The sequence below is a fragment of the Drosophila hydei genome, unplaced genomic scaffold (assembly GCF_003285905.1).
Source record: "Drosophila hydei strain 15085-1641.00,03,60 unplaced genomic scaffold, DhydRS2 tig00000060-arrow-pilon, whole genome shotgun sequence".
Classification (NCBI taxonomy): domain Eukaryota; kingdom Metazoa; phylum Arthropoda; class Insecta; order Diptera; family Drosophilidae; genus Drosophila; species Drosophila hydei.
The window spans coordinates 889,163-1,004,263 of NW_022045656.1; the positions used below are offsets into that span (position 1 = coordinate 889,163).

The 115,101-nt window shown below is 39.8% G+C and overlaps 8 protein-coding genes and 1 long non-coding RNA gene across 10 annotated transcripts; 7 read left to right on the forward strand and 2 right to left on the reverse strand.

The window, feature by feature from the left end:
* Positions 1-6,124: 6,124 nt before the first annotated feature.
* Positions 6,125-7,826, forward strand: LOC111599729 (Krueppel-like factor 7). Its single transcript, XM_023315475.2, has 3 exons — positions 6,125-6,195; positions 6,573-7,444; positions 7,575-7,826. Exons 1-3 carry the CDS (start codon positions 6,125-6,127, stop codon positions 7,745-7,747), a joined length of 1,116 nt encoding a protein of 371 aa, XP_023171243.2. The 3' UTR covers positions 7,748-7,826.
* Positions 7,827-16,542: 8,716 nt separating this feature from the next.
* On the forward strand, positions 16,543-17,768 carry LOC111599677 (angiopoietin-related protein 2-like). The gene is made up of 3 exons (XM_023315382.2): positions 16,543-16,666; positions 16,725-17,554; positions 17,615-17,768. Exons 1-3 carry the CDS (start codon positions 16,574-16,576, stop codon positions 17,766-17,768), a joined length of 1,077 nt encoding a protein of 358 aa, XP_023171150.2. The 5' UTR covers positions 16,543-16,573.
* An 8,462-nt stretch (positions 17,769-26,230) lies between these two features.
* On the forward strand, positions 26,231-32,125 carry LOC111599728. 2 transcript variants are annotated; one of them, XM_023315473.2, is made up of 7 exons: positions 26,231-26,352; positions 29,077-29,314; positions 30,005-30,146; positions 30,315-30,457; positions 30,522-30,678; positions 31,582-31,696; positions 31,834-32,125. In XM_023315473.2, the coding sequence occupies exons 2-7, from the start codon at positions 29,263-29,265 to the stop codon at positions 31,960-31,962; spliced, it is 738 nt and encodes a 245-aa protein (XP_023171241.1). In that variant the 5' UTR covers positions 26,231-26,352; positions 29,077-29,262; the 3' UTR covers positions 31,963-32,125. The 2 variants fall into 2 exon arrangements, with proteins under 2 accessions (XP_023171241.1, XP_023171242.1); XM_023315474.2 differs by having other exon boundaries at positions 29,080-29,314.
* An 18,846-nt stretch (positions 32,126-50,971) lies between these two features.
* On the reverse strand, positions 50,972-51,846 carry LOC111599678 (trypsin alpha-3-like). Its single transcript, XM_023315383.2, has one exon. It carries the CDS (start codon positions 51,844-51,846, stop codon positions 51,064-51,066), a length of 783 nt encoding a protein of 260 aa, XP_023171151.2. The 3' UTR covers positions 50,972-51,063.
* A 1,335-nt stretch (positions 51,847-53,181) lies between these two features.
* LOC111599675 (trypsin alpha-3-like) lies at positions 53,182-54,008 on the reverse strand. Its single transcript, XM_023315379.2, has one exon. It carries the CDS (start codon positions 54,006-54,008, stop codon positions 53,241-53,243), a length of 768 nt encoding a protein of 255 aa, XP_023171147.2. The 3' UTR covers positions 53,182-53,240.
* A 2,170-nt stretch (positions 54,009-56,178) lies between these two features.
* Positions 56,179-57,050, forward strand: LOC111599679 (trypsin alpha-3-like). The gene has a single exon (XM_023315384.2). It carries the CDS (start codon positions 56,179-56,181, stop codon positions 56,956-56,958), a length of 780 nt encoding a protein of 259 aa, XP_023171152.2. The 3' UTR covers positions 56,959-57,050.
* A 29,035-nt stretch (positions 57,051-86,085) lies between these two features.
* On the forward strand, positions 86,086-87,078 carry LOC111599681 (trypsin beta-like). Its single transcript, XM_023315387.2, has one exon. The coding sequence runs from the start codon at positions 86,144-86,146 to the stop codon at positions 86,963-86,965; it is 822 nt and encodes a 273-aa protein (XP_023171155.2). The 5' UTR covers positions 86,086-86,143; the 3' UTR covers positions 86,966-87,078.
* Positions 87,079-95,587: 8,509 nt separating this feature from the next.
* On the forward strand, positions 95,588-97,391 carry LOC111599703 (nucleoporin Ndc1). The gene has a single exon (XM_023315432.2). The coding sequence runs from the start codon at positions 95,692-95,694 to the stop codon at positions 97,381-97,383; it is 1,692 nt and encodes a 563-aa protein (XP_023171200.2). The 5' UTR covers positions 95,588-95,691; the 3' UTR covers positions 97,384-97,391.
* A 478-nt stretch (positions 97,392-97,869) lies between these two features.
* LOC111599701 lies at positions 97,870-99,536 on the forward strand. Its single transcript, XR_002751446.2, has 3 exons — positions 97,870-98,309; positions 98,367-98,831; positions 98,903-99,536. It is a non-coding gene; the product is annotated as an uncharacterized LOC111599701 (long non-coding RNA).
* Positions 99,537-115,101: the final 15,565 nt, after the last annotated feature.

Sequence of the window (115,101 nt, forward strand, 5' to 3'; positions counted from 1 at the left end):
GAGGCATTTTAAAACGCCTGTTGGGCAACTTTCCGCTGCTCAGGCTGCAGCTCTAGCTGCTGATGCTGATGCTGATGCTGATGCCGATGCCGTTGCTGACTAACTGCTCTGCTCTGACTGTGACTGCGACTGCGACTGCGACTGCGACTGCGACTCCAGAGCTGGATGCTGCCTACTTACGAACGCTGACCATTTGGAAAGCCTTCTCTTTCGTGTCCACGCTTTTGTCCATATTTGTACACAATTAGCAATGACACAAAAAAAGTAAAAAAAACGAGCTGCTAATACAAAACGAAAAGCAGCAGAAACAAACTTCACACACCATAAATCGATTATCATTGCGAAAATACACGCACACAGACACACTCGCACACTCGCATACTCACACACACGCATATGGCACACACTTGTGCATTAAATCAAATAACGCATTTTACGCCTCTTTGGCTGTGCATAAATTTATTTATCGACTTGTCCATCGACGGCTGGCCGTCGCCTTATCGCGTCTATCGTCAATCGGCATTGCGTATACGCCATGTACGCGCCTACCGTATGTGCGCGAGCGCATGCATAAAATGTATAACAAAATTGTCATTAGCGTAAAGCATTTGTTAACTGCGCCAGATCGCCCGATAAGCCAGCCAGCCAGCCACAAGGTGTCTGCCCATTCCCATACCCATACCGATACCCGATTCCTATTCCAGGCTGCCGGCAACTGGCCAGCGGCACATTCATCAACGCCGCCACTGCCGTCGCTGCCAAGTGCATCAATCGGTGGGCAACACGCGCTGACAATCAATGTGCGACAGGCCACGAAAAACGGGTCCAGTTGCTGCTGTTGCAGTTGCAGTTGCAGGCGGCTGCAGTCTTCGCCTGCTTCGCATTGCTTTTCACACCTTCGCGGCTGCCGCTTGTGGCATTTACTTTTTTTTTTGTTTTTTTTTTTTTTGGCCAGGCCTAGACGTGGTGTAAAATGGCTGCATGATTGACATTGCGCTTGGTATCTCATCTTGGCAGCGGCTGCTGCTGCTCCTTATTGACAATGCGTCTGGCGTTTTGCTAGCTTCGGCTTGGCTCCGCTTGGCTTGGCATTACTGCGGCTCTGGCGGTGGTCGCTGCAGTTGCTTTGATGCCACCACCGAGTAGCCAGCGTACATTGAGGCTAACTAAAAACAAGTTGCGTTGACATACCAATTAACTTGACAAATACATAATTGGTAGCAAACAATTAAATGATTTTCTTTTTTTTTTGTCTTTCTTTCCGTTGAGAATGCGCCCTGGTCGGCAGGCAGTTAACTAACGTGGCTAACTGAGCTGCCAGCCCATTTTGCTGTCAGCTTATGAGCGCAGAAATTCATTTAAATTTATCTAGTTGTCAGTTTTGCTAAGCTTTAAGATATTTGCACAATTTGCTCGTAAAAAACAAATCGAGCAATGGGCAAGCGAGACGGGCATACAATAAGAAAAAACCAAGTAAAAAATCCACACACAAATAGAAATACAAACAGAAATAAAACGGCAGCCGCTAACGAAGCGCCAACAACGTTGAGTTCCAAGCTGCAGTCGCGGAGGATGACGACGATGCTGTGGGCAGAGCCAGTTTAGGGGTACGTGTCGCGGGGTATGCCTGACTAACCACAGAGTACGTAACGTTCTCTCGTCAGTTGGGCTCTGATAGTCTGTAATAAGTCACGCGTTTTAAATAGGAGCTAACCCATGAACCAATGTAGTTCAGTTCTTGATCAACATTTTTATATATTTTCCCTTTAGTGAAAGTAAATATTGATTGAAAGTTCTTCTTAAACATTATGCAGTATTTTTTTAAGTAAAAGATCTTTTAACAAATTATAAATCTCAAGAATATAATTTGAAATAAAGTAGTTAAACAGCAGCTGGGGAATACCCCACTTGAGCCAATGGCAACTTGGTAGAGTATTAGGAAAGTCGTTCTACTCAGTAAAGAAATTGCTTCTCAAATGACTCTTGTTGCTGTTGTTGGTTGTTTGTTTGCCCGTTTGGCAGGTGCAGTTTGCATTCGCTAGTGTTTGGAGCTGTTGCTGTTGTTGTTGTTGTTGCTCATTAGTTTTTTGCTGCCACAAAGTCTACGTCTGTTACCATTTTGGGCTGGCTGGGAATCGGGCGCTGGATTAGCCAGCCAGCTAGTCAGTGTTAACGTTTGGAGTTAAGAGTTAAGAGCTTAAGCCGAGTATCGCAGCGTTCGGCGGCGTTCAGTTTGGCCAAGATAGATAGCAAAGCCAAAAGGAAAATCGAAACATTTGCCCAGGTCTATCGCCAGTGTGGGAAACTTTTATTTCAAGGTTCAAAAGACGCCCGCAGAGTGTGAAAAATAGTCGGAGAAAAAAATAAAAGCATGTGTGTGTGAGTGTAAGTATGTGTGTGTGTGAGTGTGTGTGAATTTAAAGCCTGGCGGCGTGGCTTAGGTTTGGCTTGCCCCCACGGCGAATGCGCAATGCCATAAATTCTGATGTGCTAACATCGAAACTGTTGTCTGCGTGTGTGTGTGTGTGTGTGTGAGTGTGTGTGTGTTGGGCATTGCTCATACGCCATGTTGTTTCATAATTATAACTTAAATACGACAGTTTTATATAAAAATCCACTAGTAAATCAATGTGCGCGCGCCTGGCAATTAACTGCCAAGAAACGTAACAGACATAACGACGAGTTAGTTGGAGCTGCTGCTGGTGCTGTGGTGGTGGTGGTGCAGCGAAGCACGTCGCCAGACAGTCAGACAACCAGCCAAGCGAACTGTCAATTATAACCAATCGCACACCAAGTGCACATTAAACCCTATCAACTGTTTTTGTAATTTATTGTTTGGTTTTGCCAACAAGTCGCATTTGGTGCAAGATCCGCATTGCAGGCAGCAACTCGCACACAGCACCACACACTGGCACTGGGCGCTGGCAACCCGGTTGCAGTCTTTGGCTTTTGGTCGTCAGTCTCATCATAATTATCGCTGGCTGCTCGGGCGGCACGTTCAACGCAATCGCACAGCTCGACGCTCGACGCTCGAAGCTCTAAGCTCTAAGCTTCCAGCTAAAGTCAAATGAGCAGTTTATGGCCAAGACGACCATTTTGAAGACGCGCCAAAGGAGCTGCTACACGGCTGCTAATACGACTCTGCAGCTACGTCTCTCTCTCTTAGTGTCTAGCTGTGTGCATGTGTGTGTGTGCCACTCGGGGCAACATTCACTTTTTTTATTGCACCACTTTGGCAATAGGCACAAGTGTGATTTCAAATCTCTGGGTCGCCTAAACGCGCACCGCCACTAAATTGGCAGAAATATGAAGTCAGCGTGTGCATTTCGGTAAAAGCGGTGATTATATGCGCAACGGGAAAATGGACACACACACACACATATATACACACATAAATATATACATATGTATATATTTGGGCAACTGACTGCCTGCTGCTGGCCACATAATGCGCATTAGCATATGCCTTCGCATCGGGAGAGCTCAAATCCAAATGAATGGTCCCTTCTAAGCGTCGCAATTGCAAATGGGGCAACACACCGCAAAATGGCTAAATGGGGAAAAAACGGCACTGTGGGCTGACGTTGATGGCCAGTTCAATTAAATGCCATCAATTTTAATAACACGAGGCAGTCTCTCTCGCACACACACACACACACACTGAGACGCAGCGACTGCGCTACCTTGGGCGCTGTGCAGCCAAATGCTGGCATGGAAATTACAAATGCATCAGCAACAGTCTCAGCGCTTCGAGTTCCCGGACTCTGTGCGCATGTGTAGACAGCCGGGGCTCTAACGCTAACGCACTTGAAGCACTTCAGGCTAAAACAAGCGGCCGGCCAACCCGAGCAGCCCGACCAACCCGGCGACCATTTCACAGGCCCGCGTTGACGGTCAGTCGCACCGGTTGAGTCTGTGGCCCTCGGTCATGTTGTTGCAGTGGGCCACAGACAAAGCACTTAAGCATGGGTCACTCTTACAGTTTGCCAACAACGACAACAACAACAACCACAATAACACCGACGGCGACAGCTAGCCACAACGAGAAGAGCTTTAGCAAGTGAAAATTGAAAGCGGTAGCCGCAGAGAAGGGAAGCCAAATAAAAAACGCAAATTACAAAAAATTCAAAAATATTTTTGTTTTTTGAATTACAAAATAGATCACATACTTATTATGTTTTGTATATATATGTGATCCATTCACCAAGTAGGAATGGAATCATATTTACGTTATATTCTCATGGTATACGAACAGAGCTTCCTCGACAGCTATGACAAATCAACTTGAGTTAAGCAGTTATAGGAATGATCGTCTGTTGCTCGCTGCTGTCTGTTTGTCTGAGTAATTCGAGTTAGAGTTTTGAAGTATGTACAAATATAATAAAATATTCACGTAGGAAATACGCTGATCAAGTATAGAATCGATGTAAGTCCATGTTTAGACCGGTTTTTTCAGCAACTAAAATACTTCGTTTTATGGATATCTTTCAAAAACTAAAACAAGAGAAAGAGTGAACGAGAAAGAGCAATTAAATTTGATGAGCAAATGAAATTGTTCCTTAGACATTAGCTGAGCGGAGGAGCTGAGGGCACTTCCTACAAGAGCACATTTCGTAAGCTATTGACACAGCCAAGAACACATATTTACTTAACATTTGTTTAGTTTATTGCGACCACTGATAAATGCATATTAATGAGCAATGAGTGTAAAGAGAACAGCCCAGCAGAACTAGTCATCACATTGGGATTATGCAATAAACTAGAGACACCTTAGGAAAAAGCAGAAAATTGATTGAACAATTAGGCAAATTTATGTATTTAAATACAAACTAGATTCACGTCTTAGTCGAGGGAACATCAAGTTATAACAATGTAAATGGGTCATAAATATGCACAGACTTTCGTAGGTCTACAGACACATTAAGAGCTGAAAATATTTTGTTTTAATTTGTAATATTCAGTCCAGGGGCTATTCATTAATATGAATAGGCCAAGGCTAAAAGAGGAATATTCGTCATATATTGAAATTGGGAAGAGACGGGAAAAGCGAAATTGAAAACAGAAAGAGAGCAAGAACTGGAAGCAAGTTAAAGAGATGAACAAATATAATTATTAATTTATAATTAGGCAGAATTCAATTAATGCATGAATATGTTTTAAGTAAGCCAAACCATTGTCTGCAAATAAGACTTGGATTCTGTTTCAGCTTTAGTGATTAGCAAAAGCAAAGTTAAACATTTAGAAGTCTTCATGCCGAAAATTTAATTTATAAAATTGAAATTTTTATACAAAAGCATTTTAATATAATTAAAGAAATTAAAAATACTTAGAGATAAGAATGCTTTTCATTTAATTTAAATAATATTTTGCAAATGCATTACTAATAATCAAATCACTTTGTGACTTAGTTTACTTCAATTCTTAGCTGATTTGTAGCGCTGATTCTTGCAAGATCCTATACATAAATACATCAACATATATATATGAGTGCTCGAAGCAATAAAGTCGTCAAATAGATATAAACGTAAACTCAACAAGTGCAAGTGCTTGAGTGCTTCAAGAAAACGACTTTTATTTTTGAAAATATTTATTACTCTATTAATAACATAAAAACTAATTTAATCAATGATTCTATTAAGAAAGCTGCCTTAACTCAAGCCACCTGATCAATATTCATTATTCAATCGGAACTAAGAAATGGGCAGCTTACATACAACTTCACAGTTGCAAGCTCGATCAAATCAAGTGCTTCGTGGCGCAGAGTTGACTTTCATGTGGAACACGGCAAAACCCTTCGCAAGAGGCGGTTCCAAGAGATTGGGTGAGGGGGCAGGCAGGTTGTAGAGAGGGGAGAGGGGAGAGGGAGAGCCAGAGCGAGAGGTGACAGTTAGCTAAGGAAACTGGCAGCCGTCAGGCAGGCAGCGTGGCAAGCAACTGCAGCCAGTAGTTGTGGCAGCTGTTGTTGCTGCTGCTGCTGTTGTTGCTGCTGTTGGCAATTGATGTCGCGGGCGCCAAAATCGACACACTTGTCCCTGTGGCTGGGGCCGTGTGTTTGCCCGCTCGAGGCTGGGGCCGACTTGCTCCGGCTCCGACTGGCAATCGGCGCCGCTCAAGTACAGGTTAAATGGATCACGACTGCACGGATTTGATGCCCGTCTGTTGCCGTTGTCTGTCCGCCTGTCCGGGGCCCATAAAGTACGCGACATGCAAACGTTTTTGATGCAATGACTCGATCCGCCTGGTTCCTACCCGGCTAGGCAGTCAGCCAAGTAAAATTAGGAAATTGTGTACAACTGTTAACTGACAAGGCAAAGTGTTCCAGACAGTTGAGTTGACTTGATGGCGACTGCCGTTGCCTCTACTGCTGCCCGTGCCCCTCTCTGTGTCTCTGCCCCGTCTCTTGACTGAAGCTAAGCGGATTTTTATGCCAATACCCGGGCACATTTAACGAGTCTCATTAAGCTTTGCGACCATAAAACTCAACAGTTGGCCATTTTGTTTAACTGACTTTCAATTGCTTCTACAATTTCAGCGAGCACCTCGCACGCCACCAGCAGCAGCAGCAGCAGCAGCAACAGCAGAAACAGCAGCAAATCCGCCACCAAAGCAGCGCCCAGCAGCAAGGCCTTTAGCAGCATCAGCAACAACGGCAACAGCAGCAGCAGCAGTAACTATAGCAACGGTAACTATAGTAATGGCAAGCAGGCTGGCTGCTCATCCTCCGTTAGTAGCTATGCGGCTCCTGCTGGCTCCACGTTGGGCCCATTTGGGCGGCAGCAACAGCAGCAGCAACAGCTGTACTCTTCCGGCGTCTCCAAGTTGCCATTCTCGCCATTCTTTGCAGCATCGCCATTTTTCTTTACGTATCGACGTATCAGCAAGCATGAAGACAACAACAACAGCTGCAGCTACAACAACGGGAGCAGCAGTAGCACCAGCAACAGCGCCAACAACAGCAGCAGCAGCAGTCTCATGCAGGACTACGATCGCAAGTTTAGTTTGCTGAGCCTCTTCAAGAGCCCCTACAAGTTCACTGATGCCCAGGCGGCCCGCAAATGCTCCTCGACAAGCGGCGGCAACAGCAGCAGCAGCAGCAGCAGCAAGCCTGTGGGCACAGGAGCAACAGCTGGAAGTGTCTGCTCAGCGCCCAGCTGGAAGAGCTATGCAGGAGCGGGCGGGGCTACGCACGCAGCACTGAATCCCGCCTTTGGAGGCATGGCATTGGGCGGCGGTGCGCGCAAGGACAGCAGCAGCTTTAGTGGCATCAATTTTGGCGGCAGCGGTGCGGGCAGCGGTGCCTCGTTCAGTCGCGATGCTGCCTCCAATGGCAGCGGCTACAATGATCTCTCCAAGAACCGAAAGGTACACAAGTGCGATACGGAGGGCTGCGACAAGGTCTACACCAAGAGCTCGCATCTCAAGGCGCACAAACGCACGCACACAGGTGAGTTATCTAAAGGAAACTCGAATTTCAATGGCGATTGATTTCTATGATTGTATTTTAGTCATCGAAAATATGGAAATCTCTTTAAGTTCTTAAAATGAATTTGGCTCTTTCACTTTTCCATTCGCAGGTGAGAAGCCGTATGTGTGCACCTGGGAAGGCTGCATCTGGCGCTTTGCCCGCTCCGACGAGCTGACCCGCCACTACAGGAAACACACGGGCGTGAAGCCCTTTCGCTGTCAGCTCTGCACACGAAGTTTCAGTCGCTCCGATCATCTGTCGCTACATATGCGACGGCACTGAGCCGCTGGCCATATGGAAATACTCAATGCCTACGCCCACGCCAACGCCCACGCCCACTTCGACATCATATATAGGAAAATGCCCCAATGAGGCCGTTCTGCTTTGACGTTTCTCCTTATTATTTATAAAACACTGTTTCATGCATCACTTCGTTCAGTTTTTATGTCTTAACGCTTAAGTAGCTCAATTTAGATCCATAAGCGGGCTCAAAGCCCAGTCTAGCTCTACGAAATTAGCCAGTAATTGAAGCAAAAAAGAATTTGTAAAATTTTTATAGCATCTAAGCAGACGTTGCCTTCAAGAAGCCAAGTTAACAAGCGGTACTACGAGTATAAAGACGGTTTACTACAATATTACCTAAACAATTTGATATATTTGATATTTGATATTTGATATAGATATTGATATTGATATTGATATGGTTAGTATGCCTACATAAGTATAAACAGTTGTATTGGTGCTAGCAATTTGTGTGTACATACATTTACATATCCATAACACATTAGCCAGTAATAAGGTTTAACTAATTTTAGCACAAATTTTTATATTGGATGTTAAGTAGAAAATTTTATACGAAAGCAAAGTAATCGCAACTAGAGAAGAGCACAAATCAAACGAATTCAAACAGCAAACAGACACAAGAGGCAGCAATATTTATAACTGACAATCATATGATATAACTTAACTCTGATATAGTTACTCTTATACTTATATATACATTTCTACCATACGACAAGGCAGTTGCATTGCAGACGTTCGCCTATTCAGAAGCAGAAAACTAAAGAGAATTTGATTTCATTAATTATTATTCCATACAAAATTAAACAGATTATAATACTATATACTAAATACTTTATATTATATAGTGCATATTTTGTTTAATTTCTTTAAATAATGTTTACATTTAAGACAAATTGTTTTCTTCTGCCTTAAAAATTGATTTAAAACTTTTTTACTCTTAGCTTTTCATCCGTTAAATTATTATTTGTTTTTATTTGTTTTAAAAACTTTTCTGTTTGAGCACCGAAATGAGCTTCTTTCTCGTTAGCTCTTAATTAAACTTGCTTTAGCCTTTGAAGCTTATAAAAAGACAGATCAGAGTCGAAAGTATCAACGACTGGCGAAACGGAAGAGCTGCAACTGCCACATAGATTTAAACAAGCCACACAGAAAACAAAAACAAAGCAAACTGCGACCATTCAAGAAAGAAAAAGAGGAAAAAAGAACAAAGTGTATTATTTTTGTACGCCAATACCTTATACATACCTACAATACATATTTTTTGCTGAAATAAAAATAAAAATAAAAACTTTTTGTACTATTAACAAACAGACACACACACACACACACATATACAGGGGGCTAACAAACACATTCGCTCGTGGCTGAAGCCGAAGCCGAAGCGAACAATAACAAGAAACGGGCAGCTCATTAAGCCACACAACAGGCCGGGTCCAAATCCGCTGTGGATTTTTATTTAAATGAAAAATCAATTGAGCGCACAATGGCTACCAAGTGGCCGTCCCTGTCCAGTCCACTAACCACTGTGCGCAGTCCAGAGCTTAGCTAAAAGATGTGTGGCAAGTTGTCAACATCCAAGCGGCAAACGGCAGCAGTTCGAGCCGTGGCCTATGTGTGCGCCTCTGGCCTCGCCTCGACTCTGCTCGACTCGACGCGGACACAGTCGGCCCAGCTTGGTCCAGCTCGCCTTGGCTTGGCCCCATGGATTGGGGTCCAGCAGCACGCACCCGCCAATTGTCCAGGGGAGCATTGTCGTCGTTTGTCGTCGTCGTCTGTGCGCGCGCGCGTTGTTTGCAATAATAAAGATGACAAATTTCTCGTCATTTGTAATTTCAATGCGGGCCTTGGATTGGCTTCTTTTTTCTTTTTCTTTTTCTTTTTCTTTATTTAGTTTCTTAGTTTTTTTTCTCACTTTTTGCTAATACGCGCAACTGGTTAAAGTGCTGCTGCTATCTCTTTTCCGCGCGATGACACCTGCAGCGGAAATCAGTGCATGAATAACGTTTCGATCATTAAGCTAAAATTGTGAAATATTACGTATACGCAGCGGCAATTTATTGGTAAATTAATAATAAGCCCAGTCGACAGACAGTAGCTGCCTCTGCTGCTACCGCTGCTGGCATCGAAGTCAGCGTCGGCAGCGGCTTCGGCATCGGCATCGACATCGGCGTTGGACTTGCTCGATGGGGCCGCGTTTAGCATAAAGGTTAAACATATATAACATACCGGTTTTTTCGGGTTAATTAAAATACTACTCCTATATGTCTGATTGTATGTCTAACGAATATGCCTTTTGGTCAGGTCATCTTGGCGAGGCTGACGCCAGGTTTAATGACCCGCAGCACATGCAAATGAGTAAAAGTAAACAAAACCCAAAGCCAACAAACGACACTGAGTGCAATAATTCTCTTTCCCAGTACCTTATGTACCTCGTTTCTGATATAATAAGAAATTGGCGGGTTTGTAATGAAACATTTTTAAAAAATTATAAAATTATATTTATTCACTTGAAACTAGATTTTGCCACGCACTTTATCTTTACGGTAAATTCAATAAAATATAATACGGATTTGACTGCTCTCATGTATCATTGTTCAGGCATGCACATTCAAAGATCGTAAATATGTCTTCAATGCACTCAATGACTAGCAGGTGATGCCATAGAAATAGATAAGGGCCACATGATTGGACTCAAATGCACGCTGAGCCTTACCCGCTCAGCGATGGGTTAAGAATATATAAACACCTACGTTGAGCCCACAAACTCAGTGATAGATGAACTAGATTGAACGGATGAATTTATATATGAGTTAGGGTATACACACCCTGGCCCAGCAGAATAAGCGAAAGTCTAAAACTGATTTCCAAGTGATAAGGTCTAAATCACATCCTTTATAGCATTTATTGATGATATTTGCAAGACAGTTTTCGGGATGGAAACTATTTAAAATGAAGCTGAATGTGGATATAATATGCCAACACATTTTCAATGCAGCTTACAATTAGTATATTTTGATATTTCAGCTGCAGGCAGTCATGTTTTAGTGCAACATTTTTCTCTCATTGAATTTGTTGAGCTTTTAAATATGTAAACGCATGTTAAAGCTACGAACTACACTGCACAAACAAATCTCAAATTTAAATATAAATATATTAAAATTTATTTAATCTGCCACAGAGATCATTAATTAGTTAGCCAATTTTTTACACCAAACGCTTGATAAAAGGAGCTTGGGTTAGCAATTTTAGTGCAACTATAAAAGTTATAAAGTTTGTATTTTTTATTTATTTATTTATTACTTTATTTATTTTTATTACTATTTTTTATTATTTTTGATTCATTTCAGAATTGCTTAAGCTTAATAATCTCAATTGAGATGAAATGTAGCTTGCTGAAACAGACATTAAATATAATATAAATTTACATATAAACATTTTTATGCATCAATTAATGAAAATTAATTATAAAATGAAATTAATAAAACTAAGAAATATATTTTTACATTCTGACTGCTGTGAACTAAATGTGTAAAAGCTTGTGGCATGCACAAGTCATGTAGCCTTGACATGCATGTGCACACACACACACACACACACTCACACACGCTCGAGCAGCTCATTAAAAGCCAATAAAGTTGCAGCTATGCATCAGCGAACGTGTCCATCAAACGTTGCCTGCCACTTGAAGCTGCAGTCGATCAGCTATTGAATGCGGATTCGGGATCGATGCTGTCCATCAGCAAAAAACACAACAACAACAACAACAACGCTCCAATAACCAAATGGCACGGCAGGTGGGCTGGCGGAGGGAAGCAGAGGGAAGGGCGAGGTGGGCCAGGAGAACACGCTGGCAGCTGGTGCATGTGTGTCTACAGATACAGATACAGCTACAGATACCTAGGCCAAAACACAGTTGGCCATTTTTAATTTATTGTTATGCCTTTGTGCTGGCTTTTGGCTGCTGCAGTTGCAGTTGCTGCCGCTGCTGCTGCTGCTGCTGCTGGTCGGCAGGTCACCTGCAATTTATGAAACTGTGCAGCTTTAACGGCCTGATTTTTGAGACACATTTGGACGACTGTCGCAACGCCAGCCACCCCTCTCTCTCTCTCTCTCTCTCTCTGCCGCCGTTGCTCTCGCTCTCTCTCTTCGTTTGATTTGTGATCGATTGTGTGTCGTTACTTTGCGACATGGGGCATGAAATCTTTGACACCTAACGGTAACTGCCAGCCTGATCGCAGTCACACAATCACAATCGCCCCCGTCGCAGTTTGCCTTTTAGCTTCTGCATTAAATTGGAACAGCCTCTGCCGCGCTGCCGCTGCGCTGCTCTCAGCCTCGTGCAGCTTTGTGTTGCCGCATGTGCCTCAGAGTTGTCAACGCGTTGCCAAAGTGTTGGCAGTTTTGCCATTTATTTTACAGGTGAGTGAGTATAATGGATAGTTGGCCCGTCTATGCGGCAATGTGGGCCTCTGCAACATGCTGTGCGCATTGGCTCAATTAAAAATGGTCTGGGCCACGTTAGCTGCTTCATATGACAATTGGCAATTGCCTAATAGAGGCAAATGGTCAATGCTGATGCTGGCTGCTGCCGCTTGGCTTTTCTTTTAATTTTGTTTGGCTAAAATGCTTAAATTAAAATTCCCATCACACCATAAAACCCATAAATCATCTTTTATCTGAGCGCGTCTATCGGCGCATGCGCGCGCGCCAACATTCAACTTGGAGCGAGCCAGCAGGAGGAAAAACTCTCCACACAGCCTTTCTGCACTTGTGTGTGTGTGTGTATGTGTGGAAAACGATGCTGTCTGATTTAGCAGACTCGACTTTGGGAACTGCAAACGGAACCTGCTCCGTTGCCTTAATGAGAATTTAATATTTTTCAATAAAAATTTGTAAAAGGCGCGTTTGCCTGTTGAGGCTGTGGCCGGGGCTGCAGCTGAGGCTGAGGCTGAGGCTTTTTCAATGGCCTCCACACTGGAGACGCCTATATAGACAGATGTGGCCAACACTCTAATAAGTCTTTGTGTGCGTGTGAGAGTGTGCGTGTGCTTTGTGGCTATTAACGCACTTCTGCTCCGGGCTATTGCCAGACGTCTGTTTGGGTCATGGTCTGACTTGGTCTTTGGTCTGGTTTACCAGTGGCGGCACGCAAAGGATTCTTTCTTATAACTAGAAATATATATCCCAAGCCTGACTGACTCCAAGATATTTAAATTGTCTTTAACTAATTAATTTCATGAATTAATAATTATAAAATTAATAATAATATATAATAAAATTAATTAAAATAATATAAAATAAAATTAATAATAATAAATAATAATAATAAATAATATGCTAAATATAATATAATAAACTGTCTTTAACTAATTAATTTCATTAATTAATAATTATAAAATTAATAATGATATAGAATAAAATTAATTAAAATAATATAAAATAAAATTAATAATAATAAATAATAATAATAAATAATATGCTAAATATAATATAATAAACTGTCTTTAACTAATTCATTTCATTAATTAATAATTATAAAATTAATAATGATATATAATAAAATTAACTAAAATAATATAAAATAAAATTAATAATAATAAATAATAATAATAAATAATATGCTAAATATAATATATAAATAATAAATTTAAATTAAGAAATGAATATGATTTTTACATATTTTTTAAATTTCCTTTTAAATATATCTATATTTGATCTATATATATCTTTATTTATCTATATATCTTTATTATATCTATGCATCAATATATGAAGTAAAGAAGAAATACAATCTTCGGAGGCAGTTCAATTTATTCAATTTATACACCCATATACATCCTTATTTTATACCTTATATTATATCTTACATATAAATACTATTTTTCAGAACACACTAATCATTAGCTTTGCTTTGAATCATATGCTGGGCAGTTCCATGTAAGTATTACATATCATGTGGTTTCATTATGGTCTATATATGGATTGCAAATCATATTATATCATAAGCTATATATATTATATTAATTTGTATTATTATCAGATCAGATTTAGATGAATCAGAAACAAAACGTAGACGAAGCGAAGCAAACAATGGAATAGCAATGCTTAGTAGGGAGAGTATTTGGACATAGATATAGTCTGAGTCGAGCTGCTCAGAGGGCGCCCCCTTATTAATTGTTCATTACCTGACAATGGCACTGCGTGTGTAGACTGCAGTTAGAGTTGTTGTGTTGTTGTTGTTGTAGCTGCTTTTAGTGCCATGGCTTGTTGCATTTGTCGTTAGCCGGCCCTGCCCCTGACAAAACAAAAGCCAACTCTTGCATACCAAATGGGCAGCGCGAGAGAGATTCAGGCACAGGCTGACTTTTGAGCAGAAAGCGGAGCGCGTCAAAGACTGTAAAAACCGGGAGTTCAATGCGTTTGGGAGCTGCAGCCAAGTGTCGCCAATTGTTGTGGCAAGTGGAGTCGAGACCAGTGGAGTTGAGTTCTATGGGCTTTGGGCTTTGGGCTCGTCCGCGTCGCTGGCGGCGCGTGCAGACGGCTGAGCCTGTTTTAATATGCCAACAATGACAATCAAATGTCACCTCTGGTGCGCCATGTCTAGACGCGGACAACAACAGCGCAACTGTTGCAGTTGCTGCTAAAAGAAATTGCATGCAAGCGAGAGCTGATTGCAACAACAACAACAAGAACATAAATATATATATATATATATATAGATATATATGTATAAAAATGTCATTTGGCTCATTATAAAGATAGCATAGAGCGCTGACCAGAGCAGCAAGATTGCAGCAGCAGCAGCAGCAACAGTTGCTGCCGCTCTGGGGGCGCAGCAGCAGTGGCAGCAGCAGCGGCGTCACATTTAAACGTTTAATGATAATTTATGAATGTTGTTGTTTTTTATTGCAACAACAATGCCGTAAACCAATAAATCTTAAGGATCACATAAATCTTGACGCTAACTGCGCAGTCGACGTCTCTGTTGCCGTTGCCTGTTGCCAGTTGCCAGTTGCCAGTTGCCAGTTGGCAGTTGCTTGTTGCCGCTTGCCGCTTCCAACGTGCCACAATAATTCGGCATTTGGTTCTGTTGGCAACTCTGGGGCACACTTGATCAAACGGCGGGAGTTGCTTCAGCTGACAGCTGCAAAACCTTGATGCGAATGATGGTTTTGTGTGGTGGTGCGTGGTGCGTGGTGCCAGTTGTGTCTAGTGTCTAGTGGTGCAGCTCCAAGCTCCTGTGGTGCCACATGCTGCATGTGTTAATAGGCCAGCCTATTGGCCATTTGAACAGCAGCTGATGTTCGATGGCTTTTTAGAAAGGCTGCGCATAGGCTAATTTTTTTCTGCTGCGTTGTTGTTGGTAATTTAATTTTTGCTTTTCATGGTTCGTTAACATATTTTGCTTATAAGGATTTCCCGCTGCAGAGCAAAAAGAAATCACAAGCTGATCAGTGGAAACATGCCGCCATGTAGCACACAGCACTGCAATGGGCTGTTGCTGCTGCTGCTGCTGCTGCAGCGGTGGTGGCGGCTTCATTGTTGCAGGTGCATGTTGCCGCAACAATGCCATAAATTGTGACATTGGCTGCCTTTTTTTATATGTGCTCTCTTCCCCCTTTTTGCAACCAGCGCTGCTTAGGCTAACGCTTTTTTTTATAGTGCAGCAGCAACAGCAGCAGCAGCAAAAAACTTATAAGAGCAGAAAAAACTTAGAACGAGTTTTGGCATTTACGACTCACTCACTGTGCGGGTTCTGCTGCTGCTGCCGCTGCTGCTGCACCAGCCAAGAGCCAGCAGTCAACAGTAGCTTAGCTTTATATATAAATAGATATATATATATAAATATATATATATGTACGTGGATATATATTTTGTTTAACTTGCCGCATTATGTTGCTGCTTAATTGGTTATAAATTAATTAAACGTCGATTAATAATCCGGCTTCTTGTCAGTTAAACGCCGCCGACGCCGTTGCTGCCAGCTCTTGGACACTGGCAGCAAGAACAGCAGCAACATCAGCAGCAACAACAAGAACTCGGCTTAGCTAGCTACTCCGTGCTTGGTCTGCGGCTTCAGCCACGTGATGAGTTGGCAATAATGAACTTGTTGTTGTCGCTGCCCATGGCTTGAACTTTTCCCAAGAAGCTGGGGCAGCAGCAGCAACAGCAACTCATTAATGGGCCAGGCCAAAGCAAAGCCAACATTTATGGGCTGGAGGACCGTATCAATGGCCATTTGGGCGTTTAGGGTTAACAGCGGCTGTCAGCTGCTCGCCAGTGTAATTGTTGCTTTTGTTATTGTTATTGTTATTGTTGCTTTGGGGCTACAAAAAGCTGCTGGAAATCGACTGAAACGCATTAAACGAGCATCCATAAACTCACATTTTCAAGTGACAATAGCCACATGTCAATCGATTAAAATTTAGGCTGCAAGTCCTGTTTCGATTGACAATATAAATCAAGTGCAAAACATCGCCCGATTGTTAGCAAGAATCAAAGCTAACTCAATATTATCATAGCTGAACTTATAGGCATCAATTGATTACTAAGACTTAATTTGAGGTTTAGCTCTGAAATGTACACAATAATCAGAATTCTCTTGCTTTTTATAATTTGGTTTTTATTGTTTATTCATAGCAAAGTGCGCTGATTCGCTCTCGATTCAGATTCATAACTTTGCTGCGGTTTCCCTAGCAACTTATCAGACTCAATCGCAGTTTAAAAGGAAGTGCTTCAGCAGCTGAGTGCAGTGCCCTGTGGAGCTTCAGACGACACACTCGATCTACTCGAACAGGACTAGCCATGGCAAATTATTCGATCAAATTAGCAGTTTTAGTGGCAGTCCTGTCTGGTTCTTATCAGGCTTCAGCGGACTATGGGTACTGGCAGAGCGAGGTACGTACGGGAACAACTGGTTAGAGTTAAAGAGGAAGAATAACTCGAGCTGTTACAGACTAACTCAATGCCAATATCGAAGCTGAGTCAACAGCGAGGAGTTCTGTCGGAGCTGGTGAAATTTGGCAAGCAAATCAGGCGGAACGTGAAGCAGACTGAGATCACTGAAGGGGCAAATGTTGGTCTAAACAAAACATCCACCCGCTCCTTGAGAATTCAACTTGAGGAATGTCGAGTCGGTATTCAGTCAAAGACAACAGCTATCAAGGAACAGGCACACCTGTTAAGCGAGCTTGAAAATAAAATCCAAGTAACAGAAGCGAGACGGCAAGAGCTGACTGTCAAGCTGCGCAAGTGCAAAGCTGGCCATGATCAGGAGATCACGGGCACTAGCTGCGTGCCCTTTGGTGACTCGAAACTGCACATGATCAAGCTGCCTCATTCGCGAGCCTTCCAGGCGGCCTGCGAGAGTCGCATCGCTGGACCCGGCTGGATGGTTATCCAACGTCGTCTGAATGGAGCTGTGGACTTCTATCGCAACTGGAAGGAGTACCGCATGGGCTTTGGGGACCTAAAGAGGGAGCTCTTCATTGGACTGCAGAAACTGTATCGACTGACCCAACAAGAGCCACACGAGCTGTTCATCCACATGGTGGACGTCAACAATGTGACCCAATTTGCACGCTATGACAACTTTAAGATCGGCAACGAAAGCACCGAATACAAACTACTCTCACTTGGCGAGTACACAGGCAATGCGGGAGATGCGATGCGCATCGACGAGGGCATGAAGTTTACGACCTACGATCGGGACAACGACAGAATGCTGGATAGGAACTGCGCTCAGTTCGCACACGGTGCTTGGTGGTACAAGAGCTGCTCCTGGAGGTAATCAGGGTTTCGCTTATGAGTCGACTACTTCCCATTTACTTTGCCCCATTCTTGCAGCAATCTCAACGGCGGCTACTTCAGTGCGAAGGATGATGAAATGATTTGGTGGCGAGTCAGCCATAAGCGGGGCGTGTTCACACGCCTCAAGACTGTGATAATGCTCATCAGACCCAGACCATTGCTGCAATTTGACATCGATATCCGAAATTGAATGTCTTGGCAAATGTGCACAGTGTAATAATTCCTTAAACTTTACAGCGAATAACATTTGTCGGACACATCTTATCAAATTAAATATTCAATAAGAAACTGAATTGTGTCACGAATCATAGGCGAGTGAATGCTGCACGTGTAGCACTAGTCTCTACTATCTGCTTGAATATACTCATTGGTTACCAGGCGTACCCATTAGGTACACATACGTGTACCACAAAAAGGTACAAGTGTAAGAAGAAACAACTATGACTGCTGCAGTCGGGCGTTACCGACTGCAGCACACTTGTTCAGGTTCAATAAAAGTGAAGTTAAATCTCAGGAGTACGAAACTGTAGCAAAAATTGTGAATTCTGGTGACAAAACTTAGTTTTTTCGGTTTGCTACACCCCAAGAAATCATATCATATCATAATACGGGTTCTACAGTAACGTAACAGTCCAAGTGTCCAACAAAATACAGCTAATTTTTAATATTCCTCTTTTTTTTATACACAATTGTCAAAAGGGCCAAATACGATATATATTAAAATATTTATGTATATCTTTATAAAGGGATATATTAGGCATCTATTCCAAATTTCTATAGTCTCTAGCTCCAGCAGTGTTCAAAACATAGCCGAGTACAAATCACTAAATACTCAAAGATGATTTGCCACGCTCATAGTAGGCGTAGAGGATCTTAACAGTAACTCACGTGTCCAATTACTTTACTATCAGGAGAATCATAACTGACGAACGGAGGGATGGGCGGACGAACGGGAGCAACGAATAGCAAGGTTAGCATTATGAAATAAAAAGTCATTATTTATTCTTGTATTTACAAGATATGACTTTCAGAGGACTCTCCTTGCACTGCACTAATGCGGCGCTTTTTCATGTCCGCGAAACACTCAAAGTTGTAATTTTTCGGAATGGACTTGGCATTTATCTCGTGATGCGAATCAACCAAGTAGAAGAAGTCGCAAGCAGCTCAATCAGTGGAATGGAATATTGCTTGCTTGTCTGTTGAAAGACACCCAAAATGTATTGGCCTAAATATTCCTCACAAATGGTATCGACTGATACCTTTACCATGCACATTTCATCAGCAAGCACTTGAATTGTGAAGCATTGAAAGCTGGCCTAAGATTGGCGTGTTGCTCATCGTTGATGTTGATAGTCGTCGGGACACTCTTCATCTTCTTCTGTAATGCACAGTTGAGCTATAAAAATATTTTTGTCATTTATAGTCAGTAGAACACACCGTTGACAGAGCTATCTCTGAGCTACGATCGATTGCATTTAATGAAGCACAGATCAAATGATTAGAATTAGATTTTGAGTTTGGATTTGATTGCCTCCCTTATTTGAAACACCACAATCAGAGCTCCTGTAGTAAACCAAAAGAGTGGTCTGTAGAACTACTGACAAGGCATGGCGAAAGGGACTTGAGAACCTATAAGACGTTACGCATATTAGTCGAGCCAGTTTCGAGATGCTTTACGTATTATTCTCACACAGAGAGCTGATGCTCTCTAATCTGACAGCTATTTGGTTTGATTGCTGCTGTGCGAGTGAGCTGGCAATAGTAGGTGAGTGTGAGCGGGATGCAGCTAGTATTGTTATTGTTGTTGTTGTCTTTGTTGCTGTGGCTGTTGCTGTTGTAGTTTATTTCAACACTTTGCGCCGCATATCCACTCGAGGCGACATCCAAGTGATGCCTTTTGTTGATCGAGTGCTTGCTACGCACTCCACGCACTTCAGCAACAACAGCAGCAGCAGCAACAGCAACAGCAACAACACTGCCAGCAACAACAACAACAACAATGACCTGCTACATATTCCACGCTACTTTGGCGCGCACGAATCGAACGCAGAAATTTACGAGTGCTCATAATAAGTATTTTTTTTTGGGCAGTGGCGATTAAATCACGGCCCGACCCGGCCCAAACAAGGCCAACAAACAGAGGAGCAGGAGTTGAGGCAGCAACTGTTGGCCCGATTTGTGGCTGTGTAGGCAGCAGCCGCCGTTGCGATGTTTTGTGTGTTTGAAGTGATTGTTAACCCATAGACGGGTCGCATAATGAACCTAAGAAATGGCAACAGCGGGCACTTTCTCACAGTTGCGCCTGCGTCTAGGCAACAAGTGCCAAACACACTCACACACTCACACACACGCACACACACACATAGGTAAATTATAGTAAAGACTGTAAAACGTCAAAATATACGAGCGCACAGCGATTTAAACTGTCAACGCGGCCGTAAACATTCCCAGCGAGTCGAAGTCCGAGCCAAAACTGGAACTTGGCTATGGCTGGGGCAGTTGCCCCGAACAGTTGCCAGCTACTTGCCACAAAAAAATTTGCTTATGAGCAGCACGAAAAGACTTGCTGCTGCAGCTGCCGTTGCTGCTAATGCTGCTCGTAAATCCTGGCCAGCAGTCGGCCGGGCCAGCAAGCGCTTGAGGAGCATCGTGTTGGTCTCCCTCTCTCTCTCTCACTCACTCGCTCTCTCTCTAACTATCTATATATCTCTTTCATTCTCCCTATTTATGTAGCTTGTTTTTGTTTTAGTTTTGTGATGTGGATTTACGTAGCATAATTAACGTTCTAATCATCGCAATTTGTAAGCCACACAGCAGATAATCAGCCAACGAGTCAATTTCAATGCAAATGCAGCAGCTCTTTGGGCTCAATGAATTAGCAATCAATTTACTTTTACTCTTACAATCATTGCCATGACCAGGAATCAGACACAAGCCAAATTGGCTCGAATTGCTCTGCTCAATTGTTAAGCCACTATTTGTGTGTTGCCGGAAGGAGTGAGTAGCTCAGCCTTCAAATCAACTCAACTCATCCTGTAAGCGCTGTGCTTCGTCTATCATATTGTGGGAGTTTAAGTGAAAAAGGTTTGTCGCAATATTACATAATATTCAATGCACGCAAAACCCATAACTGATGCGGAACATATCGAAAACATGGCTTTGATAGCAGCCCCATATTTAAGATAAGAATAAGAATTTTTATTACTATTATTATTATTATTATTATTATTTTTATTATTATTATTATTATTAGTATTAGTATTATTATTATTATTTTTATTATTATTAGTATTATTATTAGTATTATTATTATTATTATTATTAGTATTATTATTATTATTTTTATTATTATTATTATTATTAGTATTATTATTTTTATTCATATATTCATTCTATATTTTATCGATATTGATTAATTGATACTGATCACCTTTGTATACCCATTTACAAAGTAAAAAGAGTATATTGGTTTGGCGAAATGTGCGTCTTGCCTACGGCTAGGGACAGGAATCAATCCCTCGTCTCATAAGCTACTAGGCTACCAGTGGGTATAGCTTATCTGATTGAGCAATATCTAGTATATATGTCTGTGCCAGGCGATCAGATAAGTCGGCTTAAGCAACGCTCTTAATTCTTCAACTCCTAAAACTGAAACTTATTGCACGTGAGTTCCTCTATAAATTAACAAACACTTCATATGTCCACTAGAGGCGTCACCAGTCGGGTCTGAGTGTATAATCCGTTGTACTTTGAGCACTTATTAGGCTGAAATTTGTAGCATTATAAACCAAAATAATCATGTTATATGTGCCAATTAGAAAACGCTTAATATTCCGGCTGGAAACTTTGATAATTTAGCTGCTATTGATCTCCTCTTACTTCGAAAATATATATTCCAAAAATTGGACTATGAAATATAAGGTACTATCTTTAGGGCGTAATATTGATTTTTTAATACATTTAACTACTTCTGAGCTTATTAGAAAATTAACGTAATTGACAAAATATAATCGAATAATTATTAAATACAAAACTCTCAAAAATATGATATTAAAGACAATAATTTTAATAAATTGAGATATGTGAAGTGGTCTTGGGGATATTAAATATGTGAAGTTTTTATTTGATTATTTTCAATCGAAGTTCCACTTATTATTATTTTTTTTTTTTTTCAAAAAGCATATAAAAGATTGGTTTTATATTCCCAAGACTCGCACCTTGAAAATGTAAGCACGCTCTTCTTTGCCATAAAAGCTTAGCATGGACTACAACCAATCGAGTTGCTGCCATAAAAAAGCTTTCTTGAATTAACGGCTCTTGATAGTTCTTTAGTTGCATAGCAGACTTCAGGGCGTGCTCTGCGTCCACTAGCTATCCCACACACACACACTCACACACACGCACACACACACACTATTACAACTACATACAAAAGTTGGAGATATCATTAATTTTTAAACTTTTTTCTTTCGTATTGTTGTTTAACTAATAAAACTAAACTAAGCGTAAATACTTGGAAGAAAACAGCGAATTTCTTATTGTCATCGATGGGCAAGGGTCTGTATTGGGCTTTACAGCTTGACTTAGCCTCTTGGCTGCGCGCCTTCTGAATGCGTGTGTTTTTTGTGGGTGTGAGTGTGTGCTAAACTTTAAATTGTCCAATGTTACGTGCTTCGCATGCGGAGTTTATAAATCCAAGCGCTAACTGTAAACATCAACAGTTGGGAGAACTTGTGACTCGCCGGCCAGTGCGCCAGGCAAAAAAAACAAGCGAAACTCGCAAAGTTCAAACGCAAACGAATGCAACAGCAGCAGCCAAAGCACAAAAGTATGGCCATGCTGCTCGCTCTCGTATGCTCCCGCGTCGGCTCTTTCTCTCTCGCTCTCTTCGTCCCGCAGACGCATAGACCGGCGCTCAACACGCTAGCCACTTTCACCGTTATGCTGAACCTTTTGTTGTTTCCGTTGTTTGCAGCTCGATGGTGTTGTTGTTGCTATTGGTACGTTTAATACGCGACTCGGCAGCTCCGTGTGAGTGTGTGCGGGTGTGTATGTGTGTTGTGTGTGTGTGAGTGTGCCAGTGTGTGCCGCTGTGCCTGTGTGTGCTATCTTGTTGTTTGGCAGCAAACGCAAATAAAATAAACTTCATTTTGTTTTCAATGGCCGCTTTACGCCCCGCCGGCTGCCCTCACGCATGTGCTCAGTAGTAATAACCCCAACCTGTCCAAACGCCCACGCACACACACTTCACACTACACATTCACATGTCCTGACCTTCTGCCAAGAAAAATGCACTAATGCATAAAAAGCGCGCTTGTTGCACCAGTTTTAGCCCTGACTTTTATAGAGCGTCGGGCTAAGTTTCCTGCCAGGTGATAAAAATGCCAAAGTGGAGCACGAGATATGCATACACACGCGTGCATATATATATTCTGCGTGAAACTGTTTAATGTTTGAATTAATAATAATTGAAAAGAAATAATTTGTAGTAGACTTAAAATTTATTGTAATAACATGGAATAATTAAATTTTCGTTGAGGAATACCTCACGTATACGGTAATATACGGAGAGAGAGAGAGAGATTGAATATTTGATAGACAGTTAATTAAATTAAATAAATGTCTTAATACTAATCCAACATTATTTTTATCAATTTCAAAATTCAATTTTGAAATAATTAATGGGAATTGGTTGCAAAAAGAGTAAAACTAATGCCTAACAGTGCCTAACAAGAATTGTATCTAATAGATTCATTTGTATCTAAACTTGGTGATTAATATGATACAATACATTTGCAATGATTACTTTCGTTTATTAATCAGTTAAACAAACATCTCACCTCTCTCTAATTTGAACTTATGATCAATAATAGAGAATCACTTTTATAATTAACATTTGTAATAGCTATTTCCTGTTTTCGCATAGTTTAGCTCTATCAAACAAAACTATCTAATCTAATTTTAAGTTGCTTGGATGACGTATTTCCTTTTGTCTAACCACTTGAGTAACTTACAGTTATTTGTTAACAATTTATTATTGAAGCTATTTCTCAAAAATATCTTTTGCTTCGCAGTTAATTACCTTAAAATGCAACGAATGGGTAGAAGGAGGCGTTGCAGACCTCAAAGTATATACATAATACTTGATCAGGACGACAAGCTGAGTCGATATAGTCCGTCCGTCTGTCTGTGTGTAAGTGTCAACGCGTCGTTCTCAGCTAAAGACTTCTTCTTCGTTTGCAGTTTCCCTGGGGTCTAGTTAGCTTTAAGTAATGCATAACTGAACTCGTTTCATTGTAATCGATTAATTAAATTTCAAACTGCAGTTATTTGATTATCTCTCGGGCATCTTTGAAGCTAGTGTTTTAGATATGTCTTAGTTTAGGATTTGCCACAGCAGTCAGTACTGTGGAGGGCATGGTAGGTTCCGTTGATAGCGAAGCCTTGTTTCTTCTTTAAAACATGCTGATAAATGTGCACAGGTGTAACTGGGTGTTCATTGTGTATCTATGCATAGATACACACCATGAATTGCATTTTCAGAGTATCTCCTAGTCGGTCATTCCCGAGTAGAACCTTTAAACTCGTTTTGAAATAAGCTAGATAAGCTTAACTGATGGATAAAATTAAATAGTCGATAAGCCAACTTTGACGTCAATTGCAAATATATTTTGCGAATCTCTTTCAACCGGATAATCGATAAGGAAGTATTTTTTCTTTCAATGAAATAACGTTGAACTAAACTTTTTCCAATATCAAATTTGTATCTACTTTTTTAGTATTTGCTTGCAAATTTATTGGAAAATAATTTAAATGCATAAGTATATTTATTCTGTAAATATTGTTTCAAATCAATTTTCGAAGTGTTCATCAAGCGCTGAGCGCAAACAACTACCTGGGAGATGTTTATCAACAATAGAACAATGGACAAATGCAAGTCACAAGTTTTCTCTCACTCCGACTATTCCGCTACCCTCCGTGCTCATTCCTGCTTCGTCCGTATTGTTGGTCAATAAAACCGCCCTATCCCTTCGATTGTGTGTATGATCTATATTTATGTCATAGCTGACATTGCGGCATGACTTGACATTTATTGGTTGGCCCTGAACCTTTTCAAATATCTTTACTATAAAAAAAACAAATGAAATCGCTGCCTAATTTAGTTATTATTTACATCGAATACAAATAAACATTGCGACAAATTGGCACACAGCAAACAAAGCTCAACTCGACGGAATGTTGCATATTAACTAAATACAAACAAAGGCACATGCAAACAATAAAACATTGCTCGACTCAGAAATACCCGTTCGCATACAACAGCTTACTCTTTATTAGTAATAAATCAAATATAGATTTACGAATATTTTCAATATATAACTTATTTATTTGATATAGCTTACATATTGTTTTAAGAACACTTTTATGCCCTGTGCTGTTAATCAGACGACCCAATTGGATGCGGGTGCCAGTGGTATAAAAGCAAAAACCGGCGGCCACTTCTATGGCACTTGACAGGCGCAGGCGTGTGCGTGAGATGGCAATACATGAGCGTGACAAGGAAAACAAAAGGACACACGTGTAAATTTCGACACTTGAAGCTAAGTGACGTTGATGTCTGCTGTTCCAGTTCCTGTTGTAGTTGTTGTTGTTGTTGTTGTTGTTGTTGGTGCTGCCTCTGCTGTTTGTGTTACGCAAACATCAACAATAAATATTATACAAAGCAAAATGAAATTATTACTGGCAACAATTGTCTATGGCTTATTGGCTTATTATTGACGGGGCCATCAGCTTGGAAGATAGCTGGCGAGTAAATCTTATCGCTTTGGCGGGAAATTCAATTGGCTTTGGCTTATTCAATTAATTAAATACAAAATTATCAACTGTTTATTATAAATCAAGTGCAGCCTGACGATAAACAAGTAACAGAGCGTGCTCGACTTGGAGCTACCCTGAACTCAGTGAATAGCTTATATATCCAATTTATACCGCAGTATGGGCTTTACTATGGAATTAACTGTTGAATTATCTTCATCTTGTTGGACTTCCAGAAATGCGAAAAGTTCAAAATCTCTGTATTCATTAAATGGATTTAAAAATGAAGCCTTAAGTCTAAAGAAATAAAAATAATCGATTTATATCGACTATAAGGAAAGAGGTTAACTATAGATTAAACGTCACATAAATTCTCACAAGGAATTACGAACAAGAACATTATACCCTGGAACCTCTTTTCAATAGGATAACTCAGGATATGTTCTAATGAAAATGTACGTAACTCTTATACTCTCAGCAGTCGACACTTAGTCCAGGGTATAAAAAACAAAATACATTTAGGCAGCTGTCGCATCAGCTGCGTCGACTGGCTTATCATCAAATGCAGCTGTCTGTGCAACAACAAAAATTGAACCAGTGCTTGGCAACATGCAGGTACCTGTTGACAGCGCAAGCAGCGCCAGCTGGCAACAATTTTGAATGTTGCTAGCAACATGCACGACAAGTGTCAGTCGAGTGCTTGGCGCTTGGCGAATGGCCATTCGTGCGCCCACGAAGCTTACTGAGCTGGGAGGTCGGGTAACGCCCGTTGTTGTTGTTGCTGCTGCTGCTGCTGCTGCTTGTGTGTGGGGCTACCGCTGTTGCTGCTGCTGGGACGGCCGCTTCTTCAGTACGTTTTTGTTACTCGGACGGCGAACAACGCGACGCGCTTGCGTCTGGACAGCAGATCTCAGAACTTGGGAAAGTGTTTTCAAATTTCGTGGCCGATCGTCGCGCAGGTGTGACCGCTCTCTAGCTATAAATGAAAAACAATCATAAGCAACTATAGCTACTTGATTTGACTACATTGAAATGTTTAAAAAATTTATCAAGAAAACCTGATTTCTTTGCCGGCTGCACACAGATCGCGTCACATCGCTTTGCATCGCATCGCATAATATCATATCGGCGGGCGAGAGGCTCGTCCGACTGCATTCTTTCTGTATCTTTGCACTCTTTGCATCACGTGCTGCTCCCCTCCGCCCCGTCGCCTTACCGCCCACTTTCAAGGCAATTGCAAATTGCGATCTGTCTCAAAAATAAAACTCGCTCAATTTCATTTTCATTTTCACTTTACTTGAGCAAAAAAAGAAGTGGTGCCATTCCGTCTTTGTATCTCGTATTTTCTTCTTCACTTCTTCGCTTGTTCATTTCAGATATGTTTTAAGTGTTTTGTTTTCCTTTCTGGTTGCCAATTAAGGCGAACAGCTGATCAATGAAAAATCAATTGGAAAGCTCAAAAGTTTATTAGATTTATGCATTTCGATTTGCATTCCATTGCACTTTATCAATTAGCATTTTTGCTCCCTTTCTCAATGTCAACAGCGATCGGTTCTCCGATTATATCGCAAGACTTTGAGGCGGGCAAAGTTATAACTGACCTTCCCCAATGCACATACATATCTATGTAAATATTCTCATCCACTATTTGTTTACTATTAATTGAAGATAAACACAGCGATATTAAGAGCGAGAGAGAGGGAGAAACATCTGAAACATTTGTTTATGTTTATATGCAATAAAAGTGCTTAAAGCCCAACAATATAAATAAATATACAACCTACACACGCACACACACATACATTTTATAGGCGATGCATCACAAAAAGTTAAAAGAAATCTAAAAAAAATATAATTTGGCACAAAAACTAACTGCAAAACAAAATCATATTTTCGTCTTTTTTACTTTTTGTACGTTTTCTTTGTATAGTCTCACGTCTAAAGAGTTGTGCAGCGTTCAGTGGGGTATATCAGCTATGATATGTAATTTGTGATATTTAGCGAGTTTCATTTATTAATATTTTAAAACACCTTGTTATTTTTTTGCTTATTTTGTGAATACACAGAATATTTATATTTGCAATACAAAAAATATTTAACTAAGTTGATAAACAATTTTGCCTTGATTGAATTTTTGTAAATTGTTTTATTAATCTTACTGCAAGTCACAGTTTATTTATGCGGCATTTTAATTGGCAAGCAATTCATTAAAGATTTGCATATTTCTCTTATATGGGTAAATGTGACCTTTATGTAATCATAATTTAAATGCTAATGCGAGTTGCTATGGAACAGAGTGTATAATTACCATGATATTAAGTATATTAACCAACGATAAGCGATGATAAATGTTTTACAACTTTTTAGTAATGTGAAAGATCTATAACTAAACAATTATACATAAAGTATACTTACAGAAAAAACTTATTGTTTTATTTAATTTGACATAGGTTTTTTCTGTTCGATGTTGCTTTGATTAAATATAAAAGAAAAGCAAATTTTTAAAATGACTTTTTTAGCATTTTATGAATTTATTTTAATTTTAATTTAATTTTTAATTTTCATTTTCAATTATCTCAGTTTGAACTTGTTCATTAAATTTGCAACTCATTTCCCAATTAGTGTTTCAACTATTCCCACAATTTGGCGTGCAATTAATTATTTGACTATCGAACTGTTTTTGTGCGTGGGACACGTAAATTAGTTTGGAGCATCAAGCATCAAAGACATTAATTTCTATATTTATATCATATATTTGAAACGCTTTGTACTTTGCACCCATTTATATACTCTCCAGACAAGACTAAATCAGGGTTTTTAAAGCTCTCACTCATTCACCATAATAACAATAAAAGAAGAATAACAAGATCTACAACAACCAAGCAAATGAAATTGACGCTTTCGGCTTTTGCTTTATATATATATATATATATATATATATATATATATATTTATATATATATATATTTTCATTATTTTTAGCATTTCTTGCTTTTATTTTCTAACATTTTTTAAATTGCGTTGAAATTTCTGAATTGGCAGCAACATAATTAATATAGATTAACAAATGTCACAATTAATGCATAATTAATATTGACAATTAGTCTTAAAAATACAAAAAAAAAAAAAAATAGCAGAAATACCCTAGTTTTTGAGATGGTTTTAAAAAAGTTTTGATAGCAAATAATAATTCAAAAATAAAAATGTACTTAAAGCTAAATCTTTAAGCTTATATAAATTGGAATTTCATAAGATTTTTATTTAATATTAAATAATCTTATTATATATTAATTTAATATAATTTTAATATTATTTATATTAGTATAATATTATTAACACTTCTTTTCGGAAAGGATTTTCCTTTTCATGTTTAAGCTTAAGATTATATTTAAAGGACAAAAATTAAAAATGTATTTTATAAAGTATTCATAATTATAACAGAATATTTTTTAATATACAAAGTAATCAGCATAAGCTGAATAAGTATGACCAAGACACACTCCGTCGCAGGGAAGTTCGTAGCGCCCATAGGGCGGGTCAAGAATTCTCGTGTAGAGTGCACGCGTGCACTTAATATTATTGCATTTTGAGGCATATCAATTAGTAGCTCTTGCTGGTTATGCTTTTTTCTTAATTTGTCAGTATGTAAATATTTTATTTTGTGCTCGTCTTTCGTTTTCTAGCAGGTTGTGCGTCAAGCGACAGAGCGAACTAGCCTAAAGCAAATGACGAGAGCAATTACAAGGTAAAACAACAATAAAAGAGAACAGAAGAGAAGGGTAAGAGTGCAAAGTGTGAACTGCAACTTAAACGGAAAGCAAATAGAGCAAAAATAGAAGACAAACACAAATTGCAAAGCGTCTGACAAAATGTATCGATGCTGCTGCAGTTGGAAGGCGATGACAGCGCTGCTGCTGGCGGGTAAGTGTGAAGTATTTATGGCGTGACAAAGGTCAAGATGTGCAAGTGTCAGAGTTCGAGTTCGAAACACGATTTTCATATCGAGTTCGAGGCCGATTCTGATTCTGATTCCGAGTCTCACTCTGTGCCCGTGTCTAGGGGTTTGCGTCTGGGCGCTGTCTGTCGCTTATCGCCGAGATCAGGCGAGGACTGTCAGTCAGTTTAATTGGCAGCTGCGTGACTTCGATAGAAGCGCCGCGTGGTAGAGACAGCGAAAGGGAAGGGAAGGGAAGGGCAGGGCAGGGCAGGGTAAAAGAGCGCGAGAAAGAGATTGAGAAGATGTGTACCAAAACCCGAAAAGTTTAAATTTATGAAATGCCAATTTCACTTATGCCCAACTTTATTACCCCTGACGCACATTTGCAACTTTGTGTTGCAGCTGTGAGAGCAGCAAATGCAAGAGAGACAGGCACAAAGGGAGAGGGAGAGAGCGAGAGAAAGTGACAGAGCGCTAGAGTGGACTAGAAGTGTGAGAGACTTAGCGGCAGCAGGTCTCAGATTGCCTTTTAGCTTTCAACTTGAGCACTATCCACTGTTTGTTTGCCAGTTTGTTTATTTGTCTTCTCCTTCTCCATCCCCCAACTCATCCCGTGTGTTACATTTTTGTACTCGAATATCGCCGAAACTGAAAATGTGCATTGTGCCAAGCAGCATTGCTGATGGCGGTCGTAAGGTCAGAGGAATGCGGCCAGGAGGAGTTCACCAAGTGCGCCGAACCACTTGAAATGCTGCATTTAACGTCGGAATTTTCGATTGGCGCTGCCAAGAAGGAGGAATTGGATAAACTTTGTCAGTAAGTTGTTCCTTTTGTTGTTATTGTTGTTGTTGTTGTAGCTCTTATTGTTATTGTTGTTGTTGTTGTTGTTATTGTTGCAGTTGCCCGAATTGAAACAATAGCATTAACGCCATCATGTTTGTTACCCAATGTCTAATGCCTAATACACTATCTTCTGCGTTCCAGCGAGCTGCGCAAGGGCGTTCGCTGCATCCAGAGCTATACGCGGCGATGCATGGATCTACAGCAGCGGAACCAGTTCAACAAGCTCTACCATGGCACCAATCAGTTCATACGGGATCTATGCAGCAAAGGCGAGTTCCAGGAGGGTAAGTCCTTAGTACACTGCCTTCCCACTCAGACAGCTGTAGCTATGCGCCTTGCGCTTCGCAGAGTACCTGAAGCACGCTCCCTGCTCGGAAATGGCCAAAAAGGACTTTGAAGTGTGCGCCAATCGGTACAAGGAGACCATGGTCTTCCTCAAGCCCAACAAGAACCAGGAGAACTCAGAGAACGGCACGCTTAACGAGAACATCAAAACAATTTGCTGGTGAGTGCAGCGCATGATACGATCCGGCGCATTTGCTTTCATAATCTTTAATATTTAATCATTTGGCATTCACATTGTGCTGTATCAGCTTTACATGATCTACTCGCTGATAATCCCGCAGCACAAACGTGAAATCAAAATAAATAAAACCCGTTTGACAGTCGCTTTAACTCGGCTTTGCTTTAACTTTTTGTAAAATATACATATGAAATAATTGTTTCATCAAACTTGTTTGCAGTAAATCGATAGTAATTGTAACTTTGATTGAGTTCAAAAGCAAAAAAAAGAAAACAACGAGACTAGTTCACCTTGGTCAGGTACCCAGATTCTTGCAGAAGAATGGCCTACATTTTATGTGAGGAATGTAAATATAAATATCAATATATAAATAAATATGTATATAAATAATTATATATATAAATATATATATATATATATATATATATTTATATATATAATTATTTATATATATGTATATATATATATATATATATATATATATATATATATATATAGATATATATATATATATATTTCATTGCAGTAATGAGTTATAATAATGTGTTAGATTGTTTTCAAATTGAATGAAACATTTCTTAAATTCAAAATAAAATGAAATAAAAAGTGAACTTATTAAACTCAGCTAAAAATTAAGCAATTACATTTTAAGTAATTGTTTCAAGAAACAAGAGGACTTTCATCAGTTGAAAAAGCAGAAGGTTAACCAAGAACACTCTTAAAATTAGTTTTTTCCAAATGAAAAATGCAGATTTGACGCGGGTAATAAAATAAGCAAAGACTATTAAAGTCTTCACATTTGGAATATGACATTTAGGTTCAAAATAATGTATAAATAATAATATATATTTATATATATGATCTTTTTTTGCACTTAATCCTCAGTTCTATTAACGAGTTAGTGGACTGCTCTGAAAATGCGGCACGCAAAATTTGTGGCAATGAAGCGGCGAAGTTTACGCGCGAGCTGGTTGACAAATACGCTAACAGCTTAACCAAGGTGAGTTTTCAGTTGCAATATGAACACTAATAAAACTGAATACAATCGAGATCTATTTAAACTCTTTGAGTAAAAGTTGAGTCGAAAATCGCAACTCACTTAAGTGCATATTTGTCTTGCTCATCTCTCGATTTCAGATCTACTGCGAGGACTTCACGCGACATCCGCAAATATGTCGAGATGGCGAGGGGGATGGAGCCAGTGCATTGGGGCGACACAGTTTGGGGCTAGTCATATCTGTGCTGTTGTTGCAGCTGGTCAGATAGATGGAGCTGGTCGCCATTACACCAAACAATTAAGTTTCCTTTTCAAGTACACACAGACGCACACGCACACCCACACACCCACACACACATAACTGAAATTATACAATAGTTAAGGTTTCTAGAACACAGAGGCAACACAGCAAAAAAAAAACAAGAAAACTAAGAATAACCATTTTTTTTGGCAATTTCTTAGGCATGTTATTTGTTGCATATATTTGCAGGATTGCCTAGAGTTGCCAGGCACATAATTTAGGGTTGAACAAGGAGATGGGGTGCGAACAGACGAGATGACAGATGAGAGATGAGAGATGAGAAATGAGAGATGAGAGATGAAAGCTGACAGTAAGCATACTTATAAAGTACTAAGGTACATGTAAAATTGAGCGTATAGTCAGCGTGTATACATACTACCTATACACATATATAGGTATATACATATATAGATATTGAATATATATGTGTAACTGTACAGTTACAGCAGGTTAAGCAAGTTGAAAGTCTTCATAGGTTTAGGTTAGTGTCTACGAGTATGTTGAATGTTACTTCTAGAGCGAAATGTTGTTGACAGTTGGCGATTGCCACCAACTGAAACATGGAGTGCAATAATATGTTAGTTGAGTTGCTTCTGAGAAGGCAAATTGTTCACACAAAATTAATATATAGATACGTATATATGCATATATAGTTCTAACTGATCTGTTAAAACAAGCAGTTGTGCGTTTTGATTCTAATTAAACTTATTTGGCCAAGGCTGCATTATCAATAAGCAACAATATATAAACACGCACAAAACCAGAGCAATAATCCACAGTTTAGGAAAGAAAAGAAAAACAATACACACACACACGCACACACATACAGTCACACACACACTCATACAGACATATCGGCAAATGAATTAAAGTGCATTTCTTAATGAATTTAATAATTATTTCTAAAAAAGGGAATGCTTAAGTTAGCAACTAACTATTTATTCAAAACTTTATAATAAAGTTGAGCACTTATTCAAAGGAACTCAAAATGTAAATATATACTTAAAAGCTGTATTAAAGTTAAAAACAAAAACAAACAAAAAGAGAAAGGAATACAAATAAAATTCAATTTAAAATATATAAATACAAATACTTCAAGCATTAAACTACAACACAAAGAGAAGCATTAGTTTAAATTAAAAACTGAGAATATATTATGATTAAAGAGCAACATATATTTTAAGTAAAAACTATACACAAACACACCAAAAAAACTACCAACACACATATAAAAAGTAAAAACAATAAAATAAAAATAAATTAACAAACCAAAAAAAAGCACAAAAGCCGTGCCAAAATGCTTTTACTGCAGCAAACACCGCAAAAAACTGCAGTCCAAGGGGCTGGGGGCGGCTGAGGGGTAGGTGTTAAGGGGTATGTCAAGGGGTTGCTGGCAGTGTGTGCATGCGAAGAGCGTGAAACGCTTTTGCCGCACAACTATTCGCGTCTGGCGCCCGAAAATATGCCGCGCAAATATGCGAGCATAAGCCAAGCCGAGCCGAGCGGAGTCGCATCCATAGCAGGTTGCCACGCCCATAATTTATGCTTATGCTTATTTAGGCCTTCAGGCGTCGAGTAACCAATTTATAGGGTATCTACATAGCCTATGGACACTGAGGCAATCCTGACTCCTAATTGTCAAAGGTCAGGGAAACATTTAACAACAAATTGACGCCCTTTCGCCTGATGGATAACTGATTGTTAATTAACGTGCACAAAGCTGGCCAATATAAATTAGTTAAGCAGCGTTTCCAGATGACTTGAGCTAAGTTGAAGCTTAAGCGATGTCAGCTTACTTCAAAACCAGAACAGCATGAATGGAAAAGATATTGAAAATAAGGGCAAGCCATAAACTGGAAACTTTCTGGGATCAACAATATTTTGTTTTCTACTCAGAGCTGGCCAAATTGAAAACTAAAATCATTTCTTAGATTATTGAAGACTTGCCTAAAGACATTAATTGTACAAGCGTTCAACTGCAATAAAATGTGATTGTCCGTATGCATATGTTAGTTATAGAAATGAAGTCTACTTAGATCGTTAGTGCGCGTTTGGGAAATACCCTCAATTCCATGATTCAATTCAATGACATTTGTATAAACAGTAACAGACACACTCTGGAACTAGAGCCCTGGAATAACCGTAAGCATGGTGATATTAATTTTTATCTTTCTCAGATTCTTTCTGGCCATGGATGTTTCCGTAGCTACGGTTTGGGCACGATGATACTGAGAGGAGTTCCTGGTGCGGAAAAGAACTGGAGGCAAACGAAAATCACTCAATATTTGAATGTGGACGGTTTCTAAAGGAGAGGCCATGACTGGAGGACACACTAGTCTGATTCATCAGAGTGAAGAGCCTACGGAAAACCATGCTCTGCCCTTTCGCAGCAACAATCATGGGGAAACTGTGCAGTGTTGAGCTCAGCAGAAGAAGCATTGCTTACGGACTATATAATATCATTATTAGTGTAAATAAATTAATAAACAAAAAAACACTCTCGCACATATCAAAAAAAATTGTACAAACATGGGTGAGGAATTAAAAAAGAATTGCTCTTATAGCTTATATACAGAGAAGGGGCGGTTGGACGAATAGGACAGAGCTCGCTCAACTTAGCTGTTGCTAGTGATCCAAAAAAATATATAAACCTTTAAAAAGACCCATCTCATTTTCAAATAAATTAATAGAATAAAGTATCCCAATTTATTATTATAATTATGTTTATGTACTTACTCATGACATAGTTCTAGTAGCATAAATTAAAGTTACCTGATCCAAAGAACATTTCGAAGTTTTTTTTATATATTTTCGAGACATATTAGGATGGCTACTCGTCAGATGTTGTTATTTTTCAAGAAATGCGATAAATTAAGAAATTCATTTATTATTGTGAAGTGAAGTGAAGTGAGAACAGAACTTTCATAGATTGCTTTTTCCAGGTGAAAATATTAAGTTGAAAACAAAAAAAATATATATTTGTTCAGATAAGCCACGAACAATAGGAAACTATACGTAAGTACCTATAGCAAAGCCGCAGCAGAAGAGCGTTTCTCCTATTAACATGCTTGGAATTGCCACAGAAAACACGTTGATTAATTGCAGCATTCGTGTGTTTGGGTATTCGATCGAAAAACTAAGCATCATTCAAATGATTGAGCAAGCGAAGTGGTATTGGCTCTGTAGAGCTAACTAAGGAGGGCCCGGAGGAGGCGAGTTGCTGGGGGAAATGCATTTCAGTTTAAGAATCTGTGAAGTTGAAGCCGTTTTGCTATTTCGACTACCAAAATTGAGCAAATCAATATGAGGTGAGGAGTAGTGACTATTACCTGCTGTCAGGTGAGCGCAGCAACTGTCCTCCAACTGCCTGTGAATGCAGCTCAAATATTTACGTTCCATTTAAAGTGCCCGAGATGAAAACAACAACAACAGCACGAACTGCCTGCCACTGCTTGACCCACAGGTACACAGATTCTAATACACACTCACACACATAGTTGTACCTAGAGCCAATCCATTTTCAACTTTGTTTGTTGTGCAAATAGGCGAAACGCATTGCTGACTATTGCTGTGTGTGTGGGTGTATGGGTGTGTGGGTGTGCGACTGTGTACTTGTGTGTGTATTAATTTAAAGTCATATTTTTGGCTAGCTGGTGGCAACTTGAGCTATGCCAATGCTCATGATATTGTGCAATTGGTTGCCCAAAGCTATTTTTCGAGCATTGCAGCATGCTTGAGGCAAAACAACTAAGCGACTCGTGCTGCTTCTCCTTGTTGTTGCCACAGCCAACGATTTCTAGTTGTCTTCTTTGCCTCAATTTTGGCTCGTTTTTTTGTGGTGCGTTTTAATTGATTGAAATATCTTTGTGGCAAACGGCAAGTGCCTGCCCAACTACTTAAGTGCCAGCAGAACGAGAAATAGATTGGGAAGAGGTGGAGGTGGAGGTGGAGGTGGAGGTGGAGAGGACGAACTATGTCGATCTGTGGGACATTATAACCAATTTTCTGCTGGCTATATATTTGGCTGTCTATGCTTCACACTCTTTCACTGTCTGGTGGCTTAAGCCACGCTTTTTAATTCCTTTTAAGCGGCAACAGAACGATTACAATTTGTTGTTGTTTTTCATATTTCGCTGCGACTAATCTGCAATTATGTTTTACATAAAAGCGTATCTCATGCCGCCACACAAATAAAAGCAACAACAACATCAACAGCAGCTGCAACAGCAACAAGAACAACAAAAGTTTTTCGGTAAAGTTTTGTCGAGTTTGTTAGACTGTTGGACTCTCGACTCGCTACTTGATTGTTTGCCTGTTGTGATAGTCACGAAAAAGCGAAAAACGAAATAATAAAACTAGCAAAGCCAGCTGCAACAGCAACAGCAGCAGCAACAGCAGCAGCAGCAGCAACAGCATCAACTGTCAGTTGAACAGTTGGCCAACAGAGCGTATGTGTGCTTTTTAGTAAGCGGAACTGTTTCTATTGTTGTTATTGTTACAGTTGTTGCTTTAGCATCGTGTACAAATCAAAGTTAATTAGAGAACGGCGCACGATTACAAACTATTGCCGTTACCAGCAGTGTCAGTGGCAGTGGCACCAGCAACAACTTTTTGTCACCCAGCCAAAGTTGGACACGAATTCGCATTGTTTTTTTTGGACAATTGCTGAGCTTTGAGAATTGCTTAAACTCTCGTTTAACTAAACACATAACTATTAGTTATTGATGTCATTGTTTTTCACACAACAGCAGTTAAAACTGAAGCATTCCTTTTAGTTGATGTTCAACAGGAACTTTTATTGGCAAATTTGTGACTAATTCGCAGGGCTTTCCCTGTCTAAACGCTGCCAGCTCCGGAGCTTTGCATGTTATGGCTTTCTTCCAATTTGCCACGAGCTCAATTTGTAGGTTTTCAGCTCCACAAATTTAGAGAATATAGATTTGATATAGCTGTAGACATATAACTTTGGCCGATTCTCCAATATATATGTTAGATCTTGGGCTGTCAAAGTCTCTATGTCCAATAAACCTTAATTTAATATGATTTGTGAAAAGCACTAAAAGCAGATCCAAACAAGATCTAAATAATGTAGTTTATATATCTATGCCCATCTGTCACTTATAGTTAAAACCTCAAAGCCTCATATATTGATTTACCAAAAACTATACATATATGCCCCTTCCATATCCCTCTCCCATATCTACCAAACTGTTACAGCTGGAACCGTCGGTAGCGTCCGACTTCATTTAATTTCATGTATGTTTTATTCAATTTGTTTTTAATTTATAATTTAGAGACCGACCTCAACGTCCACAAAATGAATTTCAGCTGCATATATCCACATGAATTGTAATATGCATTTTTGCAATATTCCACATATTCAACAGACCAAGTAGATTATGTCCTTAGCATACGTCGACATAAGTGACCAAACACAAAGTGGGGTCAGTTGGGGCAAGCTCTTGGTAATTAGAGCCATGCTGCTGTTAAATCATTCTTTTTTGAATTCTATTCAAAGAATCGCAATTATAACTCACTTGTGTTTGAAGTGTCTCAGTTGGTAACTTTGCATTATAATGAAATGATTGTTTTACGCTCGCTAAAATACTTTTTGATTGGATAGGAAAATATTGTAAGATATACCACTTTAATTATTATTTATTATTATATTTATTTTGTTGAATATATTAGAAAATTAATATTATTCGATACTCGATACTAAGTATTGAGTATCGATACAAAGTATCAAGTATCGATACTAAGTATCGATACCAAGTATCGATACCAAGTATCGATACCAAGTATCGATACCAAGTATCGATACCAAGTATCGATACTAAGTATCGATACCAAGTATCGATACCAAGTATCGATACTAAGTATCGATACCAAGTATCGATACCAAGTATCGATACCAAGTATCGATTCCAAGTTTCGATACCAAGTATCGATACCAAGTATCGATACCAAGTATCGATACCAAGTATCGATACCAAGTATCGATACCAAGTATCGATACCAAGTATCGATACCAAGTATCGATACCGAGTATCGATACCAAGTATCGATTCCAAGTATCGATACCAAGTATCGATACCAAGTATCGATACCAAGTATCGATACCAAGTATCGATACCAAGTATCGATACCAAGTATCGATACCAAGTATCGATATCAAGTATCGATACCAAGTGTCGATACCAAGTATCGATACCAAGTATCGATACCAAGTATCGATACCAAGTATCGATACCAAGTATCGATACCAAGTATCGATACCAAGTATCGATACCAAGTATCGATTCCAAGTATCGATACCAAGTATGGATACCAAGTATCGTTACCAAGTATCGATTCCAAGTATCGATACCAAGTATCGATACCAAGTATCGATACCAAGTAATGATACCAAGTATCGATACCAAGTATCGATACCAAGTATCGATTCCAAGTATCGATTCCAAGTATCGATACCAAGTATCGATTCCAAGTATCGATACCAAGTATCGATACCAAGTATCGATACCAAGTATCGATACCAAGTATCGATACCAAGTATCGATTCCAAGTATCGATTCCAAGTATCGATTCCAAGTATCGATTCCAAGTAACGATTTCAAGTATCGATACCAAGTATTGATACCAAGTGTCGATACCAAGTATCGATACCAAGTATCGATACCAAGTATCGATTCCAAGTATCGATACCAAGTATCGATACCAAGTATCGATACCAAGTATCGATACCAAGTATCGATACCAAGTATCGATACCAAGTATCGATACAAAGTATTGATACCAAGTATCGATACCAAGTATCGATTCCAAGTATCGATTCCAAGTATCGATACCAAGTATCGATACCAAGTGTCGATACCAAGTATCGATTCCAAGTATCGATACCAAGTATCGATACCAAGTATCGATACCAAGTATCGATACCATGTATTGATATCAAGTATCGATGGCATTGGATACTCGATATAACTCGAGTAATTTTTATTACTGTTGAAAAATAACAATATTTGCCCATTATTGTTTAAGCAACAATATTGGCTGTAGACAAAACTACATGGAATACATGATTAAATAGTAAATACTCGTTGTTTAGTGGCCCGAATTACTTCGAAATCGGATCTTTAATTTCGAAAACTATTTTGAACATAAAAAGAATTTCGGTATTCACTGAAAGAGAAATGTTTTTTTTATAGCGTTGACTTCAATATTTCATTCAATGCAATGCAATAGCAAGAAAAACTTAAAATCCGCCAGTGTCAATTAAATGAAATACTATTCATTCAATATGTGGCATGTTTTTTAGCACTAACTGTTCCGTCGACTGACTTTTTTGTATGCCTCCATTGAAATAGATCAGTGCCTGCCTCGCTACCCTCAGCTCTGTTGTCTGACTGCCACACGCAAACAAAGTGTCGCAAAATGTTGCCAACGATCAAAGCGAGAGACGGACACTTGAAATCTGTTGCAGCAGTGGCATAGCCGATACTGCCTTCAGTTATGGCACAAAGCGACAGCTAGCACAGCCAGAGGCAACTACGAGGAAGAGCAGCTGCAGCAGGAAGAGGCGCCGCTGCTTGACACCTAGCCGGGTGACTCCGCAAGTAGCCCGCGGGGCTCGCGAGGCAGCCAACAAGTGTTTAGCATTTTGTTTTCAGTGCAATTAAAACGCTCAGCTCTGTTGGCAGCGCTCGAGTATTGCCTTTGTCGTTGTCTCTGTTGCTGTTTTTGCTGTTGTTGCTGCCAACAAACAAACAGCAAAAAGCCACAAAAGACGCACACAAAGCAAACAACAACGAACGAACGAGCCCATCAAAGCGTTGCCTTCCACAGTCGTGTGCTGAGCTACCCTCTCCCACAAAGCAACCAACTGGGTATATTAAAAGCTAAAACTTAGCTGCAACTCGTCGATCTATTGTGTGCCTTATTAGTAACAGTTGAAGTGTGGATATCGAAACACTAGTTCAGCTCATTTAGTTGCTATACCAATGGACTAATATCTTATTGTATTTCTAGTCAGTGAGCCAGTCCAGTTCTGTCTCTTACCCTTTATTATTTTACAACTAATTTATTAAAATTAAAATAAAATACAATTTTATTTAAAATTGGCGCTGAGTTACCAGTGTGAGTGTTATCCAAGATTAGTAAAATTGAACCTTTTTTCTTTGCAATATATTCCATTAAATATATAAACAGAGAACTTAAAATTACACCGGGTATCTTTCGTTCAGCTCACACACAGAAAAATCTCTGTCCAGCTGCTTTTTAACTGCGAATATGACATTTTTCGCATGCTGCTAAATCAGAAGGCGGCGACGATGATGTTCAAAGTGCGCCTGGGGATATGCAGTAAAAATGACATTTGGAGCACAGGCGTATACGTATTCCAAGAGCAGGCCAGACAGACGGCCAGGCAGGCAGTCAGTGAGACGTCAGTGACTCGAGTGTGTTCTTGGCAGTCTCTACCAGCCAGTGGCATATGCTAATGCAACAAGCTTAATATGCAATAATTGCTGTTTTTGCAACAATCAGCAAAATGTGAGAAGGCAGAAGCTGAGCTCGAGAAGCACACAAAAATTTTTTAATTGCAATTTGGCAGTCTGAGAAATGCCTTTTCAGGCTTAAGTATGGCTAAATAATTCAATAACCATGGTACAAAAAAGTACATAAAAAATCACTTAATACATATGTTTATATACAAATACATACCTATATTTATGTGTATGTGTGTGTGTGTGTATGTATGCATTTATTTATTTATCTTTTGGCAAAGCTGAACTGGGGCCTAAATACGCTTCAATTATTCAAAGCATGTAACTGATGAAGCAGAAATGCAGCAGACGAGACTTGAGACCCCGTATTGAAAGTCTGGGATAGTTTTCGTATTTTTGAGTGCAACGTGTTATAGATATGCACATTTACCGCAAGTGCGTCAGATGTCCAGACATGTGGGTGCGTGTGTGCGTGTGTGCGTGTGTGCATGTGTGTGTGGACATTGCCTATTATGCTACCAAATGAAAGTGGTAATAAATTGGACAAGATGTTGCAATAAACCACACCACGACATGCCTTAGCAGGCCCAAATGCAAATGCAAGTGCAACGCATGCAACAAAAGCAACAGCAACAGCATCAGCAGCAGCAACAGCAACAGCAACAAACGGGCGCATATCCAAACGTGATTATCATGTACGCAATGCATATGGTCAACAGCTGACGTAGCCGCTTGCCACTTTGAGTTGGCAGTTTCGATGCCCTTCTATCCATCTAAATGCCGCAAACGCAAACGGAAAGCCCCAAACCATACTCCTCTGGGCCACGTCCACGCCCACGCAACCGCAAGCTCCAGCAGCATAAATTGAGGCAGCGCAGATAGCAGGTTGGCCATTTAATCTGGCCAAGTGACTTGAAATTGAAAGGAAAATATCAAAGTGAATATGATGACAGCACGCCAGGACGCAATGCTTCCAAATACATCTGCGTTGCAGGCCGTCAAGGGCTTCAGCCCAAAAGGGCTCTCACTATCAGCCAGATACAATAGTAATCATATTTGCGGCTTTAAAAGCTAAATGGCCCAAATCCTTTAGCTGCTGTCTGCCATTTGCCATATTGGTTGCCTAATATATCCAATACTCATTGAATAAGTTTCGACTAACATTTAACTGCTTTCTAAGCCAACTCCTGGAGTTTATGTATGTCGCTGTCATGAAATGGAAAGCGACAAATAAACAAGTTATTCACTTTACCTATAACCAAAAATAAACATTAGTATATATTAAATGATGTATGCATAGGTAGTTAATAGCAAATAATAATAAGTAATTTCAGTTGAGTAGCTAATGTTTCCAGTAAGTGCCAAGCCTCCGGGTCTCTGACTTCCAGAATGCCAATCAAACTGGAGATTTATTTGGCTTAACTTGTCTTTTAACCCTCGACGATAACTCCCGAATGCACCTGAACTGTTCTTTGAGTCGATTGAGTTGTGAATTGTAAAGGTAAAGTCTGCCAGTTGCAGCATGTGTAAGGCAGTTGCAAGCACGACGACTTCTTTTAGAGAGATAACCATTTGCAATAGGCTGTTTGCTTATCAGCACTGAATATGCAGGTCGAAATTGTGGATTATAGGCTGAGCAAACAGTCTTTTAAGAATTATTATATTTTATTATTAATATATTTTTATGCACACTGATATGTCTGTAGTCCATCTTCTTGGTCTATGTCCTGTAGCTTCTTAAGCAATAGATGATTAATAACTTAAATATTTGTTCCCAATACAATTTTCTTGTTACCTTCTTGTATATGTGGCCTAACAAAATATTTGAAACTCAATACTAAATGATTACGACAAAGATGCCCTGAATTATTGAAGGTTAAGAAGACTTGTGACAAAAGCAGTCTTACTTGTCCAGTTGTAGCACACCATGCAGAACCTTATGGTAACTTATTCTGACGACTCTCTCTCCTCGACTTTTGTAGGAAAATACTTTTTTAAGTTCATATCTTGCAATAATCGTCCGCTTTTGTTCTAGTTGTTTGCAATATATGTAATTAAAGCTCCGATCACACGATTGCAGAGCTAGGCGTAGCCAAAATACAGCCTTTCGCCAGACAGCGGATTAAAGTCCATTGCCAAAAACAGACGTCGTTGATGCCGTCGGCTTACACAAAAGAAAAAGTGGTGCAAAGTGTTAGAAAAATGTGAACTGTAATTAAACACGAAGTGTGTTAGAGAATCAGAGCCGTCTCATATTTGAGTATAGGCAGTATCATTGATAGAACTCGACTGGAGGCTTGCTCCAATTCTCTGCTCTGGCTGTAAAGGGCTATAATTTAACGACTTTTACACTCAGCTAAAGATCATAGTTGAGGCCATTCCACATTACCAAAGCAAGAAGGCAGACATCAAGCAAACCCGCCAACTAAGGTATACTCTTTATACTTTTGTAGTGAATACTGTACGTAGTCTTTGTTTTCTTTTTCCTTTTTCATGGTTTGAATTATGAAGTTCTGATCCATTTCTTAAGCTTAAGCAATCGATCGTATTATGTCAGAATTAAATCTGGTTTTCGTTATTTAAAATGTGAATATCTGCAATGAGATCTTCCATTTGTAATATTTTGCCTTTAAGACAGCATCACCACTATGTCTTCGTCATCTTGGGCTCAACGATCGCAACGACAAGTGCAAATTTAATAATCCGTATGAATAAGAAGCTAATTTGAGCTTAAGAAAAAAAGGATGAAAATATTTTCTTTATTCACTAATCATATGAAACCCGTTATTAAAATGCTATTATTTTGTAAGTCATTAATTTAAAAACTAAAAAATTAAATAGAATATATAATTTAGTTATAAACCTTTTTTCGGAATACCAAAAGAATTCAAATGGAATTTCGTTATTTAAAATAAAAGTTGATTATATGATGTGATGTGACTATGATTATGATTAAAAGTTTGATTACGAATTAAATATCATTTGTAAAAGTATTGTCAACATATGGAGACTAAGGAAAAGCAATGGCCAACAAACAACTCGTGAAGAACTCAGCAGGGCTTTAATGTTTATAGCGTGACGGAGTTTCGATTACTTGTAGAACACTTTTCTATATTCCTGATCATGGGCAACAGCCAAGGCAACTTAAATCAGTCCGTCGGTCTGTCCGTTTGTTCGTTTGTATGAAGCAGTGAATTTCAGAATCTTCCTATAGTAGGTACAGTCAAAGTTGTCTCACTTAATAATAAAGGCGCTTATAATTTTCAACAAATTGATTAGACAAGTTATCGAGCTTCGACTTTTCATTAGTTATTTTAAGTTAAATACATGCCCAAATATTGTGGGTTGTGTGTATACATAGAGAGAAGCTAATACACTTAAAAGTCGGGGAAATCTCCTAGTCGTTCAGTCCTCTTTAGAGCTTTATTACTTGTTGTTACCTGTTACCTGTTGCCTTGTGTTGATTTAATTAACTGTGGACTTTTGTAAACTGCAAATATTACGACTATAAATTCAGCTGGCTGAAACTGCACAAATTTCGGCCACAACTTTGTGCATTTTGAGTTAGTCGAAAATCTCAAACAACTGAAAGTTGTGAAAGTTACTTTGGGACTATTATATCTTTAGTTTTTAAGCACTTTAATGGCACAAAACATTGTTCAAACAAGCTCGCAACTTTACTAGATTATAACTGTGATATGAGGCAAATATTTAAATATTTATGAAATAATTATTAGATGGTTCATTAGCTGTATGCGTATAATTAAGCAACACAAACAGACACACACAGGCATGCACACAGCAACAATTTGTCACTGGTGTTGAGCGAAATGTGGGACTCTCTGGCGACATTTGAAAAGTTCGAAAATAATATAATTTTCAACGCAATGGCAAACGAACAAGTTCGACTTTGATGCTGAGACGCGCTCAAGTTTTGCCCAAGCCCGAAAACTTTTCGGCTGCACTGTTGCAGCGGCCGTGGACTGGGATGCCTCTACACACACATACACACACTCCCACACACACACATTGTAAAATATAAAGAAAGTTTTCTTAGCCTTGCTGGCAAACGCTGCGTTTTGGCAGTCGCATCGACGCTGTCTTTGGGGAAATTAAACATTTTCTATTTGAAAAGTTTGCAACGTGTAAACGTGTGTGTGCCGGAATGTGTGTGCGTGTGTATACGTGTGCTTAACTGTGGCTAAGAGCAACAGTTGCCTGGCTTTGAACTTTTGCTGCGTTGCCAAATATTAGTTCCTTAGCCGCATCCTTTGTTCGCCGCCAATTGCGCCAGTCATAATTTTTTCTAATTTTTCGACTTTTGCTTGACAAATTCGGGCTGCAAATTGCTGGCAGATTTTTGGGGCACCAAGGTGCGTGCGTGGGCATAAAGTTTTGCCGTTATAGTTTTTGCTGCAGATCCTAGTCAGGGTCGGCACCTGCGCCCTGTGTTATGCAACACTTGCCTCAGCTGTGTCGCTAGAGGCCAAAATACCAAATGTCAAGCGTGCCCCTGTCATAGGTGTTGCATATTAAATGACATTGATGCCACTGCTAGCGCTGTTGCTGCCAGTGCCAACTGCACCCCAAAGTGCATGCAAATATTTTTGTCGACGATTGTTTTGTTGCCACTAAAACGGTGTCCTGCGACCCATTGCCAGCAGCTGCAGCAGCCCCAACAGCCCAACAGCCCCAGCAGCAGCTTGCGACTGTAAACAGCGCCTAGAGTCGTCCTTGGCGCTGATGTTTCTGTTGAGTAATTGCTGTACCACTGAAAATTGGCAGCATTTGCAGCAACGGATTGCTTGGCGAGTGCCACATCCATTTGCATATGCAACACCCGACATAGAGGGCCACGCAGAGCAACTGCTGGATATTGTTCAATTTAAAGATGAGCGTAGCTTATTCACATTTTATTTAAGGAATTAGCTACATATGTTCATTAGACGTATGCAAAGGAAGCGATAAGCTTTGGCACGGTCTTAAATATGTATATATATATATATATATATATAATGACATATTATATTTAAACGAAACGAGAGCAGCTCAATGTGAAAACCAGGAAAATGTACGACGACCACGTTCTGAACTTAGTTTTGAAAATAAATTAAGACCGTACTGAAGCCATTATGGATCTACGCATTGCAGTTATGGGATACTGCTAGTAATTCAAATATCGAAATTATACAGCGATAATTATAATATTCATAAAGATATTAAACTGCCCCTTGTTAAAGAAGAAGCATGACTATATGCAAGCAAATACAGGAATAAACTACATAACCACGACAATACTCTAGCACTAAGACTACTGGATGGCTCAAGCAACCACAGGCGACTCAAAAGATTACATGTCCTAGACCTACCCAACAGATCTCATTGGAGCGGTTACGTATTATTATTGTTAACAAATTTGTTTATTGTCTAGTATAAGACAGATAGACAGATTGAAAATAAAAACAGCAATTAAAAAAAAACATATAAATATATATATATATATATATATACATATATATATATATATATATATATATATATATATATATATATATATATTTATTTAATTATATATTCGATTTTCATCGACCATTTGTTCAATTACCTAAAGAAATTTTATCGAATATCAGAAAGAAATTAATTAAATAAACTCAATGTTTGATAAAAATAAAATATCCAGTTCCAATTGTAGTTTTAACAGAATGAATTAGCTGGCTTTAGCATGCGGTAAATAATGAAAAACATAAATAAAAATAATAAAAAACATAATTTATAATTTAGAGTAATTTATAACTTGAAAGCCCTCATTCTTGATATAAACTAAAAACTTTATCACTTAGGAAGTATATCTTAGCTTACTGAATACAAATTTGAAATTAAAGGTTCTACGTTTCTGCGGATACATTTGTGTTTCTATTACATCGCAAAACGACAATCTTTAAAACGATTATTGAGTACTTGTCTTCACTTTGAGGACTCTTCCTACTGTATTCATACTCGCTTACTAATTTTTATCGAATTTAGTTGAAATTTCTTTTTTATATTGAGAGTAATATATAAACTTACTTTATTAACCAAAATCTTGTTCTTATATAGCTAACAAAGTATTCTTGTCTCTCATGGTTTTTATATACTATTATGCAGCATCTTTTATTGAGATGCTTGCTTAGAACATTTGCATTTCTTTAGGTTTCATCATTTGAGTCTTAAAAGTCAATTATTCGCCAATGTAAAACAAATATGTTTCTATTTAAATGCAATGATTGCTATAAAGCAAAAACGCCTAAGTTGAAAGCTAAGCGATTGCCCCCATAGCTCAGGCAGTTAAACTTGTCTGTTCTAAAAGCCTGCTGGCAATCACTCAAAGACTCTAATACGCATATTGCAGAGCTATTGATAAATATTTTAGTATTTTATTATAAAAATCAAATGACTTGCTAAATGCCAAGGGGGTGAACAGCTGTAAAAGTGATAAATGTCAAAGGTAAATGAAAGTAACAGTTTCCGCCATGATGAAATGAAATGCAATGCAATGCAATGCAATGCGAATCGATGCGATGCGACGCGTTGCGTTGCGTTGCGTTGCGATGTGTTGCTATTCAACACATTTTCGCTGAAATTTTACTATGCGTCTTTTATTTTAGTATTTCTCTGCAGGTCCGTGGGCATTATCAAATAATTCAGATGTAATCTGTTTTAATCTCTCTGTTGTTTGTCTCTGTGTGTCTGTGTGTCTGTCTGTAAGTGTGTTTTTGTGAATTTGTGTGGAAATTCATCGGGAAAATGTTGCCACAGGTTGACTACTCGTATTACCCAGTGCATTTTACTAAACAGCATGCAGCATTAAATTCGTGACATCAGATACAAACACAGTCCTATCCCACACTGACACACACAGACTCATGCACACCTACACACAGTATTGCCGTTGCATTTGATAGAGTTGTCAAAAAATATTTGCTTTACATGCGTTTTTTTTGCGTGCGAATCCATTGCGAGGGCCGAAATATGCTTCTGATTAAATGCAGTCAAAGCGGCTTAGTGTAATGGACAAAACTAAACGGCAAAAAAGAAACTCTCTGTGTGCGGTGGCTTAAATTATAAAGTATAATTTGCCCATGAATTAAACATGCGCAACGATTATAAATACGTAATCAAATTTAATCCACTGTTGACCATTTCAATAAAGCTGTCAGATACAAGAAGAAGGTGAGTCTTGTGCATAAGGAAAACTACCTGAACCTTAGCCATTTTAAGAGTAATAATATGTATATATAACATAATCACAATTTCAAGTTTCCATAAAGAATAAATAAATATTCTTACTTATTTGGTCCATTCTAGTTCTTGTACTTATATTGAGAAATATTTGGAGATAGTTCAATTTACATATTCCTGATCTGTACATCTTGATCTTTAGAATACCTAAAATTTCATTGCCTGAAACTGAGTCTTTGTACTATTATTCCAGTAATAATTAAGCTATAATTCCATATAAATACGGCTACTCAGGGCTTCAGTCATTTCAGATCCACTTCTTGTTTAGCCTATGTTACAATCAGTTGTGCTCAAGTAAAAACGCAGTTATCTGCTAGTTACGTATATTTGGTCAGTTTTGTCGGTCTGAGTTTCCTTTAGATGGCTTTGATAATGCATGTTGAAATCCAATTTTATATATAAAATACAATAATGAATATATATTGAATATTTTCTCTATTCTACATCTCTCTGGCACAAATCCTTATCAGATGGAACAAATATGCTTACTTCTGTGGGTGGCCCGCAGGCTAAGCACTCAGTTTGGCTCAAGTGGGGCCCCCGCTGTCCTTGGGCCACCAAGTGCTATGCAAATTTGGTCAGTTTCGATGTCTGCTGCATTATTCATTCAGTGGAAGAGAAAAACACTTCGCACTTTGGCAGCTGCTTCGACTGCACCAACGCCTGCGGTCCATGTACTCAAGTTAATTAAGGTTTATTTTCCTTATGCGAAAGGGACACGAAAATGTCAGCTAAAAGCCAAAGACAAATCGTTGGCACTCTGATATACAGCGCGGTTGTTGGCCATCATTTATAAGCCCAGAGCAGCACTCATTTGTGTGCTACCGCGCAGCAGGTAATGAAGTTGCAGCAACACGACAGCTTGCCACATATGAATCCGTTAACGCTCACCAGAAGCTGCCAACTGCCAACTGGCAACTGGCAATGGCTACATGGATTTTGCTTAGCTTTTAGCCCAAATTGAAAACTTTTTCGTTAACTTTCCATCGTCCAGCCCAACATGCAGCCAAGTTGGCTTGGCACTGCCCAGGCCAAAGACAAATATGGACACTGAGCTTCTGACGCAGCTGGCACAGAGACATCGGCACAAAGCCGTTTTCGACCATTTATCAGTTCTATGTTATTGGTCCAACACGAAAAAATAAAACACAATATAAATGCTGCTCTCTACGTCAAGCCAAGACCAAATACCCTTATCACACAGAGTTGAATTTTGAGTTTTTCTTTTGTAAAGCAGAATGATTGTCGCCAAAGATCAAAATGATTAACGCATTGGTCCTTGATAAGAGTATGTTGAAGACTGGGTAGTCTGAGAATACCCTTCAACAGAAATATACTTAATTACATTTCTTCTTTTCTCTGAGATTTATGTATTGAAATTAGCTGACATATTTCTGTGTGGTTAAAGTAGCTCAGGGAACAAAGGGACACATTTTAAGCAAATACATATAAATAACAAATAACAAATACATAAAATAAATACTTATAAATACAAATACAAACAAATGCATATAGTTTCCGATTTAATAGAAGGAACAGTCACAGCAATGTGCCATGTGCGTTACATGTGCCTTGTCAAGCCTCTAATATTCTTTAGAAGAGTATTCCAAATGAGTGGAGGCAAAAGCAAAGCAAAGCAAAGGCAAAAGGCCAGCGACGAGAACAAATGCAATAAAATGCAATGTTTCTATTACGACGATTTACGTTCAACACACACTCACACACACACGCAAAGACACACTGCCTCGGTCCATGTGTGTTGTTGTCATGCTTTCAGGCATGCCACGCCCAGGCTACCCTGCTCAATTCCTCACTCTGAGCATTTCGCGAGTTGCAACATTTTTATTGCTTCGAACAAATTTTGGACGGCCAACCAAAATGTTAGTAAAGTTTCCTGGCTGGAACTGCTGGTCAGTCTGTTGTTGTTTTTGTTGTTGTCGTTATTGTTGTTGATGTTGTTTGTTAACTAGCGCAACTTAAGATAAGCTGTTGTTGTTGTTGTTGCTTCTGGCCACTCACATATGTTTTCTTTTGGCAATTTTAATTGCTGTTGAACTTGGTGTTGGCTACAACGGCAACAACATTAATGACACCAATTACAACAAATGCAATAACAACAACAACACCAACAAGACCAGCGCGGCGCGTGTGCCATATATTTGATTTAACTTGTTGGCGCTGAAAGTTTGCACAATATTTTGTTGCAGCGCACAAATAAATTTGTTTCGCCCTTTAAAAACTATTGTGGGAATTTAGAGATTTGTGGCGCACATTGTTGCAGCAACACAAATGCACGTACACACACCCATACACCCATCCACACACACACATGCAATAAACTTCGATTTATAGCTTAGTGGAAATAATATGATATCCATTGCTTTCTTTTTTCCTTCTCAGAAACTCAGAAAAAAATATAAATATAAATCAAAGCCTAATAGTACTTAAAGCACCTAAACAAAGAGCAAAACTGAATTAAAAATGTATTCTTAAGCAATATTTATCTATTTTTCCATTTGTCTTCCTAGCTCCGAAATTAAATCTACAATTGCACAATTTAACGCAATGAACAAATTTAAAAAATATAACAAATAAATGAAAAAAGAAAGAATACAAATTTGTATTTAAGATCACAGATTTAAGCAAATGATTGATTGGATTTTTGCTTCATACCATTATATATATATATATATTTATATATATATATATATATATATATATATATATTTATATATATATATATTTATATATATATACATATATATATATCTATATATATATATATATATATATATATATATATATATATTGACACTATATGATATTTATATTTACAATAAAAATAACAAGGATCAATTTTTCGCATGCCTCCAATAACAACCACAACCAAAAACTTCTGGATTACCTAAAATGGAGTTAGACTAGGATAGACAGACAGCAACTCGACTGTTGTCCACGATCAATAATTCTGCTGATTCTGATATATATTCTGTGGTGCCACAAGTTTCATTTTACCTGTTTTCATATGTAGCAAAAGTATGAATCCTTGAATTAGCATTTTCAATTTTCAATCAATCAATTTCTATAATTTCAGGTTATTTCCCCAGCAGCAGCTTCGATTCTAAAATTTCAATATATTTGAATGACTTCATACCGAATCAATTGTTTGAGAAAAATGTGTTTCATTTCGTTTGCTTGTTATGTTCACACAATTTTATTCATTCAAAAATTAATATTCATACATTTGAAAGATTAAGTTGAAGAAAAATAAAATACTTTGTATTTTATATATGTGTCAGATTTGTTTCTAATGACTCTATGGCTTTCAACAACCAGTCATGGAAGTATGCAACATTGGCGTATACTCCTGGTTGTTTTACAGGTTTAGTACAGTCAGAGCCCCAAGAGACAATGCCAACAAGTTCACCATTAGATACCAGGGGTCCGCCACAATCTCCCCAGCACGCATCTTTCCAACGTTCCAAGGCGCAGATCATATCTTTAAAAAGGCCCCGAGGAGTATAGTACTTTTTACATTGCTCATAACTCACAATTTTGAGATCCACTCCATGCAAATAGTCAGGAATTAAATATCCCGTATAGCCCCAGCCTGACACATAAGCAGGTGCTTCATTTGGGGGACTCTGTGTCGCCAAGCGAATCGGTTGCACTAAAGTTCCCAGCTCAAGTGGTTCAGCCAGCCGAACCACAGCTATGTCATTTTCCAAGGTTATCCTATAGTAGTGTTCGTGGAGCCAAATGGAATCCACCGCAATAAACTGGCCACCCTCATATGCGTTCGAAGAACCTGCTCGTACTGAATACTGTCTTACTTTTTTATCAGAAACACAATGGGCTGCAGTTATGACGATATTTGGGCTGTAAATGGAGCCACCACAACGATTACGGTCGAGTCTCCGCAATGCAACTTGCCAGGGCACCAGTGCTATGTCAATTTCTTGTCCATTTACAATTCGCGATCCAACCCTTTTCGAAAACAGTTCCCGAGCACTCAGGAGCGAAGCCGTCGTGAGCAGCAGGGCTAGTAGTGCCAAGTACATCGCCATGTTGTGGTAAGTTGAAGTAGAAAACTTACGGTTTTATAGCAACATTGCAGGGCTTTATCGGAAATTACCTTTCATAATCAGAAAAACTCCATTAGAACCCTCTACTAATTTGGTAGATATAATTTAATTTATGTATATTTTGTTTATCAATATTTGTTAATTAGGAAGTCTCTGCTCTGAGAATATTTGCAGAAAGTTGTCATTGATAAGTTCATTTGTGGTTTGCAGTTGTTGAAGAATATACGATAATTTAACAATGGTGGTGTTAGCTAAATACCTCGACACTAACTAAAAAACCGATTTGTACTATTACATATGCCTCTTATAAAACAAATCGATTAAATAGTAATTGGCTTACATGCTTTTCTTCTCGAGGTCAACAAGCTCTCAAGCTCCCTAGTTGGGAATAGTCGTCTGAGAAATACCAAAACTCGTCCATCATATCTAATATGAGTCTCTATTTATTTTGGAACGAGATAATCCAAACATGGAACATATAAAACGAATTGGTTGTCTCAAGCTCTCACAGTTAATAATAATTGAAACACATATTTATACCCTGAATCCATTAAAAATTGGTAATCAAGCTATAATGGTTTTGTTAACATGAATGTTACAAGCAGAAGGACGTGTGGCAGAAATCATAAAGTATAAAAATTCCGAGTCGATTTAGCCCTCCGTCTACCCGTCCCTCGTCTGTCCGTCCCTCCGACTATTCGTTATATTCGTTGTGTAAACACGAGCGGAAAAATCGATATTTTCTTATAGGTCCGTGTATAGCGCACACATATCAATTTTTATTCAAGCTTTATTGTTATCGATTAAAATCATGATCGAAATGCAGTTAGTAAAATATATCTCATACGGCTGAATAGCTAGAGTCTCCAAATTTTGTATTTAGTTTTATGTATATTTTATGCAATTTTAGTTTTTGTTGGATTTTGGATACCGGCTCCAAATCTCCCCAAGTTCTTAAAATTGAAGTTCAGCGGAAAATAGGGCCATTATGTGAAGGCGTTTGCATCTCAACCAAGCCAATAGGATATGTAGATCATATGCTGAAAGTTTCATTAAAATCCATTAAGTGAAACAGAAGTTATTAAACAAAACGTTTGGACAATTTGCAAAAGCAGATGTCAAGCAGCGCCACGCCCACGCATTTTTCCTATGCGTGTGCACACATACATTCAAATGCGTGTATTCTTTTCTATTCCAAGAATTGAAATTGCGATTGAATTGTGCTTGAATTAACAGCTGCTACTTAAGTTCAAATTTGTTATTTGTTTTTTATTTTTGAATACTGTTTACAAACTACGAAAAATATAAAAAACGCTGATAGGACTGGGATCAGGATATCTCCTAGTCGGGCACCCCGAATAGAGCTTTCTTGCTGGTTATATATGTTTCAGATTTGCTTCTGATGACTCTATGGTTTTCAGCAACCAGTCATGGAAGAATGCAACATTGGCGTATACTCCTGGGTATTTTGGCTCTTTACAGTCAGAGCCCCAAGAGACAATGCCAACAAGTTCACCATTAGATACCAGGGGTCCGCCAGAATCTCCCTGGCATGCATCTTTCGAATCTCCGAAGGCGCAGATCATACCTTCAAAAATTAACTCAGCATCAAGGGACTTACATTGCTCATAACCCACAATTTTCAGATCCACACCATTCAAATGGTCTGGGTTTTCATATCCCGTATAGCCATAGCCTGACACATAAGCAGGTGCTTCATTTGGGGGACTCTGTGTCGCCAAGCGAATCGGTTGCACTAACGTTCCCAGCTCAAGTGGTTCAGCCAGCCAAACTACAGCGATGTCATTCTCCTTGGTATTCCAAGAGAAGTGTTCGTGGACCAGAATGGAATCCAATGCAATTACCTGGCCACCCTCATTTGCGTTTGAAGAACCTGCTCGTACTGAAAAATGTACTATTTTATCATTAATACAATGGGCTGCAGTTATGACGATATTTGCGCTGTAAATGGAGCCACCACAATGAGGACGGTTGAGTTTCAACAACGCAACTTGCCAGGGCACCGCTGATATGTCAATTTCTTGTCCATTTACAATTCGCGATCCAACCCTTTTCGAAAACAGTTTCCCAGCACCCAGGAGCGAAGCTGTCGTGAGCAGCAGGACTAGTAGTGCCAAGTACATCGCAATGTTGTGGTAAGTTGAAATAGAAAACTTACGGTTTTATAGGAAATTCTGGATTGCAGGTTCCATTGGAAGCATTGCAGGGCTTTATCAAAAATTACCTTTCATAATCAGAAAAACTCCATTAGAACCCTCTACTAGTTTGGTAGATATAATTTAATTTATGTATATTTTGTTTATCAATATTTGTTAATTAGGAAGTCTCTGCTCTGAGAATATTTGCAGAAAGTTGTCACTGATAAGTTCATTTGTGGTTTGCAGTTGTTGAAGAATATACTTGGTATCGATACTTGGTATCGTTACTTGTTATCGATACTTGGTATCGATTCTTGGTATCGATACTTGGTATAGATACATGGTATCGATACTTGGTATAGATACGTGGTATCGCACCTTGGTATCGATATTTGGTATCGATACTTAGTATCGATGCTTAGTTACGTGTAGCCCGGCCTCGTAAGTGATGAAGAACGGCTTCTAGCAGACATTTTATTGTTCATTATTTGCAATTGGCGTTGTTTATTGTTAGATGAACTCGCAATTGAAATACTCTCTTTCATGTCTGGTAGCTCGAGATGTGCTATGTGCTGAAGATCAGATCTTTATCTAGTATAATGAGGGTGCTGGGCAGAGACATTTGGTTAATTGAATGCGCATAAACAAAGGCTGACAACGACGTAAAGATCGGTTCGTTATTACATCCCACTGCTCTTCAGATGTTCCTTGCCATCCGATACAGAAGCGATACAAAAGCGATACTAAGTATCGATAACGATACTTGGGCAAATGTGTTCTGCTTGTTGAAGCTGACGTGGCAGCCAGTATACAATATACAGTATATATTAAATCAAGTTTGTCTGTTTGTTCGCTGTGCCAATTACAAATGTTAGAGAAAGTAATATTCTTCTATATCGCATTCGACACAGTACAACCATATATGGAAACAAGTTAGAAAGCAATAGTTGGAGTGACCGACTAGGAGATTACTTGAACCCTGACCGATTTGCGTTTTCTTCATAGCTCGCATCTATACCAAATTTGTAAAATAAATTTTAAAAAATTCCGTCGTGAGCAAAGGCCGAACTGCGAACTTCTCTACCAACATCGCCACTGTACTCCTTGATCGATCAGTGGCAAATGTAAATTCAAGTATCAGGTGGCAATTCAAACACAATTTAATTGCAACTTCGATTCATCGAGTAGAAATAAATGCACTCATTCGAATGTATAGGACAAATGTGTGCGCTTGGCGCTGCTTGCCACGTGCTTGTGCCAATGAGCCAAAAGCTTGGTTTAAAACCGTTACTTAACGGATTTCAATGCAACTTTTAGCATGTGATTTACATATGCTATTGGAGTACATGTCAGCCTAGTAAAGCCGTAAGCTACTATACATATTGGCAGTATCTGCAACTAAACTTAAATTGAACGGATTTTGAGAAATTTTGAGTCGATATCTAAAATTCATCAAAAACCAAAATTGCATAAAATATACATAAAACTAATACAAAATTTGGAGGCTCTAGCTCTTCAGCCGTATGAGATATATTTTAATAACTGCATTTCGATCATAATCGATAACAATAAAGAGGGAATAAAAAATAAAATAAAAAAAAAATAAAATAAAAATAAAATTATTAACTGTGAGAGCTTGAGACAACCAATTCGTTTTATATGTTCCATGTTTGGATTATCTCGTTCCAAAATAAATAGAGACTCATATTAGATATGATGGACGAGTTTTGGTATTTCTCAGACGACTATTCCCAACTAGGGAGCTTGAGAGCTTGTTGACCTCGAGAAGAAAAGCATGTAAGCCAATTACTATTTAATCGATTTGTTTTATAAGAGGCATATGTAATAGTACAAATCGGTTTTTTAGTTAGTGTCGAGGTATTTAGCTAACACCACCATTGTTAAATTATCGTATATTCTTCAACAACTGCAAACCACAAATGAACTTATCAATGACAACTTTCTGCAAATATTCTCAGAGCAGAGACTTCCTAATTAACAAATATTGATAAACAAAATATACATAAATTAAATTATATCTACCAAATTAGTAGAGGGTTCTAATGGAGTTTTTCTGATTATGAAAGGTAATTTCCGATAAAGCCCTGCAATGTTGCTATAAAACCGTAAGTTTTCTACTTCAACTTACCACAACATGGCGATGTACTTGGCACTACTAGCCCTGCTGCTCACGACGGCTTCGCTCCTGAGTGCTCGGGAACTGTTTTCGAAAAGGGTTGGATCGCGAATTGTAAATGGACAAGAAATTGACATAGCACTGGTGCCCTGGCAAGTTGCATTGCTGAAACTCGACCGTCCTCATTGTGGTGGCTCCATTTACAGCGCAAATATCGTCATAACTGCAGCCCATTGTATTGATGATAAAACAGTAAGACACTATTCAGTACGAGCAGGTTCTTCAAACGCATATGAGGGTGGCCAGTTTATTGCGGTGGATTCCATTCGGCTCCACGAACACTTCTCTAGGAAAACCTTGGAAAATGACATAGCTGTGGTTCGGCTGGCTGAACCACTTGAGCTGGGAACTTTAGTGCAACCGATTCGCTTGGCGACACAGAGTCCCCCAAATGAAGCACCTGCTCATGTGTCAGACCTTGACTTTACGGGATTTGAATTTCCAGAATATATAATGGAAATGGATCTCAAAATTGTGGGATATGAGCAATGTAAAAAGTACTATAAAGCTCGGTTACTTTTTAAAGATATGATCTGCGCCTTCGAAGGTTCGAAAGGTGCATACGGGAGAGATTCTGGAGGACCCCTGCTATCTAATGGTGAACTTGATGGCATTGTCTCTTGGGTCTCTGACCGTACTAAGCCAAACGACCCAGGAGTATACGCCAATGTTGCATACTTCCATGACTGGTTGTTGAAAACCATAGAGTCATTAGAAACAAATCTGACACATATATAAAATACAAAGTATTTTATTTTTCTTCAACTTAATCTTTCAAATGTATGAATATTAATTTTTGAATGAATAAAATTGTGTGAACATAACAAGCAAACGAAATGAAACACATTTTTCTCAAACAATTGATTCGGTATGAAGTCATTCAAATATATTGAAATTTTAGAATCGAAGCTGCTGCTGGGGAAATAACCTGAAATGATAGAAATTGATTGATTGAAAATTGAAAATGCTAATTCAAGGATTCATACTTTTGCTACATATGAAAACAGGTAAAATGAAACTTGTGGCACCACAGAATATATATCAGAATCAGCAGAATTATTGATCGTGGACAACAGTCGAGTCGCTGTCTGTCTATCCTAGTCTAACTCCATTTTAGGTAATCCAGAAGTTTTTGGTTGTGGTTGTTATTGGAGGCATGCGAAAAATTGATCCTTGTTATTTTTATTGTAAATATAAATATCATATAGTGTAAATATATATATATATATATATATAATGGTATGAAGCAAAAATCAAATCAATCATTTGATTTCGATACCAAGTATCGATACCAAGTATCGATGCCAAGTATCGATACCAAGTATCGATACCAAGTACCGATAATCGATAATAAGTTACTTATTTTATTGCGTATCGATTTTAACTTACCGTTAATTGATCAAGTCGGACACACCGGACTTAGCGCAAGATTTATTCATTTGGATCAGATGACTTCGGATGCTGTGTCAAAACAAGCTATTCTGAAGCATACGTTTTGTCATTGTGGGGATTCGTTACTGTAACTAACTCAGCCATTTGCAAGGGTTTAATTTCCATGCGGCTCTTAGATCTCACAGCTGGCCGCTGGACTATCTGTTTCAGAATCCAGCGGCTATTATCTCACACAGTTGCCGAATCTGTTATTATCTATACTGTCCCTGTATATTGAGCTGCTATATGAGAACACTCTATGCCAGTTATATGGGTTGATACAACCCCTATTTACTAGATGTTTAATGTTCAATGTCAGCTGTCAGTGGATGATTCAGCAATTTTGAATTTTTATCGAATTCAAATCCAAGCTCATTTGACTTAATAGCCATTTCTTTAGGCAGGTTTTTATTCATTGGGAAATATATTTAAGTGTTCGCCAAAATTGACTTCTTGATATTGTTCGTTGAACATATGATAAAGAGGACCAATGGGTTTCCTAAGCATTTCAGTCGAGTTGATTGTTAGTAAAGCTAAATGCGATCAAGGGCAAACTTAATTTAAAAACAAAATTTTGACCTTTTACTAGTGGACGATTAAATTAAGATTTCCTATGCTGACATGAATCTAATTTGAATATTATAATGCTTATAGACAATTTCCATTTTCCAATTATGTGAAATTGGTTTTTAATATTGAGACTAGATATTTAATAGAATCTGTTATGCAGAATGTTTTTGTGATTTTTTCCGTTATTATGACATTCGTTTGAACATGTTTGCTAATTTTTGCCCAGCAATTAAATTGTTGGTTCATTTTAAATGTTGCTGCCTGTCACACGCGGCGTATGTGTAATGTGAACAAAACATTTAAATTAGGATTAGTTGACTATGAGAGGATGTGCGCGCACATTAAAATCGAAACATATGCAAAATGTTAATGCAGCGCATATGGACGAATCGGCAAACTATTTTTTGGCCAGTTGCCGAATTTGCATCTTTACGCTTCGGGCATATTGATTTCGTAGGGCAACACATAAATTAATGCCCATTGCGTCTAGCGACAGTTGTAACCAAGCAGCGCCAGCCGCTGACCATTGACCGTTGACCATTGGCCAGATGGCCCAGAGCTGCAGCAATTGACCCCATTCTCCCAAAGCAGTTCGGCTTACGGGCACGTCAACGGCTGGCGCGCATTTTAAAATTATATTATTTGAATGGCTTTTTAGAAATTAATAATTACATCTGACAGCGCTGCATGTACGTGTGTGTGCCTGTGTGTGTGTGTGTGTGTTTGTGTATGTGTGTGGGGCGTGACTGCGTACGTGGCATTTAATTTTTTATATTATGCAGCCGTCTGCGTGCCCTGTCGCGTTGGCTTTAATGGTCATTTTAAATTGACTAGCTGTTAAATGGCAAGTGGGAAATGGAAATTCAAGTTTCTAAATTTTATCAAGGGGTAAAATTCATTTTTGAGCAAACCAAACATGTGAAACAGTAATTGGTTAATCAGATATTTGGCCATAAAATATAATATAAACAAATATTTATTCAAAAGCGACTTAAATTAGAAACTAATCTCTTCATAAATAGTTCTTCATAAATTTTTAATATCAATTTAACGATCGGACCCAAACAGTTAGTAATTTATATTTTAATGTAGGGAGTGATGCCATCACTTCCCGCTCTTCTAGTAAAATTGTCGGAATTATAATTTAAGTGTCTTTATATAGAAGAGATCAAATGATGTGCCTAAGTTATGCTGCCACTTCCATATAGGAGTGAATATATCTATGCCTTTATATATTTATATACATCTATTCATTCTTGGTTATATTCATGAGAATAAATTAGAAGTGCCTGGCTTTAATAGCTTCTTAGCTCTTTTACGCCACACGGACAGATGGACGGACATCGGGCAAAACCAATATATATATTTTTCTATTTAAATACAATCGACGAGATCTATTAATAATAAAATAATAAAGATTTCACAAGCTATGCCAATGGATTGGCACATTTAATTCAAGTAGTAATTTTATATTATTTCACTCGAAGTTATTAAAGAGCAAATATTATATTGACAGCAGAATATTATATTGCAGAACGATTCTCCGAATATATAATATCCAAATAAAAATAATATTATAATATGTATATAAACTAAAATTAAAAAAACTGGAACATTATTTATGAAGTAAATCTTTATAACAAATAAATCAATATTTATTTCCAATGTATTTAAGCTATCCACAAATTTAAGTAAAAAATGTGAATCTGCTCATCCCACGAAATTCACGAGAGGTGGACAGAATGGCTCTCTTGTCATGGTTACTTTCGAAAGTAACTAAATAAGATATGGAAAACTGCCGAATCCAGCTGCATTTACGGCGGATGCATGGACATGGAGCACACTTTCTTTAACTGCGAAAAGTAAACAGATGAAAAGACCGCCCAAGCTGTCGGTGAAGTCAAAATGGAGACTACTGTAGAGCAAATGGGCAATAACAAAGGTCTGTGACTTCGCTGAAAACTACTTTGAAAGGTAAATGCGGAATAAGGTGGGAGATAGCTCAAGAAATATGAGGTGTCTTAGCCGAAGTGACGTACCGAAAAGCATAAACATTTCTTGACCATAAAAAAAAAGTTGTATGATTAATTTAAGCAGATAAGTTGAAAGATTAAAAATAAAGGTTAATTTTCCTTTACAATTTCCAAGTTGACGGCTTGTTTTTCACTTGAAAACTTTAATTTTGCCATTACTTTTACAGATTTCACCCATCGTACAGTTGGCAAACAACGGTTGGGCAGGCTGCAGCTGTGGTCCTTTTTGGCCGTCTTTTGTGCCCATATCACATTTGTGGATGTCTTTCTTTTTAGTTTTCTGTTTTGTTTTTTCCTTCTGTCGCTTAGGTCCCCATACGCGAGCCGCCAAATGTCTGGCCATTGCTTTATTCCCACTACTTTTGGCCATTATTAATTGCTAACGTGCGCTGATTTCTGTGCTACACTTTTTACGGCTTTCAGTCTCTGTTGTTATTGTTGTAGCTCGTGTTATTTGTTGCTGTTCGCCTTTGGCTTTCGCCCATGTTCGATGTTGTTTGCTCGCTATTGGTTGTTCGCAATTCGCAATTCGCAGCGCACGTTGTAGGTTGTCTTGTCTGCTTGGCTCAGCAGTGACATTCATGCACCGTCGAGCAACTGGAGCAGCCGCAAGGAGGGAGTAAAGAGTGAAGAGAGTTTGCCCAGACAGAGGGGCAACGAGTGCCCCAATACGGCAATAAATCAATGCAAAGTTGTAGTCAATATCGTGGCGACGGCGACTTTTTTAAAGTTAGGCAATTTAATGCAGTCGGCTAATGGGTTTGAAACAGTTTTATAAATATCTGCACTGATTGCAGCACCAGGTATAACTCATTGAAAAAAAATAAAGACAGTATACTTCCTAAAATGTATTCAAGCTTTGTATGGCCATCGATCTTCAGCTTTCTTATAGGTATGCAGCATTCTAAATATCTGACAGCGGGTATACGCTGTAGAGACTCAGATGACTTATGAATAATCCAACCGTATTTCAGCACTTTGTGTCTCCTTGAACTGCTCTGTTTCTTCTCCAAGTATTCCTGCCGTATGTCATCATCATCAAATGACATTTAATAAACACGCAACTTGTAATACATGCACGTAAGTATATCGGCAGCAGGACGACTCGACATTGTTGAAATGTGATTTTGACAACAAAAACGTGGCAAGCACATGGTGCACTGCATTCCGAATCAAGCACAGAGCAGTGCGCATTGGAGGCACAACAATAACATTAGATCGGCATTAAATGGTATTACGCATTGCCTTTCAGCTCCGATTTTTGTATTTCATTTGCAAACGTACGAGACTAAAGTTAAATATCCTTTCGCCGCAATTATGCCTTTATTTCAATATAATCATCTGATTCATTAAATGTGCATAATTACAAATGTTCGTTGTTGTTGGCAGTGAGTTTATTTAAGCTGCAATTACCGAACATTAAATATATCGAAAAATTAAAATAGAATTCTAATTTGTCTACGAACTTTAAAAACAATGAAATATATAAATGAGATATTTGCATTGTTTTTCTATTTAATTATTACTTTTATTCATTAAATATGCATATATTCTTATTGATAAAGTAGTATGACTATAGTTAGATAAACAGTTCAGTTGGATATTAAACAATCCGTCTGTCGTACTCCGTTCCTCTCTCTCGCTCTCCCCCTCTCTCTCTCTATATATATCTCTCTGTCTTTCTCTATAGTATCGAAAGTGGCAGACCTACTTGCTGATACACTTAAATCAACAGTTAAATAAATAAAAATCGATAAATTGTTATAAAATATTCAGTTGTTTATTAAAGTTTCGCTCAACGGTATCGCATGGCATTTATACGGCAATTTCAGCATCAGAGCTCTCAGCATATCCGAGTCCGAGACCAACTTCACAATTTATTAATTATTCTCTTTTAATTTAATTTGTATGCTGAATCGGATATCAAAGTAGCAAACGACAAATTTGAATATTCAACAGATATTTAATGCGATAAGAAACTATCGCAGCAGCTTCAAAAAAATAAAAGCGAATGCAACAAGCTGTGTAAATTGTTATTGAAAGCTGGCCGACAGCGAGCAGCCCACAAGGAAGGCAAACAATGCAACGACAACAGCCGAACCAGCAGCAACAGCAACAGCAATAGCAACAGCAACATCAAAAGCAACTGCAACAGCAGCAACAAAATTCAGCTGCAACTGCAACTGCAACTGCAACTTAGTTACTTACAGTGGTTTTAACGTGGACAAAGAAAAAGCGTTCAAGTGAAGGCCAACAATGGCCAATCTCCGAATATATTGAAAATAAAAGGATTGATCAACACACACAGAGAGAGAGAGAGAGAGAGAGAAAGAGTGAGCGAGTGAGACGCCAACTGTTTTCCTGCAATAAATCTGGCTAAAGTAAATGCAGGCAGAGCTAAGTGGGCGGCGGCTGTGCGGGCTGTGGCTGCTTACAAGTTTCCATGACATTGTCATGCATGTGTAGCGCCACACGCAGTCACATACACACACACACATATGAAACGTCAGCCTTTGGGCTCTTAATTGTTGTTGTCCCAGTTGCTGCTGCGTTTTGTTTACAAGCTGCGCCAATTTCGCGCTGCTATTAAATTGTATTTAATATTTGCAATAAGCCAGGCCCATGGAAATACCCAAATTGGATGCACAATTTAAGCGTGAGTTGTTGCTGTTGCTGCTGCTGTTGCTGTTACTCATTTTAGTTTAATTTCTATTTAAATTCATGTCGTCTATGCGCGCGCCAAAAAACTTTGCCCAGTTACGCTATATTTTATGGCAGTGGCAACACTCAGCGCTTAATTACCCCAAGCTTATCTAAACATCTACGAGGCGCTGACGTTGATGACTGCCACAACGTGGTGGTACGATGGCAGGGCGAGCAAGGGCAGAGGGGGACGCTGTGTGTTGTAAAGGCACTCGCCAAGTTTTCTTAATGAATTATTTAATCTGCGCTACATCTTCGCTCGGCAAACGAATTTTGCGCTGCTAACCAACATTTTTTGCGCTCCACTTGTCAACCCTATAGACAAAGTGTTGCATGCTAGCTTAGCATAACGACGTGCCCGTACCCTTCTAAGTGAGAATTCAGATTTTTAGAATTATATGAAAATATATCTTAATATCTCTACTAGAAGATATTCATAGTATGAACATTTCAAACATCTCAGTTTCTTAGTCTCTGCTCGCTTCCTCTCTCTCTCTCTCTCTGTGTCTATATCTCTCCCTCTATTTATTTCCTCACATTCTCAGTATGTCTTTCTCTCCCACACTTGATTTTCAGACTCTCTCCCACTTTCTCTTCCTCTCCCTCTCTCTCTCTCATTCTCCCTTTCTCTCTCTCACTCTCCCTCTCTCTCTCTCATCTCACTTTCGTTCTCTATAGCTCTCTCCTTCTCTCATTTCGACATCTCTCTCTCTCATCTCACTTTCGCTCTCTATATCTCTCTCCCTTTCTCATTGCTTCAACTCTCTCTCACTCTTTCTCTCTTTCTATATCTTTCTGTCCTCTGTCTTTCTCAGACTATCCCTTTGTCTCTCTCACTTTCTCATTCTATCTTTTATTTCCTTTCACACTCTCCCCTTTCGTATTTCTCTCTCCCACTCTGTTCTCCTGTCAAACCAAAATATGCCTCAAAATTAAGTACACTTTAAGTGCAGAGTATTAAAAGACGACGAAAATGTTAAGGCTAATGCAAATAGGCCACAGAGCTGGCCAGGCTAATAAGTTAAACGACACCGTGACACAGTTATGGGGAATGGGCAAATATTAATGCCAAGGCGGCGTGCTGCCCCACGCAGACACAACTACAGACACAGACACAGACACAGACACAGACACAGACTGAGACTCAGACTCAGCCACGGCCTCAGCAAAGTCGATCCGCAAGCCGAAAAGTAGAAGACGAAGTCGGAAATGGTGTGGGAGTCGCTGTCGGTGCACGGCTGGTTGCGTATTTGTTCACCTATTTACCACGCAAATGAAGTTGAAAATAACTGTGAAATGAAGATGAAGTGTTTCAGTCAACAGCAGCGCCAGCCGCCGCAGCAGCAGCAGCAGACGATGAGCCTGCCCAGACAGCCCGGTGCCTAAATGGAATGTAAATATTTGAGCAGTGCCAAGGAGCGCGTTTCGGCGCTAGAAATGCCTTGTGTGTGTGTGTGTGTGTGTGTGTGTGTGTGTGCATGTGTGTGTTTGACTCTGTTTAAGTTGGCAGCGAGTGTCTATGTCTATATGGCAGCCGTATGTTGACTTAAGCGCACTCGACTGACACCCAGACAGCTAGCTAGAAAGGCCTTAAGCACCAAAACAATGGCCAAGTCAACTCATCTTCACTTGGCTACGTGCTGTGGTCGCTGGTGTTGAAAATTAAAGGCAATTAAAAGGGCTAAACTGTGTGTGCATTTGTGTGCAGAACTGAGGCTTATTAGCAGCTGCTCTGGCCAAAAGGCAGGCAACACATTCGACGAGGCATAAATCAAAAGTCAGCGAGCGACAAACTCGAAGTGCTTCCGACGTGGCTTATGAAAGCATGAGCTTGTGTGCTTGTATGTGTGCAGGTGTTGCACGGACAAACACCTTTTTGGCAGCTTGCAAAACTATTATAGAAGGGGCGTAGTGATCGGATTTTCGATATGGTTGAAACTAAAAGTTTGCCAAGCAAAATCTTATTTTCTGCAAGAATTTAATAAGTTAATTTTATGCATTATTTACAAAGTGTATTCGTAAATGCAAATGTATAGCCCACTCCATCACATGAATATTGTAGAATATATTTTAAATTAATAATGACTCCAGGAAATGTTAAATAATAATATTGACTAAATACTTTTGTGGAGTTCTCTGCCCAAATTTACACTTACAAATATTGTCTTAATAATTTCTGGGCTTAATTTTAAGGACTAATGCAAGCATCACAATAAGCATAAGTTCTCAAGAGATAAGCAGCTCAACTCGGACTGCTGCATAGGCAATATTAACAATATAAAGTTGCAGTGTTGGCTGCCTCGGAGCATGCAACAGTTTAGTTGAGTTCAACACAAAGCCGCCCCAAATCCGTTGCCAGTGCAATTTGCGACGTGCAACCAGAAAGCTGAAACCTGCTGCACGTGCATTTAACAACACTTAACGGCAATTGTTTTATGACTGGGAAAACAATAGGAAAAACAGCAGCAACTAGGAAAATCACAGCGCGAAGAAGCTAAAACAAAAGGCATAGACAAGCAGACACATACAAAAAATATAAAAAAAAAGCTAAAAACAAAAAGATGATTTATTCAGCGCAAAAAAGGAAGAGAAAACTTTTCAACACAAACGAAAATTTGCTAAAGTTGCGTTTTCTTATGCAGCAACTACTCCCTCAGCCTCCGCTACGCCCCACCTGCGGAGTTTATCTTGTGGCTGCCTGCACCTGGCCGCAGCTCCTGCCTTGACTTTGGCACCAACTGCCGCTGCTACGGCTGCGGCTGCGGCTGTGGTCACGCTTTTCTAAGCGTTTTCCTTATCAACTGTGCAAAAAGGCGACGTGACCGCGCGCTTTGCCAGCGCTGCCTTTCAGATTGCACTAAAAGATTTGTTGGCAGTCGGTTTTGGCCACTTTGGCTTTTGTTATTTTCCTTTTCATTTTCAGTTTCATTTCTTTTTTGGTTTCATTTATATTTATATATGTGTGTGTGTAGGTGTGTGTGTGTTTAGCCTTTTGTGGATGCTGCGACTGAGGTCGTCTAATGGGCGACTGCGGCCTAACTGCGCCTTAAAACTTGAAATCCTTGAGCCGCCAAGGCTTGCACTTGCAATTAATAACCCTCAATGCATTTGCATAATTAAAAGGCCAACTCGCAGGCTGGGAGGTTCGTCTTAAAGACTTAAGTTGCAGCACGCGCTGCGCGGACTTGAGGCATTCGCATAGCTGCTCGTAAAAGCGGGTTTAATTTCATGCAACTCAAAAGTGGCAATAAACGTGGCCAAGGTATGCCCGAGATGCCGGCACGAGGCCACATAGCTGCAGGTGAAGGGATGCCCCAGACAACGGCCACAGCTCCAGCTACAGCTACAGCTACAGCTACAGCTACGGCTACAGCTACAGCTATACTTCTGTCCACCATAATAAAGCAGCTCACACTCGCAACTCGAAGTGGCAATCGCAATCGCAATAGCAAACGCATTGACGCCAAAGCCTGCGTGCTGGCATGCCAGCAACAGTTTGCTAAATTCCCTTTAAGCAACAGCGTAAATCTTTCAATTTGCCTCGCCAGGATAGGGCTCAAAAAAGAAGTGCCATAGCAAAAATAAATAGTCAGCTAAGGACAAAATCAAGCAGCAGCAGCAGCAGCCAGAGCAGCCAGAGCAGCAGCTCAAAAGGATACAACTAGCCAGGCCGCTTTCGCCTACTCCCCTCTATCGCCAGCTGTCGAGTCAGTTGAATTGAAGCAGCTCAATTGCAGGACAATCAGTACAATTGATTTCCCCAAAGTGCCTGCAAGTTGACTGCTTTTCCTCCCGCACTGCTGGCGCCCTGCATTAAAAGGATTTAATGCCATTTAAGCCAAACAATGTGAAGACAGCGCTCAGAGCAACCGTCAAAGAGTCGTCCGTTGCCACAAGCCTTCTCACCTCCCCATTTCCCCATTTCCCCATCTACCCACCGCCTATATCTGCTGACACCCACCTGCTACCTCGCCCGCGAGCCACTCCACGAAAAAGTTTATCAATAAAATAACTTGTCGACGACGTCGACGACATGGACAGGGATGAGTGCAAGCAAGAGTGCGAGCTCAACTCCTTGGCAGTCAAGTTGAAAATTGCAGCAAGTTTCTGTCAGTCAACGAGTCCTGCTCGACGGCTCGACGGCTCGGCGGCTCAATGGGTCGTCAGAGTGCAGACGCACAGAGCGCAAAGCACACACAGCACATCATAGCAAGGCACAGAGCAAAGGACATCGAGTAGCGCAATCTTAAGTTCTGCCAAGGAACTTCAATTGTACTTATAGTTCGCTTGCTGCGCGGCACAGACTTCTTCCATGCATTGACAACATATGACGCATACGCAACGTATGCTCGCCTCCAACTTGCCCGAGTTAAACCAAAATACTCATACGTTGATGCTAACAAAGAGTTTTTGGCTATCAATTAGTTCGCTTGTTCAAGGCGGCAAACATCCAGCAGAGACTCAGCTAAAGCGCTTTACCGACCAATGAAAACAGAATTTTAGATGCTTTAAATACAGCTAAAGCTGGAGCCCTTTGAGCATATGCATGTGCCATCAGTGCCCCCAGCCTCGTCTGGCTGACTTAAGTTTTCAACTTTTGTCTCGAAACTCGACGAATTCCATGTTTTTGCATAAATCAATGTCGATCGAATGGAACAGCTACTTCTTATAGATACAAACAAACTATCCAAAATATCCATATATAAATATTTTACTTTCTTTCTGTTGTCTTAACTTAACACAGGAGTAGACTCCTGGTAGGGTCACAAGACCAATGATGCTTAAGTTATCCACATAATGACCTAATTTTTAATTTCATTTAACGGTTTATTATCAATGTAACCTTTAAGCCTTTATATAACCTTCACTAAGGTACGCTTGAAGAAACAGTTGGTAGACTTGTTTCCTAATATAGAAAATAATAGTCAAAGTCATTTGAAAACCATATTGTTAAAGAAAACCCTGAACTTCAGCCGATCAACGTTTTTAGATATACCGCGTGTATCCTAAATATAAAATAAGAAAATTTTATAAAATAAAAGTTAATGCTTAAAATTTTGATAATGTTTTTTAATCGATGACATTTAAATTTGAATAGTTATCGATTATTTAAGAGAAGCTTGAGTTCAACCCAGAGCCCAATGGTTTTGTGAAAGTGTATGTAACGAGCAGAAGTAGGCGTGACAGACGCCATAAAGTATATATATTTTTGATCAAGGTACTTAATCACCTCTGTCCACCTTTCTGTATGTATGAATCTCCCACCTTAGGACCCCAAAACTGCGAGAGACTTGAAATTTGTTTGTTTCACAAAATTTATATTTTTCTGTTTGTTTTTAATTTATTTTAATTTATGACGTAGATACAAGCTGTAGGTTGTCAGTCACCTCCGAGTAGATATTTCTTACTTGCTTTCATCTTGAATTGTCAATTCGAAATTTCATGTGTCCAGCGCCGTAAATAATAACTAATGGGTGTATCGGGGCATCGAGTGTACATTCATAATTTCAAGACTTTATTTTCGTTCGTTGTACTACACTCATTTCCCTTCCTGAATGACTTTGAACAGTAGTTGCAATTTGAGAACTATTATCAATCTGCAACTTAAAGTTTCCAAACATACAATTCGTTTTGCTGTTCATGTAATTATTGCAAGTCAAACAATGGTGACCAATTCTTGCAACTTTTCTCAATATGCTGCCGTCATGCTGCCTGCCACATGTAGCACATATGTGTTTGAGTGTGAGGCAAATGCACAGGCGTCAGCCTAAAATTTCACTTAGGGCATACATCAATTGCTGCTGTTGCTGCTGCTGCTGCTGTTGCTGTTGCTGGCACCTTAAGCCAAATGCCAAAGTGGTAAACAATGTCCAAGGCTTTGGACTGTGTGCAAAATTAAAACAATAATCGGTGCCTGGCAGACTTGAAACTGCAATCGCTGCATGCTAACGTCAAGGCGGCCAAAAACTTTTGAATACCTCAATACACATGCTGCCCACGCACCCACCCACGCACCCAGCACAGTTTAGATGTGCGTTGCATGCAACATGAGGCAACAACAGCAACTGTAGCAATGGCAACGGCAACGGCAACGGCAACGATGGCTATGGCAGCCGGTCAACTGGCATTCTACCTTTTAAGCAGCTCTCATGCATGAAATTGGAAGAGTAGCAATTGATTGCAAATTTGCCGAGAGCTGCCATCAAAATCCAACAACAGCAGACAGAAAATAAAGATGGAAATTGCGGAGCACATGATATTTTTTGACGTAATTTGAATTTGCAAACTGAATTTGGCTAAGGCAGTGGTCGCTGCGGCTGTTGTTGCTGCTGCTGCTGCTGCTGCCGCCCCAATGTAAATTGATAACGCAGCATTATTACGCATACGACGCTTAGGCCACTCACACAGAGTCGCTTTTATATACACAATACGTATGTAGATTTCAAACGACTATAGTCCAGCCCACTTTAGTGGTAGTTGCTGGGAAGGAGGGGTCGGGGCATCGGAGGGGCTTGGCTAATGCCTTCAAATCCGGCAGCCAAACATTAGAGTAAAGCGCAATTCCAGCGCACGAGGCAGCGCATTTTGGCGCATTTCACTTTTCACAGGATTATTTAGAATTTATGCATAAACAAGCAAAAGGACGTTACCCGAAGTCATTTGTTTAAGTCAGCGTGTGCTCACATGCCAGTCCACACCAGCCCGCCACCCCGTCACCCCGCCAACCCGCCAACCCTTGCCACGCCCTGCCACGAGTGTAGCATAAGCAGCAGCAAAAGCCATTTATAGCCTTCACAATGCTACAAGGACTCTGACAGTCAGTCAGAATCGCTGTCGACTTGCTCTTCAGTCCGGCACTTTGCCAGTTTGCCAGTTTGCCATTTTGTCAGTTTGTCAGTTTGTCAGTCGAGCAGCTTGTCTACCATTTTATTGCCACTAGTAAAAACAATTTGACAGCCCCACTTGCGAATGCTGCAAATTGGCGACACATCGCCGCTTCTCCACGTTGCCGGCTTCTTTTGCAGCCCAAGTGGCATTCACATGCAGTCCACCAGGCTTTTGGGCAAATGCCTACGGAATGCAATGCCAAGAAAATCAGAGTAGACAATGTCAAGTCTAACAATGCCCAACAGCAGCAACAGCCACTTGGCCAGCAAAGTCAAGGGACCTGTGCGAAGCGCCTCAGGTAAGACCATTAGCGTGCGGAAAATGCCCTGCAAAGCGCCCATCCTAAAGCCCACTTGCGCCCTTTCAACCACCATTGCAAAGAGCTGCTGCCGTTAGGTATTACGGCTTTAAATGCTTTTAGTCGTCAGACATATCTAAAAGAGTCAATTAATATCACATATGCATATTCATTTTATTGTTTAAAATATCGGAACTTAATATAGTAACTACCTGACTATAATCGGTGCTTGGAATATTTTAATTAACAAATAATAGTCAGTATTATATTCAGCTTTGTCCTCATCGATAGCAATATATTTTTGTATATCTTTCTCTAGACTTAGGTTTGGGTAACGTTAGTTAGTGCTGAATATTGTGTAGTTCAATTTGGGCAAGAGAACTAAAGAGAACTAAAAGCAAAACAATTTGAGTTTCGAAATTCGATAGGTGATAGACTTATTGCAACATGTTGCAAATAGTGAGCAACATCTTCCTGCGCTTAGCCACCGACAGCCACAACCGCAACCGCAATTCCAATGTTGTGTCAGTTAATTTTGACAAATTTATCTAAAGTTTGTCACTTATTGATGGCAATCGCGTACCACGCTGTCGACGTCATAACCTCAGTTAGTTGGTAATCTGCACTATTTATGGCCTGCCAATCGAATTTCAACGCATAACTAATTATGAGGTTGCCAACTAATTTAGTTTCGGGGCAGTTTTGTTAATAGTAAGCGCGCATACCGCAATACATTTTATGGTTATTGCAAAATACCCTGTAAAGTGTAAACTGGGTCAAAGAGGATATTCTGAAATGAGCTTAGCAGACTTGAAACTAGAGGAGACAAGTCAACATAGATCTATCTGCACTCTTCGATCCACACATTGCACTTTCACACATCCAACTCAATCTCAATTGACGACTTGAGTCGAAGGCAAGGGCAACGCCGGGTCGAGCACTCACGACAATCGCATTCTTTGCATCACTTTTTTGTTGCTTTATTGAAAATCGCTGAGGTTATTTTGTCTGTTTGTAGTTTAAAGTTGTTGTTGTAATTGTGTTGCAGTTCCGATTGCAGCTTCGCAACACCAACTGTGTTTGGTTTACTGTTTTTGAGGTTTTTTGCCAGACTTGCCATAAAGCCCGATTTTATTGTGTTTGCTCTGTGCATGTTGGGCTCTGCGGCTGTGCGTAGCGTGGAAAACGAAAAAAAATGGAAAACGGGGCGAAATAACAAAACACGGCAGATTAAAAACTTTTCCCATTACGTAAAAATTAGCAACTTTTTGCTCCTGTTGCCGCACGGACTAGAGAAATAGTTGTGCTGAGTGCCCAGCCCGAGGCAGCCGCTTCTAAATTCCAAATTCTGTCTAAAATACAGCTGCAGATCCCCGTCGCGGGCTTTGTTTCAATATGTGAGGCACATGACCAACGGGTTACAGCAGCGAATAGCTGCAAGTGCAGCTGCAACGGCAGCCAAGGTCCATTTAACAAACAGTCAAGCTTCGGGCTGGCTTTAAAGGGCATCTTTCATGGCAAATCGCATTGCAAATTTAAGGCAATTAACCAACTTGCGGACATTTGGTCATAAAATAAAATATTTTACCCATGACTAAATAATTATTGTCTATTAGAGTATCCATTCTAGACAAATATTCAGCCATTTGCTGACTCTTCTTTTACCTTAGCAGAGCATCTGCAAATCGGCGTGCGTCGTCTGTACAATTTTTTCATTGAATACGAGAGCAAAACTGCAGTTTCTCTGTAATAATTACAGTAATTACAACTGATTATGAGCTGTCAATCATAGTCGAGTGTCTCTCAGAAGCTTTAAGCTCAGCAACATGTTGGGGCAACACTCTCAAGCTCTCACACACGCATGCAACAAGCAGCCACATAACTAATCAGCACGCGCTCTTTTTGGTTATTGCTTTTTGTTGGCTGTTTGGTTACGAATGTGTTTGGGTGTGTGTGTGAGGGGGTGGGAGTGGGGGTGTGACTTTAAAATTCCTCCCTGCGTATAAATTTCAATTCCGCGAGGAGACGCAGCGAACTTCAACTGCAAAGTTTTGAATGCCCGAACTCGACGACACTTTATGTCGCATGAAATTAGGCAGCGGAAGCAGCAGCAACAGACAGACACACACACACACACACACACACACATACATAGACAGATAAGCAGCAAAACAACTTGTGCTGGCTGTTGACTGCCGGATGGCACTGTTGATGCCACTTGTTACCGCTGTTGCCTCGGGATTGGCAAAAGGCTTCAGCATGGACACATCTCTAGCCAGCGGCCTGGGCGGACGGAGCACACAAAGTATTAAAAGTGTCCAAATGATGATTGTTTTGGTTATGGCACAGCGAGCGCTCGACGCGCTTAGCCTGAGCGTGCAGGGAATTGCGTTCGCAGTGCTGTCTCCAGCGTCCTCCTGTGCTGACAGCATCAGAAGCCACAACAGCAGCCAAGACAAATGTGCGCTGTCTGTAGCGAACTCTTCGCCAGCAACTTCTTCAGCTGGATTTATTTCAATTCACCAGCTGCATTTTGTCACAAACAAACACAGAACACAAAATGAACGCACAAGTTTTCATATTTAAAGCAACAACTTGATACTTTTGGCTTCCACTGTAATTATGCGCTTATTGATTTTCAAGCCAGTAGTCAAAGTTAATCGCCATAGAGCCCTGTTAAGCATACGCCACTATCCCCAACAGCATCCAACGACTCGCTCAACTACTAGATATCCTATTTGCAGTTAGCTTCTATAGGATTCTGATGAAATACATCAGAGATAACAAGCACCAATAACCTTTAAAGCATATTCAGCCATGACCCGCCTAGCTCCTATATTCGCTAATATCTCATTAATCAATTCAACCCACCGATTAAGGTCTTAAGTAATACTGCGCTACTCTTAACCAGTTCAATTTTCGTAGAAATATGGCTGGTTTGCATGAAGAAAATTGCTTTTAATATGCTTTGAAATGCTGCCTTCGCCAGCTTCATGAATTTATAATCAAATAATTAAATAATTTTTCGCCTGCACTTTCCCCAAGCAACTGCAAAGAAAGGAAAACTGGAAAATAGAAAACCCTATAAAGCAGCTAATTTGCTCTACTTCTTTTCAGCAAAGTGAATAATCTCTATAGTTCAAGTCATGGAATTACGTTTCAGCGAAAATAACGAAACAAATAACAAACAACAATATATAAATCTAACAAGTGTCGGAAATTTCTTATCAAATAATTAAAAACACTTTGCTACGTCAAACTCATAATTCTAAGCTAAAAGCTAAATTTATTTTCTTTGGAACGCTATACGCTAAGTTAAGCCAATCATATATTGCCGTGACTGTAACGTGTTCCTTAAAGAAACAAAAAAACAATATTTATTTGTTCTTATGAAACAAAAATAATTAAAATATTTAAGTATATAACCTAGCTCATGTCATGTCATTCATAAAGGGAAATTTTAAAAACTGCTCTAAAAGGAAAGATCGGCTGATATTTTAAAATAAAACAGATCAAAATAAAACAGATCAAAATAAAACAGATCAAAATAAGACAAAATTCCCAAATTTGTTAAATTAATTCGTTTAAGTAACTGTTCTTAAAGTGAATTAATGGTGAGTAATCGGCCTGGCAGAGTTATGTGAAAATCGAATTTTGTTGCAATTATAAAAATACAGTTCGAAAATAAAATGGTAAATAGATGATATACCCCTTGTACTTATGACGTATCTTATAAAAAAGGCGTTAAAATAAATTATATGTATATATTTTCAACTGTACGCGGCGGGCAAACGAGTTCACGAGAAATGTGGCCGAAAAAAAAGCCCACAAAAAGCAATTATGCTTAAATTAAAACTCATTCATTTGTGTGGAAAATGTTAAAATTCATACGAGACGTTGGCTTCATGCGCGTGCTGCTTGTTATGTTTGTGTATGTGTGCGTGTGTGTGTGTGTGAACGTGCATGTATTTACATATAGTAGCTACGTATGCATGAATGTATTTCTCTGCGCCCGATGATGAATACGAGCAGCAGCTTGCTCTATATAAATGTGTATGTAATTCGAACAACAATGCGGACTCTATGAAACGAAATGAAAATTCAATGCCAGTCCAAATAAGTGAAAAATGTATGCTTAATTTTTTCCATTTTTTTCTTCATTTTTTTCCATTTTTGTGGTGCGTGGGTTCAAGTGGCGCCGCTGCCATTGTTTCATTGGGGTTTTATTTTCGTTTTTTTGTGACGCTGCTTTCATTTTCGAAATGCTTTGCATGCCTAGCGAGAGTAGAAAGCTGTTTGCTTTAGCTGACGATCCAAGCAATCCAAACAAAATCAGCGGCAATGCAAAGTCGTTTACGTGGCGTATGCTTGATTTGTCATACATTACGCATACACCGTGGCTTTGCTTTGCTCATTGTAGCCAATTAGTAAACGTGCGGGCAGCTTTAATGCCTTATGCCTTAAAGTTTAATGATAGCATCCCAACTTGCGTGTATCACACGCAGAATTTTGATTTGCTTTGGCATTTTGAAAGCAAGTGCAGCCTCTCGGAGAGGAAGAGGCAGCAAGTCCTTTGTGTTTGTGCTGGTTACCGCCTTTGCTTTGACTTTTATTTCTATTCGCTTTTCTTCTCTTTTATTTTGCGTTCGTTCTTTATTATGCAGTAAAGTTTCGCAGCAAAAGTTTTCTTCAAAAATAATTTGTGAAAAAAAGTTGGCCGGCCATATCTAGGAGTACGTGCTTGGTACCTTATTCTAAATTCAATTTCATTGTTGTATTTCAATGTGGCGACTGTGTGCGTGTATTTCTGTGTGCGGAGAGTGTGTATGTATGTGGCTGGGGGGAGTTGTTCCGTTGCCTGGTTACACGAGTCACATTCTGGCCTATGCCCGGGGTCCATTTTCATAGGAAATAATCTACTTAAGGTAAGTACAGCCGACTTCCTGAGAGGAATGCAGTCTTCTATTTGTCAAAGTATTTTTAATGTATTGGATTTACTAGATGATTTTTATGACATTCTAATAACTAAATATAAATCATTAAATAAACAAATTTGGAAAGCTAAAGCCACAGACCCTCAACCCCATTGTTTTGCCTTCCAGCATAGCGCTCAGTGTTGGTCGTCAATTTCTTTTCTTCTTCCACCTTGAAATCTATTCTTCGAATTCTTTGAAGAGTTATAACTTTTGGTAGACACGGGCCTTGACTTACCAATGTTGCAAGCGTTTTCATTGCACTCAGTCCATGAGTTCGGCTTGAATTTCTTGCTCGGTTGAGCAGTTTCTTCGTTCTGCCACTCGACTGGCACAGGCCGCTTCAAATTTATCCTACAAAAACTAGTAACGAGCTTCATTTTGGACATCTAAAGTAATTTTATCAGCAATCTCAACAAGGCCTGCTCGCTTATATGAATTTATTTGTTTACTAAGCTTTTCCATTTTATGTATTGTCTTCTCTATGTGGATTTCTTATAAATAATTTCTCTAATATATTTTCTTTTTCAATTTGTGTCTATGCTCTTTTTAATATACAATTCATAATTGCATTCAGCTTAAAGCATTTGCTACTCTTCTTCTTCAGCAACATTATACATCGTTTCGTATGGTCTTACCATATTCAAGTTAAGACTGAGATATAAACGGGCTAGACGCCCAACTCAATCATATTTTAAACTGAACTTGTGACACTTGGCACTTTCTTAGCGGCCACATCATGACTGGCTTGACAGAGCATAACTCAGTCAAGTTGCACATTAACCCATCACCTAGTGCTGCAAGTCCCTCCTGCCGTTCGCATACCGTACCCATGCCACCTCTGCCTTTTAACAGTCTCTCTGTCACTGGCTGCGGCACGCTTAACGCGTATTTTCAACATTTTTATGGTTCTTATGCTAAGCTTCAGCTCCCGAGTTGTTTGTAGCTGCTGCTCAACTATTTAATAATGTTGGCTACCATGTTATGTGCTTCATGGTGGAGCCGCGAGCATCATTTATATGCCGCCCCTTGCCGCCGCAAACAGAAGAAGCGCCAGACGCAGAAAGCGTAACACTACCTGGTGGTGGCTCTGTTCATTTGCAAGTGTCCTTGTCTGGGGTTTGCATTTATTTATTTTCTACTCCTTGTTTTTTTTCTGTTTCTTGTGCAGTCAGAGGGCAGAGCAGGCGCCGTAACTGCAGCCTGACTGCAATCCACTTTTGCACTTAGCAGGGATAACGTTCGGCTTTTTGTCAAAGGACAAGCCAGAGACGACAGCACGGAAAGGACGAGTTTGGTGCGATGGAAACCACAGGTTGTCGCAAATGTCACACCAACTTGTCATGTCCAACAGTTTATGGCCATGTCAAGCTGGCTATCTGTCCAGCTGGCCATTGTCTAGAAAATAATGTGACACATCAAGAAGTCGCCTCAATGTGGCAATAGATACTAAGTAAATTTCAATGGGTCCTATGATAGCTCATATCACTTGGCCCTTGGCCATTTGCCAGCCATGGGGGACACTAACAAGCGCTACTAATTGCACACACACACACACACACACACACAGAGAGAGAGAAATTCATTCGCACACACACATGAGCGCTAGTCCATAATGAGCCGTGGCCACAAAGCAAAGCCAGCATTAGAAATAGTTAGGGAAGCAGCAGAAGTTGGATCAGCAGCAGGAGCTACAGAAGCTGCATGGAAACTGTAACTGGGGAGCTGGTGCTAATGGCTCTTCGCTTCCGCCGCATCAGTGCAATGCGCAGCACAAAAATTTTGCAGCTTCTTTGGCGTTGGCAAAAATTTAATTTAGAGCCAAAAACGTAACGCAACGTGCCGCTATCCGTTGCACATTGCAGCAGTCAGTGCAACAGTATGAGGATTTTATGCGCCGCATCCCGTGGCAACCAGCACCCAAACGAACTCTAGCGGCCCGCCTCGGACTTTCGACTCGCTTTGCCGACAACGTTATTTATGGCATTCCAGAACGGCCTTTGGACACTGTAACCGCATTTCTTGCTACCGCCGGAGCCGTGGTCCTACCCGAAGCTGCTGCAGCTACCGTTTGCCACTTGGACCGTTGCCCTGTTTAGAGCTGGAATACACACACCCAGCAGCCGAAATGGGCCAACTGGCCAAAAAGGGTTGGCCAAAATGCATTGCCGTCTACGATGTTGTAAAATTAAAAAAATGTGCTAGCAAAAAATTAACGAAAATGGAGCTAAAGGTTTTCTTTTCCATCCTTTTTATACTCATTCCCGAACTAAAAGAGCATATTGGTCCCTCTGTCCGTCAGCCGACTAAAGACTTGAAATTTTCAATATATACTATTGGCTATAAATGTCTGGTCTCAGCATCTAAGAGTATGAGCATCATTTATCTATATCATATGGTCGTGGCTGATCACAAAAATCATTATCTTTTCAGCTTTTAGATGTAGAAATAAAATACTTCTTTATTGAGTTGCTGTCGATCTCCTCTATGGACACTTTGGAGCCGTAATATATGTAATGAGTATACTGTTGAGTAATGAGTATACCGTTAACCTTCTCTATTGACTTGCCAAAAAAAAATATATATGTCTCTTTAAGACGTGGTAAATCGAAAAAAGCATTTCTTTCAAGATTGTGGAGTTACCAGCTTTTAGACAGTGAACGAGTATTATGCAGTCGCTAACGCTCGGCTGCAAAGTTCTTTCTTTGCTTCTTTCTGCTGTTTCTTGTCCCATGGAAAATATGTGGTTCTCTGTGAGTTTATCATCGGCTCAGTGCAATGAGAATCGCCCATAAATGAAAATTTATATTAAAGGTGTTGCGCTTAAGGCCTTACAAGCTAGCCGATTAAAAAAAATAGATAGATATAGATAGATTGGGAGACATCTCATTTTCGTTTCCGAAACTCATTAAAAATTATAATGGTTTTGTTAGTAGCCGCAAATGAAGCGTCGATCTCAGGACCCATAAGAGTATGCCCCCACATAGCACTCGCAAATCAAGTTTGTTTCAAATAATCGATCATCAATTCCGCTTTAATGTCATCAACTAAATATGTTACCTAACTTGCGTTATTAAATTTTAATTCGCACGTATTTGAAACTAAAGTCTCACCATTTTGCATTTGCTCTGAAGTCCTTTTTTGTACAATTTTGATATTGTTATACTTTAGATACCGACACTAAATTTAAATTCTTTTAATTGAAGTTTAGTTGCAATTGTAGCCTTCATATATTCGCTAAATCGACAATATTCAATAGAACATGCAGACATGACAACATGACAACCTCATTGCAATCCTCATTGCATTGCAATTCAACATTCAACATTCGAGGTTTAGAATAGGTAGTCCTCTCAGACATCCCCGACTAGAGCTTTCTAACTTGTTTGTGAATTAATAATTGAAGAAATGACTTTATTAGGCTTGTGCAACATACGTCTGTCTGTATAAACCCAAACCATTTCACCGCTATTTCAGCTAGAGACTTTAAATTTGGAATAAATACTAATATATATACTTCTTCAAATCGAATTGGCAAATCGGGTATGTCAGCACCGCTATTAGTTAAAGTTCTAGAGACTTAAGATTTGGTACAAATGCCCCATTGGCATCCAAGATAACAAAGATATAGCACCCATTGGACGCGTGACAAGCTCAAACCTCCACCAGTAAATTAATGTTGACTTCATCCATCGATCTGCCACAATTTATGCATATGGCAAATCGCTTAGACTGTGATTAGGTATTATGCAGTTGGCAGCACCCGACTATAGCGTTCTTAATTGTCTTGCTTTATTTTTGCTACCGCCAAATTTAAACTGTTATTTTAACTTTATTGTTTATACTTTAACTGAATTAGTTAATAGGAATATTCTTGGAAAAAAATATTCTGAGCAGGTCTATACCTTCACCCATTTTACTGGATACAGACGCATAGTTCTCTCAGGTATGCAGGTTGTGATGACTCAGACTTCTTTTGAAACACATACAATTCCGGCTCAAATATTTACGCAGCTTCCTTTTGATCAGAATTACATTGCTTCATTTGCCAGTCCGATTCACGAATCTATGCTTAAGGCTTAAGAGAGGCTTTCACATGCTATATAAATATACCAAGTTCCCTTTAAAACACAAATGAACTGACATCTTATAGGATGATAACCGATTTGCTTTATGAACAGATTATTTGCATTTGCTTGAATTGCCACCTGAATAGAACCATATTATAATCAGCCCTAAGTTAATAATTAACAACATTATCTGTTAAATTCTGATGCTTGGAGGAGTAATAAAAGTGGACAGCCGAAGCTGAGGTAATCTGTGTTAATACAAGCTCAAATGACTATTCTAAGATCAAGTACAAGATGAATAATTAATAAGGCAATATAAATGATAATATTATCAGATTAATTTTAAACTGTCTGTAAATGTAAATAAAACCATGCTATACATTGCAGTTATAACTATTTGCATATAGCAATCATAAAAAGCTATAATAAAAATTAAAAAGCACTTAATATCTGCCGCGGACAGCTAATTAATGGCAGTGAAAGCAATTAAAATTCTAGTATTTTTTCTTGTTATATGCGAGCTAGAAATGTGAATGAATTTATACTCACAAACAGTTAATTAACAATAAATAACTACATTGATCAAAAGTTGCAGCCACAACTCAGCAGTCGGACAGAGACTATGCCACATGAGTTTTTCTATACACCTGTTATCAAAGCATTGCCCCACTCAAAGGGCACAGGCATACCAATAGGGTTGACCCACAGCACCTCAAGTTCATAATTATGTGCAAACCGTTAGCACAAAATATCCAAATGAAACTTTCATAACTGTGCACAATGTTCTGCAAATGGGCGGAGAAATGGGCTGCAGTGCTCAGACAAATGGCAACACACTTTTTCCAATTCGCTGAATTTGTGGCTGGTACCCACCGAAAACCTTGCCCCTTCAACTCGGACCGTACAACCTACCAACCTACTGGCAGCCCTCTCATCCCACTGACCATGGCATACAAAAGAGAAACTTTAAATGTTATTTGCTGTTCTGTTTAGTTGTATTTTTATTACATTTGTTGTGCATTTGGGCGTGCACAATTGTTTAGCCCAAGGGTGGATCGAAGAACTTCTGATATGGTTTAAAGACAATCTCTGAAAATATATTAAGTGGGATCAAATGGGATCAGTGAGAGAGACATTAATATATTTAGTTAATATATCAAATATACAATAATATAATAATTATTGCTTACTAAAAATTAATGAAATATGACACACATTATTCATTCAGCAATTCATAACCAATAATTATTATCTTTTATTATAATATATTGTTTCCTTTTTATAAAGTTTCTTTATTAATAATAGAATTTCCTTTGCTTTAGCTCAAATTGATAAGACAAAAATTATTTATTAAAAGACTTTTGCAGCTACTGAAAACTAATTAATATATTTTAATATAATAATTTTAATAATTTATAATAATTTTAATATAAGAAATGTATTTATTAATATACAAATTTGATCACAATTGAAATTTCTTGAACAATTTAATAAATAAATGTTTTGAATTATTAAACTTTTTTTAATAACTTAACTGAAAACACTTGGAGCTGCTCTAGCAGGACGATTTGTTTGTTGTTAGCTTTTCCCTCTTACTAGATATATTTCTGTATTTGTGTTTCATGCGAAGCAAAACTAATTTTGAAGTCAATTAAAAATGTAGTTGGTCTGTGTTTAAACAGATGAATCAAACGTAGCCAGGTAGCCAGGTGCAGTGGATCAACCGCAGGCCTGACATGCCAAGCAGCCAGCTAAGCCCTCAGTATAACTATAAATGGTAGACGTGCGTGTGTGTGTTTGTGTGTGTCTGTATGTGTGTTTGTGTGTGGGATACATACTTTTATTTATGTGCAAGTGCTCAGCTTATTTCCTGCGCTTATTGTCGATTTCTTACTTATTTTTGCGCACTTTCCGCAATATTTGCCAGCGCATTTTTTGCGATTTATGATCCGTGCGCGCTCCCTGCCGGCAATTGCAACGGATATAAACATTTTTGAACTCATTTCAACTTCACATATCTGCCAGCTATCTGCTATCTGCTATCTGCCAAAAGGGGGCAGGGATTAAAGGGGAAGCGTTTATGCTGCTGCCTCATGAAATGGCACGTGTCGTTGCTGCGAGTACCTATACAGATAGATACGAGTGTATATAAATTTCGTTCACATCTCCTTTTTTGTGCTTGTTGTTAGCTCGGCAAAGTCGCTGCAATCCAGTGTGCTTATGTTTCACTTTTCACAACATAAATCCCCCAAGCAGCCGTAGCCGCAGACTCAGCCAAAGTGCTGCAGGTAGTCAACTAACATGCCAGCTCCTAGGTACAGATACGCAGATACCAAGATACAGAGATACAGCTGCTTACTTAGCAGCAAGTTAGACAAACTTCACTGAGCCGTTGAGCAAAAATGTAAAACGCTGAGCTATTTATTTAGATAACCGCGCGGCTTTGCAAGCGACTTTTGTCAAGTAAAAACTGTAAAGGAATCTGAGCCATGCATTATGCTCACTTCGTATTATTATTATTATTTGCTGGCCCGTCTGACAGCTGAAGGCTTAAGGAGCTCCTCCTAGCTTATAGTATATAGTTGAGCAGCTCCTGTTCCTGCTGTGCTCTACTCACATATAATTCAGATTCTTTGAGCAGAGTCAAAGTTCGTCTTACCAAACGACAAAATCATTTCCAGTCTAACATTTTTTCTTCCATTTTTTCATTGTGCTGGCAAAGTATTATTTAATTTCTTCGCTCCAGTCGGCCTTTCAATTTTCCATATTTTTGCGCTCCTTATTTAGCACAAAGTAATGGCCACGCGGCCATATTAAAATACAGAGTATACATATTTAAGTGCATCACAGCCGACCAAAGCAAAAGTGCAGCCTGGCAATAGAGGGGCGGGCCAGGCGGGAAGAAGTCCTGGACGTTGCTCGTCCGGCAGATAGTGAAGGCACCGTCAGAACTTTGGAAATTATTACTCTGCTTTGTTTTCGTTGCATTCAAGAAACGCGCTGCCGCTGATGATGTTGCTGCTGCCAAGCCGGCGGCTTGCTCCAGAACTGGACTATGCGTAACCCAGACTCCCGACCCCCGACTGCCGCTTTCTGTAGCTGCAGGCTAGCTGTGGTTAAGTCGCGAAGCACCTACAAATTTCTGAATATAGTTTCGCCAACTCTTCTGCCAGTTAATCTTTAAGAATAATATTTTTGATCGCAGATAACTTGAAGGATTTTAATCTAATTGCCGCCAATGAAGTTGCTAGATTCTTAGCTTACTTTTTTCTATTATATAATTTGTGTTTTGTTTTGTAATATTCAATGAATATTTCAATTTAATACTGTTAAATGATATATTGTTCTTTTTCAAATTGTTATCATTGTTGACTTTAACTTCAATTTATTTTGGTAGAATTTTTATTTGTACTCCAATTTATAGTTTAGGCAAATATTGCATGTATTTAAACAATTTAAGTTTCACAACTGCCTTAAAATATAATTCGTAATCAAATATATTATTAATGCCAAAGCTGTAGCTCATCTTGCTGTCCGTATGCGGTTTACTAAATATATCTATTAAGCTGCCTCTCGGTTTGTACTTAATGGCTGCTTCATTTCTGTGGCGTTGCCGTCTCTGTTTGGCTGCGTGGCATGCATTTCTACTTTCGCTCATTAATAACGTAAACCAAGAGGAATACAACACAAGTTGCAACAACTTCAAAATAACAACAAGAACAACAACAACGACAAGAAAAGCTTACAGCGTTGACTGGCCACGAAACTTCTACGAAAAACCAAGTCAAAATTGAATTATGAATATTTAAAACGAAATTAAAGCAATGCAGCTGACGCAAGAGCTGCGTTTAACGTTTTCGAAAACACAATATCGAGGCTAACTTTAATATGGCCCATATACCATTCTATATGTCAAGCGAAGCGATGGTGTCGAAACAATTTTCGCCACTAGTGCAATTAATAAATAGTAAATGCGCCCGAAAGTATGCAATAAAAATATGCAACAGTAAATTGCGTTGCTTGGCCGGGCGACAACGTTGCCTAAGTAAATGTCAAGCCTGGCATAAATAATTCACCGGCAACACAGCTTCAACAGCTATGGCAACATCATCAACATGCACAAGCACACGCACACACACAGTGGCATTGTCCTTGCAGGCAACATCATGCCTCATAAATTTCAACAAATGCAGCCATGTCAGCCAGCTAGTCACTCACTCAGTCAGTCAGTCAGTCAGTCAGTCAGTCAGTCAAGAACACCTACTGGCTGCTGCCCCGCTGACGTGTTTAAGTCGTGACGGCTGTTGTCCAGCCGCACCGTTTCGTCACAGGAGAAATTGCTCGAGGTGAAAATCTTTGCACTAATGGCGCTGTTTTACATAATTGCCGTGACATTGTACAAATTTATTCAACTGCATGTGGGCATGTGAGCACAATGTGACCTCCAAATAAAAAACGAGTAAAGAAGGAAAAAATATATGGCAAACACAACTGCAAACTAGTGAGAACACTCTGTTTGGCAGTGCCCGACTATGAGATACCCCGAGTTTCTATTTTGAAACATACTTCATAGCTTTATCTATGCATACACGAACAAAAAAATATTTATTTAAGCATGCAAAATGTAAACTTTAAATGCCTTATAAATGTTAATTAATAACAAAGTAAATTCCCTCCCTTACGACTTGAACTTGCCTCATCACAATTAAATTAAATATTTAATGGGGGACGACGAACCTCAGCTTCCGCAATATCCCATAACAGTTACTAACAGCCCCTAGCAACTCCGTCATTCCATAACTATTAAATCCAAATCTGATTGTGCTTTACATTTAGAGAATTTACACACATATATCAAATATAGTAATAATATAAATGAGCACAGAAATTGGCGCTAATTGCCACTGTTGATTGTTGCTAATTGTTAATGATTATTTGATATAAGCACGTATAATTGACGGTCACGAATATGTATCCATTATAGGGTCGGCCAAGCTTCGTTCTGGCTGCTGAATCCCCATTTGGTTAGGGTACAAAGATAAAAATAAAGAGATGTAAAAGTGTTGCAGCAAGAACCTGGACTTATGCACTCATGCCGCCAAAGGGCTTGGCAAACAAGTAACTATATCAAAAATGAATAGCTTACTGTGCCTCGCATAGAGACCCTAAAGCACCCCTGCCCAACCTTTCATTTTGCCCTGACTCGTCCCATTGTCTAACAATGAAAAGGCTGCCACAGAGCGCTTTGTGCCACATGCGACTCATGCCTTAGAAATATAATAAGGCAACATCAACAAGGGCAAACAAACAAGCAGAAGCACACATATAAGTCATAGAGGGACCATGTTACCTCTGACGCACTGACTGCCTGACTGCCTGACTGCCTGACTGCCTGACTGCCTGCCTGACTGACTTGCATCCTTTTTGCACAACTTGCTCGTCCTTAACCTCCTCAACGTCGTCCTCGTCGTCGTCTTCATCATTGTCACCTTGAGCTTTGGGTTATTGGGTTTTTGCACACTCGTCCAAGCGTGTGCCTTGCACTTCACTCGATCTCAGTGTGGAAAACAGCAACAACAACAACAACAGCAGCAACACCAATCCAGTGTGACCACAAGGAATTTCAAATATTCTACAAAAATTTAAATATTGATGGATGCGGCTTGACAGCAACTTTCCTCTGTTTTTGACTCATTCCAATTCCAAAATTCTTTTGTTTTAAGAAATTTATAGCATGCTTCAAGTGTTAACTATTCACATCATCAGATTGTTAAAAATATAAAATATAATTTAATAACTTTTAAATAAATCTTAAAATGTATTTTATAATATATTCGTTTAACTATCAGTCCATGAAGTGAAGAATTCTTTTGGAGCCTTTTACAATTACTAATTCCTAATAAATGTATATACTTATTCGAGAATCCAATGAGACATTACTCAATATAAAACTAAACTAAAGCCTCATGATTACCAATTCAATAAAAACCTAATATATATTAACTAAATTATTAATTATTAATTATTGTTAAACTTGCACTATTAAAAAACTCAAATATGCCTAATAACTTTATTATTCAAATGTGACAATTTAATTGATTTAACCAACAAAAATTGTTTCTTGTGGGAATAAGAAAACAAAATCGATTCCCCAACTGCCTGCAGGAACGAATATGCTCGCATGTTTGTGAGTGAGCGCTGCACAAAAACGGCTGCAAACAAGCAAACAAACAACTTTGACTTTGACTTTCTAACTCTGCCTTCACCCTGCACTTTAGATGCCTCTAAGACCGGCCGCCCCTAGTGCCCCCCATATGGGCGCCTGCGTGTGAGTGTGTGTGTCTCTCACTTAATCGCATGCAAAGGCCAACGAGCATCGAGTCGATAAATATTTGCTTTTGTCAAAATATTCGTGCCTAGTCTCGGGCTCAAAACATTTTCCCATTTTATTTTCAGTTCCTCAGTTTCATTGCGTTTTTTTGGGGTTTTGCTTAATTTTAATCATTGCCTAGAAATTCGAGTCATCGGACTCGAACTTATTGACCAAAGACTTTTTATACCCTCAATCCCTTGAACATGGAAAAGCAGGGTATAATAGCTTTGTGAAAAATAGCAGAGGCGTGTATATATAGGTATGCCTGTCTAAATCCTTTCAAAAAAGTCTAAAAAGCACTTTAAACACAATCTGATGGGCGTACCGAACTCTATCAGAACTGTCGGAATCAATATTATATATCTGTGTATTCTGTGATAGCTGAAAGATTTATAAGTATGTGTAAGGGTTGGATCTTAATTCCAACTAGCATTTGAATCAGCTATGCTTATAATGTAAAATAGCACGACTAATGTATCAGAACTAAATAGGTTTAAGATCAATTTAAAACTATTTTAAGGTCTGCTCCAATTTCCAAGTCTTTCAGAAGTGGCCAGAGGCGACACTTCAACTTTAGCCACAAGATGATGATCAACTGGGGCTTAGTTATCATCCTCCTACTCTATATAGCAGATGAGATGACTGCGTCCCACCACAATCGGTCACATGTACGCATTGTGAACGGAAAATCCATTCATATTGAACAGGCACCTTGGCAAGTTTCATTACAATATTATAACAGACACGTTTGTGGCGGCTCTATTTTGAGCTCAACTGTAATTGCAACTGCCGCACATTGTGTGCAGCAGTTTAATGGCAAACAATTAAGTATTCGCGCAGGATCTACGTTTTGGAAGACTTCAGGACAGCTCGTTAAGGTAAAAAAAGTTACGCTGCATCCTCAGTTTACTGTGAGTCCTATCCAAAACGACATCGCCATTTTGCATTTAACTACGCCACTTCAGTTTAGTCGTGCCATCAAATCGATTCCAATAGCAAACGAAGCGCCTCCACATGGATCCTTTGCTTTTGTTTCAGGCTGGGGTGTTATGAAAGAGGGCACCGACTTAATTTCAAATAACTTGCAATATACGGAACTGAAGATAATGAATCGCAACTTCTGCAGTGATTCCGGATATAGCAAACATCCTAAAGTACTTACAGAAGGCACGCTCTGTGCTGCCGCCGACATTGCAACAGATGCCTGCCAAGGGGATTCTGGCGGCCCGCTAGTGGCATATGGAAAACTAGCTGGTATTGTTTCATGGGGCATCGGATGTGCTAGAATGGAATATCCAGGAGTTTATACCGATGTCTCATACTATAAGGACTGGATACAAAAACAATTGAGAACTAGAAAAAGAAGTACGACAGCAAAATCCACGACAAATGAGTTGAAAAATTAATTTCATTTATCTGAAAGTCTTATATATGATCGTATTTTATTTTCATGATCTGTATCATCGATTTATGTGTTTGCTAAAGTTCAACTTACCAACATTAAAATATATTTGTGTTTTTATATCCCTAGAAATGGGGGCATGACATGTATTCAAAAGCTATGGTACACCTCATTTATGTGTATATTAAAAGATTCGATCCACCAAGCTCGGCAAAAACTTGGGTATGCTTAAATAACTACAGTGATACTAGTTCAGAAAGCAACTATTGACTAGCCGATACCCCGAAAGCAATATGTGAACAGCCGTGCATTACTCCATTATAGGTTATTCTTCAAGAAACGTTGGCAAGCTTTTGTAACTAAATAATATCGGTTACGTTTTTGAAGCTAGTCAGTTAGCTTTGCATTTACTTTAATTAGTATTTTAAAGAATTTCTAAGTATACTTCGTAGTTTGTAGCATAACTTTTTGAGCAAAAATGGTACATATCACAGATAGATCAATGCTACCTCGCCTACTGAAATGGCCATATTAAGTATACGCTCATTCCATTTAGACGTGGTAAGCATCGAGTGTTGCGCAGTCAGCTGCGTTGATTCATAATTCATATCAATAGAAGTTAAAAATCTAAAAAGAACTTATTTCTCATACATGACTGATTGAACTCTATTGCTGACTGTAGTAACTAGGTAAAGCGTGTGCCTGAGTGGGGTCATAGGGTCATTGTATATAGCATTAAATTCTTCCTTAATTTGTTTCCCTGGCGTCTTGCAGTATTGTAACTGTGACCATGAAACTTAAGTCAATGGACTTGAACTCAATGATCGAAGACTGAAAAGGCTTTCGGGCATGCTTGCAGCAAAAACCAAACCCAAAACCCCAACCCCAAGCAGAACAAGCCAATTCATGTTTGTTATTTACGTGGTGGAAGTGTATGTGTCTGTGTGTTTTGGTTTGCATTCGCAATTTTAAACAGCTCCAACTACTTGACCATGCGATTTGACAGTGCCCCCATCAGCCACAGCCCCCTCAGGCATGCTCCTTCCGGGCGGGCGCCATCGCGTATTTATTGCGCACGGCACATGCGGAGCTCATGTAACATTTTATGCTTCTTGCTCCCCCCAAAGATACCATAGGTGGAGGGGGGCTATTTATGCCTCTGGTGTGTGTGTGCAGCTCTGTTTAGTTTTGGCCCACGTGCTTGGCATAATAAGAGCTGCCAGCTACCATCTGCCGACCGCTTCCACCGAGCATTTGGTTGCTGCAGGTTAAAAGCGCATTACGGCTGCAACTTCATAAATTGCGGGCGCAAAGCCAAGCAGCAGCAGCAGCAGCAACAGCAGCAGGCGAAAGCCGCAGAAGCAACTGCAACAATGTTTACATGCCAAGCAGTTGGTTAAGCATACCCACACTGAATCGTATCCCAATTCGACTGCGTTTACAAGCCCCAAATTCAAATCCCATACCCATTTCCAATTGCATTGCCATTTCGCACAAAGAACTGTGGCATCGCACCAAATGCAATTGTTGTCAAAGGACTAAAGCATAGAGCATAATTTTCCACATAGCCAAAAACTCATAAAGCCCATTAGATTCTGATATTTGATTTGAAAGGCTCCGTCAAAGGCAGCGTACTTTACAGATACTTAGCATGGAGATTCATCCAGTTCGATTTGACCTGATTTCACCTTCTTACCCGACAGACGCGGCAACTGACTGACTGCTTAATTCTCAATAAATCCACAGGCAGTAAAAGCTGAACTATGTTTTTACACCCACTCGATATAAAGATTCACAAATGTGTATAAAATGCAGCTAACTTCATACTCTGTTACAAATGGGCATCTATTAAGGCCAAAAGTGGTCTTTCAAACCGAAACCGAAACCGAAACAAAGAACAAGCGCCTAATTGTAGTAATGTTTTTGAATGTGTTTAAATGCATTTAGACTTGGCAAACAATATTTTATTTTTTACAATACAGTTCTATTAGTTCCATTAGATGTATATTAAGATTTAAATATATTTGTCTGGTTATAATGAGTGAGAAATTTGTAACCGCCTCGTCATCACGCGGCTTAGATCTAACAAACTGCGCTGTGAGAAGTCAAACTCTTTAAGCCAGCTTAGCAAATTGACCAGAACAAAAGATGCATAAAGTTTGAATTACATTTAAAATATTTTTATTATATCTTAATAGAACTAAGTGAATTCTGGGCAAATAGAAAATGATTTCAAATCAACTCAGTCTCAAAATACTGACGATATTCTAGAAGAGACCCACACGAATTGTATTGCAATGTGACGATAAACTAAGGCCTAATTCGCTACAAATAGTTGGAAAATACATCATGCTTTCATCATGTATTCATTTTAGTAGCTTCTGTAATTGTGACCGCCAATTATGCAGCATTATTTCTGTCAAGGGATGACAAATTCGTGCATTACGGAGAGATAGAGGACACTTATTCATGCTACGCTGTCGAAGTCTTAAGCCTAACCTTCAGCAACAGGCATTGATCGGTCGTATTTGAGTAGGGCTCTTAAGATTATTTCGAGTCCATTTATCATGATTTATAAATATTAATATTGATATTGATATTAGAAAAATGCAAAGTGGACAAACTTTTCAAGCATTCAATTCTTAATTAAGTTCTTAAGCTAGTTTTGATTTTGGTTTAGGTTCAGCCCTTGCTGAATGCCTTAAGTGTTAATTAAAGCAAAACATTCTGAAGAACGGGGTTGGGGGTATTTGGCAATTGATTGTCGACTTCGGCAGCTTAACAATGGTTGCTTGTATCCAATCTTAAGCGCAGCTCTTGCAATCGAACGCCACTTGACAACTCTCAACTGGGACGAAATTGATGTCTTTGTGTGCTTTGACAGCTAAAAAGCAGTTGCAGTCAATTGAAGTAGCAGCCGTCCGTCTGCCTGAGTCAATCGACATGAGCGAACTCATCCGGCACATGTCTGACGGCAGTCGGAGAAGAATTGCCAAACGCACACGCATAATTGACAACATTTCCGCGGCTGCTTTTGTTGTTGCTTGGCCATTGAAATCATTTTAGCTGAAACTGAAATTGAGAATCGCACTGGCTGCCAGTCGCATCGCCAATTGCAGTGCCATTGACAGCGCCAGCTATACAGATGCAGACAGACGAACACTGACAACCAAAACGGGTGCGGATGCGGATACGGATACGGATGCGGATTCGGACGCGGATGAGGATTCGGATGCGAATGAGTAAAGGATGCGGGCGTAGACATGGCAGCGCGTGGGTGTCATTATGACTCGCGTGGCAGCGACTGCTGTCGGCAGCTGCATTTCAGCCAGACTTGCATCCATTCATTCAACCATCCATCCAGCAGCCAGGCCGCTTGCCTCATCAATGTTTAGAACAATGCCATCAATTTTCGTATTGAATTTTAATCAAGTTGACGTTAGGGGAATATGATAATTAAAACAGCGTGCGCAGTTCCAGATGCTGCTAAATGCAACAAAATGACGTTCACGAACAAAACTGCTGTAATTTGGATACCCTGTAATTTTCTGCATGGCTTATGGTGTCAAAATAATCGAAAGATTCCATTTCCTGCTTCTATCTGCCGGCCTTAGCTTTACTCACCCCTTTGCATTTATATTGTCATAAAAGTGATATAATCTTTTCTCAAATTTTTAATCTACAAAAATTGATTAATAACACATAACGATTGCCTATGCTTGTCTGCTCCAATATCAAATTTGATACCAAAATGATTACAGATCAGAATGAAAAACTCAAACAACAAATAAAAATTGTAAATGAAAGGAGTTTTGTAGTTGTTCTAACCGCTAGCCATTCGTTTCCAAATGCAATACTTTGTTATCAGATTGATTGATGATTAAACTATATTCTAAGTTGCCGCTCACAGTACAGGGTCCGTACAGGGTATCATAGATGACATCAGTACACAATGAGTGCGCCTTATTTGTGTAACTTGTTTGGAGGCACATCCGAAAAGTTTGACGGTTCAATGCAACCCCGAAACAAACAAAAATCTGTTAAAGCTGTTGCTAACGACTGGTAAAAGTGAAAATGTTCTAAACAGGGCAACTCTTTTGAAATTCGCGTACAATTTGAGACCTCGACCCGCATAATGCGAACTGCAGGTGGGCGGCGATTCGCTAATTTGGAATAGCCACAAAGGTATTGCCGCCGTCTGGCTACTGATTGCAATTATTTTCAGTTTGGGATGCTGGCTACAGAGCCGATTCGAGTAGCCAGATAGCATTAATCTGGCACAGCCACCAGTGATAGAGGCAATGTTAACTCATTGGGGTTGGCTATGCCAGCTTCATATGAATTATTGAAGCATCATAACTTAATTAAAAGGCAAGGAATTTTTCATTTATGCAAATCAAAAAGGATTTCTGATTTCATTCACTTCATTTTCAGTTGATTTTTAACTTAATTTAATGATGGATTAAAATAAAATAAGAATTAAATATTGTTTATAATAATATTAATTACATTTTTAACTCTCAAGATCTCTTCAGGCTAGTAGCCAAAAATGTTGTATAACTTCTTAATAAACTCATAAATGTTTTTATTAGATTATATCTTGCATGTCTACCCACTAACAGTGATACGTAATGTAGGAGATTTTAAAATTCCTAAAATAAATAAATATCTTTCAAGAGCATATTTGATAGGGCAAGCCAATCTAATGCTTATAATAATCAACAAGACATCTGGAAGATCAAAATAGTTTCTTGTATAAACCCTTATCTGAATAGATAGCTTTCAACTTATTTGATTTTTGGGCACTATGCAGCTGCTGTCCTGTTTACAGACCTTATACAGCCGCACCTCAGTCAACTGCTGCTACAGCAGGTATCACCAGCGAAAGGTGGATAAAAAGGCAGCTACGACCTCAAAACCCGGTACCAAAAATGCACTCTTTCACGCGCATTACAAACGCCTGAATATGGGGGAGTAACTAGGCTGGGTTAGAGCGGTTGGCGGCAATTGCACCGTTAATTTGGTGTTATACACGCACACGCACACACACACACACACATACACACTCTCTCTCTCTCTCTCACGCGCACACAAAAAACAATTTTGGTAGCGGGCAGCGTCACCAAATGAATTCAATTAATTAAATTAGTTCAGCTCGCAGCTGCAGCCGCTTTTCGCTTGTAATGGGGGCACACAGATCGGATAAGGGAAATGGACGGATCAAGGTATAGGCAGGGGCAAGGGGCTGTTTGGAACTTGGGACAGTTGTCGACGCGGCCATTACGCAGCTGAATAAAAATTGCGCGCTGCGGTCAATGCTGTGCGGTGCAGTCGGCGGCGCTGTCGACTCAATTATCGCTTTTATGAATGGGCAGCAAATTTTGCAAAGCGCCACCGACGCGTCGTCTGCCTTGGCGGAACTTTTTTGATTACCCTGCCGTTTTATGAGTATATTGACTTCATGAGTATATTGACGCGAATCTGAGGCTACTGAAAAATCAAATTCGTTTCTTGCAACAAATGAAAATGGAGTCGACTCCCAGTAAAAAGCTACGTATATATGTTGCATTCTTGCTGCTTCATGATCGCAATTTTATTTTATTAACACTCAACAAAATATATTATTATGTTATATATATTAATATCAAAAACACATTGTGAAACTTTTTAAAGCATATATCTTGAGAAGCAATATTCTAGCTACAGATTAGTTATATATATAGATAAATAAAATATTTCTTGGAGTCAAAAAAAAATCAGAAACAGAAATATCAAATGAAAATTGAATATTTTGTCTTTTAAATATTATAACTCTCAGCTCAACTCTTAATTTAATGAAATATTTAATAAAAATATTTTTCAAATTGAGTTATTAATTTATTTATACATACACTAATTGACCAATTGATTTATTACAGAATAACGGTCCATGCGAACTAGAAATAAACATGAATTGAATAATAGAAAAGGGTAAGGGTATTCCCAAGGTGTGGCTGGAGCATCCGCAATTCCGTTCGTGTTACTGACTGCGCTTGGCATTTGCGCAATTTGTGCTTCGATTTTTCGCTTCGTATAATTACGTTAAGCGCATAATTAAGTTGTCCGACTGCAGGTAATAAATTATGAGCAGGAAAATCCTTTGCCAATATTTCTGTAACCGTTTTCGTATTTTATTTTTAATTTTAAAACCCTTTTTGTCAGGCGCGCCTCATTTGATCAAATTGAATTTGATGTGCAAGCGAAATGAAATTAGCAACATTTTTAATATATTTAATTTAATTTCCAGCAGCGCACAAAAATCTCTCAACCTCTCAACCTCTTGTTAAATGCCAACATATGCTCTGGGCCCTCTTTGTCACAAGTAAAATGTCAGCAAAAGAACAACAACAGCACAAAAAAAAGTATGGCTACAAAAAATGGGGCTTTACAGTTGGCGTTCATCCTGCCATGAATTACGGGGCGTCAAACTGTCAAGCACGCTCCCAGTCCAGCGCTTGACAGATGAACTAACGGCCTGGCCACACTAACTGCCTATATCAAAGCGTGTGTGCGTGTGTGAGTGTGTGGTATGGTTGTTAGCTTGCCCCCCACTCCATTTGTGACTATTGCTATTCATAAAAATTGCTCAATTCCGCACGCGTTTGCTATTTTTGTTGCAAGGTTTTGTTTCTCTTTATCACCGCGCCACTGCGACATCGTGAATGACACCAAACAGATGTGGGCGCCATAGGCACCACTCAGCATTCACAATTCAGTGGGTTAAAAGTAACCTAGCTGCCAGTTCCCAGCTCCCAGCTCCCAGCTCCCATTTTCCATCACCACCACCACCACCTCCGGCTGAGATTTTCATGCAAACAAGTGATATTTTTGTTGACAACTAAAACCCCAACAGAGCCAGCAAACAAATAGGTTGCAACTTCAAAAGTGTAAATGCATAACGATAAGTCGAATACCCATTAAATATTAAGCTATCAGCTCTTATGCCAAAACTTATCACGATTATTTAAGAATACTAAAACTCTGAAAGTATGACCCATCGACAGAAGCAATTCAAAATATTTTATTTGTTTCATGAAAATTAAGAAAAAATATTTAGAATTTTATTGAAGATTAAAAACAATATTTAAAAATATAAAAAGAATAAAAAAATCAACTATTGTAATATAATATCAGTAGAAATAATATTCATTGTATTTAATGTTTTCCTGAAAAATAAAGAAATAATTAAGACATTTACTCAATACATATTTCGTGTAAGTTACAACATATATAACATATGCATATGCTTTAAAAATAAACAATTTTATAATATTACCAACTATAGGATCTGAATTGTTCCTCTAGTACTCATATATGGATAATTTCTAAACTATTACAAACAAAATACTGGAAAGTTATCTTCTATTAAATTCATTTACAAATACTCTGCATACTCTCTTTATAGAGCACAAGTCGTGTATACCCTGCATGCCCAGCTATCAGGGTACAAGCATTTACGCTCAACATGAGATGAAAAAACGCAACGCGATGCGATGAGAAGACAACAAAAACAAATGTGGCTTGTGAACGGGTTAAGTGCCAAAGTAACCCTTACTCCCTGCGCTCTGCTCCCATACTCTTCCCTTAACAGTGTCACTAGCGGGCTGCCTAAGTCCCCAGCGCAGCCCCACCCTCCTCCGGCCCGCCTCTCTTCAAATGGCATCCAGGCAGGCTTAAAAGGCCGCCAGTTGGTTTTTCAAATTATACCTCGAAATTATGCAATTCCATGTGTGTAACTTTGCCTAACAAAAAATTTGTTTTGCGACGCTTGCAAAACTGCACGGCCATAAATAATATTAAATTCACTTTTGAGTGTTGCAAAAATTAAAAAAAAAATAACAGCCAGCGTTTACTATAGTTAAATTGCATCCCAAACGTTGCAGTTTGCTGAAAATTTAATGCAATTCTCGCACTGGGTACATGTACCAAATATAGTCAGGCCCCACCGACTGCATCATTCTCGCACACGCTCCAAAAACAGTCAAATGTGTTTCAAAATAAATCTTTTCGGATAAGATATGGCCCCATAACTCATAGGTCTTGCTGTGGAGGCGACTTGACCATTTAATTTAAATTAGTTAAATATTTCTTAATTAAAATATCATTTACGTCCGGCTATCCGTTCGTGTGTCCATTGTAGAGCGAAAATACCCTTTGCACTTTATGAAAGAGTATGAAACGTTCTGTTTATTTGTTATATTGCGAAATATGAAAATAGGTTTTTTCTATTGATAACGAGCGCTTGGCCAAATGCTGATTTTGCAAACAATTCTCCAAACTAGAGCGAAAAAAATATCTCTTAAGCTTTGATGTAAATTTTAATTTGTTGCTCATCAAACTGACTGCATATGTGTATTTTTATAAATGTATATATATATATATATATATATATATTATATATATATATATTATATATATATATATATTATATATATATATATATTGATAGTTAAAAGCATTGGAATCTGACCCCTAAATCTATGTATCCAAAGTTTGCCTGCTGATGTCCAAGTCTCAAGACTAAGCGCAGTAGGCTTCATTTCCCACATTTGCCAAGGCTTAATTAATTTGAATAATCTTCTCAATCAGAAACAACAAAAAATACTTCGAATTTCAAACAGTTTTTTCTTTGCAGGCTAATTTCTTTTGCCCCAATATAAGATATATGTTTAGTAGCTGCAACTCTATAGAATGTGTTACTTTGCCACTCGAAGGATGCTCAGTATTTTGCCGTATCGGCTGAATATGCCGTATCCAAGGCTGGGCAGACTGTTGTTCGATCGCTACCTGTTTGCCACCTGGCTATGCTTTCTGACCGAGTATCAACTGTTGACGATTTTTTTGGTCTATCAGCTAGTGGATGTGACCAATCCACTGGATTGGCTGCTCGAATTGGTGGACCAGGTTATCTTTTCCCTCTACACAGTGGCACGAGTGCAGCTGCTGGGCATCCATATGGCCACCTATGGCCTGCTGCTGTGCCGCTTGCATGAACGACTGCCCTCTTGCCACAGCTGGCGGCTGCATCGCCTGCAAGGGGAGCTGCCAATCAAGCTCTGCCAGCTGGTTGTTCTCATTAGCCTAGGTTACTTCAGCAGCTGGCTATATCTGAAGTATATGAGTGAGCTAGCTGTTGATGTGGACTTTAGCTATACCGGACACTATCTACTGATGAATGGCGTCTTCTGTGGCCTCGCCTACTTTCTGAGTGAAGATTTGTGCTTGGGAAAGGAAGTGTGGCCACTGCCCCTGATACGTTTCGAGACTGCCACGTGGCAATGGCTACGCTGGCATCACTTCGATTTCTCTTGTAGCTTGCCCCGATCTATGCTCTACACGGCCGTTTTTGCGGCCATTTACTGGCCCAACATGAGCGGCGACTTCAAGGCCAGCTTCCAGCTGATTGGCCTATCCACCTGCATAACCACGCTGATCACCGTCAAGCTGCATGCCATCAAGCGAGTCTTTGGCACAGTAATGCATAGCGAGCTGCCGCTGACTTTGCAGAAGCAGCCGCCGCAGCAGCAGCAAACCCTACCGCAACTGACACGGCAACATATGCGGGATCGGCGGCTGCCCGTGTCCTTGATGCTAAGTGTGAGCAATCAGCTCTATGGTTTTCAACTGCAGGTGGCCAGGGACTTCTACACGATCGTGTCCAGTCCCAAAGGCGAGACTTGCAAACTATTTCAGCTGCAAGGCTTTTTGGGCAGGCAGCCCAAGAACTGGACGGCATTGCGCAACGTGCTCCTGGGCAACATGAGGCAGTTCATGGATTTGCTGAACGACTGCCTGGATGCACCGGGAACGAAATGCAAGCAGTTGCCCACGCGTTACTATGCCGGCATGCGACGGCTCGCACCACCTACAGCAGTCCCAAAAGTTTGGAGTCGACGTTGCTGCGGCGAGCAGCCAGCGCCGGCTAAGCAACTCTGCAGGTCGCTATGGCAACAACTACAACTCAAGTTGCAAAGCTGGCAGCTGCAACAGAAGCTGCAATGCTTTTGCAAATGCTTCTTTTTCGACGCCACACATCTTATGAGATCGGATAAGCAAGATTGCGAACTGTGCGTGGGCCGGCCGTTGGTGTGGCTGGTGCCAGGACTCGTCTGCATTTGCGTGCGCTCATTGGAGGAGGATCGGCATGGCGTGCTGCAGCAGGATCTGGAAACTATCTTCAAGGCCCTGAACGACTTACAAAAACAAATCTTTGCAGTTCTCAGGCTGCTCCACCTGCAGCAGCAAGAGCCATGCGCAACCCTCAAAACGCTCTCGCAGACCCTGACGCTTTCTCTCAACAAAATGATCTTTCACTTCGGCGACTATCTGTCTTTCATAATAAACGATAAGGAACTGCAGCACACATTGGAGTGTCGTGAATAAAAACTTTCTAGTTGCATGATTTTTAAGTCTTTTCATTTCTTTTCACTATAAAAATAGGAAAATATTTTTTGATACAATTTTAAAGCGTTCTAGGCGGCTTATGGAATATTCATTTGGATATCAGTTTCTAAGTAGCAGAAATTTAAAATATACTCGAGTATATAGTTAAGAGTGCCTCCAATGCTACAGATTTGATTTGATTTCATTTACAGCTAGGCTCTTATTGCAGTAAAGTCAACTCGAGGAGAAACAATGTTGGTTCCAAAGAGATCCACTGTTTCCTGCTTCGAGAGCCCAACCTATAACTGCCAAATGGAAAAAATGGATCAGCGAACTCAATTAGGTTTTTTGCTTATATTAACAGATGTGTACTAACTTCATTCAAATCAAATGCTAAGCTGGATTAAAGAAGTCTCGAAAGGCACCTCTCGATTCTATAACGTCTCCCGAAAGCTGTCAATTCAGTTCAAACATAACTGAGAATGAAACAGCTCAAAAATTATAATTCTAAAATCAAATAACTAAGTATTCCACTATTTTTACAGCCAGCAAATAATACACAAAAGTTTTAAAAATTTTAGAGTTCTATATATTCAAAACTGAAACTCCGTCATCATACAACATATAATTTACAATGGATACACTGAACTATATGAAGCTAAGGAGTCGAGTTGTGCCATTGAGTCCTGCTAAGAGGAGGGCTGAGAAAAGGAAGAGCCACTTCGTATCTCCAAAGGGGGTTCAAGCAAGTAAGAAGCTTAAAGGTAACAAGGCTACCGGAAAATTGACGTTAAGTGAGGAAGACAGTGATGGTGATGTGATCTTTGTGTCCAATTCTCGAGATCCCTTAGAGTATATAGACCTGACTGTGTCCAGTCAGTCCCTTAGATATCTAGACCTGACTGGACGTGCAGACCAATATTAAAGTAAGTTTTATTGCGTACTCCTGCCAGACCTGATGCACTTATCCATGTTCCTTCAAGATTCCAATTTGATTTCTCAATTTAGTTACGGGGAATTTGCATTGTTTGTTGAAGGTATAATCATATTAGGAAGTTCGATATTTTTAATGAGGAAAGTTTTAAAAGGAAAAACAATTAGAATCTAAAATACGCAACAGCTGGAGTGCGGCGTTTAGGCCGAGAAATTATATTACCATTGTGAGGAACATGGACTGAATGCTTTGCAGCTCATAGAGCAAGAACTCGAATCAATAGCCTAGCAGTATTTTGTCAGCTTTCCAATGAATATTTGTCATTCAAATTGTTAAGCTTTATATTTGCCAAATATCATTTAAATCGATTTTGTATTTATTCGAAGACAGCTGAAATTTGCTTTGAGTCAATCTATTTTATTTGCATCTGGCCTCGATGGCGCCATCTTGCGGTTAGTGGCGGCAGCCATTCAGTATTGTGTGCACCTTTTGCGTCAAGCTGCGTCCCCTGCTCGTAAGCAACAAGTTTATGCAGCTGCACGCAAGTTGACATTTCGGCTCGGTCTCATAAATTTCATCTGGCAGCTCCTAAAACCCGCCGCACTGCCGCCCCGACACATCGGCTCGACAGATAAAAACTGGAAAACAGAAAGCACAAAACGCTGCCACAAGCCGCAAACATGCTGAAAAAAAAGAGCCACTGGACATTGGTGCGTTGCGGCCGGTCGAGCAGAGCAGCGAGGGAGCACAAAAAGGGGGCGGCGTTGCAAGTTCTAAGCACGTGTCAAGTGTGGGCCAAACTTTTAATTTGCACAACGTCCCGGTCAGGGCAGCCAGCCCAGAGCCTGACTGACGCTGAGTGACTGTCAGGCTTGTTAGTCCCTTTATAGCCCGGGGTACGCCTTGCTGTCTGACAATGTCATCAGTTGCAGCTGACGCAGCAGCAGCATCAGTAGCAGCAGCACCAACAGTGATACTGCCTCGAACACAGACCAATGCCACGGCTACTCTTGCTCCTGGCCCTGCACAGTAGCTATAGCAATAGCAGTAGCAGTAGCACTAACAGAAGCTGTGGCAGTTGCAGTTGCAGTTGTTCTTCTCCTCTTTTTTCGTATGTGTTTCGAATGTGCTGTCCCAGCAGGGTGTTTGAGGCTACTGCTCCAATAACAATCCCTATGCAACAGGCTATATAGACGACAGTAAAAGAATTTTCAATTATTATAGTATCCATATATACAAGAGTCTGGCTACTATAACTTGTTCTAGATTCTAATCTAGATTCTAATTCTAGTAATTCAACACTCTACAATCATCTTTGAGTATCCTTCAAAATATTAAAAATAAATCGTGCAGAGAATCAAATGAGCTTCAAAGCTAAAGTTTATTGAGAGTAAACAAATGTCGTTCAGAGCCGAGCTTAAGCCCTCTGCAGTGCAGCGGGTGGCACTGACAAGTGGTGTGCGTGTGTGTATTCGAGTGTGTGTGTGTGTGTGCCTCAGCGCAGATAAAGCGACGCTCAGCGCTCACTCAGACGCTGTCAGTTAGCCAGAGCTGGTCAGGCAAACAGCCAGCCAGGCAGGCAGTCCGTCAGGCAGTCCGTCAGGCAGTGCGTCCGTCACTCAGGCGAGTCCGTGAGTCACTCAGTCAGCTAGCCAGTCTGCGAGTGCGTTCATTTACAGTTGCCTTCGCCCCATCAACAATTTCATAGCCTACTCATGCGTCATTTGCGCCGCCTGGTGTTAAATCCGTTTGGATTTTTGTTTTGCTGATTGCCGCACGCCTCAATGACATTTCATTTATTAAGTGGCGCTGCCTCCGCTTCTTGTTTATTCCTCTTTTGCTTTTATATATAAATGTATTTCGTCAACTCAGCGCGGCCAGCAATTAACTATGCAATACGCTGACCTCACCGGCTGCAGTGCCAACTCGAGCACCTGATTGTGTCAGAGCCCAATCCACGGACCCCAATCGAAAATGCCGCATCACGTTGCCTCTGAGTGACGCCTTTGATTTGTTTTGCAAGTGTGTTGTTATATCCGCTACAAAGGAATTTGCATTTCAAATGAATTACTACGCCCCGAGAAATATCAAACCAAAAGCAACAAATAACAAAAAAAAACAACTGGAATCATGTTGTGAACAGGAGCTGGGCCTGCTGAAATATAAATGTTAATCCAGGCAGCGTCAATTGCAAAACGTTCAGCGCTGTTGACAGCATCGCCCAGGACAACACTCGACACCCAACACCCAACACACAGCACACAGCACACAACACCCTTCGGTGCACACAATCCGATGAGCGGCCCATTGGCCAAAGCCTGGGCAGTATGTCAACGGCTTTTTAATTGATTTTTATGGGCTGCAGTTTTTGATTGTGCTGATTGACGCATCAAATGAAGTGACTTCAGAGTTCGAGTTCGGGCTTGGGCTCTGCTCCGAGTCCTCAGTGCTGATCCAGATTCCCTGGCGCTGCTGCTGCTGACTCTGTTGCCATATCAGTAGCGGCGCAAACAACACACTCAGTTGCTCATACACAGCAGACATGAAGCCGGCAGTAATTAAATTTGTCAGTCACACAAAACGTTGCTGCAGCGCCCAAAGAAGTGGCAAAGTGTACAACGCGTCGTATGCGTGATGCGATTGCATGCGATGCCATGCGAATACGTATGTGACTGTATGTGCGTGTGTCTGTCTGTGTGCCTCTGACAAACAATGCCACGATGCCAACAGAGCTGCATAAGTAAGCAAGCCAAAAGTGCAAGTTAAAATCATGTTCAGCTATGAATATCATCTCATACTCATGGTCGACTCTTAGAGAGAAAAATAAAATAATAAAGTAATAATATTAAAAAGGCATTATGAACATTTTTATTTTTAATTTTCTATAAAAGTTTAGTCCTCAAATTCTAAAGACTTAAATTTTTGCTTTTTCAATATTTGATTAACATTTGATTAAAATTAATTTTACATCAGATTATGTAATATTACTGTCTAGTATAAGACAGATTGCAAATAAAAACAGCAAAATTTTAAAAATATATATACAAGTTAACACATAACATTTAATATAGGGTATTTCATAAGTTTATAATCAACCCTCGCTATCGCGTGTTTCGTAAGTTAAGAAACAGCCCTCGCAATTGCGACACTGCATACTTTGTATCAGCGCGCTATAACTGCAATGGTCAGCGGCGGTAACCAGATACTTTTGTTTACTGCAAGAGTTTCCGTTATTGCCTAAGATTGCTGAGTCGGCTTGCCGACCATGACATTGTGGTGTGATGCGAGTTTTGGCTTAGCTTAAGTGAAATATTCTATGTAGCTAAAAATCAGTTTTGTATTGAAGTTTGAAGAATAAACCCGCACTACTCCGGCACACCGCCGTAATCAAATTGTTATATTTCTGATCATTGCTGAGCCACAAGGCCAGTTAATAGAAAAGGGGGTGAAGTCAAACCCTCCAACATAATCATCATAAGAAGATTATAATTACCCGATCAACGCTGGACCTGCCACCGACGCCTAGCTCATCGCTGGACCAGCAACTTATTGATTAAGACTATAAATACCCGATCAACGCTGGACCTGCCACCGACGCCTAGTTCATCGCTGGACCAGCAACATATTAATTGGCGCCCAACGTAAAAAAAAAAAAAAAAAAAAAAAAATTTTTTTTTTTTTTTGGAATTTAAATCATGTAAGTGGATACTCCAGCCAACATTTTTTTTCAAACACAAAATTTCTTAAATTTACTTTATAAAAAATTTGTTAGTACTAGTGAGTATTTCGTATTGCAACAGATTAGATTATAATAATCAGAACCAAGTTTCTGAAATACGTGAGAGTGGCTGCTCTGAGAATTTAGGCTGATAAAAATACTTAGTGTTACTTTCTATGTGTCTAATTCGACCCATCTTTTGACGGCCCGTTTAATTTTTCGCGGCCACTGGCCTGCGCATGCCACGGTTCAGCCAATATAGAAGCCCTCGCGAGCAATCTAGCGACTCAGATTCCGACTGTGACACTCGTATCAGAGTTCCGTCTACAAGACTTATACCGGCAGTTCCTCCACCATCAGATAGAATGGATCCAGATCAGCTTAGGGAAGTAGTAAGAACGGCCATCAGCAATGCCTTAGCCGAACAGGCCGCTGCAAACCAGCAGAGGGAGCAAGCATTGACTCAAAGAATTAATGAGTTAGCTAAACAAATAGCAGCAACAAGCTTTGCCACCCCACAAGTAGTAGCATATTCTGCTATAGAAATTAGAAACGATATTCACTGTGACGAGCCGCTAGATGCCGTCAAGTGCTTACCTGAGTTCGCAGGAGCACAGGAATCTTATGTATCTTGGAGGCAGGCAGCATTAGCCGCTTACGAGATCTTCAGACCACATAATGGCAGTTCTCGTCATTATCAGGCTGTCATCATTATAAGAAGCAAGATTAGGGGCCCCGCAGACGCGGTGCTGGCCTCATTTGGTACTGTACTGAATTTTGATGCGATAATAAATCGCCTAGATTTCACATACAGTGACAAGAGACCAATTCATGTCATTGAACAGGAATTAGGTACCTTGAGGCAAGGTGGCCTGTCCCTGCTTCAATATTACGATGAGGTGGAGAAGAAACTCGCTCTTCTCACTAACAAAGTTAACATGTCATATGAGCCGGCTTTAGCAAAGGGCCTATGTGAAAAATTCCGCGACGATGCGTTGCGTGTGTTCATATCGGGTCTCAAGCGCAGTCTTACAGACGTGCTCTTTGCAGCAAAGCCCAGAGATTTGCCTTCAGCACTAGCTCTCGCACAAGAAGTCGAGTCAAACCATGAAAGGTACGCATTCGCGGCTAACTTCGCAAAAAGTCTAGAAGACAAAGAGCGCAAGCCGCATGCAAAAGCACAGGGTCACCAACAGGAGAGGCATTCGCAACAAGCCGAAACACAAGCTAGCGGTACAAAGAATCCGCACTTTAGCAAGCAAAGCAGGGCCCCAGTGCAGTCTGACCAACGAAGCAGCAGGCAGCACAATAATAATGGCGCACCGGTGCCCATGGAGGTCGATCCTTCCTTCTCAAGGGTCTTGCAGCCCACTCAGGCCCCTGCTTACGCGAATAGGAAGCACCCCGCATCTGACCGCACAAGCGGTCAGAGGAATCAGCAGAGGCTGAATCACGTCACACAAGACGTGGGACAGGGGGCAGAGGCGTATGCTGATGCCGCCTCTAGCGCAGCGGCACAAATCAATGACGATAGTTATGACTCTGAAGCCCTCAATTTTTTAGGAGCAAATCCCTGCTACCCGTCATCAGACGAAGAGTAGCAGGGACTGACATGCGATTCCTCATAGACACGGGCGCGGCCAAGAATTTCATTCGGCCACACGAGGGGTTGAAAGGCGTCCGCTCGGTAGAGTCCCCCTTTAAAATTCATTCCATTCACGGCGAGACACAAATCACACACAAATGCTTTGTTTCAATGTTTGGGTTAAAGGCAACCTTTTTTATTCTGCCGGACTTATCAACTTTTGATGGGATTGTAGGCCTTGACCTGCTAAAGCAGGCAGCTGCTTCGCTTTGTCTAGCTTCAGGACAACTTAAGTGGGGTACGGAGGTCGAACAAATCACCTTCCACACGTGCAAAAATGTAAATTTCACGAATGTAGACTGTGCAGAGGCATCCCCTTTAGCTAGAAGTTCTTTTTTGAAAATGCTAAAAGCTAGACAAAAGGCCTTTGCGGACCCAGACGAGGCGTTGCCGTATAACACATCAGTCGTGGCTACCATTAGGACCACAGATGAGCAACCGATCTATGCCAAGCTTTACCCATATCCAATGGGAGCAGCTGATTTCGTTAACAAAGAAATCAAAGATCTGCTAAAAAATGATATAATTCAAAAGTCCGTCTCTCCCTACAATAACCCAATATGGGTAGTAGACAAGAAGGGTACTGATGAAGCAGGCAATAGGAAAATGAGGTTGGTAATGGACTTTCGTAAACTTAACGAAAGAACCGTGCCTGACAAATACCCTATACCAAATATATCAATGATATTGGGGAATTTGGGAAGAGCCAAATTCTTTTCAACATTAGACCTCAAGTCTGGATATCACCAGATCATACTCGCTGAACGCGACCGTGAAAAAACCGCTTTCTCTGTGAACGGGGGGAAATACGAGTTCAAAAGACTCCCCTTTGGATTAAAGAATGCAGCAAGCATCTTCCAAAGAACCATCGACGACATACTGCGAGAGCAGATTGGCAAATTCTGCTATGTTTATGTCGATGACGTAATCATCTTTTCAGAAGATGAGGAATCCCACATTAAACACGTGGATTGGGTCCTAAAAAGCTTATTTGAAGCAAACATGAGGGTCTCCGTCGAAAAATCACGTTTTTTTAAGAAAAGCGTGAACTTTCTTGGTTTCATAGTCACCAGCACTGGCGCCACGACGGATCCCGAAAAGGTTAGGGCAATACAAGAGTATCCAGAACCTAAAACACTGTTCGAGGTCAGATCATTTCTAGGCCTCGCAAGTTATTACAGATGTTTCATTAGGGACTTCGCCGCTATAGCAAGACCCATCTCGAATATCTTGAAGGGTGAAAATGGAACAGTCAGTAAACATAGGTCCAGAAATATAAAAGTTCAATTCTCTGAAGTGCAGCAAAGGGCGTTTCAGAAATTGCGCGATATTTTGTCATCCGAGAATGTAATGCTTAGGTACCCCGATTTTAAGAAGCCATTCGATCTAACGACCGATGCTTCGGCTCACGGCATAGGTGCAGTTTTGTCACAAGAGGGTCGTCCTATAACAATGATTTCAAGAACATTGAAGGACAGCGAGGTTAACTATGCAACAAATGAGAGAGAGTTATTGGCCATCGTATGGTCACTTGCCAAGTTAAGGCACTATTTGTATGGGGTGAAAGACATTAATGTCTTCACTGACCATCAACCCTTGACCTTCGCAGTTTCGGAATCCAATCCAAATGCGAAGATCAAAAGGTGGAAAGCGCGCATTGACGAGTCTAATGCACGTATCTTCTATAAACCTGGCAAGGACAATCTGGTTGCGGATGCCTTGTCAAGACAACAGCTCAACGCTGTAAATGAACAAGAGATTGAGTCCTGCGCAGCAACGATCCACAGTGAGGTATCACTTACCAACACCATCGAGACAACAGATAAGCCCTTGAACTGTTTTCAAAACCAAATAGTTATAGAAGAGGCGCGTTTCCCCTTAAAACGAAGTTTTATTCTTTTTGGAAATAAGAAACGCCACTTGGTCAACTATACTTGCGTCGAATCGCTGCTAGACGAGCTCGAAGATGTAGTTTCACCCAAATGCGTGAATGCTCTCCACTGTAATTTACACACGCTTGCAATGATACAAGATACATTGGTTCGAAGATACCCGGCCACAAAGTTCTGGCACTGCAAAAATCGCGTAGTGGACGTATTGGCAGTTGGAGAAAGAAGGGAAATTCTCACGGCCGAACATAATAGGGCCCATAGGGCTGCACAAGAGAATATTAAGCAGGTACTCTCGGAGTACTACTTTCCAAAGATGGCAAAAATAGCCAATGAGATAGTACTAAATTGCAAAACATGTGCTAGGGCTAAATACGATAGACACCCCAAAAAACAAGAGATTGGGGAAACTCCGATACCCTCACATGTAGGAGAGATGTTACACATAGACATTTTCTCCACTGACAGGAAATACTTTCTCACTTGCATCGACAAGTTCTCTAAGTTTGCTATTGTCCAACCGGTCCCTTCAAGAACCATCGTGGATCTGAAGCCAGCGTTAATGCAGCTGATGAATTTTTATCCAAAAGCCAGATCCATCTACTGTGACAATGAACCGTCATTGAACTCAGAGACCATCGTGACTATGCTCGCAAACAACTATGGGGTCAGCATTTCAAATGCACCACCATTGCATAGCATCTCGAATGGACAGGTTGAGCGCTTTCACAGCACTCTCTTGGAGCTAGCCAGATGCCTAAAGATCGATAAGGGCATAAGTGACACGGTAGAAGTCATTTTACTGGCTACAACTGAGTACAATAAGTCGATCCATTCGGTCATCGACCAGAGACCAGTTGATGTGGTTCAGGCTCAACCAGATGAGCCACAAGAGAAAATACAAGAAAAGATCAGAAACGCTCAGATGACGCTTAGAGCTAGGGAGAACGCAAATCGGCAGAATAGGGTCTTTGACGTTGGTGACAAAGTTTTGGTCAAGTCCAACCGACGACTCGGAAACAAACTCACACCTTTATGTGATGAGAAGGCCGTGGATGCAGACCTGGGGACCGAGGTCCTCATTAGAGGGAGGGTGGTCCACAAGGACAACCTAAGATGACTCTTGTTTTTTTTTATTTTTAAGCCACTAGGCAAACTTGTATAAGTTAGATATAGTTTTTCAATTTACTTTTAGCCACTTGGCATAGTTTTTATTAAACATTTTTGGTGGTGGGCAAACCTTTTAAAAAAAAAAGGTTGCTAAAAAGAAAGGAAACAACCTTATTTCACAGGTTGGGATCCATAGTACTCCTTTTCTTATCAGTGGCTTCGGCACATGTCACCGACTACTCGCGTGCCAAGTACATTCCCATCATCGACGGCGAAATCTTGATATGGGAAGAATACGCCTACGTTAGGCACTCGGCAAACCTCTCAGAATACGTGCGAATTGTGGAAGAAACGGTCAAATTAATTGACATGTTCCCGCTATCCCACATGAAAAAACTTCTGAGTGTGGACACGGTACATCTACAAGACCTATTGGAGGCGTTAGGCACGCATCATAGAGTCGCCAGAAGTTTAGATTTCCTAGGGTCCATACTGAAGGTTGTGGCGGGTACACCTGATGCCAGGGATTTAGAGCAGACTAGATTTACTGAAAGGCAGCTAGTAAATGCCAACAATAGACAGATAGAAATAAACACTAGAGTTCAAGACCAGCTTAACCAGTTGACATTCACTGTCAATAAGATTCTCAAGATAGCCAAAAACTCACAAGTTGACACTAGCCATTTATTCGAGACACTATTGTCTAGAAATAGAATGCTGGTAATGGAGTTGCAAAATTTAATGCTTGCTATTACTCTTGCAAAGGCTAACATTGTTAGCCCAAACATTTTGGACCACTCAGATTTGAAATCAATTTGGCTAGAGGAACCCACCAACACTCCCATAGGAGATCTTATGTCCGTTGCGTCCGTAAAAGTCCTTCAATCCATTAACACTATACATTTTATAATTAAATTCCCAAAGATTAAACAAGCTTGCAGAAAAATTACGATTTATCCTGTCATTCACAAGAATTTCATATTGCGATTGCCTGACAACGTCATAGCCGAATGCGATGGAAAAACCCACACACTGCAGAGTTGCACCGCTTCACCTGGAGCCACCTTTTGTCGTCTGGCATTAGAGAGTTCATGTGCCAAAGAGCTCCATGCAGGTGGCACGGCACACTGTGAAATCCAGCCGAGCAACCTGGAAATAATCACCCACGTAGATGATGGAATCATCATTCTTAACGACGGGTCCGCAAGGATCCAGGTGGATAACGGCACTGAAATCCAAGTACACGGCACGCATCTCATTACGTTCGGGGACCGAGTCGCGATCAACGGGACTCTGTTTTACAACCACAACAACGTACGCAATAGAGTCCCGGGCATTGCCAACTCTCCCTTGCTGAACATCACTGCCAGCCAAGATGTCCTCAGCCTCCCTTATCTTCATCGTTTAAATGAACGTAATTTGGAGGAGATACAGCAATTCAAGAAAGACGCCGGAACTGATCAAGCTTATCGTGTGGCATTCATCATTGGAGGTATATGCTGTGCTTTAATCTGCATTGGCCTCACCCTTTGGCGGTTCATCGACGCAAGGAAGTCTGCGAAGCAATTACGAGAAGTCGTCGCCGGAATTGGGTCGGCCGAGGGCGGCCTTACACTTGAAGGGGGAGTAGTTAACACATAACATTTAATATAGGGTATTTCATAAGTTTATAATCAACCCTCGCTATCGCGTGTTTCGTAAGTTAAGAAACAGCCCTCGCAATTGCGACACTGCATACTTTGTATCAGCGCGCTATAACTGCAATGGTCAGCGGCGGTAACCAGATACTTTTGTTTACTGCAAGAGTTTCCGTTATTGCCTAAGATTGCTGAGTCGGCTTGCCGACCATGACATTGTGGTGTGATGCGAGTTTTGGCTTAGCTTAAGTGAAATATTCTATGTAGCTAAAAATCAGTTTTGTATTGAAGTTTGAAGAATAAACCCGCACTACTCCGGCACACCGCCGTAATCAAATTGTTATATTTCTGATCATTGCTGAGCCACAAGGCCAGTTAATAGAAAAGGGGGTGAAGTCAAACCCTCCAACATAATCATCATAAGAAGATTATAATTACCCGATCAACGCTGGACCTGCCACCGACGCCTAGCTCATCGCTGGACCAGCAACTTATTGATTAAGACTATAAATACCCGATCAACGCTGGACCTGCCACCGACGCCTAGTTCATCGCTGGACCAGCAACATATTAATTTACATATATAAATTTCTACATAAATTTTGTTTTATACTCTATATTTTATATTTTATATCAAATTATGTTCCATTTCATTTTCAACATGTAAAATTAACTTTTGAAGAATTTTCAAAACCAAATCCAATTTATTAACTGTTTGTACACGAAGTATTTTTTATAAAAAGAATTTGTTTATTATACAATTAATTTTGTTAAGGGATTCACATATAATTTTGGTTCTTTTGCATCTTGAATATATTTTGGCAATATTACTATGTAAATTCATCATACCTCAGCCATCTATTTTCGGAGGTATATGGAAGCAAATATAAGTTGGAGTCCGAATTGAATACCGGCTAAGAGATTGTTGTTCCCGCTGGTGGTTCTTGGATTCTAATTATTGCACTCTGAACTTGGCTCGTTCTTTATGCTGTTGTGGCAACTGTAAATTGATATGGATAGAGGCAAACACCCGAAATACACCGACCAAGGCAGACCCAGACCAGACAGCGGCTGATAGACAAACAGCTGCACACGCGTCGCTAATGAGCCGCTTTTTTCTATCATTGGCGTCCACTTGGCCAAAGTGTGGTTTAGGCCCAGGTACTCAGCAAGGACCCACTCGCTGGAGATAGCAAGCGAGGAAACGCGTCCAAATATTGCACATTGCTGAAACCGAAAAATTTGAAATCGGAGACGCAATTTAAAAATCATTAGAAAAACACATTAAGCGTAAAAAATTAATGAGCAGCTTGTGTCAACAGCGCAAAGGCAGCCAGTGAGCCAGGATATCAGGACATGCGCCAAAAAGTACCTCCAGTTGGATGTTTTATATGTGTATGTGTGCATGTGTGTGTCTGTGTGTGTTTGTCTATGCCGCAGCTGCAGTGCGACCAGGCTGCAGCGGAGCGTCTAAGACATCGGCTCCTGCGTTCCGCCTGAAGGAAATGGCAAAAAAAGAAATAGCGGTAAAAAGGAAATACGTACTAAACGGCAACTGCACCTATGGCAGGATGACGACTTCAATGGAGTCGCCGTTGTGTTTCAGGCACGCTAATAGGGCTCTGTGTGGGATATGCCGCATCGGAAGCCATGGGCGTTCCACAGGAATCAATTGTTGAGGGGGCCGGCGACTGGAAACGGAAAATCTAATGAGATACGTTTCGCGTTGACAACGATAAATATGTTAATCTAAAAAGAAGGCATCAACTTCAAAGTAAAATAAATACCAAAAACTTTCACTTGGAAAAATCAACGTCAAAGTCAACGGAAATAATAAAACTAAATATAAAAGTAATTGTAAAAATTAATTAAAATGGATAACAAATATTCAAAATATAGAAAAAATTAGATACAATCAGCAAAACGTTTTTAAAAATGTAAATAGAAATAAAACAGCAATATAAATAAATAAAACATATTTAAAAAAAAAAACAAATTAAATAAAATAAAAACCAAGCAAAAAGTAACCAAAATTATATAAAATAAAAATAGGCTTTCTAAACATTTTAAAGAAAATAACACGAAATATAAGATACATATATTAAATAAAATTAACAAAAACAACAAAAATAATTATTTTTAAAAGAAATTAAAGAAAAATCATTTAAATAAATATACAAATCATAACAAAAATTATGTAAAATAAAAAAAAAGTTAATAAATAAAATAAAAAAATAAATGTTAATTAATAACATAAATAAATAAAAAAAATTGTAAAAACAGATAAAATAATATAAATAATATTTATATTAATTTATATAGTTTTAATGTGTTGCTGAAATATCTTAATTAGTTTAACTTTTCAATTATATTAAGATGAATAATGTATGATCAAAAGTATACAAAATTTAACAACAACAAATAGTAACAAATATTAATAATATAAATATATGTCACACGCTTTACCTTCACAGCAGCATCGAGCTTTACTTTTGTAGAGTATCAATATCAGCAAATAGTTTTCGAAAAGTTTAAACATCACTTAGCTGAGGGCCTACATGCAACAACCCGCTCAACACATGTCCAACTACGCCTCTGGCCGCAGATTGCGGCCCTGTCGGTCGCTTGCCAATGTCTACAATGTCGTTTACTTTGCCTAACAATATTTAGTTAGCCAACAAAAGCCAGGCACACACACCCACACACCCACACACCCGCTCATACCAAGCGAGGGCGGCACGCAACAGTCTGCGGATGAGGCAGGCCAGCTCCTTGCCTTGGGCTAAACTTCTCTGGAGAGCCGTCTGTAGTTTTGGCCTAACAACTCATTTGGCACTCATGAGTAGGTCAGGCCGTTAAGGCTCAGCACTTGCACATATATTTGGCGACGTATCCTGCGAGCCTTTAAACTGCCCGCCAAATCGCAATGCTTGTCACGTTTTTGCCAGCGTTGAAAAGTCAGAAAGCAGAAAGCCAGAATGAAGAGGGCAAATGGGGGCGAGCCGGAGAAGCGGGAGGAGTGAGGGGGAAGCTATAAGTTTTTGTGTGCTTTTGTGCGTGCCTGGCCGGATGTGCCTAGGAGGATATGCGTCTTTGTCGTAATTACCTTGACTCGGCCGCCACATTTGATGCCGCTCGCTGGCGCGCAAATCCCAGACGCCAACAAAGAGCGCCCACACACACACGCTCGCTGTGATTGCGGCTACAACAGGTGTGTGTGCGAGCGTATAATGGTGTGTGTGTGGGTGTGTGTGTGTTATATCTGCTTCTAATTGCCGCTAAGTGCCATTGAAATCCTTGGCCATTGCCATTTTGATACTCGGCATTTTGTCATAAATAATAAAGACCGGGAGCGACAATTTAAAGAGCTAACTGAGCGCGGCGGCCACGAGGACCGCATGGTCAAAGTGCTTTTGGTCAGTTGACCACTTAAGCACAATGCTTTTGCATTGTACCTGGCGCGCCCATTTTGGGTTTATTTTCGGCGGGCCATGCACGTTTGCCACCTGCTCGTGCAACATGGCCTCAGCTCTCTCAGTCTCTCTGTGTACGTGTGTGTGTGTGAGTGTGTGAGCGTGGCTCCATTGCCATGTGGACCATGTGGACTAGCTGAAATGCAGCTAACGAACCGCAATTGCGGTCACATTTCATGAGAGCGCGCACGTCGCCCTCTGGGCACACACACACACACACACACACACACGCACACTGATTCAATTTGCAGGCTGCGACAGGCTTTTAGTGCAAACTTCACCCACACAGCAGCAGCAGTGGTAGCACCAGCAGCAACAACTACACCACAGCGCATCTCCCTGTCAAAATGGACCGAAACTCAACGACTGTCTGTGGATATCATCAAAATTAGCTCGTTTGGCGGGCAAGAAGGGTTGTACGGCACAGACAAAAGCTGCTGCAACACACAAACCCACACACACACAGTCCTGTTGTGCGCCACAACATATACGGGCTGCTGCATGCCCCATTGGAAGCTAGCATCCAACCGCAACTACGCTTCAGCGAAAAACTTGCAATAGCAACAGTTTTATGACAGGCCAATTAACTAGACTCGATATTTACATATATACATAGTATATATATTTCGATCCACAGACATCCCATGCGTGTACACACTATCTGCATGCCATATCCACAGAAAACTGTGGCTTATGTTGTTTATGTCCGAGAGCTAATCAACTGGAAACATTATTTTTATTACCAGCTCGCTCAGTGCTCATTTATAACGCCTGACTTTGCTACGCACTGAGGTTAGACTCAACTCATTTCAGACAGATAAGCTTCCTCATGGATTGGCCATGCCCACATACGCCTCTTTAGAATAGAGCGTGAATCGATAGCTTGCTGAATTATGGACTTTCAGCTTGTTTGTTTCCTCTTTTCGACTCGGAGCATGTATTAAGAAGTCAGTTGCACGCATTCTGTTTGACACGTTTCGCTTTGAAAATAACATTGTATATTAGTTATAACTGGTATGTGCTGAGGTCTTTAAAGACTTAAAGTTCCTTTGCAGGCATCTTAAAGATATTGGACTTCTTCTTTGAATAAGTCCTGTGTTACTTAAGCGAATGCTTTTGGGAAATATTCTGTGTATTCTATGTCGATGTTTATGAAGAGTCTATTAGTTTATTAGTTAATAGAATATGCCTCTAACATAATGCCAACCAGAAAATATTTATTGCTCATGTGTGAAAATATGAAAAAATAACAAAATCTAAAAATCTTTTTTTTTTTAAATTAAATTTTCAATAAATTTAAATGAACATTAATCAAACTCGAAATCTAACTCTAAGAAACCCCAAACGGATTGTTGCAATATCCAAAAGAAAACAACAAACGAAACTGCAGCACACTTTTAAGTTATTTATATGCAGCCTAGCCTAAGCCTCAACACACACAGCCACTAAATTGGCCACTCTTCGGACCCGAACGGTTCCACTGCACCTAACCTTGTGGGAGGGTGTAAGCAATTGCTTGTTTACGTACTCGTTAGACGAGATGTAATGCCCAATTAAGCCATAGTAGATAATAAAAAAAGCTAAACTAGTTGCTATATTAAACATTAATGCCAAAGATGCCAACAATAATTATGCAAATTTCATATATATAAATGTGTGTGTGTGTGTGTGTGTGCGTGTGTGACACAGTGCGGCAGCGAAGACACGAACCCTGACAGCAGTGACACTTACTGCCAAGCAATTTGCAGGCTGCGTCTGCTACGTGCTTGCCACCACCCCGGACCAGCCAAACACTCAGCTGCGGGCACCACTCAACCCACTCAACCCACCCAAGCCCACACAAACGTAAGCGCATTTTAATGATCTCATTTATGCTAATCTGCAAACGGTTAAATCTGTGCACGCCACAGCCACAAGGTGCTCCCAGGCAGAGCAGCAGCAGCAACAACAACAAATATAACAACAACAACAACAACATCAGCAAGGTGCCACCGGCTGCTAATGCTAATGAAGTCTAATTGAATTTTGGACACTTGACACGTCGCACAATCTGATCTTTTTAGAGGCGTGCAGAGCAGATGCACCTTGTGCACAATGGGCGTGGCAGCCAAAATTTAAAGCTCAATCTCAGCTTTAACTCTTGCAGCATTTCAATACAAGCGACAAGCATTTCACTTACTCTGGCAATAGATACAATCAGAATTTGAATTGTTCTCATTTCAACTTCGATGGAGAACTGAGAGAACATTTCAAATTTACATATATCAAGAGAAGATATCTAATGCATAAATTAATAAGGCAGTGATTAAAAACGTCACCAACAGATCCGGGGAATATTTCAGAGGAGATAAGGAAATAAAGGCGCGAGAGGCCCCAAAAGTTAGTTTATATTAAGTGGTGCTCCATTGGTACCAGGATGGAGTTTCAGATTGAGCAAATGTCCTCTCTTAAGCTCACTTTTAATAGTGAACAACTCCGAATTTTAATAAACTAATAAGAAATCTCTACTCATGTTGCTCGACTAGGAGATACCCTTACCCGACCTACCTTTTTAATTATTTTGCATAGTTTATATGTGTCCAGCATTCAATTATAGTTCTATTTAAAATTACATAACATATACATAATATGTATAGTTCTTAGGCCATACGAGATTATTGAATTATATAACAGCATTTCGATCCCAATAAAACGGGAACAGTTATTGATTATTTAAAATAAACTTGGTATGGACCTACAAAACATGTTCAGTCTCTAGTTTTTATAGGTGCTGAGGTCGACGCGTTCACGCATACGGACATGGCTGAATCGACTCGTCTTGTCTTCCTGATCAAAAATATATATACTTTATGGTGTCCGCCACGCCTCCTTCTGACAGTTACAAACATCTTAACAAACCCATTATGCCCCGATTTCCCATTTGCAATCGATGCAGGGTAATTACTTCTTAAATCCGCTTTAAAACTATTGGCCTAAAGCATATTTTAATGCGGAACACTGGAATGAAACACTCACTCAAAAATTGTCGCATTGAGAACAACCGAAATGTTCAGACTCCGACGTGTGTCGAGACAACATTTGCGTTTTTGCGGTTGCGGCTGGAACCCAAACCGCCTAGTCCGGCCCAGCAAATAGGGGGCGAAAGCGAACGGGGTTGGGGGATGACGCAATTTGCTATGCATTTAACCGCATTGAAATTTTCTCGTAATATTTGATTTGATTTTTAAACAAAAAGCTGCATGTCGAACACTGTAAACTGGCTATGGTATGGATCGAGATATGCGTCAAGTGATGGCCACTGGACAGTTTTTG

Bases quoted from the DNA above. Each gene is read 5' to 3' on its own strand.
- LOC111599729 (XM_023315475.2), top strand. From the start codon at position 6,125: ATGGATCACGACTGCACGGATTTGATGCCCGTCTGTTGCCGTTGTCTG. The intron at 6,196-6,572 runs GTACGCGACATG...CAGCAGCAGCAG, and splicing joins GCCTGTCCGGGGCCCATAAA to CAACAGCAGAAACAGCAGCA. The intron at 7,445-7,574 runs GTGAGTTATCTA...TTCCATTCGCAG, and splicing joins GCACAAACGCACGCACACAG to GTGAGAAGCCGTATGTGTGC.
- LOC111599677 (XM_023315382.2), top strand. From the start codon at position 16,574: ATGGCAAATTATTCGATCAAATTAGCAGTTTTAGTGGCAGTCCTGTCT. The intron at 16,667-16,724 runs GTACGTACGGGA...GAGCTGTTACAG, and splicing joins ATGGGTACTGGCAGAGCGAG to ACTAACTCAATGCCAATATC. The intron at 17,555-17,614 runs GTAATCAGGGTT...CCATTCTTGCAG, and splicing joins TACAAGAGCTGCTCCTGGAG to CAATCTCAACGGCGGCTACT.
- LOC111599728 (XM_023315473.2), top strand. From the start codon at position 29,263: ATGTATCGATGCTGCTGCAGTTGGAAGGCGATGACAGCGCTGCTGCTG. The intron at 29,315-30,004 runs GTAAGTGTGAAG...TGTGCCAAGCAG, and splicing joins GACAGCGCTGCTGCTGGCGG to CATTGCTGATGGCGGTCGTA. The intron at 30,458-30,521 runs GTAAGTCCTTAG...TGCGCTTCGCAG, and splicing joins CAAAGGCGAGTTCCAGGAGG to AGTACCTGAAGCACGCTCCC.
- LOC111599678 (XM_023315383.2), bottom strand. From the start codon at position 51,846: ATGGCGATGTACTTGGCACTACTAGCCCTGCTGCTCACGACGGCTTCG.
- LOC111599675 (XM_023315379.2), bottom strand. From the start codon at position 54,008: ATGTACTTGGCACTACTAGTCCTGCTGCTCACGACAGCTTCGCTCCTG.
- LOC111599679 (XM_023315384.2), top strand. From the start codon at position 56,179: ATGGCGATGTACTTGGCACTACTAGCCCTGCTGCTCACGACGGCTTCG.
- LOC111599681 (XM_023315387.2), top strand. From the start codon at position 86,144: ATGATGATCAACTGGGGCTTAGTTATCATCCTCCTACTCTATATAGCA.
- LOC111599703 (XM_023315432.2), top strand. From the start codon at position 95,692: ATGTGTTACTTTGCCACTCGAAGGATGCTCAGTATTTTGCCGTATCGG.